Source organism: Antedon mediterranea, chromosome 7, assembly GCF_964355755.1.
Source record: "Antedon mediterranea chromosome 7, ecAntMedi1.1, whole genome shotgun sequence".
In the NCBI taxonomy this organism is placed as follows: domain Eukaryota; kingdom Metazoa; phylum Echinodermata; class Crinoidea; order Comatulida; family Antedonidae; genus Antedon; species Antedon mediterranea.
Window position 1 is genome coordinate 19,313,808 of NC_092676.1, and position 137,714 is coordinate 19,451,521.

The following is a 137,714-nucleotide window of genomic DNA, read 5'->3' on the forward strand; positions in this document are numbered from 1 at the left end:
CACAAATTAAACTTTTGCAAAGTTTCAGTTTAAAATCTTTTATGGTTTTCGATCTATGTTAAATACGCGAAATTCATAAAATCGCACGTAAGTCACGTTGCACAACTCTGACGTCATTAAAAAATAGGAGGTGCACAAGTTCACGTAAATGCCCACATGTTGTCAAAGGTATGAAATGTTATGTTTACACATTTTAGAGAAACGCTCTACACAAAAATAGCGAGAAAGAAAGAAGAATAATACAGAAACTAGACATGTAACTCGTCACTTTGACGAGTTAGTTATCCGCACGACAAACGCCACGTGCACGTCATACGTTAGAATATTGCACACAGAAAAAATTATGGCATTATGACCTGATCTGAAGAATACGATATGTTGTTAGTGCTGAATTCTGTCAATTTTATGTCATATAGTATATACATGCAAACAGTATAATCTGTATACATGTTACATACAGTGTAGAATAGGTGAAATTACGGGACCCGCCATTTATTCAAATTTGTAAAAACATGGCGACGGTATCAAGATGAAACACTAAGATAGCAATTTCGGAAGCAAATTATCTCAGCAACAACATATTAACGTGTAGAAGAAATTTGAATACGTTTAATATTGATGCGCGCTCTTTTAAATATAATGAACTATGATGCAAAAGATGAAAATACGACTTTTTTTATTTAACTGGCAATATGATGACGTCACAGCATCTGATTGGCAAAATGTTCACAGGATTTCATATCTACAATCCAAGAGCTTCCAGAAAATGTTTTAATCGTGATTATCACATTTTATTTTGACGAGCTATTACAGATTAAAATTTACTGTAAAGATGAAATTAATGACCCACGTAATTAAAATTTTTAGGCATGATGACGTCATAAAAATTAAAATATTTTTATCTCATGCGAAAGATAGTTGATTGACCTAGACAATATTAAAATCTCGGAGAAAAAGAAATACGTATAAGCGTGATGCGCTCCATTGAATGTGATGAGCAATAACGAAAGACAAAAAAATCCTATATTTTACATTCGTGTGGCCATATGATGACGTCACAACATCCGTGAGGTAAAAATTCTGCATGAATTCATATCTACAACATATCTGCTTACATATTAAGTTAAAAAAATTAGGGGTAATCGTTGATCTTGAGAAGCTATAAAACATTCAAAATAGGCATAATTTTGACAACATTTTGTAACTTTTTCAACTAAAACGCGCGCAAATGGGCTAAATCAACGTGTTCGTATGACGTAATTTTAATTTGAAATGATGTCAATCTTTTTGAAAATGACTAGGAAAGGCTGGAAAATCACAATTCAAGAGAAAAAAACATGATTTTCATGCTCTATGCGCACCGTGCGCGTAATATTTTTCGCGCGCGCGGTAATTTTGTACATGCTTAAAATGACATGAAACGCGTAGAAAGTTGATTAGAAATTATTTTTGCGCATTTTGAAATTTTAAATGCGCGTGCGCGCGTAACTTTGTGTAAAACACGCAATTTTTTTCAAACAGAAAGTTAGCGCATGATATAAATTAAACTTTCACAAAGTGTCAATTAAAAATCACTTTTAGTTTTTAATCTATGATCAATCATAAAAAATCATAAAATCGCGCGTAAGTCACGTTACGCAACTCTGACGTAATTCAAAAATAGGAGGTGCAGAACTTCACGTAAATGCCCACATGTTGTCAAAGTTATAAAATGTTATGTTTACACATTTTAGAGAAACGCTCTACACAAAAATAGCGAGAAAGAAAGAAGAATAATACAGAAAAAAATATTGATCCCATACAATAACAAGGAGTTATCCGCCAAGTGCGGATAACTAACTAGACATGTAACTCGTCACTTTGACGAGTTTGGTTATCCGCCGCGCAAGTGGTGCAACATTAACATTAAGAGGATAGGTTGAGGACAAAAGGAAGTGTTCACGTTGGCATTATGACCTGAACTGAAGAATATGATATGTTGTTATTGCTGAATTTTATTATTTAAATTCATATATAGTATACACAGTATAATCTGTATCCATATCACATACAGTGTAGAATAGGTGAAATTACGGAACCCGCTATTTATTGCAATTTTTAACATGTTGACGGTTTTAAAATGAAACGCAAAGGTAGCAATTCCGAAAAGAAATTATCTCAGCAACAACGTATTAGCGTGTAGAAGAAATTTGAAGACGTGAAATATTGATGCGCGCTCTTTTAAGTGTAATGAATTATGACGCAAAAGATGAAAATACGACCTTTTTTATTTAACTGGCCATATGATGACGTCACAACATCCGATTGGCAACATTTTACATAATTTCGTATCTACAATCCAATAGCTTCCAGAAAAAGTTTTAATCGTGATTATCACATTTTATTCTTACGAGCTATAACAGATTAAAATTTACAGTAAATATGAAATTAATGCCACACGTGATTTAAATTTTTAGGCATGATGACGTCAAAAAAATTAAAATATTTTTAACTCATGCGAAAGATAGTTGATTGACCTAGACAATATCAAAATTGGGGTGAAAATGGAAAACGGATAAGTGGAGATGCGCTCTATTCAATGTGATGAGCTATGACAAAAGATACAAAAATCCTAAATTTTATATTCGCGTGGCCATACGATGACGTCACAATGTTCGGTTAGCAATATTAATACCTGATCCGATATCTACAACTCATCTACTTCCAGAATATGTCATCCACAAAAAGTTGACCGTCTAGTTTAGAAATTACGACTGTTTAAAAAAAGGCATATTTTAAACAAATTTGTTAAGCTTTTCATAAAAAACGCGCGCAAATTGTCCAATTCGACGTGCTCGTATGACGTATCTTTAAAACGAAATTGTTTAAAATTTAGTAAAATTACTAGAAAAGGCTGGAAAAATATAAATCACGCGAAAAAAATATGTTTTCAATGCTACGTGCGCACCGCACACGTAAAAATGTGCGCACGCGTGGGAATTTTTGACATGCTTAAAACGACATGAAACGCGTAGAAAGTTGATTATAAATTAATTTTGCGCATTTTGAAATTTTTAATGCGCGTGCGCGCGTAACTTTGTGTAAAACACGCAATTTTTTTTCAACAGAAAGTTAGCGCATGATATAAATTAAACTTTTGCAAAGTTTCAAGTTGAAATGTTATTTGGTTGTCGAGCTATGTTAAATACGACAAAATCGTTAAATCGCGCGTACGTCACGTTGCGCAATTGTAAACATCATGAAAAGCTTCGCTGCACATCTTCATGTGCATGACAATATGTTGAAAAAGTTACAAAATGTTATGTTTGCAAGTTTTCGAGAAAAGCGTTCCACAAAAATCATACAGAAAGAAAGAAGAGAAACTAGACATGTAACTCGTCACTTTGACGAGTTTGGTTATCCGCCGCGCAAGTGGTGCAACATTAACATTAAGGGGATAGGTTGAGGACAAAAGGAAGTGTTCACGTTGGCATTATGACCTGAACTGAAGAATATGATATGTTGTTATTGGTTATCCGCAACGAAGTTGCAGGATAACCTCTTGTGATTGTACGAAATCATCATCATCTTTTTCTTAATCTTCTTTCTTTCTGTATGATTTTTGTGTAACGCTTTTCTCTAAAACTTGCAAACATAACATTTTGTTAACTATGTTAACATTTAGACATTTATGTAACGTCGTCAAGCGAAGCTTTTCATGATGTTTACAATCGCGCAACGTGACGTACGCGCGATTTAACGATTTTCTCGTATTTAACATATGTCGAAAACCAAATAACATTTTAAAGTGAAACTTTGCAAAAGTTTAATTTATATTATGCGCTAACTTTCTGTTGAAAAAAATTGCGTGTTTTACACAAAGTTACGCGCGCACGCGCATTTAAAATTTCAAAATGCGCAAAATTAATTTATAATCAACTTTCTACGCGTTTCATGTCGTTTTAAGCATGTCAAAAATTCCCACACGTGCGCACATTTTTACGTGTGCGGTGCGCACGTAGCATTGAAAACGTATTTTTTTCGCGTGATTTATGTTTTTCCAGCCTTTTCTAGTAATTTTACCAAATTTTAAACAATTTCGACTTAAAGATACGTCATACGAGCACGTCGAATTGGACAATTTGCGCGCGTTTTTTATGAAAAGGTTAAAAAATTCGTTTAAAAAATGCCTTTTTTTAAACAGTCGTAATTTCTAAACTAGACGGTCAACTTTTTGTGGATGGGATATTCTGGAAGTAGATGAGTTGTAGATATCGGATCAGGTATTAATATGGCTAACCGGACATTGTGACGTCATCGTATGGCCACGCGAATATAAAATTTAGGATTTTTGTATCTTTTGTCATAGCTCATCACATTGAATAGAGCGCATATCCACTTATCCGTTTTCAATTTTCACCCCGATTTTGACATTGTCTAGGTCAATCAACTATCTTTCGCATGAGTTAAAAATATTTTAATTTTTTTGACGTCATCATGCCTAAAAATTAAAATCACGTGTGGCAGTAATTTCATCTTTACAGTAAATTTTAATCTGTTATAGCTCGTAAGAATAAAATGTGATAATCACGATTAAAACTTTTTCTGGAAGCTATTGGATTGTAGATACGAAATTATGTAAAAATGTTGCCAATTGGATGTTGTGACGTCATCATATGGCCAGTTAAATGAAAAAGGTCGTATTTTCATCTTTTGCGTCATAATTCATTACATTTAAAAGAGCGCGCATCAATATTTCACGTATTCAAATTTCTTCTACACGCTAATACGTTGTTGCTGAGATAATTTCCTTTCGGAATTGCTACCTTCGCGTTTCATTTTAAAACCGTCAACATGTTAAAAATTGCAATAAATAGCGGGTCCCGTAATTTCACCTATTCTATGTATGTCACTGTATGTGATATGGATACAGATTATACTGTGTATACTATATATGAATATAAATAATAAAATTCAGCAATAACAACATATCATATTCTTCAGTTCAGGTCATAATGCCAACGTGAACACTTCCTTTTGTCTTCAACCTATCCCCTTAATGTTAATGTTGCACCATTTGCGCGGCGGATAACCAAACTCGTCAAAGTGACGAGTTACATGTCTAGTTCTTCTTTCTTTCTGTATGATTTTTGTGTAACGCTTTTCTCTAAAACTCGCAAACATAACATTTCGGTAACTATCTTAACATATTGACATTTACGTAACGTCGTCAAGCGAAGCTTTTCATGATGTTTGCAATTGCGCAACGTGACGTACGCGCGATTTAACGTTTTTCTCGTATTTAACATATGTTGAAAACCAAATAACATTTCAACTTGAAACTTCGCAAAAGTTTAATTTATATCATGCGCTAACTTTATGTTGAAAAAAAATTGCGTGTTTTACACAAAGTTACGCGCGCACGCGCATTTAAAATTTCAAAATGCGCAAAATTAATTTATAATCAACTTTCTACGCGTTTCTGGTCGTTTTAAGCATGTCAAAAATTCCCACGCGTGCGCACATTTTTACGTGTGCGGTACGCACGTAGCATTGAAAACGTATTTTTTTCGCGATTTATGTTTTTCCAGCCTTTTCTAGTAATTTTACCAAATTTTAAACAATTTCGACTTAAAGATACGTCATACGAGTACGTCGAATTGGACAATTTGTGCGCGTTTTTTATGAAAAGGTTAAAAAATTCGTTTAAAATATGCCTTTTTTTAAACAGTCGTAATTTCTAAACTAGACGGTCAATTTTTTGTGGATGACATATTCTGGAAGTAGATGAGTGGTAGATATCGGATCAGGTATTGATATGGCTAACCGGACATTGTGACGTCATCGTATGGCCACGCAAATATAAAATTTAGGATTTTTGTATCTTTCGTCATAGCTCATCACATTGAATAGAGCGCATCTCCACTTATTCGTTTTCCATTTTCACCCCGATTTTGATATTGTCTAGGTCAATCAACTATCTTTCGCATGAGTTAAAAATATTTTAATTTTTTTGACGTCATCATGCCTAAAAATTTAAATCACGTGTGGCATTAATTTCATCTTTACAGTAAATTTTAATCTGTTATAGCTCGTAAGAATAAAATGTGATAATCAAGATTAAAACTTTTTCTGGAAGCTATTGAATTTTAGATACGAAATTATGTAAAAATGTTGCCAATCGGATGTTGTGACGTCATCATATGGCCAGTTATATAAAAAAGGTCGTATTTTCATCTTTTGCGTCATAATTCATTACATTTAAACGAGCGCGCATCAATATTTCACGTATTCAAATTTCTTCTACATGCTAATACGTTGTTGCTGAGATAATTTCCTTTCGGAATTGCTAACTTCGCGTTTCATTTTAAAACCGTCAACACGTTAAAAATTGCAATAAATAGCGGGTCCCGTAATTTCACCTATTCTATGTATGTCACTGTATGTGATATGGATACAGATTATACTATGTATACTATATATGAATTTAAATAATAAAATTCAGCAACATATCATATTCTTCAGTTCAGGTCATAATGCCAACGTGAACACTTCCTTTTGTCCTCAACCTATCCCCTTAATGTTAATGTTGCACCACTTGCGCGGCGGATAACCAAACTCGTCAAAGTGACGAGTTACATGTCTAGTTGCTGAATTTTATTATTTAAATTCATATATAGTATACACAGTATAATCTGTATCCATATCACATACAGTGTAGAATAGGTGAAATTACGGGACCCGCTATTTATTGCAATTTTTAACATGTTGACGGTTTTAAAATGAAACGCGAAGGTAGCAATTCCGAAAGGAAATTATCTCAGCAACAACGTATTAGCGTGTAGAAAAAATTTGAATACGTGAAATATTGATGCGCGCTCTTTTAAATGTAATGAATTATGACGCAAAAGATGAAAATACGACCTTTTTTATATAACTGGCCATATGATGACGTCACAACATCCGATTGGCAACATTTTTACATAATTTCGTATCTACAATCCAATAGCTTCCAGAAAAAGTTTTAATCGTGATTATCACATTTTATTCTTATGAGCTATAACAGATTAAAATTTACTGTAAAGATGAAATTAATGCCACACGTGATTTAAATTTTTAGGCATGATGACGTCAAAAAAATTAAAATATTTTTAACTCCTGCGAAAGATACTTGATTGACCTAGACAATATCAAAATCGGGGTGAAAATGGAAAACGGATAAGTGGAGATGCGCTCTATTCAATGTGATGAGCTATGACGAAAGGTACAAAAATCCTAAATTTTATATTCGCGTGGCCATACGATGACGTCACAATGTCCGGTTAGCCATATTAATACCTGATCCGATATCTACAACTCATTTACTTCCAGAATATGCCATCCACAAAAAGTTGACCGTCTAGTTTAGAAATTACGACTGTTTAAAAAAAGGCATATTTTAAACAAATTTTTTAACCTTTTCATAAAAAACGCGCGCAAATTGTCCAATTCGACGTGCTCGTATGACGTATCTTTAAGTCGAAATTGTTTAAAATTTGGTAAAATTACTAGAAAAGGCTGGAAAAATATAAATCACGCGAAAAAAATACGTTTTCAATGCTACGTGCGCACCGCACCCTAAAAAATGTGCGCACGCGTGGGAATTTTTGACATGCTTAAAACGACATGAATCGCGTAGAAAGTTGATTATAAATTAATTTTGCGCATTTTGAAATTTTAAATGCGCGTGCGCGCGTAACTTTGTGTAAAACACGCAATTTTTTTTCAACAGAAAGTTAGCGCATGATATAAATTAAACTTTTGCAAAGTTTCAAGTTGAAATGTTATTTGGTTGTCGAGCTATGTTAAATACGACAAAATCGTTAAATCGCGCGTAAGTCACGTTGCGCAATTGTAAACATCATGAAAAGCTTCGTTGCACATCTTCATGTGCATGACGATATGTTGAGAAAGTTACAAAATGTTATGTTTGCAAGTTTTAGAGAAAAGCGATCCACAAAAATCATACAGAAAGAAAGAAGACAAACTAGACATGTAACTCGTCACTTTGACGAGTTAGTTATCCGCACGACAAACGCCACGTGCACGTCATACGTTAGAATATTGCACACAGAAAAAAATTATGGCATTATGACCTGATCTGAAGAATATGATATGTTGTTAGTGCTGAATTCTGTCAATTTTGTGTCATATAGTATATACATGCAAACAGTATAATCTGTATACATGTTACATACAGTGTAGAATAGGTGAAATTACGGGACCCGCCATTTATTCAAATTTGTAACATGGCGACGGTATCAAGATGAAACACTAAGATATAGCAATTTCGGAAGCAAATTATCTCAGCAACAACATATTAACGTGTAGAAGAAATTTGAATACGTTTAATATTGATGCGCGCTCTTTTAAATATAATGAACTATGATGCAAAAGATGAAAATACGACTTTTTTTATTTAACTTGCAATATGATGACGTCACAGCATCTGATTGGCAAAATGTTCACATGATTTAATATCTACAATCCAAGAGCTTCCAGAAAATGTTTTAATCATGATTATCACATTTTATTTTGACGGGCTATTACAGATTAAAATTTACTGTAAAGATGAAATTAATGACCCACGTAATTAAAATTTTTAGGCATAATGACGTCATAAAAATTAAAATATTTTTATCTCATGCGAAAGATAGTTGATTGACCTAGACAATATTAAAATCTCGGAGAAAAAGAAATACATATAAGCGTGATGCGCTCCATTGAATGTGATGAGCAATAACGAAAGACAAAAAAATCCTATATTTTACATTCGTGTGGCCATATGATGACGTCACAACATCCGTGAGGTAAAAATTCTGCATGAATTCATATCTACAACATATCTGCTTACATATTAAGTTAAAAAAATTAGGGGTAATCGTTGATCCTGAGAAGCTATAAAACATTCAAAATAGGCATAATTTTGACAACATTTTGTAACTTTTTCAACTAAAACGCGCGCAAATGGGCTAAATCAACGTGTTCGTATGACGTAATTTTAATTTGAAATGATGTCAATCTTTTTGAAAATGACTAGGAAAGGCTGGAAAATCACAATTCAAGAGAAAAAAACATGATTTTCATGCTCTATGCGCACCGTGCGCGTAATATTTTTCGCGCGCGCGGTAATTTTGTACATGCTTAAAATTACATGAAACGCGTAGAAAGTTGATTAGAAATTATTTTTGCGCATTTTGAAATTTTAAATGCGCGTGCGCGCGTAACTTTGTGTAAAACACGCAATTTTTTTCCAACAGAAAGTTAGCGCATGATATAAATTAAACTTTCACAAAGTGTCAATTAAAAATCACTTTTAGTTTTTAATCTATGATCAATCATAAAAAATCATAAAATCGCGCGTAAGTCACGTTGCGCAACTCTGACGTAATTCAAAAATAGGAGGTGCACAACTTCACGTAAATGCCCACAGGTTGTCAAAGTTATAAAATGTTATGTTTACACATTTTAGAGAAACGCTCTACACAAAAATAGCGAGAAAGAAAGAAGAATAATACAGAAAAAAATATTGATCCCATACAATAACAAGGAGTTATCCGCCAAGTGCGGATAACTAACTAGACATGTAACTCGTCACTTTGACGAGTTTGGTTATCCGCCGCGCAAGTGGTGCAACATTAACACTAGACATGTAACTCGTCACTTTGACGAGTTTGGTTATCCGCCGCGCAAGTGGTGCAACATTAACATTAAGGGGATAGGTTGAGGACAAAAGGAAGTGTTCACGTTGGCATTATGACCTGAACTGAAGAATATGATATGTTGTTATTGCTGAATTTTATTATTTAAATTCATATATAGTATACACAGTATAATCTGTATCCATATCACATACAGTGTAGAATAGGTGAAATTACGGGACCCGCTATTTATTGCAATTTTTAACATGTTGACGGTTTTAAAATGAAACGCGAAGGTAGCAATTCCGAAAGGAAATTATCTCAGCAACAACGTATTAGCGTGTAGGAGAAATTTGATTACGTGAAATATTGATGCGCGCTCTTTTAAATGTAATGAATTATGACGCAAAAGATGAAAATACGACCTTTTTTATTTAACTGGCCATATGATGACGTCACAACATCCGATTGGCAACATTTTTACATAATTTCGTATCTACAATCCAATAGCTTCCAGAAAAAGTTTTAATCGTGATTATCACATTTTATTTTTACGAGCTATAACAGATTAAAATTTACTGTAAAGATGAAATTGATGCCACACGTGATTTAAATTTTTAGGCATGATGACGTCAAAAAAATTAAAATATTTTTAACTCATGCGAAAGATAGTTGATTGACCTAGAAAATATCAAAATCGGGGTGAAAATGGAAAACGGATAAGTGGAGATGCGCTCTATTCAATGTGATGAGCTATGACGAAAGATACAAAAATCCTAAATTTTATATTCGCGTGGCCATACAATGACGTCACAATGTCCGGTTAGCCATATTAATACCTGATCCGATATCTACAACTCATCTACTTCTAGAATATGTCATCCACAAAAATTTGACCGTCTAGTTTAGAAATTACGACTGTTTAAAAAAAGGCATATTTTAAACGAATTTTTTAACCTTTTCATAAAAAACGCGCGCAAATTGTCCAATTCGACGTGCTCGTATGACGTATCTTTAAGTCGAAATTGTTTAAAATTTGGTAAAATTACTAGAAAAGGCTGGAAAAACATAAATCACGCGAAAAAAATACGTTTTCAATGCTACGTGCACACCGCACACGTAAAAATGTGCGCACGCGTGGGAATTTTTGACATGCTTAAAACGACATGAAACGCGTAGAAAGTTGATTAGAAATTAATTTTGCGCATTTTGAAATTTTAAATGCGCATGCGCGCGTAACTTTGTGTAAAACACGGAATTTTTTTTCAACAGAAAGTTAGCGCATGATATAAATTAAGCTTTTGCAAAGTTTCAAGTTGAAATGTTATTTGGTTGTCGAGCTATGTTAAATACGACAAAATCGTTAAATCGCGCGTAAGTCACGTTGCGCAATTGTAAACGTCATGAAAAGCTTCGCTTGACGACGTTACGTAAATGTCAATATGTTAAGATAGTTACCGAAATGTTATGTTTGCGAGTTTTAGAGAAAAGCGTTACACAAAAATCATACAGGTTGATTTCGTACAATCACAAGAGGTTATCCTGCAACTTCGTTGCGGATAACCAATTAAGGGGATAGGTTGAGGACAAAAGGAAGTGTTCACGTTGGCATTATGACCTGAACTGAAGAATATGATATGTTGTTATTGCTGAATTTTATTATTTAAATTATATATAGTATATACACAGTATAATCTGTATCCATATCACATACAGTGTAGAATAGGTGAAATTACGGGACCCGCTATTTATTGCAATTTTTAACATGTTGACGGTTTTAAAATGAAACGCGAAGGTAGCAATTCCGAAAGGAAATTATCTCAGCAACAACGTATTAGCGTGTAGAAGAAATTTGAATACGTGAAATATTGATGCGCGCTCTTTTAAATGTAATGAATTATGACGCAAAAGATGAAAATACGACCTTTTTTATTTAACTGGCCATATGATGACGTCACAACATCCGATGGGCAACATTTTTACATAATTTCGTATCTACAATCTAATAGCTTCCAGAAAAAGTTTTAATCGTGATTATCAAATTTTATTCTTACGAGCTATAACAGATTAAAATTTACTGTAAAGATGAAATTGATGCCACACGTGATTTAAATTTTTAGGCATGATGACGTCAAAAAAATTAAAATATTTTTAACTCATGCGAAAGATAGTTGATTGACCTAGACAATATCAAAATCGGGGTGAAAATAGAAAACGAATAAGTGGAGATGCGCTCTATTCAATGTGATGAGCTATGACGAAAGATACAAAAATCCTAAATTTTAAATTCGCGTGGCCATACAATGACGTCACAATGTCCGGTTAGCCATATTAATACCTGATCCGATACCTACAACTCATCTACTTCCAGAATATGTCATCCACAAAAAGTTGACCGTCTAGTTTAGAAATTACGACTGTTTAAAAAAAGGCATATTTTAAACGAATTTTTTAACCTTTTCATAAAAAACGCGCGCAAATTGTCCAATTCGACGTGCTCGTATGACGTATCTTTAAGTCGAAATTGTTTAAAATTTGGTAAAATTACTAGAAAAGGCTGGAAAAACATAAATCACGCAAAAAAAATACGTTTTCAATGCTACGTGCGCACCGCACACGTAAAAATGTGCGCACGCGTGGGAATTTTTGACATGCTTAAAACGACATGAAACGCATAGAAAGTTGATTATAAATTAATTTTGCGCATTTTGAAATTTTAAATGCGCGTGCGCGCGTAACTTTGTGTAAAACACGCAATTTTTTTTCAACAGAAAGTTAGCGCATGATATAAATTAAACTTTTGCAAAGTTTCACTTTAAAATGTTATTTGGTTTTCGACATATGTTAAATACGAGAAAATCGTTAAATCGCACGTACGTCACGTTGCGCAATTGTAAACATCATGAAAAGCTTCGCTTGATGACGTTACATAAATGTCAAAATGTTAACATAGTTAACAAAATGTTATGTTTGCAAGTTTTAGAGAAAAGCGTTACACAAAAATCATACAGAAAGAAAGAAGATTAAGAACTAGACATGTAACTCGTCACTTTGACGAGTTTGGTTATCCGCCGCGCAAGTGGTGCAACATTAACATTAAGGGGATAGGTTGAGGACAAAAGGAAGTGTTCACGTTGGCATTATGACCTGAACTGAAGAATATGATCTGTTGTTATTGCTGAATTTTATTATTTAAATTCATATATAGTATACACAGTATAATCTGTATCCATATCACATACAGTGTAGAATAGGTGAAATTACGGGACCCGCTATTTATTGCAATTTTTAACATGTTGATGGTTTTAAAATGAAACGCGAAGTTAGCAATTCCGAAAGCAAATTATCTCAGCAACAACGTATTAGCGTGTAGAAGAAATTTGAATACGTTAAATATTGATGCGCGCTCTTTTAAATGTAATGAATTATGACGAAAAAGATGAAAATACGACCATTTTTATTTAACTGGCCATATGATGACGTCACAACATCCGATTGGCAACATTTTTACATAATTTCATATCTACAATCCAATAGCTTCCAGAAAAAGTTTTAATCGTGATTATCACATTTTATTCTTACGAGCTATAACAGATTCAAATTTACTGTAAAGATGAAATTGATGCCACACGTGATTTAAATTTTTAGGCATGATGACGTCAAAAAAATTAAAATATTTTTAACTCATGCGAAAGATAGTTGATTGACCTAGACAATATCAAAATCGGGGTGAAAATGGAAAACGGATAAGTGGAGATGCGCTCTATTCAATGTGATGAGCTATGACGAAAGATACAAAAATACTAAATTTTATATTCGCGTGGCCATACGATGACGTCACAATGTCCGGTTAGCCATATTAATACCTGATCCGATATCTACAACTCATCTACTTCCAGAATATGTCATCCACAAAAATTTGACCGTCTAGTTTAGAAATTACGACTGTTTAAAAAAATGCATATTTTAAACGAATTTTTTAACCTTTTCATAAAAAACGCGCGCAAATTGTCCAATTCGACGTGCTCGTATGACGTATCTTTAAGTCGAAATTGTTTAAAATTTGGTAAAATTACTAGAAAAGGCTGGAAAAACATAAATCACGCGAAAAAAATACGTTTTCTATGCTACGTGCGCACCGCACACGTAGAAATGTGCGCACGCGTGGGAATTTTTGACATGCTTAAAACGACATGAAACGCGTAGAAAGTTGATTATAAATTAATTTTGCGCATTTTGAAATTTTAAATGTGCGTGCGCGCGTAACTTTGTGTAAAACACGCAATTTTTTTTCAACAGAAATTTAGCGCATGATATAAATTAAACTTTTGCAAAGTTTCACTTTAAAATGTTATTTGGTTTTCGACATATGTTAAATACGATAAAATCGTTAAATCGCGCGTACGTCACGTTGCGCAATTGTAAACATCATGAAAAGCTTCGCTTGACGACGTTACATAAATGTCAAAATGTTAACATAGTTAACAAAATGTTATGTTTGCGAGTTTTAGAGAAAAGCGTTACACAAAAATCATACAGAAAGAAAGAAGAAGAATAAAAAGTTGATGATGATGATGATGATTTCGTACAATCACAAGAGGTTATCCTGCAACTTCGTTGCGGATAACCAAAAATAAAAAGATGAGATGATGATTTCGTACAATCACAAGAGGTTATCCTGCAACTTCGTTGCGGATAACCAAAAATAAAAAGATGACTAGACATGTAACTCGTCACTTTGACGAGTTTGGTTATCCGCCGCGCAAGTGGTGCAACATTAACATTAAGGGGATAGGTTGAGGACAAAAGGAAGTGTTCACGTTGGCATTATGACCTGAACTGAAGAATATGATATGTTGTTATTGCTGAATTTTATTATTTAAATTCATATATAGTATACACAGTATAATCTGTATCCATATCACATACAGTGACATACAGTGTAGAATAGGTGAAATTACGGGACCCGCTATTTATTGCAATTTTTAACATGTTGACAGTTTTAAAATGAAACGCGAAGGTAGCAATTCCGAAAGGAAATTATCTCAGCAACAACGTATTAGCGTGTAGAAGAAATTTGAATACGTGAAATATTGATGCGCGCTCTTTTAAATGTAATGAATTATGACGCAAAAGATGAAAATACGACCTTTTTTATTTAACTGGCCATATGATGACGTCACAACATCCGATTGGCAAAATTTTTACATAATATCGTATCTACAATCCAATAGCTTCCAGAAAAAGTTTTAATCGTGATTATCACATTTTATTCTTACGAGCTATAACAGATTAAAATTTACTGTAAAGATGAAATTGATGCCACACGTGATTTAAATTTTTAGGCATGATGACGTCAAAAAAATTAAAATATTTTTAACTCATGCGAAAGATAGTTGATTGACCTAGACAATATCAAAATCGGGGTGAAAATGGAAAACGAATAAGTGGAGATGCGCTCTATTCAATGTGATGAGCTATGACGAAAGATACAAAAATCCTAAATTTTATATTCGCGTGGCCATACGATGACGTCACAATGTCCGGTTAGCCATATTAATACCTGATCCGATATCTACAACTCATCTACTTCCAGAATATGTCATCCACAAAAAGTTGACCGTCTAGTTTAGAAATTACGACTGTTTCAAAAAAGGCATATTTTAAACGAATTTCTTAACCTTTTCATAAAAAACGCGCGCAAATTGTCCAATTCGACGTGCTCGTATGACGTATCTTTAAGTCGAAATTGTTTAAAATTTGGTAAAATTACTAGAAAAGGCTGGAAAAACATAAATCACGCGAAAAAAATACGTTTACAATGCTACGTGCGCACCGCACACGTAAAAATGTGCGCACGCGTGGTAATTTTTTACATGCTTAAAACGAGATGAAACGCGTAGAAAGTTGATTATAAATTATTTTTGCGCATTTTGAAATTTTAAATGCGCGTGCGCGCGTAACTTTGTGTAAAACACGCAATTTTTTTTCAACAGAAATTTAGCGCATGATATAAATTAAACTTTTGCAAAGTTTCACTTTAAAATGTTATTTGGTTTTCGACATATGTTAAATACGAGAAAATCGTTAAATCGCGCGTACGTCACGTTGCGCAATTGTAAACATCATGAAAAGCTTCGCTTGACGACGTTACATAAATGTCAAAATGTTAACATAGTTAACAAAATGTTATGTTTGCAAGTTTTAGAGAAAAGCGTTACACAAAAATCATACAGAAAGAAAGAAGATTAAGAAAAAGACTAGACATGTAACTCGTCACTTTGACGAGTTTGGTTATCCGCCGCGCAAGTGGTGCAACATTAACATTAAGGGGATAGGTTGAGGACAAAAGGAAGTGTTCACGTTGGCATTATGACCTGAACTGAAGAATATGATATGTTGTTATTGCTGAATTTTATTATTTAAATTAATATATAGTATACACCGTATAATCTGTATCCATATCACATACAGTGACATACATAGAATAGGTGAAATTACGGGACCCGCTATTTATTGCAATTTTTAACATGTTGACGGTTTTAAAATGAAACGCGAAGGTAGCAATTCCGAAAGGAAATTATCTCAGCAACAACGTATTAGCGTGTAGAAGAAATTTGAATACGTGAAATATTGATGCGCGCTCGTTTAAATGTAATGAATTATGACGCAAAAGATGAAAATACGACCTTTTTTATTTAACTGGCCATATGATGACGTCACAACATCCGATTGGCAACATTTTTACATAATTTCGTATCTACAATCCAATAGCTTCCAGAAAAAGTTTTAATCGTGATTATCACATTTTATTCTTACGAGCTATAACAGATTAAAATTTACTGTAAAGATGAAATTGATGCCACACGTGATTTAAATTTTTAGGCATGATGACGTCAAAAAAATAAAAATATTTTTAACTCATGCGAAAGATAGTTGATTGACCTAGACAATATCAAAATCGGGGTGAAAATGGAAAACGAATAAGTGGAGATGCGCTCTATTCAATGTGATGAGCTATAACGAAAGATACAAAAATCATAAATTTTATATTCGCATGGCCATACGATGACGTCACAATGTCCGGTTAGCCATCTTAATACCTGATCCGATATCTACAACTCATCTACTTCCAGAATATGTCATCCACAAAAAGTTGACCGTCTAGTTTAGAAATTACGACTGTTTAAAAAAATGCATATTTTAAACGAATTTTTTAACCTTTTCATAAAAAACGCGCGCAAATTGTCCAATTCGACGTGCTCGTATGACGTATCTTTAAGTCGAAATTGTTAAAAATTTGGTAAAATTACTAGAAAAGGCTGGAAAAACATAAATCACGCAAAAAAAATACGTTTTCAATGCTACGTGCGCACCGCACACGTAAAAATGTGCGCACGCGTGGGAATTTTTGACATGCATAAAACGACATGCAACGCGTAGAAAGTTGATTATACATTAATTTTGCGCATTTTGAAATTTTAAATGCGCGTGCGCGCGTAACTTTGTGTAAAACACGCAATTTTTTTTCAACAGAAAGTTAGCGCATGATATAAATTAAACTTTTGCAAAGTTTCACTTTAAAATGTTGTTTGGTTTTCGACATATGTTAAATACGGGAAAATCGTTAAATCGCGCGTACGTCACGTTGCGCAATTGTAAACATCATGAAAAGCTTCGCTTGACGACGTTATATAAATGTCAAAATGTTAACATAGTTAACAAAATGTTATGTTTGCAAGTTTTAGAGAAAAGCGTTACACAAAAATCATACAGAAAGAAAGAAGATTAAGAAAAAGATGATGATGATGATTTCGTACAATCACAAGAGGTTATCCTGCAACTTCGTTGCGGATAACCAATGATGATGATGATGATGATTTCGTACAATCACAAGAGGTTATCCTGCAACTTCGTTGCGGATAACCAACTAGACATGTAACTCGTCACTTTGACGAGTTTGGTTATCCGCCGCGCAAGTGGTGCAACATTAACATTAAGGGGATAGGTTGAGGACAAAAGGAAGTGTTCACGTTGGCATTATGAACTGAACTGAAGAATATGATCTGTTGTTATTGCTGAATTTTATTATTTAAATTCATATATAGTATACACAGTATAATCTGTATCCATATCACATACAGTGTAGAATAGGTGAAATTACGGGACCCGCTATTTATTACAATTTTTAACATGTTGACGGTTTTAAAATGAAACGCGAAGTTAGCAATTCCGAAAGGAAATTATCTCAGCAACAACGTATTAGCGTGTAGAAGAAATTTGAATACCTGAAATATTGATGCGCGCTCTTTTAAATGTAATGAATTATGACGCAAAAGATGAAAATACGACCTTTTTTATTTAACTGGCCATATGATGACGTCACAACATCCGATTGGCAACATTTTTACATAATTTCGTATCTACAATCCAATAGCTTCCAGAAAAAGTTTTAATCGTGATTATCAAGTTTTATTCTTACGAGCTATAACAGATTAAAATTTACTGTAAAGATGAAATTGATGCCACACGTGATTAAAATTTTTAGGCATGATGACGTCAAAAAAATTAAAATATTTTTAACTCATGCGAAAGATACTTGATTGACCTAGACAAAATCAAAATCGGGGTGAAAATGGAAAACGGATAAGTGGAGATGCGCTCTATTCAATGTGATGAGCTATGACGAAAGATACAAAAATCCTGAATTTTATATTCACGTGGCCATACGATGACGTCACAATGTCTGGTTAGCCATATTAATACCTGATCCGATATCTACAACTCATCTACTTCCAGAATATGCCATCCACAAAAAGTTGACCGTCTAGTTTAGAAATTACGACTGTTTAAAAAAAGGCATATTTTAAACGAATTTTTTAACCTTTTCATAAAAAACGCGCGCAAATTGTCCAATTCGACGTGCTCGTATGACGTATCTTTAAGTCGAAATTGTTTAAAATTTGGTAAAATTACTAGAAAAGGCTGGAAAAATATAAATCACGTGAAAAAAGTACGTTTTCAATACTACGTGCGCACCGCACACGTAAAAATGTGCGCACGCGTGGGAATTTTTGACATGCTTAAAACGACATGAAACGCGTAGAAAGTTGATTATAAATTAATTTTGCGCATTTTGAAATTTTAAATGCGCGTGCGCGCGTAACTTTGTGTAAAACACGCAAAAAAAAAAACAGAAAGTTAGCGCATGATATAAATTAAACTTTTGCAAAGTTTCAAGTTGAAATGTTATTTGGTTGTCGAGCTATGTTAAATACGACAAAATCGTTAAATCGCGCCTAAGTCACGTTGCGCAATTGTAAACGTCATGAAAAGCTTCGCTTGACGACGTTACGTAAATGTCAATATGTTAAGATAGTTACCGAAATGTTATGTTTGCGAGTTTTAGAGAAAAGCGTTACACAAAAATCATACAGGTTGATTTCGTACAATCACAAGAGGTTATCCTGCAACTTCGTTGCGGATAACCAACTAGACATGTAACTCGTCACTTTGACGAGTTAGTTATCCGCACGACAAACGCCACGTGCACGTCATACGTTGGTATATGGCGCACAGAAAAAGATTATGGCATTATGACCTGAACTGAAGAATATGATATGTTGTTGGTGCTGAATTCTGTCAATTTTGTGTCATATAGTATATACATGCAAACAGTATAATCTGTATACATGTTACATACAGTGTAGAATAGGTGAAATTACGGGACCCGCCATTTATTCAAATTTGTAACATGGCGACGGTATCAAGATGAAACACTAAGATAGCAATTTCGGAAGCAAATTATCTCAGCAACAACATATTAACGTGTAGAAGAAATTTGAATACGTTTAATATTGATGCGCGCTCTTTTAAATATAATGAACTATGATGCAAAAGATGAAAATACGACTTTTTTTATTTAACTGGCAATATGATGACGTCACAGCATCTGATTGGCAAAATGTTCACATGATTTCATATCTAAAATCCAAGAGCTTCCAGAAAATGTTTTAATCGTGATTATCACATTTTATTCGTACGAGCTATTACAGATTAAAATTTACTGTAAAGATGAAATTAATGACCCACGTAATTAAAATTTTTAGGCATGATGACGTCATAAAAATTAAAATATTTTTATCTCATGCGAAAGAAAGTTGATTGACCTAGACAATATTAAAATCTCGGAGAAAAAGAAATACGTATAAGCGTGATGCGCTCCATTGAATGTGATGAGCAATAACGAAAGACAAAAAAATCCTATATTTTACATTCGTGTGGCCATATGATGACGTCACAACATCCGTGAGGTAAAAATTCTGCATGAATTCATATCTACAACATATCTGCTTACATATTAAGTTAAAAAAATTAGGGGTAATCGTTGATCCTGAGAAGCTATAAAACATTCAAAATAGGCATAATTTTGACAACATTTTGTAACTTTTTCAACTAAAACGCGCGCAAATGGGCTAAATCAACGTGTTCGTATGACGTAATTTTTATTTGAAATGATGTCAATCTTTTTGAAAATGACTAGGAAAGGCTGAAAAATCACAATTCAAGAGAAAAAAACATGATTTTCATGCTCTATGCGCACCGTGCGCGTAATATTTTTCGCGCGCGCGGTAATTTTGTACATGCTTAAAATGACATGAAACGCGTAGAAAGCTGATTAGAAATTATTTTTGCGCATTTTGAAATTTTAAATGCGCGTGCGCGCGTAACTTTGTGTAAAACACGCAATTTTTTTCAAACAGAAAGTTAGCGCATGATATAAATTAAACTTTCACAAAGTGTCAATTAAAAATCACTTTTAGTTTTTAATCTATGATCAATCATAAAAAATCATAAAATCGCGCGTAAGTCACGTTGCGCAACTCTGACGTAATAAAAGAATAGGAGGTGCACAACTTCACGTAAATGCCCACATGTTGTCAAAGTTATAAAATGTTATGTTTACACATTTTAGAGAAACGCTCTACACAAAAATAGCGAGAAAGAAAGAAGAATAATACAGAACTAGACATGTAACTCGTCACTTTGACGAGTTTGGTTATCCGCCGCGCAAGTGGTGCAACATTAACATTAAGGGGATAGGTTGAGGACAAAAGGAAGTGTTCACGTTGGCATTATGACCTGAACTGAAGAATATGATATGTTGTTATTGCTGAATTTTATTATTTAAATTCATATATAGTATACACAGTATAATCTGTATCCATATCACATACAGTGTAGAATAGGTGAAATTACGGGACCCGCTATTTATTGCAATTTTTTAACATGTTGACGGTTTTAAAATGAAACGCGAAGGTAGCAATTCCGAAAGGAAATTATCTCAGCAACAACGTATTAGCGTGTAGAAGAAATTTGAATACGTGAAATATTGATGCGCGCTCTTTTAAATGTAATGAATTATGACGCAAAAGATGAAAATACGACCTTTTTTATTTAACTGGTCATATGATGACGTCACAACATCCGATTGGCAACATTTTTACATAATTTCGTATCTACAATCCAATAGCTTCCAGAAAAAGTTTTAATCGTGATTATCACATTTTATTCTTACGAGCTATAACAGATTAAAATTTACTGTAAAGATGAAATTAATGCCACACGTGATTTAAATTTTTAGGCATGATGACGTCAAAAAAATTAAAATATTTTTAACTCATGCGAAAGACAGTTGATTGACCTAGACAATATCAAAATCAGGGTTAAAATGGAAAACGGATAAGTGGAGATGCGCTCTATTCCATGTGATGAGCTATGACGAAAGATACAAAAATCCTAAATTTTATGTTCGCGTGGCCATACGATGACGTCACAATATCCGGTTAGCCATATTAATATCTGATTCGATATCTAAAACTCATCTACTTCCAGAATATGTCATCCACAAAAATTTGACCGTCTAGTTTAGAAATTACGACTGTTTAAAAAAAGGCATATTTTAAACGAATTTTTTAACCTTTTCATAAAAAACGCGCGCAAATTGTCCAATTTGACGTGCTCGTATGATGTATCTTTAAGTCGAAATTGTTTAAAATTTGGTAAAATTACTAGAAAAGGCTGGAAAAACATAAATCACGCGAAAAAAATACGTTTTCAATGCTACGTGCGCACCGCACACGTAAAAATGTGCACACGCGTGGGAATTTTGTACATGCATAAAACGACATGAAACGCGTAGAAAGTTGATTAGAAATTAATTTTGCGCATTTTGAAATTTTAAATGCGCGTGCGCGCGTAACTTTGTGTAAAACACGCAATTTTTTTTCAACAGACAGTTAGCGCATGATATAAATTAAACTTTTGCAAAGTTTCATTTTAAAATGTTATTTGGTTTTCGACATATGTTAAATACGAGAAAATCGTTAAATCGCGCGTACGTCGCGTTGCGCAATTGTAAACATCATGAAAAGCTTCGCTTGACGACGTTACGTAAATGTCAAAATGTTAACATAGTTAACAAAATGTTATGTTTGCAAGTTTTAGAGAAAAGCGTTACACAAAAATCATACAGAAAGAAAGAAGATGACAAAAAAGATGATGATGATTTCGTACAATCACAAGAGGTTATCCTGCAACTTCGTTGCGGATAACCAACTAGACATGTAACTCGTCACTTTGACGAGTTTGGTTATCCGCCGCGCAAGTGGTGAAACATTAACATTAAGGGGATAGGTTGAGGACAAAAGGAAGTGTTCACGTTGGCATTATGACCTGAACTGAAGAATATGATATGTTGTTATTGCTGAATTTTATTATTTAAATCCATATAATTATAGTATACACAGTATAATCTGTATCCATATCACATACAGTGTAGAATAGGTGAAATTACGGGACCCGCTATTTATTGCAATTTTTAACATGTTGACGGTTTTAAAATGAAACGCGAAGGTAGTAATTCCGAAAGCAAATTATCTCAGCAACAACGTATTAACGTGTAGAAGAAATTTGAATACGTGAAATATTGATGCGCGCTCTTTTAAATGTAATGAATTATGACGCAAAAGATGAAAATACGACCTTTTTTATTTAACTGGCCATATGATGACGTCACAACATCCGATTGGCAACATTTTTACATAATTTCGTATCTACAATCCAGTAGCTTCCAGAAAAAGTTTTAATCGTGATTATCACATTTTATTCTTACGAGCTATAACAGATTAAAATTTACTGTAAAGATGAAATTACTGCCACACGTGATTTTAATTTTTAGGCATGATGACGTCAAAAAAATTAAAATATTTTTAACTCATGCGAAAGATAGTTGATTGACCTAGACAATGTCAAAATCGGGGTGAAAATGGAAAACGGATAAGTGGAGATGCGCTCTATTCAATGTGATGAGCTATGACGAAAGATACAAAAATCCTAAATTTTATATTCGAGTGGCCATACGATGACGTCAAAATGTCCGGTTAGCCGTATTAATACCTGATCCGATATCTACAACTCATCTACTTCCAGAATATCCCATCCACAAAAAGTTGACCTTCTAGTTTAGAAATTACGACTGTTTAAAAAAAGGCATATTTTAAACGAATTTTTTAACATTTTCATAAAAAACGCGCGCAAATTGTCCAATTCGACGTGCTCGTATGACGTATCTTTAAGTCGAAATTGTTTAAAATTTGGTAAAATTACTAGAAAAAGCTGGAAAAACATAAATCACGCGAAAAAAAATCGTTTTCCATGCTACGTGCGCACCGCACACGTAAAAATGTGCGCACGCGTGGGAATTTTTGACATGCTTAAAACGACATGAAACGCGTAGAAAGTTGATTATAAATTAATTTTGCGCATTTTGAAACTTTAAATGCGCGTGCGCGCGTAACTTTGTGTAAAACACGCAATTTTTTTTCAACAGAAAGTTAGCGCATGATATAAATTAAACTTTTGCAAAGTTTCACTTTAAAATGTTATTTGGTTTTCGACATATGTTAAATACGAGAAAATCGTTAAATCGCGCGTACGTCACGTTGCGCAATTGTAAACATCATGAAAAGCTTCGCTTGACGACGTTACATAAATGTCAAAATGTTAACATAGGTAACAAAATGTTATGTTTGCAAGTTTTAGAGAAAAGCGTTACACAAAAATCATACAGAAAGAAAGAAGAAAAACTAGACATGTAACTCGTCACTTTGACGAGTTTGGTTATCCGCCGCGCAAGTGGTGCAACATTAACATTAAGGGGATAGGTTGAGGACAAAAGGAAGTGTTCACGTTGGCATTATGACCTGAACTGAAGAATATGATATGTTGTTATTGCTGAATTTTATTATTTAAATTCATATATAGTATACACAGTATAATCTGTATCCATATCACATACAGTGTAGAATAGGTGAAATTACGGGACCCGCTATTTATTGCAATTTTTAACATGTTGACGGTTTTAAAATGAAACGCGAAGTTAGCAATTCCGAAAGGAAATTATCTCAGCAACAACGTATTAGCGTGTAGAAGAAATTTGAATACGTGAAATATTGATGCGCGCTCTTTTAAATGTAATGAATTATGACGCAAAAGATGAAAATACGACCTTTTTTATTTAACTGGCCATATGATGACGTCACAACATCCGATTGGCAAAATTTTTACATAATTTCGTATCTACAATCCAATAGCTTCCAGACAAAGTTTTAATTGTGATTATCACATTTTATTCTTACGAGCTATAACAGATTAAAATTTACTGTAAAGATGAAATTAATGCCACACGTGATTTAAATTTTTAGGCATGATGACGTCAAAAAAATTAAAATATTTTTAACTCATGCGAAAGATACTTGATTGACCTAGACAATATCAAAATCGGGGTGAAAATGGAAAACGAATAAGTGGAGATGCGCTCTATTCAATGTGATGAGCTATGACGAAAGATACAAAAATCCTAAATTTTATATTCACGTGGCCATACGATGACGTCACAATGTCCGGTTAGCCATATTAATACCTGATCCGATACCTACAACTCATCTACTTCCAGAATATGTCATCCACAAAAAGTTGACCGTCTAGTTTAGAAATTACAACTGTTTAAAAAAAGGCATATTTTAAACGAATTTTTTAACCTTTTCATAAAAAACGCGCGCAAATTGTCCAATTCGACGTGCTCGTATGACGTATCTTTAAGTCGAAATTGTTTAAAATTTGGTAAAATTACTAGAAAAGGCTGGAAAAACATAAATCACGCGAAAAAAATACGTTTTCAATGCTACGTGCGCACCGCACACGTAAAAATGTGCGCACGCGTGGGAATTTTTGACATGCTTAAAACGACATGAAACGCGTAGAAAGTTGATTATAAATTAATTTTGCGCATTTTGAAATTTTAAATGCGCGTGCGCGCGTAACTTTGTGTAAAACACGCAATTTTTTTCAACAGAAAGTTAGCGCATGATATAAATTAAACTTTTGCAAAGTTTCACTTTAAAATGTTATTTGGTTTTCGACATATGTTAAATACGAGAAAATCGTTAAATCGCGCGTACGTCACGTTGCGCAATTGTAAACATCATGAAAAGCTTCGCTTGACGACGTTACATAAATGTCAAAATGTTAACATAGTTAACAAAATGTTATGTTTGCAAGTTTTAGAGAAAAGCGTTACACAAAAATCATACAGAAAGAAAGAAGATTAAGAAAAAGATGTTGATGATTTCGTACAATCACAAGAGGTTATCCTGCAACTTCGTTGCGGATAACCAAAAAAATATTGATCCCATACAATAACAAGGAGTTATCCGCCAAGTGCGGATAACTAATAACTAGACATGTAACTCGTCACTTTGACGAGTTAGTTATCCGCACGACAAACGCCACGTGCACGTCATACGTTAGAATATTGCACACAGAAAAAATTATGGCATTATGACCTGATCTGAAGAATATGATATGTTGTTAGTGCTGAATTCTGTCAATTTTGTGTCATATAGTATATACATGCAAACAGTATAATCTGTATACATGTTACATACAGTGTAGAATAGGTGAAATTACGGGACCCGCCATTTATTCAAATTTGTAACATGGCGACGGTATCAAGATGAAACACTAAGATAGCAATTTCGGAAGCAAATTATCTCAGCAACAACATATTAACGTGTAGAAGAAATTTGAATACGTTTAATATTGATGCGCGCTCTTTTAAATATAATGAACTATGATGCAAAAGATGAAAATACGATTTTTTTTATTTAACTGGCAATATGATGACGTCACAGCATCTGATTGGCAAAATGTTCACATGATTTCATATCTACAATCCAAGAGCTTCCAGAAAATGTTTTAATCGTGATTATCACATTTTATTTTGACGGGCTATTACAGATTAAAATTTACTGTAAAGATGAAATTAATGACCCACGTAATTAAAATTTTTAGGCATGATGACGTCATAAAAATTAAAATATTTTTATCTCATGCGAAAGATAGTTGATTGACCTAGACAATATTAAAATATCGGAGAAAAAGAAATACGTATAAGCGTGATGCGCTCCATTGAATGTGATGAGCAATAACGAAAGACAAAAAAATCCTATATTTTACATTCGTGTGGCCATATGATGACGTCACAACATCCGTGAGGTAAAAATTCTGCATGAATTCATATCTACAACATATCTGCTTACATATTAGGTTAAAAAAATTAGGGATAATCGTTGATCCTGAGAAGCTAAAAAACATTCAAAATAGGCATAATTTTGACAACATTTTGTAACTTTTTCAACTAAAACGCGCGCAAATGGGCTAAATCAACGTGTTCGTATGACGTAATTTTAATTTGAAATGATGTCAATCTTTTTGAAAATGACTAAGAAAGGCTGGAAAATCACAATTCAAGAGAAAAAAACATGATTTTCATGCTCTATGCGCACCGTGCGCGTAATATTTTTCGCGCGCGCGGTAATTTTGTACATGCTTAAAAAGACTTGAAACGCGTAGAAAGTTGATTAGAAATTATTTTTGCGCATTTTGAAATTTTAAATGCGCGTGCGCGCGTAACTTTGTCTAAAACACGCAATTTTTTTCAAACAGAAAGTTAGCGCATGATATAAATTAAACTTTCACAAAGTGTCAATTAAAAATCACTTTTAGTTTTTAATCTATGATCAATCATAAAAAATCATAAAATCGCGCGTAAGTCACGTTGCGCAACTCTGACGTAATTCAAAAATAGGAGGTGCACAACTTCACGTAAATGCCCACATGTTGTCAAAGTTATAAAATGTTATGTTTACACATTTTAGAGAAACGCTCTACACAAAAATAGCGAGAAAGAAAGAAGAATAATACAGAAAAAAATATTGATCCCATACAATAACAAGGAGTTATCCGCCAAGTGCGGATAACTAAAAAGTTGATGTTGATGATGATTTCGTACAATCACAAGAGGTTATCCTGCAACTTCGTTGCGGATAACCAAAAAATATTGATCCCATACAATAACAAGGAGTTATCCGCCAAGTGCGGATAACTAACTAGATTTGAACTCGTCACTACGGACGAGTTAGGTTATCCGCAGAGCAAAAGCCACGTGCACGTCACACGTTAGAATATTGCGCGCAGAAAAACGATTATGCCATTGAAAAAAATGTTAGTGCGCCCTCTATTTTGTGTCGCCTCTAAGTATACGGTATAACACTATGTACTGAATACGTACTACATACAGTGCAGAATAGGTGAAAATAAGTGACCAAAGTTATTGACGCTTTTGAACATGATGACGTCATCACAATTTTAAAAATGGTGAATCGTGCGAAAGATAATTGATTGACCTAGACAAAATAAACAAATTGAGGGAAATGGAATACGGATAAGTGGAGATGCGCTCTATTAAATGTGACGAGCTATGACGAAAGAGACAAAAATCCTATATTTCATATTCGAGTGGCCAAACGATGACGTCACAATGTCCGGTTAGCCATATCGATGCATGATTCGATATCTACAACTCATTATCTTCCAGAATGTGTAATTTAAAAAAAGTTCTCCTCGTAGTTTACAATCTATGACAGTTTTAAAAAAGGCATAATTTTGACGAATTTTTGAACTTTTTCTTCAAAAACGCGCGCAAATTGTTAAATTCTACGTGCTCGTATGACGTGATTTTAAGTCAAAATTGATTGAAAATTGGTAAATTTACTAGAAAAGGCTGAAAAAACAAAAATCGAGCAAAAAAAAGATGTTTTTGCGCTACGTGCGCACGCGCGCGTAAAAAATATGCGCACGCATTGGAATTTTTGAAATGCTCAAAATGGCCTGAAACGCGTAGAAAGTTGATTAGAAATGGATTTTTCGCAATTTGAAATTTTAAACGCGCCTGCGCGTGTAACTTTATGTCAAACATGCCATTTTTAATCCATAGAAAGTTTGCCCTTGATATGACTTAAATGTTCACCAAGTGTCATTACAAAATGACTTTTGCTTTTTAGTCTATGTTAAATACGCGAAATTCATAAAATCGCGCGTAGCTGACGCTGCGCGACTCTAAAGTAAAAAAACGAGCTGTCCTGCACTTCTACACATAGAGGTAAATCTTCTGACAAAGTTATACGATGTAATGTTGATCAGAATTTGAGATACACGTGACACAAAATTTTGGGAAAGAAAGAAGAATAACATAGACTAGATTTGAACTCGTCACTACGGACGAGTTAGGTTATCCGCAGTGCAAAAGCCACGTGCACGTCATACGTTAGAATAGTGCGCGCAAAAAAATAAAACGATTATGGCATTGAAAAATGTTAGTGCGCTCTCTATGTTGCGTCGCGTCTAAGTATATACGGTATAACACTATATACTGTATACGTACTACATACAGTGCAGAATAGGTGAAAATAAGTGACCAAAGTTATTGACGCATTTGAACATGATGACGTCATCACAATTTTTAAAATGGTGGATCATGCGAAAGGTAATTGATTGATCTAGACAATATAAAAAAATTGAGTGAAATGGAATAAGGATAAGTAGAGATGCGCTCTATTAAATTGACGAGCTATGACGAAAGAGAAAAAAATCCTATATTTTATATTCGGGTGGCCATACGATGACGTCACAATGTCTGGTTAGCCATATCAATGCATGATTCGAGAAAAACAACTCATCTACTTCCAGAATCTTAAATTTTAAATATTTTCACCTCGGAGTTTAGAATCTATGACTGTTTTAAAAAAGGCATAATTTTGACGAATTTTTGAACTTTTTCTTCAAAAACGCGCGCAAATTGTTCAATTCTACGTGCTCGTATGACGTGATTTTAAGTCGAAATTGATTGAAAATTGCTAAATGTACTAGAAAAGGCTGAAAAAAACAAAAATCAAGCAAAAAAAAGATGTTTTTGCGCTACGTGCGCACGCGCGCGTAAAAAATATGCGCACGCGTGGGAATTTTTGAAATGCTCAAAATGACCTGAAACGCGTAGAAAGTTGATTAGAAATGAATTTTTCGCAATTTGAAATTTTAAACGCGCGTGCGCTCGTAACTTTATGTCAAACATGCCATTTTTAATCCATAGAAAGTTTGCCCTTGATATGACTTAAATGTTCACTAAGTGTCATTACAAAATGACTTTTGCTTTTTAGTCTATGTTAAATACGCGAAATTCATAAAATCGCGCGTAGCTTACGCTGCGCGACTCTAAAGTAAACTAGATTTGAACTCGTCACTACGGACGAGTTAGGTTATCCGCAGTGCAAAAGCCACGTGCACGTCATACGTTAGAATAGTGCGCGCAAAAAAATAAAACGATTATGGCATTCAAAAATGTTAGTGCGCTCTCTATGTTGCGTCGCGTCTAAGTATATACGGTATAACACTATATACTGTATACGTACTACATACAGTGCAGAATAGGTGAAAATAAGTGACCAAAGTTATTGACGCATTTGAACATGATGACGTCATCACAATTTTTAAAATGGTGGATCATGCGAAAGGTAATTGATTGATCTAGACAATATAAAAAAATTGAGTTAAATGGAATAAGGATAAGTAGAGATGCGCTCTATTAAATTGACGAGCTATGACGAAAGAGAAAAAAATCCTATATTTTATATTCGGGTGGCCATACGATGACGTCACAATGTCTGGTTAGCCATATCAATGCATGATTCGAGAAAAACAACTCATCTACTTCTAGAATCTGAAATTTTAAATATTTTCACCTCGGAGTTTAGAATCTATGACTTTTTAAAAAAAGGCATAATTTTCACAAATTTTTGAACTTTTTCATCAAAAACGCGCGCAAATTGTTCAATTCTACGTGCTCGTATGACGTGATTTTAAGTCGAAATTGATTGAAAATTGGTAAATGTACTAGAAAAGGCTGAAAAAACAAAAATCAAGCAAAAAAAAAGATGTTTTTGCGCTACGTGCGCACGCGCGCGTAAAAAATATGCGCACGCGTGGGAATTTTTGAAATGCTCAAAATGACCTGAAACGCGTAGAAAGTTGATTAGAAATGAATTTTTCGCAATTTAAAATTTTAAACGCGCGTGCGCGCGTAACTTTATGTCAAACATGCCATTTTTAATCCATAGAAAGTTTGCCCTTGATATGACTTAAATGTTCACCAAGTGTCATTACAAAATGACTTTTGCTTTTTAGTCTATGTTAAATACGCCAAATTCATAAAATCGCGCGTAGCTTACGCTGCGCGACTCTAAAGTAAAAAAACGAGCTGTCCTGCACTTCTACACATAGAGGTAAATCTTCTGACAAAGTTATACGATGTAATGTTGATCAGAATTTGAGATACACGTGACACAAAATTTTGGGAAAGAAAGAAGAATAACATAGAAAAAAAAAAAAAAAAAAAAGATCCTGACAATAACAAGAGGTTATCCGCCAAGAGCGGATAACCAAAAAACGAGCTGTCCTGCACTTCTACACATAGAGGTAAATCTTCTGACAAAGTTATACGATGTAATGTTGATCAGAATTTGAGATACACGTGACACAAAATTTTGGGAAAGAAAGAAGAATAACATAGAAAACTAGATTTGAACTCGTCACTACGGACGAGTTAGGTTATCCGCAGTGCAAAAGCCACGTGCACGTCATACGTTAGAATAGTGCGCGCAAAAAAATAAAACGATTATGGCATTGAAAAATGTTAGTGCGCTCTCTATGTTGCGTCGCGTCTAAGTATATACGGTATAACACTATATACTGTATACGTACTACATACAGTGCAGAATAGGTGAAAATAAGTGACCAAAGTTATTGACGCATTTGAACATGATGACGTCATCACAATTTTTAAAATGGTGGATCATGCGAAAGGTAATTGATTGATCTAGACAATATAAAAAAATTGAGTGAAATGGAATAAGGATAAGTAGAGATGCGCTCTATTAAATTAACGAGCTATGACGAAAGAGAAAAAAATCCTATATTTTATATTCGGGTGGCCATACGATGACGTCACAATGTCTGGTTAGCCATATCAATGCATGATTCGAGAAAATCAACTCATCTACTTCCAGAATCTGAAATTTTAAATATTTTCACCTCGGAGTTTAGAATCTATGACTTTTTAAAAAAAGGCATAATTTTCACAAATTTTTGAACTTTTTCATCAAAAACGCGCACAAATTGTTCAATTCTACGTGCTCGTATGACGTGATTTTAAGTCGAAATTGATTGAAAATTGGTAAATGTACTAGAAAAGGCTGAAAAAACAAAAATCAAGCAAAAAAAAGATGTTTTTGCGCTACGTGCGCACGCGCGCGTAAAAAATATGCGCACGCGTGGGAATTTCTGAAATGCTCAAAATGACCTGAAACGCGTAGAAAGTTGATTAGAAATGAATTTTTCGCAATTTGAAATTTTAAACGCGCGTGCGCGCGTAACTTTATGTCAAACATGCCATTTTTAATCCATAGAAAGTTTGCCCTTGATATGACTTAAATGTTCACCAAGTGTCATTACAAAATGACTTTTGCTTTTTAGTCTATGTTAAATACGCGAAATTCATAAAATCGCGCGTAGCTTACGCTGCGCGACTCTAAAGTAAAAAAACGAGCTGTCCTGCACTTCTACACATAGAGGTAAATCTTCTGACAAAGTTATACGATGTAATGTTGATCAGAATTTGAGATACACGTGACACAAAATTTTGGGAAAGAAAGAAGAATAACATAGACTAGATTTGAACTCGTCACTACGGACGAGTTAGGTTATCCGCAGCGCAAAAGCCACGTGCACGTCATACGTTAGAATAGTGCGCGCAAAAAAATAAAACGATTATGGCATTGAAAAATGTTAGTGCGCTCTCTATGTTGCGTCGCGTCTAAGTATATACGGTATAACACTATATACTGTATACGTACTACATACAGTGCAGAATAGGTGAAAATAAGAGACCAAAGTTATTGACGCATTTGAACATGATGACGTCATCACAATTTTTAAAATGGTGGATCATGCGAAAGGTAATTGATTGATCTAGACAATATAAAAAAATTGAGTGAAATGGAATAAGGATAAGTAGAGATGCGCTCTATTAAATTGACGAGCTATGACGAAAGAGAAAAAAATCCTATATTTTATATTCGGGTGGCCATACGATGACGTCACAATGTCTGGTTAGCCATATCAATGCATGATTCGAGAAAAACAACTCATCTACTTCCAGAATCTGAAATTTTAAATATTTTCACCTCGGAGTTTAGAATCTATGACTTTTTAAAAAAAGGCATAATTTTCACAAATTTTTGAACTTTTTCATCAAAAACGCGCGCAAATTGTTCAATTCTACGTGCTCGTATGACGTGATTTTAAGTCGAAATTGATTGAAAATTGGTAAATGTACTAGAAAAGGCTGAAAAAACAAAAATCAAGCAAAAAAAAGACGTTTTTGCACTACGTGCGCACGCGCGCGTAAAAAATATGCGCACGCCTTGGAATTTTTGAAATGCTCAAAATGACCTGAAACGCGTAGAAAGTTGATTAGAAATGAATTTTTCGCAATTTGAAATTTTAAACGCGCGTGCGCGCGTAACTTTATGTCAAACATGCCATTTTTAATCCATAGAAAGTTTGCCCTTGATATGACTTAAATGTTCACCAAGTGTCATTACAAAATGACTTTTGCTTTTTAGTCTATGTTAAATACGCGAAATTCATAAAATCGCGCGTAGCTTACGCTGCGCGACTCTAAAGTAAAAAAACGAGCTGTCCTGCACTTCTACACATAGAGGTTAATCTTCTGACAAAGTTATACGATGTAATGTTGATCAGAATTTGAGATACACGTGACACAAAATTTTGGGAAAGAAAGAAGAATAACATAGAAAAAAAAAAAAAAGATCCTGACAATAACAAGAGGTTATCCGCCAAGAGCGGATAACCAAAAAACTAGATTTGAACTCGTCACTACGGACGAGTTAGGTTATCCGCAGAGCAAAAGCCACGTGCACGTCACACGTTAGAATATTGCGCGCAGAAAAACATTATGCCATTGAAAAAATGTTAGTGCGCTCTCTATTTTACGTCACGTCTAAGTACGTATACACGGTATACACTATATATTGTATACGTACTACATACAGTCAAGAATATGTGAAAATAAGTGGCCCAAGTTATTGACGCTTTTGGACATGATGAAGTCATCACAATTTTAGAAACGGTATATCATGCGAAAGATAATTGATTGATCTAGACAATATAAAAAAATGGGGGGAAATGGAATTCGGATAAGTGGAGATGCGCTCTATTAAATGTGATGAGCTATGACGAAAGAGACAAAAATCCTATATTTTATATTTGGGTGGCCATACGATGACGTCACAATGACCGGTTAGCCATATCAATGAATGATTCGAGAAATACAACTCATCTACTTCCAGAATATGTAATTTGAAAAAAGTTCACAACGTAGTTTAGAATTTATGACTGTTTAAAAAAAGGTCTAATTTTGACGATTTTTTGAAGTTTTTCATCAAAAACACGCGCAAATTATCCAATTCTACGTGCTCGTGTGACGTGATTTTAAGTCGAAATTGATTGAAAATTTATAAATTTACTAGAAAAGGCTGAAAAAACAAAAATCAAGCAAAAAAAAGATGTTTTTGCGCTACGTGCGCACGCGCGAGTACAAAATTTGCGCACGCGTGGGAATTTTTGAAATGCTCAAAATGACATGAAACGCATAGAAAGTTGATTAGAAATTGATTTTTCGCATTTTGAAATTTTAAACGCGCGTGCGCGCGTAACTTTCTATGAAATATGCCATTTTTCATCCATAGAAAGTTTGCGCTTGATATGACTTAAATGTTCACCAAGTGTCATTCCAAAATGACTTTTGGTTTTTAGTCTATGTTAAATACGCGAAATTCATAAAATTGCGCGTAACTTACGCTGCGCGACTCTAAAGTAAAAAAACGAGCTGTCCTGCACTTCTACAGATAGAGGTAAATCTTCTGACAAAGTTATACGATGTAATGTTGATCAGAATTTGAGATACACGTGACACAAAATTCTGGGAAAGAAAGAAGAATAACATAGAAAAAAAAAAAAAAGATCCTGACAATAACAAGAGGTTATCCGCCAAGTGCGGATAACCAAAAAAAAAAAGATCCTGACAATAACAAGAGGTTATCCGCCAAGTGCGGATAACCAACTAGATTTGAACTCGTCACTACGGACGAGTTAGGTTATCCGCAGCCCAAAAGCCACGTGCACGTCATACGTTCGAATAGTGCGCGCAAAAAAATAAAACGATTATGGCATTGAAAAATGTTAGTGCGCTCTCTATGTTGCGTCGCGTCTAAGTATATACGGTATAACACTATATACTGTATACGTACTACATACAGTGCAGAATAGGTAAAAATAAGTGACCAAAGTTATTGACGCATTTGAACATGATGACGTTATCACAATTTTTAAAATGGTGGATCATGCGAAAGGTAATTGATTGATCTAGACAATATAAAAAAATTGAGTGAAATGGAATAAGGATAAGTAGAGATGCGCTCTATTAAATTGACGAGCTATGACGAAAGAGAAAAAAATCCTATATTTTATATTCGGGTGGCCATACGATGACGTCACAATGTCTGGTTAGCCATATCAATGCATGATTCGAGAAAAACAACTCATCTACTTCCAGAATCTGAAATTTTAAATATTTTCACCTCGGAGTTTAGAATCTATGACTTTTTAAAAAAAGGCATAATTTTCACAAATTTTTGAACTTTTTCATCAAAAACGCGCGCAAATTGTTCAATTCTACGTGCTCGTATGACGTGATTTTAAGTCGAAATTGATTGAAAATTGGTAAATTTACTAGAAAAGGCTGAAAAAACAAAAATCAAGCAAAAAAAAGATGTTTTTGCGCTACGTGCGCACGCGCGCGTAAAAAATATGCGCACGCGTGGGAATTTTTGAAATGCTCAAAATGACCTGAAACGCGTAAAAAGTTGATTAGAAATGGATTTTTCGCAATTTAAAATTTTAAACGCGCGTGCGCGCGTAACTTTATGTCAAACATGCCATTTTTAATCCATAGAAAGTTTGCCCTTGATATGACTTAAATGTTCACCAAGTGTCATTACAAAATGACTTTTGCTTTTTAGTGTATGTTAAATACGCGAAATTCATAAAATCGCGCGTAGCTTACGCTGCGCGACTCTAAAGTAAAAAAACGAGCTGTCCTGCACTTCTACAGATAGAGGTAAATCTTCTGACAAACTTATACGATGTAATGTTGATCAAAATTTGAGATACACGTGACACAAAATTTTGGGAAAGAAAGAAGAATAACATAGAAAAAAAAAAAAAAAAAACTAGATTTGAACTCGTCACTACGGACGAGTTAGGTTATCCGCAGCGCAAAAGCCACGTGCACGTCATACGTTAGAATAGTGCGCGCAAAAAAATAAAACGATTATGGCATTGAAAAATGTTAGTGCGCTCTCTATGTTGCGTCGCGTCTAAGTATATACGGTATAACACTATATACTGTATACGTACTACATACAGTGCAGAATAGGTGAAAATAAGTGACCAAAGTTATTGACGCATTTGAACATGATGACGTCATCACAATTTTTAAAATGGTGGATCATGCGAAAGGTAATTGATTGATCTAGACAATATAAAAAAATTGAGTGAAATGGAATAAGGATAAGTAGAGATGCGCTCTATTAAATTGACGAGCTATGACGAAAGAGAAAAAAATCCTATATTTTATATTCGGGTGGCCATACGATGACGTCACAATGTCTGGTTAGCCATATCAATGCATGATTCGAGAAAAACAACTCATCTACTTCCAGAATCTGAAATTTTAAATATTTTCACCTCGGAGTTTAGAATCTATGACTTTTTAAAAAAAGGCATAATTTTCAAAAATTTTTGAACTTTTTCATCAAAAACGCGCGCAAATTGTTCAATTCTACGTGCTCGTATGACGTGATTTTAAGTCGAAATTGATTGAAAATTGGTAAATGTACTAGAAAAGGCTGAAAAAACAAAAATCAAGCAAAAAAAAGACGTTTTTGCACTACGTGCGCACGCGCGCGTAAAAAATATGCGCACGCGTGGGAATTTTTGAAATGCTCAAAATGACCTGAAACGCGTAGAAAGTTGATTAGAAATGAATTTTTCGCAATTTGAAATTTTAAACGCGCGTGCGCGCGTAACTTTATGTCAAACATGCCATTTTTAATCCATAGAAAGTTTTCCCTTGATATGACTTAAATGTTCACCAAGTGTCATTACAAAATGACTTTTGCTTTTTAGTCTATGTTAAATACGCGAAATTCATAAAATCGCGCGTAGCTTACGCTGCGCGACTCTAAAGTAAAAAAACGAGCTGTCCTGCACTTCTACACATAGAGGTAAATCTTCTGACAAAGTTATACGATGTAATGTTGATCAGAATTTGAGATACACGTGACACAAAATTTTGGGAAAGAAAGAAGAATAACATAGAAAAACTAGATTTGAACTCGTCACTACGGACGAGTTAGGTTATCCGCAGCGCAAAGGCCACGTGCACGTCATACATTAAAATATTGCGCGCAGAAAAACCATTAAGTCATTGAAACAATTTCAGTGTGCTCTCTATTTTTCGTCACGTCTGAATATATACGGTATACGCTATATACTGTATACGTACTACATACAGTGCAGAATAGGTGAAAATAAGTGACCAAAGTTATTGACGCTTTTGGACATGATGACGTCATCACAATTTCTAAAATGGTTAATCATGCGAAAGATAATTGATTGACCTAGACAATATAAAGAAATGGAGGGCAATGGAATACGGATAACCGGAGATGCGCTCTATTAAATGTGATGAGCTATACGAAAGAGAAAAAAATCCTATATTCTATATTCGAGTAGCCATACGATGACGTCACAATGTCCTGTTAGCCATATTGATACATGATTCGATATCTACAACTCATCTACTACCAGAATATGTATTTACAAAAAAGTTCACCACGTAGTTTAGAATCTATGACTGTTTAAAAAAAGGCATAATTTTGACAAATTTTTAGACTTTTTCATCAAAATTGCGCGCAAATTGTTTAATTCTACGTGCTCGTATGACGAGATTTTAAGGCAAAATTGATTGAAAGTTGATAAATTTATTATAAAAGACAGAAAAAACAAAAATCAAGCAAAAAAAAGATGTTTTTGCGCTACGTGCGCACGTGCGCGTAAAAAAAGTGCGCAAGCGTGGGAATTTTTGAAATGCTCAAAATGACATGAAACGCGTAGAAAGTTGATTAGAAATTGATTTTTCGCACTTTGAAATTTTAAACGCGCGTGCGCGCGTAACTTTTTGCGCAACCTGCCATATTTAATCTACAGAAAGTTTGCGCTTTATATGACTTAAATTTTCACCAAGTTTTAATACAAAATGACTTTTGGTTTTTAATCTATGATCAATAATTGAAATTCATAAAATCACGCGTAACTTACGCTGCGCGACTCGAAATTTGAAAAAAAAAGTTTCTTGCACATCTACAGATATAGGGCAATCTTTTGACAAAGTTATACAATCTTCTGTTGGCTAGAATTAGAGATACGCTGCCCACAAAAAATGGGAGAGAAGTGTGGAAAGAAAGAAATAAATACTAGATTTGAACTCGTCACTACGGACGAGTTAGGTTATCCGCATCGCAAAACCCACGCGCATGACACCTAAGTTAGAATATTGCGCGCAGAAAAACGATTATGCCATTGAAAAAATGTTAGTGAGCCCTCTATTTTGTGTCGCATCTAAGTGTGTACGGTATACACTATATACTGTATACGTACTACATACAGTGCAGAATAGGTGAAAATAAGTGACCAAAGTTATTGACGCATTTGAACATGAAGACGTCATCACAACTTTAAAAATGGTGAATCATGCGAAAGATAATTGATTGATCTAGACAATATAAAAAAATTGAGTGAAATGGAATAAAGATAAGTAGAGATGCGCTCTATTAAATTGACGAGCTATGACGAAAGAGAAAAAAATCCTATATTTTATATTCGGGTGGCCATACGATGACGTCACAATGTCCGGTTAGCCATATCAATGCATGATTCGAGAAAAACAACTCATCTACTTCCAGAATATGTAATTTTAAAAAAGTTCACCACGTAGTTTAGAATTTATGACTGTTTAAAAAAAGGTCTAATTTTGACGATTTTTTGAAGTTTTTCATCAAAAACACGCGCAAATTATCCAATTCTACGTGCTCGTGTGACGTGATTTTAAGTCGAAATTGATTGAAAATTTATAAATTTACTAGAAAAGGCTGAAAAAACAAAAATCAAGCAAAAAAAAGATGTTTTTGCGCTACGTGCGCATGCGCGCGTAAAAAATTTGCGCACGCGTGGGAATTTTTGAAATGCTCAAAATGACATGAAACGCATAGAAAATTGATTAGAAATTGATTTTTCGCATTTTGAAATTTTAAACGCGCGTGCGCGCGTAACTTTTTGTGAAACATGCCATTTTTAATCCATAGAAAGTTTGCGCATGATATGACTTAAATTTTCACCAAGTTTCAATGCAAAATGATTCTTAGTTTTTATTCTATGATCAATCATTGAAATTTATAAAATCGCGCGTAACTTACGCTGCGCGACACGAAATTCAAAAAAAAAAGTTTCTTGCACATCTACAGCTACAGGGCAAACTTTTGACAAAGTTATACAATCATATGTTGGCCAGAATTAGAGATACGCTGCGAACAAAAAACGTGGAAAGAAAGAAGAAAATAGAAGAAAAAAGAGAAAAAAAAGATCGTGACAATAACAAGGGGTTATCCGCCAAGTGCGGATAACCAACTAGATTTGAACTCGTCACTACGGACGAGTTAGGTTATCCGCAGCGCAAAGGCCACGTGCACGTCATACGTTAAAATATTGCGCGCAGAAAAACGATTAAGTAATTGAAACAATTTCAGCGTGCTCTTTATTTTTCGTCACGTCTGAGTATATACGGTATACACTATATACTGTATACGTACTACATACAGTGCAGAATAGGTGAAAATAAGTGAACAAAGTTATTGACGCTTTTGAACATGATGACGTCATCACAATTTTTAAAATGGTGAATCGTGCGAAAGATAATTAATAGACCTAGACAACATAAAAAAAATGGGGAGAAATGGAATACATATAAGTGGAGATGCGCTATATTAAATGTGACGAGCTACGAGGAAAGAGACAAAAATCCTATATTTTATATTCGAATGGCCATACGATGACGTCACAATGTCTGGTTAGCCATATTGATGCATGATTTGATATCTGCAACTCATCTACTACCAGAATATGTAATTATAAAAAAGTTCACCACGTAGTTTAGAATTTATGACTGTTTAAAAAAAGGCATAATTTTGACTAATTTTTGAACTTTTTCATCAAAAATGCGCGTAAATTGTTTAATTATACGTGCTCGTATGACGTGATTTTGAGTCGAAATTGTTTGAAAGTCGGTAAATTTTCTAAAAAAGACAGGAAAAACAAAAATCAAGCAAAAAAATGATGTTTTTGCGCTACATGCGCACGTGCGCGTAAAAAAATTGCGCACGCGTGGGAATTTTCGAAATGCTCAAAATGACATGAAACGCGTAGAAAGTTGATTAGATATTGATTTTTCGCAATTTAAAATTTTAAACGCGCGTGCGCGCGTAACTTTTTGTGAAAAATGCCATTTTTAATCCATAGGAAGTTTGCGCATTATATGACTTAAATGTTCACCAAGTTTCAATACAAAACGACTTTTAGTTTTTATTCTATGATCAATCATTGAAATTCACAAAATCGCGCGTAACTTACGCTGCGCAACTCCAAAATCGTCCAAAAGCTTGGCTGCACATCTACAGCTATAGGTCAATCTTATGACAAAGTTATACAATCTTATGTTGGCCAGAATTAGAGATATGCGACCAACAAAATTCGTGGAAAGAAAGAAGAACATAGAAAAAAAAAAAAAAAAAAAAAAAAAAGATCCTGACAATAACAAGGGGTTATCCGCCAAGTGCGGATAACCAACTAGATTTGAACTCGTCACTACGGACGAGTTAGGTTATCCGCAGTGCAAAAGCCACGTGCACGTCATACGTTAGAATAGTGCGCGCAAAAAAATAAAACAATTATGGCATTGAAAAATGTTAGTGCGCTCTCTATGTTGCGTCGCGTCTAAGTATATACGGTATAACACTATATACTGTATACGTACTACATACAGTGCAGAATAGGTGAAAATAAGTGACCAAAGTTATTGACGCATTTGAACATGATGACGTCATCACAATTTTTAAAATGGTGGATCATGCGAAAGGTAATTGATTGATCTAGACAATATAAAAAAATTGAGTGAAATGGAATAAGGATAAGTAGAGATGCGCTCTATTAAATTGACGAGCTATGACGAAAGAGAAAAAAATCCTATATTTTATATTCGGGTGGCCATACGATGACGTCACAATGTCTGGTTAGCCATATCAATGCATGATTCGAGAAAAACAACTCATCTACTTCCAGAATCTGAAATTTTAAATATTTTCACCTCGGAGTTTAGAATCTATGACTTTTTAAAAAAAGGCATAATTTTCACAAATTTTTGAACTTTTTCATCAAAAACGCGCGCAAATTGTTCAATTCTACGTGCTCGTATGACGTGATTTAAAGTCGAAATTGATTGAAAATTGGTAAATGTACTAGAAAAGGCTGAAAAAACAAAAATCAAGCAAAAAAAAGATGTTTTTGCACTACGTGCGCACGCGCGCGTAAAAAATATGCGCACGCCTGGGAATTTTTGAAATGCTCAAAATGACCTGAAACGCGTAGAAAGTTGATTAGAAATGAATTTTTCGCAATTTGAAATTTTAAACATGCGTGCGCGCGTAACTTTATGTCAAACATGCCATTTTTAATCCATAGAAAGTTTGCCCTTGATATGACTTAAATGTTCACCAAGTGTCATTACAAAATGACTTTTGCTTTTTAGTCTATGTTAAATACGCGAAATTCATAAAATCGCGCGTAGCTTACGCTGCGCGACTCTAAAGTAAAAAAACGAGCTGTCCTGCACTTCTACACATAGAGGTAAATCTTCTGACAAAGTTATACGATGTAATGTTGATCAGAATTTGAGATACACGTGACACAAAATTTTGGGAAAGAAAGAAGAATAACATAGAAAAAAAAAAAAAAGATCCTGACAATAACAAGAGGTTATCCGCCAAGAGCGGATAACCAAAAAAAAAAAGATCCTGACAATAACAAGAGGTTATCCGCCAAGAGCGGATAACCAAAAAAAGATCCTGACAATAACAAGAGGTTATCCGCCAAGAGCGGATAACCAACTAGATTTGAACTCGTCACTACGGACGAGTTAGGTTATCCGCAGCGCAAAAGCCACGCGCATGAGTTAGAATATTGCGCGCAGAAAAACGATTATGCCATTGAAAAAAATGTTAGTGAGCCCTCTATTTTGTGTCACGTCTAAGTATATACGGTATACACTATAATTATATTGTATACGTACTACATACAGTGAAGAATATGTGAAAATATGTGGCCCAAGCTATTGACGCTTTTGGACATGATGAAGTCATCAACATTTTAAAAACGGTATATCATGCGAAAGATAATTGATTGGCATAGACAATATAAAAAAATGGAGGGAAATGGAATTTGGATAAGTGGAAATGCGCTCTATTAAATGTGATGAGCTATGACGAAAGAGACAAAAATCCTATATTTTATATTCGAGTGGCCATACGATGACGTCACTATGTCCTGTTAGCCATATCGATGCATGATTCGATATCTACAACTCATCAACTTCCAGAATGTGTAATTTAAAAGAAGTTCACCTCGTAGTTTACAATCTATGACTGTTTTAAAAAAGGCATAATTTTGACAGATTTTTCAACTTTTTCTTCAAAAACGCGCGCAAATTGTTCAATTCTACGTGCTCGTATGACGTGAATTTAAGTCGAAATTGATTGAAAATTGGTAAATTTACTAGAAAAGGCTGAAAAAACAAAAATCAAGCAAAAAAAACATGTTTTTGAGCTACGTGCGCACATGCGCGTAAAAAATATGCGCACGCGTGGGAATTTTTGAAATGCTCAAAATGACCTGAAACGCGTAGAAAGTTGATTAGAAATGGATTTTTCGCAATTTGAAATTTTAAACGCGCGTGCGCGCGTAACTTTATGTCAAACATGCCATTTTTAATCCATAGAAAGTTTGCCCTTGATATGACTTAAATGTTCACCAAGTGTCATTACAAAATGACTTTTGCTTTTTAGTCTATGTTAAATACGCGAAATTCATAAAATCGCGCGTAGCTTACGCTGCGCGACTCTAAAGAAAAAAAACGAGCTGTCCTGCACTTCTACAGATAGAGGTAAATCTTCTGACAAAGTTATACGATGTAATGTTGATCAGAATTTGAGATACACGTGACACAAAATTTTGGGAAAGAAAGAAGAATAACATAGAAAAAAAAAAAAAAAAAAAAGATCCTGACAATAACAAGAGGTTATCCGCCAAGTGCGGATAACCAACTAGATTTGAACTCGTCACTACGGACGAGTTAGGTTATCCGCAGCGCAAAAGCCACGTGCTAGTCATACGTTGGAATATTGCGCGCAGAAAAACGATTATGCCATTGAAAAAAATATTAGTGCGCCCTCTATTTTGCGTCACGTCTGAGTATATACGGTATACACTATATACTGTATACGTACTACATACAGTGCAGAATAGGTGAAAAGAAGTGACCAAAGTTATTGACGCTTTTGAACATGATGACGTCATAACAATTTTAAAAATGGTAAATCATGCGAAAGATAATTGATTGACCTAGACAAAATAAAAAAATTGAGGGAAATGGAATACGGATAAGTGGAGATGCGCTCTATTAAATGTGACGAGCTATGACGAAAGAGACAAAAATCCTATATTTCATATTCGAGTGGCCAAACGATGACGTCACAATGTCCGGTTAGCCATATCGATGCATGATTCGATATCTACAACTCATTATCTTCCAGAATGTGTAATTTAAAAAAAGTTCTCCTCGTAGTTTACAATCTATGACTGTTTTAAAAAAGGCATAATTTTGACGAATTTTTGAACTTTTTCTTAAAAAATGCGCGCAAATTGTTTAATTCTACGTGCTCGTATGACGTGATTTTAAGTCAAAATTGATTGAAAATTGGTAAATTTACTAGAAAAGGCTGAAAAAACAAAAATCAAGCAAAAAAAAGATGTTTTTGCGTTACGTGCGCACGCGCGCGTAAAAAAAATGCGCACGCGTGGGAATTTTTGAAATGCTCAAAATGACCTGAAACGCGTAGAAAGTTGATTAGAAATGGATTTTTCGCAATTTGAAATTTTAAACGCGCGTGCGCGCGTAACTTTATGTCAAACATGCAATTTTTAATCCATAGAAAGTTTGCCCTTGATATGACTTAAATGTTCACCAAGTGTCATTACAAAATGACTTTTGCTTTTTAGTATATGTTAAATACGCGAAATTCATAAAATCGCGCGTAGCTTACGCTGCGCGACTCTAAAGTAAAAAAACGAGCTGTCCTGCACTTCTACAGATAGAGGTAAATCTTCTGACAAAGTTATACGATGTAATGTTGATCAGAATTTGAGATACACGTGACACAAAATTTTGGGAAAGAAAGAAGAATAACATAGAAAAACTAGACTTGAACTCGTCACTACGGACGAGTTAGGTTATCCGCAGCGCAAAAGCCACGTGCACGTCGTACGTTAGAATATTGCGGGCAAAAAAACGATTATGGCATTGAAAAAATGTTAGTGCGCTCTCTATTTTGTGTCAAGTCAAAGTGTATACGGTATACACTATATACTGTATACGTACTACGTACAGTGCAGAATAGGTGAAAATAAGTGACCAAAGTTATTGACGCTTTTGGACATGATGACGTCATCAAAATTTTTAAAATGGTGAATCGTGCGAAAGATAATTGATTGACCTAGACAATATAAAGAAATGGAGGGCAATGGAATACGGATAAGTGGAGATGCGCTCTATTAAATGTGATGAGCTATACGAAAGAGAAAAAAATCCTATATTTTATATTCCAGTGGCCATACGATGACGTCACAATGTCCTGTTAGCCATATTGATACATGATTCGATATCTACAACTCATCTACTACCAGAATATGTAATAATAAAAAAGTTTACCACGTAGTTTAGAATCTATGACTGTTTAAAAAAAGGCATAATTTTGACAATTTTTTGGACTTTTTCATCAAAATTGCGCGCAAATTGTTTAATTCAACGTGCTCGTATGACGAGATTTTAAGGCAAAATTGATTGAAAATTGGTAAATTTATTATAAAAGACAGAAAAAACAAAAATCAAGCAAAAAAAAGATGTTTTTGCGCTACGTGCGCACGCGCGCGTAAGAAAATTGCGCACGCGTGGGAATTTTTGAAATGCTCAAAATGACATGAAACGCGTAGAAAGTTGATTAGATATTGATTTTTCGCATTTTGAAATTTTAAATACGCGTGCGCGCGTAAATTTTTATGAAACATGCCATTTTTAATCCATAGAAAGTTTGCGCATTATATGACTTAAATGTTCACCAAGTTTCAATACAAAACGACTTTTAGTTTTTATTCTATGATCAATCATTGAAATTCACAAAATCGCGCGTAACTTACGCTGCGCGACTCGAAATTTGAAAAAAAAAGTTTCTTGCACATCTACAGCTACAGGGCAATCTTTTGACAAAGTTATACAATCATATGTTGGCCAGAATTAGAGATACGCTGCGCACAAAAAATGGGGGAGAAGGGTGGAAGGAAACAAATAAATACTAGATTTGAACTCGTCACTACGGACGAGTTAGGTTATCCGCAGCGCAAAAGCCACGTGCACGTCGTACGTTAGAATATTGCGCGCAAAAAAACGATTATGGCATTGAAAAAATGTTAGTGCGCTCTCTATTTTGTGTCACGTCAAAGTGTATACGGTATACACTATACTGTATACGTACTACATACAGTGCAGAATAGGTGAAAATAAGTGACCAAAGTTATTGACGCTTTTGGACATGATGACGTCATCACAATTTCTAAAATGGTGAATCATGCGAAAGATAATTGATTGACCTAGACAATATAAAGAAATGGAGGGCAATGGAATACGGATAAGTGGAGATGCGCTCTATTAAATGTGATGAGCTATACGAAAGAGAAAAAAATCCTATATTTTATATTCTAGTGGCCATACGATGACGTCACAATGTCCTGTTCGCCATATTGATACATGATTCGATATCTACAACTCATCTACTACCAGAATATGTAATTATAAAAATGTTTACCACGTAGTTAAGAATCTATGACTGTTTAAAAAAAGGCATAATTTTGACAAATTTTTGGACTTTTTCATCAAAATTGCGCGCAAATTGTTTAATTCTACGTGCTCGTATGACGAGATTTTAATGCAAAATTGATTGAAAATTGGTAAATTTATTATAAAAGACAGAAAAAACAAAAATCAAGCAAAAAAAAGATGTTTTTGCGCTACGTGCGCACGCGCGCGTAAGAAAAGTGCGCACGCCTGGGAATTTTTGAAATGCTCAAAATGACATGAAACGCGTAGAAAATTGATTAGAAATTGATTTTTCGCATTTTGAAATTTTAAACGCGCGTGCGCGCGTAACTTTCTGTAGAACATGCCATTTTCTCTCCATAAAAAGTTAGCGCATGATATGACTTAAATTTTCACGAAGTTTCTATACAAAATGACATTTAGTTTTTATTCTATGATCAATCATTGAAATTCATAAAATCGCGCGTAACTTACGCTGCGCGATTCAAAATTTATAAAAAAAAGTTTCTTGCACATCTACATCTACAGGGCAATCTTTTGACAAAGTTATACAATCATATGTTGGACAGAATTAGAGATACGCTGCGAACAAAAAATGGGGGAGAAGGGTGTAAAGAAAGAAATAAATACTAGATTTGAACTCGTCACTACGGACGAGTTAGGTTATCCGCAGCGCAAAGGCCACGGGCACGTCATACGTTAGAATATTGCGCGCAGAAAAACCATTAAGTCATTGAAACAATTTCAGTGTGCTCTCTATTTTTCGTCACGTCTGAATATATACGGTATACGCTATATACTGTATACGTACTACATACAGTGCAGAATAGGTGAAAATAAGTGACCAAAGTTATTGACGCTTTTGGACATGATGACGTCATCACAATTTCTAAAATGGTTAATCATGCGAAAGATAATTGATTTACCTAGACAATATAAAGAAATGGAGGGCAATGGAATACGGATAACCGGAGATGCGCTCTATTAAATGTGATGAGCTATACGAAAGAGAAAAAAATCCTATATTTTATATTCGAGTAGCCATACGATGACGTCACAATGTCCTGTTAGCCATATTGATACATGATTCGATATCTACAACTCATCTACTACCAGAATATGTAATTACAAAAAAGTTCACCACGTAGTTTAGAATCTATGACTGTTTAAAAAAAAGCATAATTTTGACAAATTTTTAGACTTTTTCATCAAAATTGCGCGCAAATTGTTTAATTCTACGTGCTCGTATGACGAGATTTTAAGGCAAAATTGATTGAAAGTTGATAAATTTATTATAAAAGACAGAAAAAACAAAAATCAAGCAAAAAAAAGATGTTTTTGCGCTACGTGCGCACGTGCGCGTAAGAAAAGTGCGCAAGCGTGGGAATTTTTGAAATGCTCAAAATGACATGAAACGCGTAGAAAGTTGATTAGAAATTGATTTTTCGCATTTTGAAATTTTAAACGCGCGTGCGCGCGTAACTTTTTGCGAAACCTGCCATATTTAATCTACAGAAAGTTTGCGCTTTATATGACTTAAATTTTCACCAAGTTTCAATACAAAATGACTTTTGGTTTTTAATCTATGATCAATAATTGAAATTCATAAAATCGCGCGTAACTTACGCTGCGCGACTCGAAATTTGAAAAAAAAAGTTTCTTGCACATCTACAGATATAGTGCAATCTTTTGACAAAGTTATACAATCTTCTGTTGGCTAGAATTAGAGATACGCTGCCCACAAAAAATGGGAGAGAAGTGTGGAAAGAAAGAAATAAATACTAGATTTGAACTCGTCACTACGGACGAGTTAGGTTATCCGCAGAGCAAACGCCACGTGCACGTCATACGTTAGAGTATTGCGCAGAGAAAACCATTATGCCATTGAAAAAAATGTTAGTGAGCCCTCTATTTTGTGTCACGTCTAAGTATATACGGTATACGCTATACTGTATACGTACTACATACAGTTCAGAATAGGTGAAAATAAGTGACCAAAGTTATTGACGCTTTTGCAAATGATGACGTCATAACAATCTTAAAAATTGTTAACCATGCAAAAGATAATTGATTGACCTAGAAAATATAACAAAATGGGGGGAAATGGAATACGGATAAGTGGAGATGCGCTCTATTAAATGTGATGAGCTATGCGAAAGAGACAAAAATCCTATATTTTATATTCCAGTGGCCATACGATGACGTCACAATGTCCGGTTAGCCATATGGATGCATGATTTGATATCTACAACTCATCTACATTCAGAATATGTAATTTTAAAAAAGTTCACCACGTAGTTTAGAATCTATGACTGTTTAAAAAAAGGCATAATTTTGACAAATTTTTGAACTTTTTCATCAAAAATGCGCGTAAATTGTTTAATTCTACGTGCTCGTATGACGTGATTTTAAGTTGAAATTGTTTGAAAGTTGGTAAATTTACTAAAAAAGACAGGAAAAACAAAAATCAAGCAAAAAAATGATGTTTTTGCGCTACGTGCGCACGCGCGCGTAAAAAAATTGCGCACGCGTGGGAATTTTTCAAATGCTCAAAATGACATGAAACGCGTAGAAAGTTGATTAGAAATTGATTTTTCGCATTTTGAAATTTTAAACGCGCGTGCACGCGTAACTTTTTGTAAAACATGCCATTTTTAATCCATAGAAAGTTTGCGCTTGATATGACTTAAATTTTCACCAAGTTTCAATACAAAATGACTTTTGATTTTTAATCTATGATCAATCATTGAAATTCCTAAAATTGCGCGTAACTTACGCTGCGCGACTCTAAAGTTAAAAAACGAAACGTCCTGCACATCTACAGCTAGAGGTCAATCTTATGACAAAGTTACACAATCTTATATTGGCCAGAATTAGAGATACGCTGCGAACAAAATTCCGGGAAAGAAAGAAGAATAAGATAGAAAAAAAAAAAAAAGAAAAAAAAAGATCCTGACAATAACAAGGGGTTATCCGCCAAGTGCGGATAACCAACTAGATTTGAACTCGTCACTACGGACGAGTTAGGTTATCCGCATCGCAAAACCCATGCGCATGACACCTAAGTTAGAATATTGCGCGCAGAAAAACGATTATGCCATTGAAAAAATGTTAGTGAGCCCTCTATTTTGTGTCGCGTCTAAGTGTGTACGGTATACACTATATACTGTATACGTACTACATACAGTGCAGAATAGGTGAAAATAAGTGACCAAAGTTATTGACGCATTTGAACATGATGACGTCATCACAATTTTAAAAATGGTGAATCATGCGAAAGATAATTGATTGATCTAGACAATATAAAAAAATTGAGTGAAATGGAATACGGATAAGTGGAGATGCGCTCTATTAAATTTGACGAGCTATGACGAAAGAGAAAAAATCCTATATTTTATATTCGGGTGGCCATACGATGATGTCACAATGTCCGGTTAGCCATACCAATGCATGATTCGAGAAAAACAACTCATCTACTTCCAGAATATGTAATTTTAAAAAAGTTCACCACGTAGTTTAGAATTTATGACTGTTTAAAAAAAGGTCTAATTTTGACGATTTTTTGAAGTTTTTCATCAAAAACACGCGCAAATTATCCAATTCTACGTGCTCGTGTGACGTGATTTTAAGTCGAAATTGATTGAAAATTCCTAAATTTACTAGAAAAGGCTGAAAAAACAAAAATCAAATTTAAAAAAAGATGTTTTTGCGCTACGTGCGCATGCGCGCGTAAAAAAATTGCGCACGCGTGGGAATTTTTGAAATGCTCAAAATGACATGAAACGCATAGAAAGTTGATTAGAAATTGATTTTTCGCATTTTGAAATTTCAAACGCGCGTGCGCGCGTAACTTTTTGTGAAACATGCCATTTTTAATCCATAGAAAGTTTGCGCATGATCTCACTTAAATTTTCACAAAGTTTCAATACAAAACAACTTTTAGTTTTTATTCTATGATCAATCATTGAAATTCATGAAATCGCGCGTAACTTACGCTGCGCAACTCCAAAATCGTCCAAAAGCTTGGCTGCACATCTACAGCTATAGGTCAACCTTATGACAAAGTTATACAATCTTATGTTGGCCACAAGATAGAGATGTGCTGCGAACAAAATTCGGGGAAAGAAAGAAGAATAACATAGAAAAAAAAAAAAAAAAAAAAAAAAGATCCTGACAATAACAAGGGGTTATCCGCCAAGTGCGGATAACCAACTAGATTTGAACTCGTCACTACGGACGAGTTAGGTTATCCGCAGCGCAAAAGCCACGTGCACGTCATACGTTGGAATATTGCGCGCAGAAAAACGATTATGCCATTGAAAAAAATGTTAGTGCGCCCTCTATTTTGCGTCACGTCTGAGTATATACGGTATACACTATATACTGTATACGTACTACATACAGTGCAGAATAGGTGAAAAGAAGTGACCAAAGTTATTGACGCTTTTGAACATGATGACGTCATAACAATTTTAAAAATGGTAAATCATGCGAAAGATAATTGATTGACCTAGACAAAATAAAAAAATTGAGGGAAATGGAATACGGATAAGTGGAGATGCGCTCTATTAAATGTGACGAGCTATGACGAAAGAGAAAAAAATCCTATATTTTATATTCGGGTGGCCATACGATGACGTCACAATGTCTGGTTAGCCATATCAATGCATGATTCGAGAAAAACAACTCATCTATTTCCAGAATCTGAAATTTTAAATATTTTCACCTCGGAGTTTAGAATCTATGACTGTTTTAAAAAAGGCATAATTTTGACGAATTTTTGAACTTTTTCTTCAAAAACGCGCGCAAATTGTTCAATTCTACGTGCTCGTATGACGTGATTTTAAGTCGAAATTGATTGAAAATTGGTAAATGTACTAGAAAAGGCTGAAAAAACAAAAATCAAGCAAAAAAAAGATGTTTTTGCGCTACATGCGCACGCGCGCGTAAAAAATATGCGCACGCGTGGGAATTTTTGAAATGCTCAAAATGACCTGAAACGCGTAGAAAGTTGATTAGAAATGAATTTTTCGCAATTTGAAATTTTAAACGCGCGTGCGCGCGTAACTTTATGTCAAACATGCCATTTTTAATCCATAGAAAGTTTGCCCTTGATATGACTTAAATGTTCACCAAGTGTCATTACAAAATGACTTTTGCTTTTTAGTCTATGTTAAATACGCGAAATTCATAAAATCGCGCGTAGCTTACGCTGCGTTACTCTAAAGTAAAAAAACGAGCTGTCCTGCACTTCTACACATAGAGGTAAATCTTCTGACAAAGTTATACGATGTAATGTTGATCAGAATTTGAGATACACGTGACACAAAATTTTGGGAAAGAAAGAAGAATAACATAGAAAAAAAAAAAAAAAGATCCTGACAATAACAAGAGGTTATCCGCCAAGTGCGGATAACCAAAAAAAAAAAACTAGATTTGAACTCGTCACTACGGACGAGTTAGGTTATCCGCAGTGCAAAAGCCACGTGCACGTCATACGTTAGAATAGTGCGCGCAAAAAAATAAAACGATTATGGCATTGAAAAATGTTAGTGCGCTCTCTATATTGCGTCGCGTCTAAGTATATACGGTATAACACTATATACTGTATACGTACTACATACAGTGCAGAATAGGTGAAAATAAGTGACCAAAGTTATTGACGCATTTGAACATGATGACGTCATCACAATTTTTAAAATGGTGGATCATGCGAAAGGTAATTGATTGATCTAGACAATATAAAAAAATTGAGTGAAATGGAATAAGGATAAGTAGAGATGCGCTCTATTAAATTGACGAGCTATGACGAAAGAGAAAAAAATCCTATATTTTATATTCGGGTGGCCATACGATGACGTCACAATGTCTGGTTAGCCATATCAATGCATGATTCGAGAAAAACAACTCATCTACTTCCAGAATCTGAAATTTTAAATATTTTCACCTCGGAGTTTAGAATCTATGACTTTTTAAAAAAAGGCATAATTTTCACAAATTTTTGAACTTTTTCATCAAAAACGCGCGCAAATTGTTCAATTCTACGTGCTCGTATGACGTGATTTTAAGTCGAAATTGATTGAAAATTGGTAAATGTACTAGAAAAGGCTGAAAAAACAAAAATCAAGCAAAAAAAAGATGTTTTTGCGCTACGTGCGCACGCGCGCGTAAAAAATATGCGCACGCGTGGGAATTTTTGAAATGCTCAAAATGACCTGAAACGCGTAGAAAGTTGATTAGAAATGAATTTTTCGCAATTTGAAATTTTAAACGCGCGTGCGCGCGTAACTTTATGTCAAACATGCCATTTTTAATCCATAGAAAGTTTGCCCTTGATATGACTTAAATGTTCACCAAGTGTCATTACAAAATGACTTTTGCTTTTTAGTCTATGTTAAATACGCGAAATTCATAAAATCACGCGTAGCTTACGCTGCGCGACTCTAAAGTAAAAAAACGAGCTGTCCTGCACTTCTACACATAGAGGTAAATCTTCTGACAAAGTTATACGATGTAATGTTGATCAGAATTTGAGATACACGTGACACAAAATTTTGGGAAAGAAAGAAGAATAACATAGAAAAAAAAAAAAAAAAAAAAAAAGATCCTGACAATAACAAGAGGTTATCCGCCAAGAGCGGATAACCAAAAAAAAAAAAAAAAAAAAAAGATCCTGACAATAACAAGGGGTTATCCGCCAAGAGCGGATAACCAAAAAAAAAAAAAAAAAAAAAAAAAAAAAAAAAAGATCCTGACAATAACAAGGGGTTATCCGCCAAGTGCGGATAACCAAAAAAAAAAAGATCCTGACAATAACAAGAGGTTATCCGCCAAGTGCGGATAACCAATAAATTAACAAAACGAAAACATTAAAAGAATTAAAAGACCTCTACTAAATTGCACCAGCAATATGCATTGGTTTTCATATTTTAAACATAACTTTTAGGAAAGCCACACTTTCATGCATGCAGTCAATTAATCACGAATTAATTTTACCACATACACTTTAATTGTTTAGAATAGTATTATTACTATGGTGTCATAACTTTCACTTTACCCAACACCCAGCAGTTAGAGAAAATGAATATTTTGTTTAAATTATTAGAGAATATAAAACAATATTCTATGTGGTGCATAGTACTGATAATATTTATTACAAAAATAATTCACAAAAATAATTTTAAATATGTATTTTTACCCCTGTTTACCATTGTTTTTTAATAAAAAATGTTGACAAATCAACTCAGTCTTCTTAGTCCCTTATAAAGGAAAAAAACACTTAACAGCAGTTAAGGAGAAAATGAATATTTTGTTTTAATTACTACAGAATATAAAACAATATTTTATATGTTGCATAGTACAGATATATTTATTACAAAAATAAATCATAAAAATAATTTTATGAATATGTATTTTTAACTCTGATTAATCAAGTTTTTTTAAAAAAAATGTTGACAAATCAACTCAGTCTTCTTAGTCCCATATAAAGGCAACATTTACATTTAACAGAAGTTAAACAGAATGGATATTTTGTTTTAATTACTAGAGAATATAAAACAATATTTTATATATGTTGCATAGTACAGATATATTTATTACAAAAAAAAATCATAAAAATAATTTTATGTATATGTATTTTTAACTCTGATTAATCAAGTTTAAAAAAAAATGTTGAAAAATCAACTCAGTCTTCTTAGTCCCTTATAAAGGAAAAAAACACTTAACAGCAGTAAAAGAGAAAATGAATATTTTGTTTTAATTACTACAGAATATAAAACAATATTTTATATGTTGCATAGTACTGATATATTTATTACAAAAATAATTCATAAAAAATAATTTTAAATATGTATTTTTACCTCTGATTAACCCTGTTTTTTTAACAAAAATGTTGACAAATCAACTCAGTCTTCTTAGTCACATAAAGGCACCACAAACTTATTCATAAGGTTTGTAAACGAAAGTTTCAGTAAAGTTTACAAGTGCAAACTATATGTAATTGATTTGTGTGTACCCTCATTTTTAAACATATATTTTAGTCTACTCTGTAAGACTGTAGTATTTTATTACATTGAAACAGTCAATGAACTTACTGTGACCTCCATCCACTTATAAAATCCTTATACTTATGGTGTCTTTTTTATTAATTTTTTTTTTTACATTCATTTGAAGAGTGGAAAAATAAACGAAACAAAGAAAACATCTTTTACAATTCAACCTTAGGTGCAGACTTAATATAACTATCAATCATTGTAACATTTTTTATCCAGTTCTGGTATGCCAATTGTGCAACATTTTTCCCCGAAATGGCACCAATTTCCATTGCACTAGCAGCCCATTCTAACCCACTAGTGTAATACAGATTTTGACTAAGTTGGTAAGGAGGTAACTTATCATTTGTGGAATAATTAGGATAAGCAAGCCAATCAACAATTTTGACTTCGCTGACATTTAGAAACAATTCATTAATCTCCTCATCCGACAGAGGGCGTTCTGTGAATATCTTATAAACATATGGGATATCTTCCCTTACCCCAGTCTCGTAATCGACTGGAATTTTTAGCGCTAGGCCTCGTATGGGTATTTTACCATCAACTGTGGTCATGATTTCTTCTGGAAGATCGGGTAGAGTGGGTTTACCGAAGTATTTTGAATTTGGTGTTCCATGTACAAAATTAGCTACAGTTCTCTGATATTCACCTTTGAAATAATGAATTGGTGGTGAAATATTTTCAAAATCAATTTTAGACAACTTGTCTTGAAGAGGAGTTGCGACAACTACAATGTCAAAATCTTTGGAGGTCAACTTTCCGGTTTCTTCATCATTCCAATACAAAGTGTAAGAGTTATCCTCATTGCCTCTAACTTTCATTACTTTTCTTTTTATCAATGTGGCTTTTGAGACTTTGATAAGATTTTCACAAACTTGTTTGTTTCCATTAAACACACTCCAAAGACCTGGTTGAACACCGGCAAGTGAAATCAATCCTAGGAATAAAAAATGATAAGAAATTAAATTTTGTAATTTTGTTTCATCAAATAACTGAAATCAAATCAAGAATTTAAAAACGTAGTAGCTCTTATCTCTTGCAATACACAAATTAAAGTATAAAAAATAAATTGGTTTAAATGTTGTTAATTACATTAAAAATAAATTTAAGTCTTGTGTCTGTTAATTTAGGAGCCTAAGGTGGGGTTTGGGTTATAGTCAAGCTTGTGAATATATTTGCTAATAATAATATGGTATATTTTTTAGGGCAAGCACAGTTTATAATGAGCAAATTAATCTGAACACTATAGAGGGCAGCATACTCAAATTGTTCAATTTCAGAGTAAGTATACCATCACGCAGATGCAGTGTCTAAACCTCGGCATGATTATGGTATGTTATGTCATGGATGGGTAGATACTGACCTGCAAAAGCAGTCATATTGACCGATTGACCATAATTTTCTCTTGTTGCCACTGTGGCAAGCTCATCAATAAGCCGTTGTGATAAGCCAAAACCTTTTAATACATCCGCAAGAGGCATTTTTGTGTAATTCAGAAACACCTCATCCATAGCTGCAAGCAGTAACTCTGGTGTGCTAAAGGAGTAACCAATACTTTGTATGTCGTAGATACTGTCAAGTAAAATACAAACAATAAACAAATTAAGTATAAAATAATACTGTATGATATAATAATTCCACCTAATTTAGGCTAAATATGGACACATATTTAGTTGATTCCATTGGTTAATACAATCCAAGTATAATCCCACCCACTATAAATTTGTTTGCCAAATTTTGTACCCACACCCTCTTGAACTATAATTTTGGTCAAATATGATAATGATATTAATAATTTATTATTTTAATAAATATTTTGTTCTTTATATGAATGTTTTTTCCAACTGTTTTTTTTTTAACCACAATATGGTGGCGGTATTAGCTACTATTAGGCTATTTTCAGTATTTATATTTAGCCCAACAACACAACACCCCTGTGCTCCCCTCCCACACATGCCCCTCTCACACATGCCCCTCCCACACATGCCCCTCCCAACATCATAGATCCTCCTTTGGAAATGATGATGATACCTAGAAAAGCTGTCAATCATTTTATTGATTTCACTGTTTAAGTAAATGAAGTCTAGCTTATATCGCCACAGCAACTTCAGGATGTTCAATATCTCTGATGAACCCTCTTCATAGACAAACTCTTTGCCATTGTAAATACCCATCCTTAAATCAGGGGAGTCAGCCTTCTTTAAATCTATAGGAAAACATTGTATTACAATCCGATACATGCCATAAAATAATAAAAAAATATTTTTAGTAGTACCAGAGGATTAGTTCAATTAAATCTTTAAAACAAAATTGACTACTGTACATCCAAAAAAAAAAAAAAAAAAAGTAGATATTGACCATTTTTTCTACAGGTTTGAACATTTCCTTCTCTTTTTCACATGAAAATTAATTGTGCAATTGCTTAAATTTCCCAAAATGTTTTATTATATTAACAGATAGAAAGAAAAATGCAATACATAATATAATAAACAACTAGTTATCAAACATGATTTATGATCGACGGAACGAACTCTATCTCACCAAACTGATCCAGAAAATCATCCATATACACATTTTTCTCATGTAGAACTGAACCACCAGACTCATAAAATCTGTTCGCCAATTCCACAGTTGCCATTCGTCCACCAATTTCATTTGGTTCAAATAATGTAACAGAGACACCATCACCAAACACTTTTGGTAGGAAGTAACTGCAGGAGGTTCCACTAATACCACCACCAATGACAGCTAAAAAAAGTAAAAACAGAAAACAAAACTGTGGTTATTCGATGATGATCGGGACCACGGCGATACAGTAATTATTAAACTAGGCCTATCTATGCATGCACAGTAGCACTAGCAGTAGTAGACTCTAGAGAGGTCTACTAGGCATAGCTAGCTAAGTTAGTAGTAGTAGGCTACTACTACCGGTACCTACCTTGTCTTACTTTACCTAGAGATAGGCTTAGATAGATAGCTAGTTGAGTAATTCTTTCTGGTGATTGACTTACCAATAGCTACATTTTCACTGTCTTTATTGTCATCGAATAAAGCATATGCTGACCATGGTATTAGTAGAAAGCATACTATTAAACTAATTAACTGTGAATACAAATACATAACGAAATAGGATGACTACTATTAACTAAAATACTACTGTACTACGGAAGAGTCTTCCTACTACCACACTATCTTTGCCTAAACCAAACCAAAACATTAAAGCACTCCCTCTATCGTTAACCGGAAGACAAAAACATGTGGTTGTGTTGTTTGTTTGTGAGACGACGACGGAGACATCGTCTCAAGGAAGGAGGAAGGTACATCCACGGTAATTAAATTTAAAATTTAAATTCTAAATTTGGTTTATATATAACCATGCTGTAATTTGTTTGATCCACTCATTCATGGGGAGGCCTAGACTGAACCTGTTACTTTAGTACTGATTAATTAGCTAAAAAAGCCTAGGCTAGAAGGCCACTGGACTGCTACTGGTAGCGGGACGATTCGGCACACTTATATTTATCGGCTTTTTGATATGCATGTATAATATAAGCATAAAATAAGCTTTTTTCCCTAAACTTTATTTTCAGAGAGACTATGGGGTAGTACTACTGTAATAGGGATAAAGATGCAATAAAGCAAACATTTTGAAAACATTATCGAAAATGATCATTTTTTAGTCACTTTTTATCTGAGTTTTCTGTTGAGCACAAATTTACAATTCGAATACAAAAAGTACTCAACGAATCTTTACGTTGACAATGAAAGTTCCCAATCGAATACAACAATTCTTTGCTCAGTGCGCCTGCTGCATGCTGACATACTGCATTGCCCTCTGCCTGCAGTTGGTAGACTTTAAATTACATGCTTCTTATGTTGTGCACGATTTGAAATTTGTGCAAATTTAAAAGAGCACAAAATTTTTTTTTCAGTATTTGATCAAACCAAAGTCAGTTGTAAAAAGTAATTAAAGAAAGATTTACAAACGAGTTAGGCCTATGTTTGAGATATAATAGATGATTTATTGATGATATAAGTTCAGTGTACTTAAACTTGTTTTATTTTAAATTTTATTTTTTAAACAGCAAAATGTGGAGTAGTACATTAATAAGATTTGTTGCTAGAAACAGGATTGTGTGGTATTCTATGAGTGCTGGGATTTTCACAAGCCAGGTTAAAACAGAAACAAACATTCAAAAAGCTTCTACCAAATCTTATATATTACAGGTATATATAATAGTTTAATAAATTGCCTGATTCATTGGCAGTTACAGAGAAGGATACAGCATTGTGTACAGGGCCGTAGCCAGGATCTGTCAAGGGGAGGGGGTATGGGGTACGTATTTGGGTCACTGCAATATAACAATATGTACGCGCTTGTCTGGCGGTGTGAATCGTTCGTGGCCTAGCTGTAGTGAAAATTCACTATACATGCAATTCATTTGCAACACTTATACATTTACAGACACGTAACGCTCGATGTATGCTCATACAGGGAAGAAGAAGTTATTCACAAACGAAACAAATTTGTCAATTATTTATGAATAACCTTTTGTACTGTGGGGCACATATTTGGAGGATTTTCAAAGATAACGTGAGGGTATTTGGCTTGTCAGGGATGGAGGTTCGCAGTCTGTTAAGTGGGGTTCGCTGTAAAGTGGGGGTTTGCACATAAAAACCTCCCCTGGCTACGGTCCTGGTGTATAAAGGGGAAGGTGGGGGTGTATTTTTCTTTCTATTTCTATTTAAATATAAGAGGTTGCAGCGATGTAGCTACAAGTTTTCGCAAGAAAAGGGAACAATCTCTGTTCAAGCCACGTTGTTTGAGGTTGGGTGCGTGGGTTGCGTGCCTGATGTACTTGAATCATGGATATTTCAATCTGGTACAATACGTTCACTTCTGTTATAAGAGAACTCTAAAAGCCTGAATAGCTTCATATAAATGTTAATAACTATTTCTTCAGGATGTTTCTTCAGATTTGACCCATAGCCAGTTGATCAAGAATGCATCAAGTGCTGCAGTTGATTCAGCTTCAAGACTTCTGTCGCAGACAGCAATAGCAATCATTAACGTGTACAATAGTTATACAAAGGTAAACCCACAATTAAACAGATTCATGGAAACTTCCCAATTCACAAAGCGGATCTAAAGCTCTGTCTACACTATCAAACTTTATGGTACAAAAATATGTGATGTGCCCATATATGGACATGATGATGTCATATCACTACATATTTGGGAATATCACTACCATATTGGGCACATTACACTTTTTTTTGTCAAACTAGTTTAATAGTGTGGACGAAACTTAAGGGAGGACACAACTTGAAAAAGGAATTGTTACCAAATGTGCTGTATACATTGTTTATTGTTAAAGGGTATAACATATTGCCCATTACAAAATATAAACCCTGGCAACAGCATTGAAAATAATCCAACTCACCCCTTGTCAATGGCAAAGCATGATGACTTTTTTTTAATGTTATAATAAGATAAGAAGTCTAAATAAGTTTATTTTGACCAAAAAAAAGTATGATATGTGCCAAAATATGACAGTGATATACCCAAATATGGTAGTGGTATGACATCATCATGTCCATATACATATATGTGGGCACATCACATTCTTTTGTACTGCACCGCTGATGAAAAATGAGGTTGGTTAATGCTGTTGCCAAGACGACCCACACTTTACAACAAATAATAGAAATTTTAAATAAGCTACCCTTTAAATAATTTTCTCTTTTTATGAAGTCAGTTGAAGATCTCATAGAGTTATTCAAGCTTCATACGCAGTGCCTTGGAGATGAAGCTGCACAGGATGATGTATGGCAGATGATAATCCAGCAAAGAGTGGAACTAGATGACCAGAAGGCTGCCATAAAGGAACTTGATGACCTTCTTAATACTGCCAGGAAAGTGTTAGAGAACGCTTCTGAGGCTGCATATATATCAGGTAACATTTATTTTCAGGATTTTTATATCAAAGATTCTCTCCAGGTGGAATGCCATCCTGAGATGAGTAGTAGTAATTAGTACAGTCTTGTTTATTTTTAATTAATTTATATGTAACTATGTTACTTTCTATGGACCAGAAATTCAGAAATAAAAGATTGATTGATTGTATATCATATTCTTCTAGATGCCTATATTTTTCGTTTAATAGTGTTCTCTATAGTTTGATGTGCTTCAATTATAACTGTGTTTTAAATTTGTATAGCACCCTCTCTTGTTTGGCTATACTTTCATAAATGTACACCATATTTCAATTTTCTGAGCCATTGTGTGTAATATGTGAGATATTATAATATATGTTGCAATATTGCTTCATATCAAGTGATAGAACATTATGTTGTTATGAACATTATTATTTTGTTATGTTATTACTAGGCACTTTGTTGATTATAAATATCATAACCGTGTGTGCTGTAGTGTTATGTACCGTATCCTGAAATTTTACTTATTTGACCTCCTTTCACAATTAGCAAGTACAGGTATCTTTTTAATTAATTTAATTACCATATTTATTATTTCTTTGTTACCTGGTTACTAAATCTGTACTAGTTGTATTTGAAGTGTGAACAATTAAATAAAAGAAAACAAATTTGGTAAAGTGTGAAGTAACATTAAATTATCTTTTTTTTTGTTGAAGGATGCGAATATTCTGCTGTAACTGCAAATGAGAAACTACATACTACCAATGTTTTAGTTGAAAATGCACAAATGGCGTCACAGAAAATGGATGTTCAACTGGCACAGGCCCAAAAGGAAGATATTACGGAGGTCATGAACTCTGAAGATTCTAATTTAGAATCAGATCAAGAAAGTTGATGACAGTTGATTGTTACATACACTAACAAACTTTATGTGACACAAAAAAGTGATGTGTTCATATATGGACATGATGATGTTACATCACTACCATATCTGGACATATCACTATGATATTTGGACATAACACTACCATATTTGGACATATCACTACCATATTTGGTCACATCGCACTTTTTTTGTCAAACTAGTTTGATAGTGTAAACAAAGCTTTACAAATACAGATTACATTGAGAAAACTATTGTCAATACCCATTTGTAGTTGGGACACCCTATTAAGGAGACACTATGTGTGAAACGAATGAAGGGCAATATATGTTTTAACACTACCAGTCAACCCCTGTTTAGAGACGGCTCTATTCACAGATACACCTTTTAAAGGGACACTCCATTAAGGGTATGCTTTCATGTGAAACGAATGAAGGGCAATAATGTTCTAACACACAGACAACCCCTATTTAGAGACACCCCTATACAGAGGTACACCTTTTAAAGGGACACCCATTAAGGGTATGCTTTCATGTGAAACGAATGAAGGGCAATAATGTTCTAACACACAGACAACCCCTATTTAGAGACACCCCTATACAGAGGTACACCTTTTAAAGGGACACCCATTAAGGGTATGCTTTCATGTGAAACGAATGAAGGGCAATAATGTTCTAACACACAGACAACCCCTATTTAGAGACACCCCTATTTAGAGACACCCCTATACAGAGGTACACCTTTTTAAAGGGACACCCATTAAGGGTATGCTTTCATGTGAAACGAATTAAGAGCAATATATGTTCTAACACACAGACAACCCCTATTAAGGGATACTCCTTTTAAAGGAACGGGTATGCTTTCATGTAAATATAATATGTTTAACACTACAGTCAATTCAGGGATACACCTATTAAGGGGACACTTTGTTGAGTTCTGAAAGTGTGCCCTTAATAGAGGTTCTAATGTTAATCTATGCTTACACCACAGGTCATGCATATTAAGAAAGCATAGTACCCTCTAAAGATTCTGCTTTAACATGTTATTTAACATTGTCAGTATTATATGGATTAAAGTCCAATTTACACAGACGACGAGTGGTAACGTTAAGCGGAAAGCCGTGTAGGTTTTCCCTAGAATCTGTATCAACCTTGAGCAAAAACCACCCGTCCGCTCCATATTTTGTGTAAATGTTCATAAGAAATAGATTCTATATTGTTATTACTGTTACCGTCTGTGTAAATTGGCCTTTAGGATCTAGATCACATGCCTACCAGCTCTTATTGATGCAGTCTGACCTACAAGATTATACAGAAATGCAGGGATCAATTTCGATGAAATTTAAATTTTTAAAAGGCATTGAAATACGTAAAAACAAGTTACAAAAGCATGTATTTCAGTTTTACTTACTGCCATAAAAATGAAACAATACACAATATATGAACTACTTTATTATATTAAAAAAATCAATAAAACAACGTACGTGAAATAATATGTTAGTGCTCGATCGATGAGCCTAGTTTAAATATAACAATAATACGAATAATATGGTTACTTCATAATATTTAATAGCTACAAAGTGTCCATATGAACTTAGTATAATTTTGTCATTCATTGCAGTTCTCTTGCTGGGTGCGACCATAATATATTTTGTGATTAGTGATAAAAACACAAGTAACCAAATATTGTTTATTTTCTATTTTTGTACATTTAAATTTAAAGGCACAGAGAAATTCTAAACTAAACAGTGGTGTATACATGCTGCAAGCGACTATAATGTATTATGTGATTAATGATGAAACATATAAGTAACTAAGAACTTCTTGTTTATTTCTATTTTATACATTTAAATGTATAGAGAAACCATGGAGGTATACCTCCATGGAGAAACTAACCTGCCAGGTGGTATACTTGTTAATAAATTTTGCAAATGTATAAATAATGTAATACAGTATATATTAAAAGAAGTTACGCATCCTAACCCATAGATTAAATGTTGTCTTTTTTTTAATTCAAATATACCACTATAAGTTAAAAAATTACCCTGCAAACAATGTCAATCACAATGTACAGTCATTTAAATAATGGTGTTTTGTCTGCTGCTTGCAATCATACATTCAATAACCATATATTTATTTATATATATATAAATCCAAAGGCAAATTACTGAAAAAAATGACAATGCTGTGGGTATCAGTGGCTGGATCTCAATGGAGATACAAAAAAAAAGCGAAAAGCTAAATCAAAACGATAAATAAACAGCCAGAAAAGTTAGCAGAGCTTTCGGGCAACACTAGCCCTTCATCAGTGCAAGTGAGTGAATTTTGATAAAGTCATATATATATATATGACACCATAAAATAACAATATGACTCAAATTTAGATAATGAAAAGGTATATGAAGCATGCAGATAAACAACTATGACTGTACAGGCCTTAGTAGCTGCAGGGAAGAGTGTAATTTCATTGTAGTGTCACACAAACGTTTGAGTCGGCCAAATACAATGTGTGAATTCATCAACGGCGCAGATCCGTTTAATACTAGTGATAGGCCTAATTATTACTTAATACTCAATTACTAATTATTAACACATAGCTAAGCATGTTCAGGCCAAAGGTGAAAGTATAATGAAATCATTACAAATGAAAGCACTCTCAAACATATTTAACAAACATTTAATTTAGAACGAAATAAGAACAAAAATATAATGTAATATAGTCCAGACCCGGTTATTAATAATAATTTTCAATGTTTTTTCCTATTTGTTTCTCTAACTGTAGGCCTAATAGGGCCCTATTGAATTTGAAAATAAGCTGGTAGTGGATCGTCATGAGTGTTTCGTATTTGTAAAACACACATTCATTTTTTTTTATTAGTAGGCCTATTATAGCCATCTGGATACAACCGTACAATCAATCATTAGAAACAAATTGTTAGGCCTAAATAAGCAATATATGCAAAACAGAGCTACATTTTAAGACTAAAATCAGCAGGAAATAATTTAATGTTAGGCCTGAAATTTAAATGTTTTTATATATTGTTTAAACCTCAGCTCTGGAGCCCCGGTGTAAATTCCAACATTTTGATTTATATCTACTGCAAGGAAATAGAGTTTACTGGTTGTGATCATGTGACATTTGCATAAATTATGAAGTTATTATTTCCTCGTTCAGGTTTTGTTTTAAAACTATGTTAAACTCTTTAATAAGATTGCTAATTGCTATAATATTAGAAAATAAAACACTAGGCCCTATTGCCGTTTGCCATGTTTTAGGCCTCTTTGCCTTTTTGTGTTTTAGACCGACAGACCTTCTTGTTTGGTAAGTAGGCCACACTAACCTGTTTTCACACTAGGCTATTTTTGTTCGCACAAATCAAAGAGTTGACTAATGCGCATGCGTTTTCATATTTTCATCTAATTATATGACGATGAAAATTACACAACCAATCAGAACTCAGAAATTTGCTCAATTGTTCGTATATAGTGCAAACAGGCTTTACCAGGGACTATTTTGACGTAAGTAGGTCTACTTATACAGGTATGTTCGGTTCAATTGAAATCGGTTGAAATTACCAGAATCTATTTTTATAATAGAAGTATTAATAATTTCATTATAAATATTAATCGTGGACAGAGTTTGCAATTTTATACTCATCATTAGGCTAAGTGTCTCTTAAATGCGGTCAACATCCTTTCAGTGGTGCCTCTTGAGCCTTGGTAGTGGTGCCGCGTTGCTCTAATTTCTTCCTGCCATTTTTTATTTTGATTGATGTCCACACGATACGAATAATATATGTAGTTTAATTATGAATTTTATAATATACGGGTTACAATGTTGATATTTCGTTCATTTTCATGTTCAACTGATAATTCTTGTTTATGGGCCTATTTTATACATAATTTTCCATTTGTTTGGTCTTCCAATATTGTTCACATGATAACAAGCTGAGTGGTTCGATGTAAGCATACTAGGGTGAACGCTTTATACAACAGCACAACCTGCTAAAGAATCCTCTGTCAGGCTCAGGAGGAGCTTGTGGTTCCGTACCCTGCAAGCAATAAGAAAAGAGTATGAACATTAGTTAGTAAACCTAAATAACTGTACTCCATATACAAAGAAAATTTAGATTTGATACAATCAGTTTGTTATTTTAAAGTTGTTCAGGTTTCATAAGGTGTGGCATACCGAATTTATGGGTTTCCCTTGATGCGTATTTTTTTATCTAATATTATTTACGGAATTTACCCAAACAAATATGATACAGCAGTTCACACAAATCCCAGAAAAACATGATTAAACAATAACTAAAATAACAGCCCATTACGAATAGTAAATACCAGATAATTACATTACATAACATTGTCATTTATAGCGCCTTTACAACGATCAAAGCGCTTTCTAGTGAAGATATATAGGCCTAGGAGAAAAGGTGTGTGTCGTGTTTAAAAGTTCGATGAGTTGCATTTGTTTTAGTGACGTTATTCCACATAGTCGGGCCAAGCTTTGAAAATTTTTAACTTTTTAACTTTTATACAATCAGAATGTTCAGATAGCAATTGTATTTTTAAAACACTTTTAAAATAAATAAAACGATCGGTGAACATTAAGGGAAAAACATCGCGTTCAGATTTAGACCAGTACGACCAGAGAAGAGTGAAATTAAGTTAATTTCAATCTTAATTGAAAATATAAATAGAATTTTACTTTTGATAGTTACACCGATTAATGATGTCACGATAATTTTTTCCCATAAAAATTATCATAATATTTAAGTTATCGAACTTATTCAATCATGATATCTGCATAGACTCAAAACACTATTGACGTACGTAAATGACGTCGCATAGTTACCGTACAACATGAATGTAAATACTAAGTTTTTTATACTTGATGAATGGTATAAAAATATGAAAGCTTATTTATTATAACATCTCTTAAAACTCGATTACATCAAGCAAACTTCCTAATATATTGCATTGTTTTTTTAAATATATGTATTTAGGCCTACTTCGACGAATTTAATTTAGCTTTATAGAAGATAAAATTCGAGTACTGTATTAGGTACATAAGCCTATACTCTTTCAAAAAATGTATCTTTTATATTTACTGAGAAAGTAAGATAAAAGCCTATAATGTGAATTTTGGGCCGTATAGAACCAAAGCTACCGAATCTTCACTTTAATTTTTAAGTTTTTATAGGCCTTTTATTAATATGTGGTTAATGATACCAACCAATCCAGTGACTAAGCGGTACATTTTTGATTCAGGCAGAGTGGAACAGGCCTATAGAAATTATGAAATTTTGATTTATGTTATATACACTAAACCTCCTAGTGGTAACCTTTGCAATGTATGCACAGGTCTACACTTACAATGAGGCCTTGTTTAACATTTGAAACATGGTTTTTAAAATTAGTAAAGGCATCCGCATTTTCAACCATATTTTGTAACTCGACCTGATATATATTTTAAGTACACTGAGAATCGGGTATAGCTTATGGCATGCTTGTGCACTCAACAGTCAAAATTATTTCTTTATACTAATTTAAATATTATTATGATTGTATTACACTGAATGTATCTATTTTTATTGTCATCGTTTTTGTTTTATTATTATTATTTTTATTATTATTTTTATATTATTTTAAGTAGTAAATTTTATTAGTTTATATGTATGTGTATTGTTTCTGTGGTCTTTCTCGAGACAACTTGATTTCTTCTAGAGAAGACCCCAAATGATGGCTTATTACCATGTGTTCATTTAAATAATGTACACACCTATGTTAAACTGTACAATAATATGCCATTATTGAATAAACAAATGTTTTTTGAACTTGAACTTTACAAGTTTATTAAATGTGGGTCTACTTGAAAGACTGAACCATTGTCTACTCAATTAAATTAAAGATATTTGTCACAGATTATTACTTGTTTGAAACGGTTCTATTCACTTGGCTGCTACCTAATTAAGTACACAGGACGAGAAACATGCAAATGCAGTACAGTAAAAAAGGATCAAGAGTGTAATTTCACTCTTTCATTCTTTTACTTTACAGAACAATGTTTCGGTTTCATTAGCCAATAAGTCAGTAAAAGTTTCTATTCTGGTTTTTTAAAACTAAAATACCAAAAGAAAGCTACAACATCCTTTAAACATCGTTGGTTGACGAAGGTCTAACTGAATATTGTTCATCTAATCATAATTCATCCAATTCATATTCCGTGGCATAATATTTCAGGTTCATTATAATATCCAATAAGTCAGTAATAAGATTCTGTTTCTGTTTCTTTTACTGACATATAATAACACAATTTCTTTAAAAATCTTTGTTTTGACGAAGGTAACTAAACTGAATATTTTTAATCTGATCATAATTACCGTGGCATAACCTTTGTATCATAGGCCTATTCACAATATGTTTCGGGTATTCACTATAGTCAATCAGTACAGTAATAAGTTTCTGTTTCTGTTTCATTTATTAATACCAAAATCACAGGCTGAATTAAATTACAATGTATGCTGCAACACAATTTCTTATATTTGATTGATTTTTTGTATTTTCAATCTTTCGACAATCAGAAACAAAAAAGTTAAACGGGGCTGGCTGTCGAGGTAAAGCAAACGTTTAAAAAAACTGTCATCAAAAGATGTGCTTAACCAAATCTACGTCAACAATACAGATCAACAAACAAAATTCAAAACAAAACATAAAACCAAAAAATACTGTGCTAAAATTACATTGGAGAAAGATTATAAAATATTAGATGCTTATATTATAGAAAAAGGATTATTGTACATTAGAGATTGATTTATAAAAATATAATCGTTGGACTAACAACTATAGGCTTATATTTCACGTGTTTTCTCGGTTTATACTGGTTCCAATTTAAAAGTAAAATGACATCAGTTCTAATCCAATTAGATTCCCCCTTTTGTATCCCGAGCGTGATATAAGGATTACTGCCGATGTTATTAATTTAGATTTTGAAAATTCATTTTGATATTATTTTCAAAAAAAATGCATAAACCAAATTGAACGTAGACCTATAATTTCGGTTGAAACTCGGCGCAATCAAATATGTTCAGTGCATGTCTACTATCGCAACAATTCTGACACTGAATGGGCCTACACAATTTTGAGAGATTTGCAATTCGCAAATATTTCACTGCTCACATCATCTCAGACGATAGATAGATAGATGAGTACCAGTAGTTGAGTTGTCGAGTTGCGCAAATGCCAACTTTATGTCTGCTGGTGATGCTTCAACCGAAGTTGTTCAGAGGAGCATGCCTCACATACCAACCTCTCAAGTTAGATTAGTATCTAAATGATGTTAGATACGTAAAAGGAAATAAACTAACGTCCATGTATGCTCGTTAATATGACGATTGACTAGGATACGTAGTGAGCAATGTGGCGCTAGGTCGATTAGTAATGAATAATGATTTTGAGGAATGAATTATCATGAATGAACGTAAGAATGGGAAGGGTGGAGGGTGGAGGTGTAAGTGAGTGAGTGAAATCAATGACAGGATGATAAAGGAATGAAAGAATAGGCGACCAGATGAATAAATGTATACTGTAATGAATGAACGAATGTACGAATGAGAAGTGGGGTAGTGAGTTAGTGAAATCATGGAGGTATACCGTATAATATACCTCCATGGTGAAATGAATTAAAGGATGATAGCAGAATGAAAGAATAGGCGACAAATGAATGTACTAATGAATAAACGAATGTACAAATGAATTTTAGATTAAACGACTAAATGTAAAAATCAATGAACGAATATCACTTACAGAATTAATCTAATAACTGTAGACTTACGATAAAATGTATACACGTGTTAAATGAACAGAGGTGATATAACACGCTTTTATGAGAAGAAACAAAATCGAATTTAATGCAATAACAGAATGAAAACTAAGTAGATCTGGTAAACTAATCATATTATATGGAAACTGCGACAGAGATAATAATGTTTTATTAATCCATAAATCATTATGAATATACATATGTTAATTAGGTGGATAGTAGAGTGTTTAAAAGTGATGACAATGCGTGGTGCTATTATTGGGAATACTGTATCCCATGGGCCATTTGCCGGATTTTTAATTGCACTTAAGATAAAAGAGGTAAAATAATGCCTTGCATACCGCTTCGTACCCCCGTCGAGTTATATTATTGTATTCCTATTGTAGACCTAATATTATTTCTCAAGAATATTATATAGAGTACTGATAAAGCGATGCATTTAAAACGTTTTCAATGAAGTCAGTACATAATGGTACATATCTACGGAAGCCCGTTCGGACCACTAGTCAGCTCTTAAAATAATTATAACTAGTGGCCCGGAACGGGCTTCTGTACATAACTTTCTACCACTGCTATGCTATGAACTGAGCATCATATTCTATTTCAAACTCTGTCTACACTATCAAACTATTTTGACAAAAAAAGTGTGCTGTGCCCAATTATGGTAGCAACATGCTTAAATATGGTATTGATGACATCATGTCCATATATATATATATATATATATTTAGTCACCGTGTAATGTATGAACATGTACTGTATTATAAAAAGACACAAATTATAGTCATACAATGGATTGCTGTTACTGTTGATTGAATTACAACAAAAAGGTAACGTGTGTTTGTTGTAGGCTTGACAAAGGAGACAAAATAATCTATAACTATTTCATAACGTATTTAGTGACCTAGAAATTGATATAAAACGACTTGAGTATTTCGTCATTATGTGTTTTTCTCAAAGATATGTAATCATTACAAAAAAATAGAATTTCTTTCTTTCATAGCATACGGTATGTATGTCTATAATATTATTGAAATTAGGCGTTAAATTGTTTTGATATTGAAGAAAGTCAGACTTGTAATTGAGGCGTAATTATGTACGATAAATACTATCCTTGGTCAAAATATTACTATTAAACCTGGTCTAGAATTAATATACATGTGACATCCAGTAGGCCTTACAGGCCTAAGTAATCTATAACTCATAGGCTCAAGTGTGTGATACTTGATATAAATTATTAATAGAAAAATAACGGTAACGATAACCATGATTTTTATTCAAGAGCATCAATCGACGTTTACGTTATATTCCCCCAAACACATTTATTTTAGTTTTAAGTTTGTATTTGTATTGAATAGGCAAAAAGCAGGACGGTCCATACAAACTAGTGACCACTGATTTCTTTACCAAGTACAAATAAAACAGGTTCAATAAAAACGTATTCATCGCTTTATTATTCAACACATTAACAGCTATTAAACGAATTATAAATAATCCACAGACAGATTAGAAATTGTTATTGTGACTATATATCTCTCATATCTATTCCATTAATATGCGCCTGTTTTGCTTGTTGTTTCATAGGCCATGTCAGAATTGTATACTGTGCCTAACTATATTTCGTGCGGTAATTTCTAATAATAGTCTAACGCGTACGTGCCTCAAATTAAATTCATTAAATTACTAGTCCTATACGAATAAGATCTTCCCCAAATATAACATATCCAACATATGCCTACTTACCTCCACCGATGATGGGCCCGTCCTATCTGGATTCTGTGGCATTTTGTTTAAAGGACAGTGAACAAAAACTATACGAACAACTGTTACAACTAACTAACCGAACGTGATATATAGTTCCAATTATTTCAGTGCCTGATGATACACCAACGAATATTCTATAGATGCCAGTATAGGCCTACTCAACATGAATATACACGGGTGTGTTCACACACGTCACACACATTGGCTCTTTGCGCAATGCACCATACACCAAACTGGTTTTTAACACGGATGTGTGTCCACACACTGAACTTTCATGACACAGTCGAATAATTTTCTTTTCACGAAGTTAATAATACTATATGAATGGACTTTGATAATAGAGATCAACCGACAAGGTTATTGTGACAATGTAAATAATACCCCTCTGATCTTGAGTGGTGAATATATGAAAATACTACAGTATCTCCAAGTACACACACGAGCGGAACGAAAAGCGGCAGCAACAACTACGACCAGAGCGGAAACAGCTCACCAAATGTTTAAACATTAAGATCTATTAAGTCTTAGTAAAAAGTGTAATGTGAAACATACTCTAAAATATTTATGTGCACTTATTGCACTTAAGACATGAGCATATGTATTTCTATATATGTGTTGGGGTTAGGGTGTCCCCCAATAGGAGTTTCTCATGGAAAGGTAGGGTTCTACTGCATATTTTTGTATGTGGTTAAAAATAAGGAAATTATTATAAACTAGCCTTTCCCAAGTTCTTTGAACAATAAATTAACACTCCTCAAAACCCATGGCATTGTTTACTGCCATTGGGATCAATAGTACTAGCTACAGGGCTCTTGACAATTCTACAACAAATACTCCACAAAATATCGAAACATGAACTGAAACAGAAAGAAATATATTTGAAAAGAAACATTCAGATTTGCAGATACCCAGTATAATAGGAAACAATTGCTAAAAATGCACTATTGGCACGCCATACCTTCGTAACGCGGAAGTGCCTTGTCAACAAACGAGCGAAGTTCAAAAACAATATTTTGCAAATATTCCTTTTACATCATTATAATTGTATAAAAATGATAAGAAATTCAAAATTTATGTTTGAGAAAATAGAGTTTTGTATGGTACCACGTGTCTACCACCTTTTCGGCTCTGAATCAGCATATTTCCGATGTAATTCTTGGCTTTTGCCTAGGCCCTTGTCTAGTCATTGTCCGTTTGTTGTTGGCTCCCGCGAATTATCGGTTTGCTCCACTGCATTTAAACATTTGAGGTAGGTAGGCATCGGCTTAGACTTTGTGTTTGTTTATTATGATATTTTAAGAGTATACGCTTAATTATCTTTAACTTATCTAGGATACCTTCGACGCAAAGAGAATCCTGTAATAATTTCTCAACGTCTACACATAAACCAAGTAAATATTTCAATGAAAACAAATTCAAAGAAGAATTTAAAGAGGCTACTGGTTACCTGAGGGAAGGCGAGTGTCGGAATGAAATACAAGATGCTGTTGTACATTTAGATCAAGTAAGGCATGTAATATTATTTTGACTTTTTTGAGTGTGTCATTATGATAAATCCTATCCTATAAAATAATTCCAACTTTTTGTACTGTGTTCTGGGGCAGATTGCTATAAATAAGCAGTCTATATAACTTAAACGGTCTTAGCGCTTAGCCGGCTATATTTTGAGCAAGTAGCAAGTAGTCTTTATTATTGCTCTACCACGGTCTAACATGTAAGTGGTCTTTAAAATTAAAGGCTAATCGAAGGAGTCTTAAAACAGTCTTAAACTTCTCTTTTTGAATTGAGCAAGCATGACAAAGTTTACCTTATTTTGTGTTCTACACGTAAAGTACGTGACGCCCTAAATTTGGTACTGTACGTAGTCTTAGTTAAGACTGTTTTATAGCAATACACCCCTGCTCTGTCCATACATGGATTAAAGAATAGAAGGATATGCATCGACGGTGACATCAAACGATTTTACAACGCGCTTGCCTATACTAAAGCACTGCTGCCAATCAAACAAACACGCTCATTGAACTCTGTGTCTCTAACCGCGGCCCTCTGTAAAACGCTGCGAATCAACTGTTACATTTTTTGAGACCAAAACGTAACCATGTAGAAATCGTATGCGCAGTCTGAATGTTCTATTGACATGTCTGCGTCGATGATTAATTGACAACAAAAATATATTGCTGAATAATTCTGTTTTAGTTTCATCACAATCGGACTACGAAAAGTTCACTTTCTTACGACTGGTAATTTTAAGTAGTTGGTAATATTAATAAAATATGCAATTTTTATATTTGAATTATCATTATTTGCCTGCCATCTTCTGTCATTAAAAATTGCGTTAATCTATAGAATATTAAAATATGCATTTGACCATGTATGTTGTTAGCGTGGCCGGTGTTCACCCATACAACAATCGTGTTTTTAATATATGGCTAAGCAGTGGTTTCTTCATAAATCTTCTTAATTACCGATGTGATTATATTTAAATTGTAGTGCCTGGTGATTGGCTAGTGGTTATGTCATCCACATCACATCCAATCACCGGGTCTAATTGAATGAAAACAGAAAAGCATTTTTTTCATTTATTCTCAGAATTACAAAGAAAGTTAACCAATGAATTAACAAAATCGTGCCAATGACATTGGGTTTATAGTGAGTTGAATCATGCTGATTGATTGAAATATATATTTATACTGGGTAACCTCTTCAGTCAAAGACTGGTCTCCTAGAGGGCCCAGTTGGTGATCCGTGGCTGTGATGTACTAATACACCGGGGTAACCCCCTACTCGTCTCGAAAGATGTACTAGGTTCTTTAAAGTGCACACGAGCTAGATGTGTACACTGGACCTACAGTTTATAGTCCTTATCCGAGAAGACTCGTTCTACCACCAGAACCATGGAGTGAGTGAGCCTCGAACCCCTGCCGATGTTATGGCTACGTAATTACGGTTCCACTATCTTAACCGCTCGGCCACTCACTCACTCATGCTGATTGATAAAAATGCAGTCAGTTTTCTGTGTAGTAGTGTGTTTAATTGCATGTTCAGTAAATAAATCATCACTTCTTAAATGTATCTTTCAGATGATTGATTACAACGTGTTTGGAGGTAAAATGAATCGTGCAATGATAGTTTTAAGTTCCTTCAATCTACTAGCATCACCAGATCAATTGACAGACAAAAACCAACAGAAAGCTGTTTTATTAGGCTGGTGTGTTGAGTTGGTAAGGAGTATAATGTTTGATGTTTTAAGTAATAGTAATAATTATATCACACTTTTGCACAGTAATATAATGTGTTTAGAGATATTATAAGATATATTATTTCACCTGGCATTGTTTACTATGAAAATCTGATGCCTAAGTATTTCTTAAATAGCGCCCTCAGTTTGTAAAGTACCAAACAAAATTATAGCACCCTCTACTGTTTGGCTATGCTTTCATAAAGTCTCCTGATTTGTTTAAAGGTTAGACATCTGACCACATTTATTTCCTACCCCTATTTGTAAATGCCATTTTAACCTTTTTATTTATCAATTTCTTATATGTTTAGTTACAAGCATGTTTTCTTGTTGCCGATGACATCATGGACCAGTCAACTATGAGGAGAGGGAAACCATGCTGGTATAAAATTGTAATTTTATGCTTAATTTTGTATTAATGTAGTGTATATAATTTTCAACGTAATGTACATAAAACACTAGTTTCAACTTTTCAGTTTTCATCTTATAATAGCAAACCAACAGTTAAAGCCACTAGACCTATGTTTTTCGACTACATTTGTTGTAAAAATAATATATGGACCATATAATAGATAGATCATTTTTTGGTCTTTAAATGGTTAAAAATGTGAAAAATAAGTTGATGTTAATAATTTAAACGGCCCACCATAAATACCGGAATGCATAGCGGATTGTGATGTGATGCACCCACTTTAATCGATTGTGAAAGGGTAAACAAATTATAGAAGCATAACTTTTCAGCGAAAAATTGTATTAACAGATTCTGTAGGAAAACTAAGCCAGAAAATTACCTATATATATATGCATATGAAATTATATATATATATATATATATATGCATGATTTGTACAAAATGTCAAAACATTTTTAAAACTATTTTACAGAATGGTGTTGGACTCTCTGGATTTAATGACGCATTCCTGCTGTATTCAAGTATACACTCCATTTTAAGAAGTAATTTTAAAGATGATCCATGCTACATTTATTTGGTAGAACTATTTGAAAAGGTATGTTGAAGAACACATCCCAAAGTCCCTGCGTTTTGTTTTAATATGTCTTAGCTGTAGTTTTGTCATGCATCTTCCTGTTATTGGAGATTTTGTAAATAGATTATAGTACCTGGGACTGGCCGGTAAAATGTTGTACATCATGATCAGTCCCAGTGTCGTGCTCTTTTGAAATTAGGTGCGGAAAATAGACAATTTTAAAGGCACATTCACAGCCAAGAAGTCTTCAGAATAATAATCTTTTTGTGTGTAGTTTAATTCATTAAACATGTTGTTTAATTTCTTTCTTTTTTTTGTGTTTAAATAGGTGCTACAACAGACTACGATTGGTCAGTCGCTTGACCTTCTAACCTCACCGATTGGCAATACTGACCTGACTAGGTTTACCGAAGAAAGGTGAGGCAATGAGAAATTTGAGTAAAAGGTCATAGGCTATAGATAATTAGATACAGAAGAGAATTCAGAAGAAGGGTTGTTGTCTTGAGTTCAGAATTGTGTAAAGGGTTGGAGCAGAATGTACAACTGCAAAACAAAACTTCTAAATTTCAATTATATGTATTTTCAATATTATGTAACTCAGTCCTACCCAATTTCCAGAAATATGTGTTGGAAATTATACATTTACTGATAGCATAGAATTCAATATGTATAAAGAAAGTTTTTACAATATAGTTACAGCGCCCTCTATTTGCTGTAACAACCTTCTGAACTAAAATGTAACATATCAATACAAAAGAAATTAATAAACAACATGTGGATGCTTGCATCAATCGATAAATAAACAATCTACTCCTTTGACTTATACTGTACTTCATATTATGCTTCACTCTGAGCTTAGCACCAGGATGGCTCATGAAAAAGAATCTGTACTGTAGTATATGCATTACAATTTGAGTCATCTATTTATAATGTTAGTTCTTCCAGAAGTTCTACAATTTCTTTCTGGCTGTTTTATTGTTTTTATTTAGCTTTTTGCTTCTATTATTTTTAGCTCTATTGAGATCCAGTCACTGATATTCACAGCATTTGCCTTTGGATTTATATAAAGATATATATAATATAAAATTCCTTCACTTGCACTGGGCTAGTGTTTTCTGGCGGTTTTACCTTATCGTTTTTTATTTTGTATCTCCATTGAGATCCAGCCACTGATACCCACAGCATTGTCATTTTTTCAGTAATTTGCCTTTGGATTTATAATATAAAATGTCAACATTTTTATTATTTTTGTTTATGTTAAATCTAGATATGATGCCATTGTAAAGTGGAAAACAGGTTTCTACTCATTCTATATGCCAGTGGCACTTGCATTATATCTTGTAAGTACACTTTATTAAAAACTTCCGTTTGCCATCTGAGGTAGATTTTAGGAAGTGGCTAAATGTATAACGAAAAATTTGGTATAAATACATTGGTTTATTAGGTTGGGATCTGTGATGAACCAACACACAACCAAGCCAAAGAAATTCTTTTGAAGATGGGCCACTTTTTTCAAGTTCAGGTAAAGAACAAATTAAATTATTTATTATATATTTACCCATGTAGACTTCCATATACTCCCATTCAGGCTGTCTACACAGAATTCCATACTCCCATTCAGATTGTCCTCATAGACTCTCATTCAGACTGTATACATAGACTTCCACATGCACGCATTCAGACTGTCTAAATATACTTCCATATACACTCATTCAGACACTCTACATAGCCATTTCCGTATATCTATTTAGACTGTCTACATATACTTCCATATACACCCATTCAGACTGTCTACATAGACTTCCATATACACCCATTCAGACTGTCTACATATACTTCCATATACATGCATTCAGACTGCCTACATAGACTTCCATATACACGCATTCAGACTGCCTATATAGATTTCCATATACACACATTCAGACTGTCTACATAGACTTCCATATACACGCATTCAGAATGTCTAAATAGATTTCCATATAATCTAATTCAGACTGCCAATATAGACTTCAATATACCATAGAGATATTATAGTTCACTATAATATCTCTATGCATATACACACATTCAAACTGTCTACATAGACTTCCATATCCACCCATTCAGACTGTCTACATATACTTCTATATACAGTACACGCATTCAGACTGTCTACATATACTTCTATATCCACCCATTCAGACTGTCTACATAGACTTCCATATCCACCCATTCAGACTGTCTACATATACTTCTATATCCACCCATTCAGACTGTCTACATAGACTTCCATATCCACCCATTCAGACTGTCTACATAGACTTCCATATCCACCCATTCAGCCTGTCTACATAGACATTTCAATATACCTATTTAGACGGTCTACATAGACTTCCATATACTCCCATTCAGACTGTCTACATAGACTTCCATATACATCCATTCAGACTGTCTACATAGACTTCCATATCCCCCCATTCAGACTGTCTACATAGACTTCTATATACACCCATTCAGATTTTCTACATAGACTTCCATATACACCCATTCAGACTGCCTATATAGATTTCCATATCCACCCATTCAGACTGTCTACATCGACTTCCATATACTCCCATTCAGACTGCCTATATAGATTTCCATATCCACCCATTCAGACTGTCTACATCGACTTCCATATACACCCATTCAGACTGCCTATATAGATTTCCATATCCACCCATTCAGACTGTCTACATCGACTTCCATATCCACCCATTCAGACTGCCTATGTAGACTTCCATACACCCATTCAAACTGCCTACGTCAACTTCTATATCCACCCATTCAGCCTGTCTACATAGACTTCCATATACACCCATTCAGACTGCCTATGTAGACTTCCATACACCCATTCAAACTGCCTACGTCAACTTCTATATCCACCCATTCAGCCTGTCTACATAGACTTCCATATACACCCATTCAGACTGCCTATGTAGACTTCCATACACCCATTCAAACTGCCTACGTCAACTTCCATATCCACCCATTCAGACTGTCTACATAGACTTCCATATACACCCATTCAGACTGCCTATGTAGACTTCCATACACCCATTCAAACTGCCTACGTCAACTTCTATATCCACCCATTCAGACTGTCTACATAGACTTCCATATACACCCATTCAGACTGCCTATGTAGACTTCCATACACCCATTCAAACTGCCTACGTCAACTTCTATATCCACCCATTCAGCCTGTCTACATAGACATTTCCATATACCTATTTAGACTGTCTACATAGACTTCCATATACTCCCATTCAGACTGCCTATGTAGACTTCCATACACCCATTCAAACTGCCTACGTCAACTTCCATATCCACCCATTCAGACTGTCTACATAGACTTCCATATACACCCATTCAGACTGCCTACATAGACTTCCATATCCACCCATTCAGACTGTCTACATAGACTTCCATATACACCCATTCAGACTGCCTATGTAGACTTCCATACACCCATTCAAACTGCCTACGTCAACTTCTATATCCACCCATTCAGACTGTCTACATAGACTTCCATATCCACCCATTCAGACTGTCTACATAGACTTCCATATCCACCCATTCAGACTGTCTACATAGACTTCCATATACACCCATTCAGACTGCCTATGTAGACTTCCATACACCCATTCAAACTGCCTACGTCAACTTCCATATCCACCCATTCAGACTGTCTACATAGACTTCCATATCCACCCATTCAGACTGTCTACATAGACTTCCATATCCACCCATTCAGACTGTCTACATAGACTTCCATATACACCCATTCAGACTGCCTATGTAGACTTCCATACACCCATTCAAACTGCCTACGTCAACTTCTATATCCACCCATTCAGACTGTCTACATAGACTTCCATATACACCCATTCAGCCTGTCTACATAGACTTCCATACACCCATTCAAACTGCCTACGTCAACTTCTATATCCACCCATTCAGCCTGTCTACATAGACATTTCCATATACCTATTTAGACTGTCTACATAGACTTCCATATACTCCCATTCAGACTGCCTATGTAGACATCCATACACCCATTCAAACTGCCTACGTCAACTTCTATATCCACCCATTCAGCCTGTCTACATAGACATTTCCATATACCTATTTAGACTGTCTACATAGACTTCCATATACTCCCATTCAGACTGTCTACATAGACTTCCATACACCCATTCAAACTGCCTACGTCAACTTCTATATCCACCCATTCAGCCTGTCTACATAGACATTTCCATATACCTATTTAGACTGTCTACATAGACTTCCATATACATCCATTCAGACTGTCTACATAAACTATATACACCTATTCAGACTGTCTACATTAGACTTCTATATACTGTACACCTATTTAGACTGTCTACATAGACTTCCATATACACGCATTCAGACTGTCTACATAGACTTCCATATACTCCCATTCAGACTGTCTACATAGACATCCATACACCCATTCAAACTGCCTACGTCAACTTCTATATCCACCTATTCAGCCTGTCTACATAGACATTTCCATATACCTATTTAGACTGTCTACATAGACTTCCATATACATCCACTCAGACTGTCTACATCGACTTCCATATACTCCCATTCAGACTGCCTATGTAGACATCCATACACCCATTCAAACTGCCTACGTCAACTTCTATATCCACCTATTCAGCCTGTCTACATAGACATTTCCATATACCTATTTAGACTGTCTACATAGACTTCCATATACATCCACTCAGACTGTCTACATAAACTATATACTGTACACCTATTCAGACTGCCTACATAGACTTCTATATACTGTACACCTATTTAGACTGTCTACACAGACTTCCATATACACGCATTCAGACTGCCTACATACTGTAGACTTCCATATACACTCATTCAGACACTCTACATAGACATTTCCATATATATCTTCTATATAGACTGTCTACATAGACTTCCATATACACTCATTCAGACACTCTACATAGACATTTCCGTATATATCTTCTATATAGACTGTCTACATAGACTTCCATATATACCCATTCAGACTGCCTACATAGACTTCCATATACAGTACACGCATTCAGACTGTCTATAGACTTCCATATACACACATTCAGAATGTCTATATAGACTTCCATATACACCCATTCAGAATGTCTAAATAGACTTGCATACACCCATTCAAGGCCTCTGCTAAATTTTGAAACACTGTGTAGTAATATTGAAATGTAGGTAAAGCAATTTGTATTTAGTATAAACACTTTCTATATCACTAGCTACTTTCACTTAAAACAGATAAACAATCTGCAACAGCCAGACCTTGAAATGATTTTTGTAAAGTGCATTTGGGAATGTCTTCATCATTTGTTTGTAAATTGACAGATTAAGTTTCATAATATTAAAAAAGTGGAAGCATTTAGTAATCAACAATGTACTTAAAGTTGTGTTTCTGGAAAATATAAAAAAACGATGAAAATTATCTTTCACTAGTACAAATTAAAAGCAAAGTACACTTAACTATGATTTTAGATCTGTGTCAAACCATTAACAATCTGACTATGTAATGCTCTGCATAGGAGTAGTGCATTACAAAAAGTATTTTAAAACAATTATCGTCATTCCAGATGTTGGGTTTGCCATTATTACTCCTAAAGTTTTCTAGAACAAAGGTTACCAACTACAGTAATTTATATGCAGGGCTTAGTAACAAGTAGAAGAGAGGTCTAAAGTGTTTTTTCTTTTAAACCCCAATCGCTGTTTTTGGTAAAACTTTCAGAATAACACCAGTTTGTTTTATAAAAAAAGTGCAGTGAAAAAAGCTTAAATATATATTGTCCCCCAAAATATATAATATAATCAAACTTTGAATTAATAGGCCATTTTGTAGTTTGAATAAAGTTATTTACTTTCACTACAAAAATGATGATTTTGCTTATAATAAGACAAAGTAATAGTTACATTTAATCAGAAACCCATTCACTTCCAGAAACGATAGGCTTCTCATTCTCATTAACTACTTTTTTCTTAAAATTCCGTTTTTATTAATCCATTTAAAAGTGAATAACTATTATGTGACGTTAAAATTGCCTATTCAACAAAAAATTGTTTGCAAAATTATTTTTTCAGGAGGATAATATTTCTTATCAAATCTCTGGAAAACTAATTATACTACTTTAACTGAGCCGGAGAGTTCATTGTGGACAGCATAGCCCAGTGACCTTTACCGGGAGTCACTGGAACACAAAACGCCAACTCGTCTTTCTAGTTTTACCGTTTAGTTCAGAAATTAAAGTGCAAATAGTAATACTTTAAAATGTACCATAGTCTTATTTTTATTCTAGCATGTTTGGGACTATGGTAGATAATAAAATCATTAATAAATGTAAATCAGTTATTATTATATTTTGTTGAGACATTTTTGATTATGTGACATAAATTGTATGAACTTTCGACTTTCTAGGTCTTTTGGACATTTGGGTTTATGTTTTGTTTTTAAGGTATATGCATTAAATAAAAGAGAAATTCATAAATCTCAAATTTCTGACACCAACTGTGGCCTCAAAGGTGGTGTGCCTTGGGGGTGGTATAAACGTTCTATAGTGGGGTTAAAGTTTCATCCAAAAAGAATGGATGACACACATGTAGTGTCAGTTTTTGACAGTTAATTACAAAAATGATTGATACAGGTGATATACTAGCAAAAGGGTAGAAAGGTGTTAAGAAATGTGTTTATACTTCTGTAGTGTTATTAGCAGCAGTAATGTAACTTAACCCATTCAAAGATGTAGGTAGGGAAGTGTTGGGGGTGGGTGTCAAACGTTATAGTGGGGGTGGGTTTCAAAAGTGGTGGTTTTTTTATTGTTGTTTTGTACTAAGTTTTGTATAAATGTCATCAAGACAGTATAATCATTATTTTGCAACAGAAAAGAAAAGTATTAAGTTTAAAAAATAATATTTGAAATAACAATTTTGACTTAAATTGTTTTTAATTGTTTTGATAGGACGACTATCTAGACTGTTATGGTGAGCCAGAAACAATTGGTAAAGTAGGAACAGATATAGAAGAAAACAAGTGCAGTTGGCTCATAGTGCAGGCTTTGAAATTGGCCAATGAGGATCAAAGAAAAGCCTTACAGGTATTTGATTCATTTAAGTTAATTATGAATAGGAGGTAAAAGTATTACCTATATATGTCAAGGAAAAGTATTAACAAAAGCACTCGAGATGTGTAAGCCACAAATGAGGAGGGTTTTGGCATCACGTCCCCCAAACACAACCCCTCGCTCTTCCTCCTCCTCAAAAGGCATTTGAAAGGTTTTCATCCATCTGGATTCATTGCATTGCACAGAAAGGGCCTTGTCTTTTGAGATGTGGGAGTTCGAACACACATCTAACAAATAAAATGCCCCTGAGGTGTTCCATTTTTCAACACATTCTATACAAATAATTTGTTGAAACATTTCCAAAAGAAAAGGAGGATATCAACTAAATGTGTGTTGAAAAGCAGTATATTTGAGAGTGCTTTCTTCCTATCCCATGATACACCATGGATAAAAATTAGATGGTGCAAATTAACATTTTATATTTTTTAAATGTTAGTATGTCATACGCATTCAACAGCGAGTAATTACCAATAACCAATTACAGGATGGGTAAACTATTTTATAATTGATCGTGCTTATAGACTAAGTCTCATTTTGAGGCTGTGGAGTTGAAAGAATCGTGAGTTACAACCCTGGCACTAGGTCAGAATTGAACCCTGAACCTTGGAAATGGAAGGCAGGCATGCTAACCACCAAACTACAGCTCTGCTATTAACATCTTTTAATTAAGGTCGGAGTATAAAAACGTGCCGAATGAACCATTTATAGTGGACATTTTCTTTTTCAGACCAACTATGGGTTGGATGATCCTAAAAAGGTTGCCATCGTTAAAACTATTTATCATGAATTACAACTTGAATCCATTTATAAGAAATTTGAGCTAGAAAGTTATGAGGACATTCAGCGTGAAATAGATAATATGAAAAGTGATCTACCAAAACAGCTGTTTCTCGAATATGCTACAAGAATCTTTCAGCGAGAAAAATAATTTGTTTTTCAGTGTGAAACATAATAATTGAAAGACTTTGCATGTCAATCACTCTGTAAGTTCTGTTTTACACTGATGATTGTAAAGTGTAAAAACAAGAGATACAGGTCTTCCATCAATTACAGTACCATCCATAATTACCTGTATCGAATGAAGGTACAGCCAGGTCTTTCTGTATGGTGTATTTTCAAACCCGTATCCAGGAAATTCCTAGAATTCGAATGAACTCAATTTTTCAAAATAGAGGTTAGCAGCTGAATGACCCTAGATCTTGATCAATGCTACGTTAAGCTCAGTCTACACTATCAAACTTTATGTGACATGTGATGTGCCCATAGGAACATGATGATGTCACATCACTACCATATTTAAGCATATGACTACCATATTTGAGCACATCGCACTTTTTTTCGTCAAACTAATTAGATAGTGTAGACAAAGCTAACTTAGAAGGAAAATTTCATCTTCTAAGCCTAAAACAATTTAAATACATCATGATTGGTCGATCGTTCAATTCCATTCCATAATGCTTGTATGCGCTCGTACTTATCGCATTTTGGGGGAAAGGATAACGATAAATCGAAAAAAGTGTCCATAACCAAGGTAGGCCTACAATTGAATTATTCTGTTCAATCTACGAGTATACACATCAATCCAATCATAGGCCTATTATTTTGTGTCTAACTGCCAACAACGAATTGAAGAGCACGTTTTTAATCATGTCATTTTAACTTAGGCTTATTTAGCTTAAGTTTTCAAACATTATTTTTATATTTCTATATTGCCCCTTCCATGGAACAACAAGGTGTTATACAGTTTACTATAAACATACACTAATTGGCTTTAATATATGTTTTATATTGCCCCTTCCATTGAACAACAAGGTGTTATACCATGGAGTAAAGAATAACTCCATGGTTATACACTTTACTATAAACATACACGAATTGGCATATATCCATCTGGCGCGCAGTGTTACAGATGTTGTAAAGCGATTAATTCTGTCAATTAATAAGTGAAAGGAATTTGTTTTTATAATTACATTTAACTGTTACTCAGATTTTGCAAAACAAACATGACATGTTGTTACCTAACAAACATCTGCAAGCCATATTTATGTTATGTATGTATAAATAGCCCGAGGAATTTAATTCCGTAGATTTACGATTTCACATTTTAAATATTGGATGATGTTCAACGCTTTATTTTCTTCAATATAAGCAACAAGTTTATTATATGGTAATCGTTCCATCACGTAGGGTGTTAAAGACTATTTAATTGAACGGCTTTTGGCCTTAATGCAAGTCTCCTTGGTCCTCTATATTCTTTGCTTTGTAAGTGGTATACATGTGTAGACCAAAAATTCCCCTGGCTCAGTTTGATCGACTTTGACATTCTTTTTACCGTGTATATATCATTTCCTTTTAAGTATAATCAAATTTAAGTTTTCTCTTTTCGCCGTTTTAAATTTATAAAAGTATTGCGTCTGGAATTCTTGCTAAAGATAGACGTATCAATATTATATGATATATGCATTATACATATTGTAATTAAAAAATAAACAGTGCTAAATTTGTATTTGGTTGTTTTAAGTTATTTCTAAAATAAAGTTATAACATTAATCTGTTTGCCATATATAGGCTTTCTAAATATAACTAGAAAAGCCTTCTGACCGTATAAATATCTTTTTCTCAAGCTATCATATTCGTTTTCAACACCCATTTAAACTTAAAAATACTCATTACACAAGTTTCCATTGTGATAGAAATTAATGAATGAATTACTGTTAGGAGAGTTGTATTGAGTTTTATCGTGTACTTTGGCCTAAAGCTCTGTCTACACTATCAAACTTTATGTGACAAAAAAATGTGGACATGTCATATCATTACCATATTTGAGAATACCATAACCATATTTGAGAATACCATTACCATATTTGAGCACATCACACTTTTTTGTCAAACTAGTTTAATAGTGTAGCAAGTTGTAATTTACACCCGAATTTAGTCATAATTAATAAGCAAAACATTCGGCAATTTCCCCCACGGGATGGTACATCATATCACTAATGAGACCAATCGTGATTTTAATTTTTTTGTCGTGTAACGTGAATCCAAGGCGTTGTCGTTACAGGGTCAAAAGTGGGTCAGTGGTATCTGGTCATTTGTAAAACCAGTGCCGTGCCGGTGTCGAACTTGATTGGAATGTAACTGGTTGTTTTAAGCCGCCATGTCTGAACATTTTTGACAAGATTTCTCCACCGGTTTTACCAGGGAGGGGAAAAATATATTAATTTTCTCTCTGTTTTACTTGTTTGTTATGCACTTAGGCCTACTGTATTATTGTACCCGCGATGTATTAAAGATGTATTGTCCCCCTGAAAAAAATAATTCTTTAAAAAAAATTTGTTGAATATTCCATTTTAATGTAACTTTGTAACACTTTGACCAACTTTTGGATCGAAAATAAATGTATTTACCTGAAAAATTTTAAGCAAAAATGGTCAAATTGGCTGTTTATTATTGTCATTTATTTTGTCATTTTATAAGTAAAAACATTATTTTTTTCGTTTTTTTTCTATGGAAGTGATTAACTTTATTAAAACTACAAAATAACATATTCAAAGTATGATTTAATTAATCTTCATTTTTCATGTTTTGGGAGACAATACATCTTTAAACTCATTTAGGCCTAAACATTTTCAAAAAACCTCTTTCATGTTTACAATGCTGAATTGCACCTATTTTGTGTTATAAAGTATAACAGTATACACTGTTATATACATGTATATGTTACTGTATAAACATATAAAATAGAAGAAATAACGAGACTCATCTTGTATTCCAATTAAAATATAGCTGGCCATTTTTTTCAAAGAACATATATTTTTTTTCTTATACACACAATAAACTTTACCATAAACAAATTAACAAAATGTTATTATCTTAACTTTTATTATTTCATAAACATAAATATACATCGGTTATAAAAATGTGTAACTCTACAACCTGATATTTTAGAATCACTCGTATAAAATAGTTTGCTAGGCTATATGCAAGGACATTATTATTCGGGTCGTTAGCAGGAGATTTATTGGAAGATGCACCGTAGCTTTGTAACTACCTATAGTTAAAGCAATATATTATACAATGCCACTACCAAATAAAACTATTTATAAACAATTGTAAATTTGATATCCTCCTGAGCTTTTAAAATTTGTCAATGCCAATAAATTAGGTAACAAGGAATTTAGCTACGGAAACCCCAGAATATATAGATAGCCTAGATGTTTAAACCATTGCAATCAACTACAGGATGCTGAGCTCCGGAGATCAAAGGGGTTATCTGTGGATTCGACACGATCAGTTCAACGCCCCTTTAAAGGATATAAGAATGTACTGTTATACGGTATATTTGTCGCATCCATACATACGATCAAAGGACTGTTACAAGTTCCTATCTTGGCAAGGCGAGCTCAGTGTCTTGTTAGATTGCCTAAATATATGCCCTAATAGTTTTATTTTGATAAGTTTAACAACGTAATGTTTACCTAGAAAAATTGCAATAAATTGAACCTGTCTTTTGGCCAATACTGTTAGCAAAATTGCGCTTACATTCTAATGCGTTTGAACTATTATATATAATGATACAAAATCTAATAAATACTTTTATTTAACCTATATTATTTACATAAATAAAATTATACACATGTTGAATTTTATCTTCTGTTGAAAGAAAGTAACTTTTGTTTTTTGTATTCTTCTAAAAAGAACACCTTCTAAAAAACACTAGGAGCATATCATTAACTTATTCCAATTTAAAGAAAAACTCAAAAAGAGTTTGTTTTCAACGAAAACTTCGTTACTTTATTTTTTACTATGTATTTTTTTTTTCGTATTTTAATAAATAAAATAAAGTAAATTTAATTATCAAAACAAAAGATTCGTGTTTACGGACTATCTTATAATGCTTAATTACTTGAGACGCAACGCAATGACGTAACGTTGCGACGAAAGTGATTAGACCAATAACAAACGATGGATTTATTCTAACTGTCGCTTGTCATTGGTCAACTCTTGATTGCAACGCGTCTACATTTTTTTGCGTTGGGAACCAAGCTTTATATCGACGATTATTGTTTACTACGTAATGTGGTAAAATTAGGGAAGAGTGAAATAATTCTTCTCTCGTAAAACAACCAAACATTTTCAACATTTTGATTGATGACGTAATCATTTTTTTTTGTAATGATAGCGGTTGCACAGATGTAAACGTCATCACAATCGTATACCCGCTTTCCTCTCCCATTTGTCTCCTAACCGCAATTTACTGCGAATATTCCATATCTCGTGTTTTAATAAATTGGAAGTCCAGACAGCTAATAACAACCTGGAGTGAAGAAAATTGAAAATAATGTTTTCAATCAATTGATTTTAAAATAAATATTTAGATACAAGATAATCAACACTTTACTTTTTTTTACTTTTTACTAAACATTAAAAAAACGAAAACTCCATTCTCTTCACAAGACACTCAACTACCTGTATATTTCAAAGTAAAATATAATGCAAACATTTCGATTTTTGTTAATTTCATTTTCCATCATCTAACTACAGTAGCAAAACACCTTCATGGCCCAACATAGTGACCTATTAATAGGAGTGTATACCCTAAGCTTATTTCCCACTAGGCGAATTTGTTCGCGCGAATCGAAAGCGTCTGCTCGTACACGTCACATGCGCATAGAGGCATTTGGAAGATGGAAACGTGACATGAATTCGCATGCGTATAAGCTGGAGCTTTCAATTCGTACGAGAAATCGCCTAGTGGAAATTAGGCTTTAATAATGGTTGGTTGTAGTGTTAAAACATAATGCCCCACGTTTCGTTTCACAAAAAAGTGTCCCTTTAAAAATGTGTCCCTTTAAAAAGAGTGTCCCTTTAAAAAGAGTGTCCCTTTAAAAAGAGTGTCCCCTAAATTGGGGGTGTTCCAAAGGAGGGCTTTACTGTAGCGGTACTTACCATACTAGTTCCTACATTTTCCTCTTGGCGTTAAACCAAACGTGTATGGAATTTGATTACCCTTTCGAGATGTACACGTTAGTCCCCTTTTACAAGCTCCAAGTACGCCGTATGGACCCATGCAAGACTGGCCAACCATCTAGAGTTTAAACAAAAGTAAAGTAATTAAATCAAATCAGTTACTCATCCTCTTATAATCGGTTGTCACCAAATTAACCTCTCCTGACCAAGTCGCTGACTATAGTAGCTACGTTAACTATTATACACTTTAACCTGTTTGGGTAGCAAGTCACAATTGCAGTTGCTGCGTTAACTATACACTTTAACCTGTTTGGGTAACCAAGTCACAATTGCAGTTTCTGCGTTAACTATACACTTTAACCTATTTGGGTAACCAAGTCACAATTGCAGTTGCTGCAGTAATTAGGCCTATACACTTTAACCTTTTTGGGTAACCAAGTCACAATTGCAGTTGCTGCGTTAACTATATACACTTTAACCTGTTTGGGTAACCAAGTCACAATTGCAGTTGCTGCAGTAACTATACACTTTAACCTGTTTGGGTAACCAAGTCACAATTGCAGTTGCTGCAGTAACTATACACTTTAACCTTTTTTAGGAACCAAGTAAAAATTGCAATTGCTGCAGTAACTATACACTTTTACCTTTAGGTACCGTAAGTCAAAATTACAGTTGCAGTTGCTGCAGTAACTACATTTTTTTTTACTTGTTAACCTGTTTATGTAATTATTTAACAATCATTTATATTTGGTTAACCTCATAAACTTCTACAAATAAGTTGGACATGATCCATAAAGCTAAAATATTACATAATTCTTGAGTACATGTAAATAATTATGATAATGATTTTTGGAAAATGTCGAACACCTCGGTTATAATATTATTAATAACATCATCTTGTTATATTTTGTATTGGTGGATGTACCGTAAGCTACATTTTCCTAGTTTGTAATGTTTTTGTTTTTTTGTTAAAAAAAATTCTATTACCTTTGGACAAACATCACAGCATCCGCACATATCTGATATCCTTTGTGCTCCGCCAGGACATCTCTTTGGAGTACGAAGACTACAGTATTGTGTCAACATTGAACGTCTATATGCTTTGCATCGACACCGATTAGCACTTACACTGTAAACAAACAAAAATGTTTGTAAATAAAATAATTTCATGATTTGAAACAAATAGTTTGCTATGTACTGACGGCACAAACGTGGCGTGCTGTGTACGGCTCTTGTATGCGTGCGTCAACTTTTTGAATCTGATTTTGTGCGCATTCGTCAATTAAGATGGGGTTTCATTGGTCAAATCGCTTGGGTTGGTCTTACGTCCTTGCGTTGCGTCCTCGTGGGAACCAAGCTTTATGTATTTCTTTATTGTCGCTGGTGATATGGACAAAGCTGACGAGTGGTCAGACGTTTGCAAGCGCTTGTCTGTTTTTTAAACATTTTGTGGTTGAATCTGATTATTATTTCATTTTACCTATATTGAGCCTCTCAGAGACAGATAGTTTTTTTTTCATTCCTTAAGAAGGTTATGTGCAGCCATGGAGAAAAATATAACTTATTTCTTCATGATGCAACTGATATTTTCAGATGTTTTATGAAGTAAATGTTAATCGGTCATCCAACTTTTATCACGATAATAATACGAAGCAGCGGGGTCGCAGTGGCTTGTATTTATAAACCACGGAAGGCTAGAGGCGACGCAAAAAACGTTTACAAAAGCATTATAAACGGCGTCTTAGCATCAACATCAAACGTGGCCAAATCGACATTAGTGTTTATCTACCCGGAAATACTGTTTATGTTAGCATAGCAAATTTCCATTAATTGACGGAACGCGAATTGAATTTGTAAACTTCACTGTTTTCTGCCCTGAGGCGATCTCGTGTTTGAACAGTGGGTGTATATGAACACCATCCTATTAAATATTTTTGCGGTTGAAAAATATGAATATCATATTTGTATTCCCATAGGTTTTCATTTTATAGTTGCATAGTAATATGTTTACAATTCATAATGTCAATGTTGTCGAATTAATAAAGCGGTCACAATAAATAAAAAATGAATAAGAAACAGATTGAAAACAGTAAAAGTATAGTTCAATATCTACGTAATGTTAGATAGCATTAGCACATTGATGGAAATGGATGGAGATGATTGTTATTTATCGCACTGGACTTAATGTGGTCAAGCAGTATTCGTAATTCTTCATCTTGGCACAGTTTTTATTAAATAAAGATTATTTAAATACGATAAATGTATTATTGTGACCTTTGGCCTTAATGGGTTATATAAATTTTGACTACTATACTAGTAATCAAATTTAATAAATAAATTAATTAATAATAATAAAACATGAAACGCATTTCATAAAATGTTATTGTATGGGAACTGTTTATGTGTGTACGGTATCTTCCTAATTCTTTAAACATAGCGTTTAATTTGATTTAGTAAACTGATGTATTTTACTATTGTAAATTCCGACCAAAAAGAAAGTATTTATAACATTATCATATAATTATTATGATAGTTTAACATTCCTTTAGTAAGATACAACTCAGACGGATAAAAAATGATCTCTTTACTACCATATCGTATATGATAAAACTCTAAATAAGCACGCTCTAAATCCATTAAAGAAAAATTAAATCTAAATTGACATAAGTGGAACATGCGATCCACAACAATATTCATGTACGTGATTTGACAAATAAATCTTAATTATAGAGAAAACCGAGAGCTGTTTTAGGTGGTATTTTCGCAAAAAAAATAAAAATATAGGCCTATATAATATATAAGGCCTATATAGAGAAACAAAATAGGCCTATAATTATTTGTTGTATTTAGAATTGGTAAATAACGTAGTTTATTTATTGTTAATAGGTCTTTGCAAAGTTTCAATGCATAATGAAATTAGGACAAACAGATTTTATCGAAAGTTCCGCTAATCTATAAATAGGCCTACAATATTTGATTTATTTAGTTTTTTAAAACATTACAAAAAACGTACAAAATTATACAAACAATTAAACAACTTGCCAAGGATTCTCCAAGCGCACTTTATTCTTTATAACGGCCACAGACCTTATAATAATACATTTGAATTTATTGAATTATATTTTGCAACTAAGCAGACAATGATTCTTTATATGCAGCATCACCCCCAAAACACATAATTCTTACCCGGCTTCCCGGAAGAATCATCACAACATTAGACACTTTCCCACAGTGCAAAACTACTCTGCCGTTAATGATATAATTGGGCGCAATCAAGACAGCTAAATGTCTATCGAAGAAAACACTGGCGTTCTATTAACTGTGATCTTGCTTTTGTGATACGATTTTAAGTAAGAGATTGGCATCATGCCATTTCACATAAGCATCTTTTATGAACAACATAGCATGGTATACACATCTTGCTGTATCGCGTTTCTTGATATAACGGTCACAGACCTTATACTTAAGTATCCCTACTGGGTGATATTATCTTTCTTTTAAATGTAGGCTAATTTTAGCTTTCTTATCCCCAGAAATTTACCACCCGAATGAACTTACCGATTTCTGTAGCCCTAAGGTATGCATTTGTTGCCGATTTTTCTTTAAAAGCTTTTTTTTAGTTTCTGTGTTTATTCGTTGTTAAATCCGTTGGCATTTTTATTCACCAGTGGTCGTCGTATTCACCAATCGCGCACTTTAGTGAAATCTCCCTTAAATACAAAGTATTTCACTTAAGTCAATAAATTAAGTTGTTTTCCTTGTTGTTGTCAGTTGTATTCACTTAGATAAGATAATTGTAAAGATAGACCTATGGTTCTTTAGTAAGTCTGAACAAGGGTGAATTGACGTTTGTAGAGTTTCCTAATACATTGTAGTCATTTCAAGGATGCTTAAGTTTGAATGGTAAACACGTCTCCTCATTACAAATTCAACAATTTTATATATGTATTTCAATGCCTATTTGTGATTGATTTTGCATACAAATTTTATAGTTACCAAATTCTATCGGAAAATGGTACTCGTCTAAATGTTTGCAATCGCAAAATTCGCAATTGGGAGATGTACCCCAAGTTACTGTATTTTTTATATAGGATTTTGTACATAAATAGAAATAAACTCGTCTATTGACATAGTTAACAATAATAATAAAAAAATAAAAATAAATAAATAAATAATAATAATACGAATTTGTAATGCGCCAATTCCAGCAGTAAGTGAGAGAGCTCAATTTGAAGAAAAAGATGAGTTTTCAAGGCAGATTTAAAGGCGATAGTAGAAGAACATGATTTAATATAGAGGTGGGTAGGTCATTCCATAAGCGAGAGGCAGCAGAAACTGATTTCTTTACATAATACGATGTCATGATTTCCAAACGTGAGAGGGAAATATATTGATGCAATGTCACTGATAAGCAGGAAAAACAGTAATGTTCACATACAACCTTCGTGCTCTATGCAAAGATGAGAAATACGTGAGGTTATGACATGTTCTGTAGATAAAAATGTCATTTGAGACATAAAATGAAGTTGTAGGGGCAGGTGTACATGGTGAAAACAAGGGATTAAATTCTCATTACCATAGTTATGTCAGGTTTACCTCCGGAGGTAAATGTTGTTTTGAATTGTAGAAATATAATTTTTTGATACCGGTTAAGATAATAGGCAGGGGAAATCCGTAAGGATATTTTGAATAAATATTAATCTGAAAGCAAAATCAAAATCGCATGTTTTATAAAAACGAATAGTTGGGAATGTTATTCAACGTAATTGAAATTACAGAACATAGGCCTAATGGATTTTTTTTTGTGCTGATAAAAGATTTTAAAGGAAGTGAGTTGTCCTTTTTGCATGTAGGTATTCCTAGTATAGTATTCATTCATATATTCTAGTTTAGCATAGAGGACAAAATGGTCATTAAAAAGTTTCATTTAGGCTGTCAAATGGGGAGCACACATTTAGCGATATTCTATGGGCCCTCCTCCAATCTAACTCCAAACTTCATCTACTTACTTTCCTTCGTTATATCTTCTTTCCTAGACTTTCCCCTGTCTGTCGTTTTTATGTGTTTTTTATGTTAGTCCACCAGTCGGACGAGTTCAGTATTATACGTATAAAAACGCCATATATGCCAAAATATTTATATTTTTACTAATTTCGGTCTAGGATCTAGACTACCCCTTCTTCTGTTAATCACTTAAATGACAACTTGACCGAGAACCATATTTTAAAAACGTATTAGGGATGTACATGATTTCAGAACAATCGTGAGATTTACAATATCGCAGCGCGCGCTCGCAATACAGCCGTCGCCGCCGTAAATTGATGTGACGTCACAAGTGCATAGCAAAATCTACCTAATGAGTTTTCACTGTTGTTAACATACAAGAGATAGGTACTTCGTCACGTCACGTCACTTCAAGTTGTCCTTTAATATAGGCCTACTTTACTTTAAAAACTACTGTCTGAGTAGTAATGTTTTCATGGTAACATTCCTTGTTAATTATTGTGTGGAAAGGTATCTTTAATTGGGTTTTGTTTGTAAGGTCATGCCTAATTGTAGTTAATAAAATCAAAATGTTAAAGAAATTCAATTTATAGTGACTTGTAGTATTTTGATGAGGTCGTATAATGTAAAAACATGTTTAATTTAAAAAGATATTGAACTAATTAAACACATTTTTGTGATTTTATTCGTAAATGCGATTATGTAATTATGTTTAAATGAAAACGAATTCCCATAAGAAGACTTTGCATAAACTTACAAAATAGATTACACAGTTTTGTATACTCTATGACAGACAAATCGTCAATTACCGTCTGATAAATTAACAATTGATGCTATGCCAGAAGTCAGACTTTAGTATTAAGAACAGACGTTTTCAAAATGTTTAACCCGTGAACATGTAGCAAAGCTCAGCAAGAAACGTTACGTCTGGCGTCAGTCCAGATCTGCCTGTCAACCGCCTGCAAAGCGGGGAATTCCTCCACCTTTTATACTAACATAATATGTTACTAAAATCATATCTTGGTAAATGGTAAAATATATTATACTTTACCATTTACCAAGTTATGATTTTAGTGTAAAACGGTACCCAGTGTTATTATTAGGCCTAAGCTAGGTTACGCCCAGAAAGATGCATATCTGGTTAAATTTCATCCTAACTAGGCATATGCCTTAATGACATAACTCAAAAGAACACCACATTCTAAAACCGTCGTTCGAAGAACAGACGTCTATCATGATATCTTAGAGTTCGTATTGCAGAATTTGTTTCGCAAGTTGGAAAGAATGCACTCAAAAGCAAACATAAATGAGGACCAACTGACTATTTGACTTACTAAACGATGTAAGTGCATGCCCTACGTAGTAATGACTGTACTACTACTATAACTTCAATACCGTCACGTTTTCGGTTGTTTCTAGGCCTAAACTTTTTTTTTAAAGAATAAGATAACACTTACCATGCAAGACAAGCAGATAACATCACAACAAGTACCAAATATTTGGTCATCTTTATAATATATCCCTAATTAAAATATTAAACAGGCAACGTCCTTGATGCTGACTATCCGAAATAACTACCAGATAACTCATGTACTTGATTTCACACCCCTGTGCTATTAGTATTAATATTATAAGGCCTCCAAGTTATGCTGTTCTCTTATTGGTCTAAACTCACAGCATGTGTCGTGAGTCAGATGGATTTTAACCAATCACAAAACTCGCAGACAGATACCTATGTTATTCTATTAAGAAGTTTCTAGATGATTCATCGGCTATTATTATTCTGAGTTCAAATAAACTATTCTAAATTATTCTTCGATATATTACGCAACTTAACTATTGAATTTTACACAAATTAATATTTGTTAAGAATTGTGTTTGTTCGTTACTTAAACTTGCCCCAAGTCTGTAGTTATTGTCTGTTGATTAATTTATAATTGTGCTTTTTATTTCTACGATGTCTTGTATAATGTTTATGTTCGCAGATGTTTTAAAACTTTCATTTGTTAGGAAATAAGAACAGTTTCCGAAGTCATGAATGAAATAGTAGCCTATTGTGTACGATTGTGTTGCTACACATTATAGTGTATTAGCCTATATTACGTATTTATTATAAATATATTTTGAACAAATGTAGCGAAAGACAAAAAAGAAGAAAAAAGGATAGTGTATTGTTAATGATGGAGGCACGTTATATCATATTCCGATCCCATGTTGGCTTAGTTTTTCAACCATACTTAAATTTGAATCCCAACTAACATTATTTAATTATATTGTTTTGTTGAAAGTATTAATTTAAATAAGGTTTAAACTTAATAATAATTGGAGATTATTAGATATTTAGAAGCAATAACAGCGTGACAATATAGAACATATGTTTTCCAAATGTTCGTTCATATGGTATCAACATTGACTTGCTTTCAACTAGTGACCCATCCAAGTACTGATAAAAAAAGTTCTGTCTCTTTTCGCCTATTGTCTCTGCTCAGCCATACTGATTCAGTTATCTATTCTGGGTTTTGTGTTTTTGTAAAATTAGCAAAATAGTAAAAGATAATAGATAACTGTATCATTGTAATACTATGACGTAATTGTACTATATACCAATCAGGCCCTTATATCGATAATACACTTGTGGAAAAGCCAGTCTAGTGATCTGGAGGTCGTGGGTTCGAGTCCCACCACCCGAGAAATATTCTCAATTGTACTTAGTATAAAGTACAATTACAATTTCTTCGTAGTAGTTATTTACCAGTTATCCTTTATTATCATTGACCCCTATTTAGACTTACTACCATTTCCTGGGTACCCGCAAAATAATACTGACGACACAGTTCCATTTCTTGTTTTCTTTAGAAAACTGTTATTACACTAAAGTGGAATCAATAAATTCGAATAATAATTCACAACGTGATATTTTTTATGAAACAAACTGTTCAAAGATAATGTTCAATTATGTTTGTTTTAGGAAATTATAAGTACACTTACGGAAGGAATTTACCTAAATTGGATTTAAAAATTACCCGTGCGATTTTTTTAAAGAAATAAATGGTTTAGAGTTTCGATATAGCTTACAATTTTTTGTTTGTTTTAGGAAATATAATTACGTCACTTACGGAAGATATGATATTATATAAATACTTAGATCAAGATCATGAGAATACCCATGTGATATTTTTGGAGAAATCTTTCGATATAGGTTTCAAGTTTGTGTTTGTTTTAGAGAATCATGGAAGTGATATCCATGACACAATTATAGACTTAAAACAATGCAATGTAGGCCTATGTGACATTCTGTTATCTAGAAAATAAGTGAATTGACAAATGACAACCGACGGTTGGAATGATCCATCTCTTATGATTGGTCAAACTTTTTGCGTTGCGTCCTATAGTGGGAAGCAAACATTAGGCCCTACTATACTTCAAGATTTTGGGAAATCCAACTACAACGACCTGGCCAACATTGCGCAGATAGAATGAATTGAGAATGTCATAAGCTTTAGATATACTATGAAGATGAAGTAAATGTTGTTATTTACAATGTTTACCTTTCGTATTTCTCTGATCTGTGTGAACTACTAATCTTATTTAGCTTCAGCTGTAAATATTTTAAATCAACCGCATACCTAATGACGATGAGTGGTATTTAAAGTGTAAACTGTACAATCGAGTGTGTAGACTATTTCCCTGGATGTGTGTGTCTGTACATAAGGCCAAACAAATATATATTTGTTAAGCATCACCTCCCTCCACTGATTTTAGAGCCGCCTCTGTTTTTTTTCTTAAAATAACGAAAAAAACTTCGAAAAATCACGATAAAATCGTAATAATTGATTATCACAGGAATAATAATAATAATTTATTTGTGAAAAAGAAAATAAATGCGACTGTAGACAAATCTATCGACTACAATCTACACATTTATAAAATAAAAGGTTCAATCAGGTGCATTTATGCAAATTAGTTGCAGGTGCTAACTATCCATTCATTGATCTGTTGAAATGAGATCAGAAGACAGGCAACCTGAAGCTAGAAGGACCAGTTTACATGGTGTATAGTAAGTTATGTATGGTAAGTTACCGCAATTTAGACAGTAGTTCAGTAAGTCACCTTTTTAAAATCTCGTTATCGATGTAGGTTGCTTACCTCACTTACTGCTGACGGATCGTGTATCGTGAAAATCTTGGTATACTGGATCTATTTACGAAGTACCATAGGAATATTTGGTAATACAACATCACATGTGTTTCACATGTATCTAGTAGTAAACTAACCCTTGGTACAGGCACCACATGTGATATAAATGAGATACTGTATTACAAAATATTCCTATGATACTTCGGAAATAGATAGTATGTGGAGATACAGAACTGGGAGAGGACTAGCAATCGGGTGAAAATGATTGACTAAACAATGACTTTTATCCGTATCGGTGGTTATGGCGTAAAATATAGAATTTTTCAGAAGTAAGGTTAACTAGATTTAATTCGTCACTATGACGAATTATAGGTTATATGCATTGATTTAAATAAAGATAATTGATTTTTAAAAGATATATTGATTGATTGATTTTCTCAGAATCTTTAATTATTTATAATATATGATAGGACCTTGCTAACGCGAACACCATAGCCGGTATCACAATCCGATCAAAGATCCCTCTGCGTATAATGTCATAAACCGCATTTGTTGTTACATAATAATAAAAACATAAAGTAACTTCTTATCTAGATTTCATTATAAATCATGTGTATAATCTATACACTAAGAAATAAATTTGAACAATACGGATAATAAAAAAAAAATCTTATTTCGTTTCCCAAGGTGAGACTCGAACTCGGTACCTTGAATGCCATTGACACGAGCACAGACCATCGAGCCATACACAACTGACTAAAAGTTGGAGAAAAATTCCTCCGTGTATTTACTATGCAGTAACCACTTTGGTGCAGATAGATTATTACATACCGCAATGAATTATAATGTTTTACTATGATGACATCTTTAAAAATTTAAAAAAAATGATGCACTGTCAAACTATATACTTTTAACTTTAATATATGAAGGAAGAAAGTTAACGTTAAGTTTGTTATTTTGGCCTAAGAAAATGTTATAATTTGTTTGATTGTCGAAATTAATTTTGTTAAATTTAATATGCCATTAATGATGACTTAATCAACTTTTGTTCTTCTAATTTCATAATAAATCATACATATGATACATACACTTCAAGAAAATTAAATAAAAAATAGGTGTTCCCGAGCATTCTAACGATATATATTAATTTTAAAATTTAGCATATTTTCACCATTTTGTTAACTTACACGTGCGTAGCCCGTTACTTTTGACGTGCTCGTATAACGCTGTTTCGCGTTGAAAAGTGAATAAAATATGATGATATTATTAAAGAAAGGTTATACAACAGTAATCGGACACAAACAGTGCGCATTAACGTTTGACGCGCCGTGCGCGTGCAAAAATCTGCGCACTCATGGCAATTTTTTAAACGCTTAAAATTGCCTGAAACGTACTCTAATTTCATCGAAAATAAATTCTGACAATTTTCAACATTTTAAGCGCGCGTACGCATGCGTTATATGCGCTACGCACGTAATTCTATTGCCATATGATGAAATATGACCTGAAATTTATGAGTACCAAATTTTGTTTAAAAGTGATTCATGTTTGTGAAGATATGATTACAAACGTGATTTCGTTAAATCGCGCGTAGACCACGTAATTTTTGATTGCGCATCGTGAAAACATAACCACATCGATTCCTGGCCATAAGGAATATACTCTGAAAAATTGACTTAGATAGATGAAACTGATGCCAAGATAATTCACGGACAAATAGTGCTAAGGAAAGAATAAATAAATAAATAAATAAATAAATAAATAAATAAATAAATAAAGATTTTGACAGAATCAAGAGGTTATATGCATATCATGCATATAACCTAATAAATCTCTCGGGACCCTAGACTTATACAGAATACATACTTATTTCAATAGGTTATTTAATTTTAAATACACGAAACGTATTTATAAAATATTTCAGTATTAACAATCTTAAAAAAGTAAGTAGAAAGTAGAAATTACCGTAAATAAAGAACTTACCTGTAAATAACTGCAAGCAAAAGAAAAAACGTTATAATCGTTCTGTTGTTCATTCTGATAAACTTTATTGATTAAAGATCGTTTAGAAAAAAACAGCCTTGTGCTTTCTTCTGACCAGCGAAGATGGTATTATAAACTCTAACGATGATCTGCTATTTATATAGTCACCCATTCTTGATATCGGGTAAATCCGGTTGCCTATATTAGGAATGGGAAATACCTGTTTCATCTTTCAATTTGTGGTATAATATTTCTCCGGAAACAATCAGTTTCGTAATATGGAGGGGTGACGCTTTTTTGTTGTTGATAAAATGAAATCCCGAGCGTGGGATGGTGATGATGAGGGCGTTGCCCTCTCGTTTTCCACGAAATAAACGCGTTCACATGTGCCCTCGTGTCGTTCACTTGTTGATTAAAAGGTGTTATCTCTATATCCTGTCTACTCTACAACATTATAGGGTTATAGGGAACTATTACACAAGTAAAATGTTTACCTTATAAAAAAGATTGGTATTACTGTAACACTCTGACCATCAGGTCAACAACCCTTTTTCACTATTTCTCCCTACTCCATCTATTAACATTCCTAGTGGTTTCTTCCTATCCCTAGGTACTCTTTGTTCACTCTCCTATAACCCACATCCTTAATAAATTACTGTTTCCTCATCATCATGGAATGTTCCCTTTACTAAATAGTCCCCTCCCAGTACATGCATATTAATTAGGACCGTTCCTTAAATATGAATGTATACTGGTAAGAGGAGAGAAGGAAAAGAGCTTGGTAGAATAAAACCTTTATAATAGAGAGAAGAGAAGGAAAAGAGCTTGGTAGAATAAAACCTTTATAATAGAGAGAAGAGAAGGAAAAGAGCTTGGTAGAATAAAACATTTATAATAAAGAGAAGGAAAAGAGCTTGGTAGAATAAAACATTTATAATAGAGAGAAGAAAAGGTATGTAATATAGCCAGAACAGACTGTATTACATTGCATATTTAAATAAAACTGTATCTGACCATAAACCATATTTGCTGTTGGTACATTTTGTGACTGTGTGAAATCCTGCCGCTAAGACTATATGGTATAGTAACGGATACACTAAAATTACACCGTTACAACTGGTTCCCACACCAATTTGGACCCACAGAAGCCAATAAAACAAAAAGAAAAAAGAAGAAAAAAAAAACTAGAAGATAAAACATGGATCAGATTTGGAATTTGTGGAGCAGCAGATGCTGATGGATGAATGAACACAGACAAAGAAGAGCAAAAGAAGAAGAAAAGAAGATTATTGGATGAAACAATTGCAGGACCAACCCCAGAAATAGAAAACGGAAGACAGAAGAAAAAAACACCGAGGCAAAGAGACGAAGAACGAAGACCGAAAAGAAGATGATTTTTTACTATTGATCATTAACTGTTTTTGCGACCTTTTGTTTAACTTTCTTTTCTTTTATAAACATTTTGTTTGTGGATGGCTTGGCTGATTTATTTTTAAACATTATTTTGGATAGCCCATAGTATATTCAACTTGATTTGAACACTATTAATGAAGTGGTAAGTGATCCATCATTTCTAGTTCTTTTCTATAACCTCCTCTTTCTTCGGGTGATATAATATAGGTATAGATATAATAATATTGTAACATGTTTTTACGTTCGGGAAATACGGCTGTTAATACCCCAATTTCCACACACTAGCCCTTTCTTTCTAGTCCATGGACGAAATGTCCGCTTACCCCAACATATCCCCTCAGTTGGTGAAACCCCTATAGCTCATCACTCGCAGTCGGTATATGTTGACGATCTCGCTAAGCGAATACAAGATGCACACCAAATGGCCCTAGACAATACTTTACGACAAAAGGAAAGGCAGAAATCTACATATGATTTAGCCGCACGTTTTACCCCTTACAATGTTGGCGACAAAGTTTGGCTAGATGACCCAGCAAATTCTAGAAAGAAGTTAACACCGAATTGGATTGGACCCTACCTCATAACTAAAGTAGATAAGGGAGGCAGAACGTATCTACTCCAAAATTCCAACACCCTTAAACCCCTATCCCGACGCATACATCACGACAGACTGAAACCCTTTGTCGAACAATCCGTCAGAACAAGGTATGGCCGAAAAATTAACCCTCCTGCTAGATATGACATTTAACTCAACATGATCGACTTGTCATTCTGTTGTTTTTAAAGTTTTTACTTTAATTTGCAATTTCCTTAATAGGCTTAAGATTTAAGTTTGTGAAAAAGTTTGTTTTCAAATATTTTTTTTCGTTAAATGGATTTTTTTTTTTTAAATCTCATTGTAAATATCATAATATAGTACATTTAGTTGTTTAGATTGTATAACCTTGTTTACCAGATTTACTCACTGCCGAGAACAGAGTAAATGTGAGAGGTTTACTTGTTCAATGCCGATCATTAATTCTATTCTTTTTTTTATTTACTCCGACTACTGTATGTGTTAGGCAATCACTTTTTCTTGAGTTTAATATTATTTTGTCTTTTACTTTGTGATTTATGTTATGGTGTCTTGATTAGATTATACACTTCATTGTGTTCTGATCATCATGCCGACTATTGGCACTCGATTAAGTTCCATTTAGTGTCGTTCCTGAACATGATATATATTTATCTAGGGATTAAATGACCTGCGACCAGGCAAATTCGAATAGCCACATCGATAGTCAAAATTTGTCATTGTTCTTGTCACGTTAGATTTATTATCCATAGAACTGTTTATTCCGACATTAGATCGTACCTGATCTTAACTTTCGCGATTATGGGTTTTAAACAACCGGCGACGAATGGAAATAAACGTTTTGGATTTTATTAATTACATGTATGTTTTGTTCTATATTTGGTAATTTTTTCCTCTTGTTAAAATTTGTTTGCTTAATTATTACATTGTGTACTAACTCCGCCGTAATTGCCGACAACGTTATACAAATATTTGAAAACATGTTACGATTGTATACTATATCACCATTCTTTTTACTCTCCTTCACTTGTGTTTTTCAATCTATACTTTCTATTCTCAATGATGGTTCACTTTTGCATAAACTTATTTTAATTAATTGCATGTTTTAAAACTTATAATATTTTATATTTTGTTATATTCCGTATACTTACGTAATATAATTTTCATTACTTGTTTATTTTTAATTACTAGTAGCAGTAGTAATGTATTATCATCATTATATTTTGATTTTGGAATGATAGTTCATTCCCTTTACTTGATATTACTTGATTTTGTTTTTTAATTTAATTAGCATACAGTTTTAATTTCAGCATTTACTTAATTACTTAATTTCTTTTATATTACAATTATCTTTTATTTTAAATATACGAAGTGGGACACTTCTTTGGTAGAGAGGGAATAATGTAACACTCTGACCATCAGGTCAACAACCCTTTTTCACTATTTCTCCCTACTCCATCTATTAACATTCCTAGTGGTTTCTTCCTATCCCTAGGTACTCTTTGTTCACTCTCCTATAACCCACATCCTTAATAAATTACTGTTTCCTCATCATCATGGAATGTTCCCTTTACTAAATAGTCCCCTCCCAGTACATGCATATTAATTAGGACCGTTCCTTAAATATGAATGTATACTGGTAAGAGGAGAGAAGGAAAAGAGCTTGGTAGAATAAAACCTTTATAATAGAGAGAAGAGAAGGAAAAGAGCTTGGTAGAATAAAACCTTTATAATAGAGAGAAGAGAAGGAAAAGAGCTTGGTAGAATAAAACATTTATAATAAAGAGAAGGAAAAGAGCTTGGTAGAATAAAACATTTATAATAGAGAGAAGAAAAGGTATGTAATATAGCCAGAACAGACTGTATTACATTGCATATTTAAATAAAACTGTATCTGACCATAAACCATATTTGCTGTTGGTACATTTTGTGACTGTGTGAAATCCTGCCGCTAAGACTATATGGTATAGTAACGGATACACTAAAATTACACCGTTACATTACTACTCTTTCAATGAAAATTGTTACGTACTTTTTTTCTACTATTATATAGGTATATTATTATAGGCCTATGTTTTATTTAGGTCTACTCCTATAGAGTTATATAGTATTTTGGCGGTTTAAAATCTGACCTATTACACATATTAATACATATATCCCAACCAATCAAATAATTTGGCCTTACAGGAATTCCGTACAGATACTGTGACGTGTAAACCTCTACTATTTCCATTTTATCTCTTCTTTGAATGTAATATAACGTTTTGTCGGTTTCTAAATAAAGTGATTTTGTTTGAACTGAACTGACTTCAGAATAGTATCCGGTATAGGTGAAAGCGTCTTTAACGCGTCGTCGTGCTGTACCGTAACCATTCTGTACTGTGGTTGGACGACGCACTAATACTCTTAAAGCTCAATTAGGTGGAAAATTATACGTCATCAGGCTCCATTATCCACTTAACTCCGATGACGCCCGACGACAACATTACCTTGGATTTGGGGTGAACGTCGCACGCCCTCCGGAACATTCCTTCGATGTGGCTCATTGAGACATGGCCTTGGCGAGCTGACACAAACCCTGGTAGTGACCGTTACTGTGGTTAATGAAGAAACTGTCTAATTAGTTGCTGATGTTTATTTAATATTCATAACTTTCCTTTTCGACTTGATAAATCCTCCTTAAATCCCATCTGAATGGTTTTCCCAACACCGTGTTTTTCTCAACACCGTGTATTTCCCCACACCGTGTATTTCCCCAAACCGTGTATTTCCCCAAACCGTGTATTTCCCCACACCGTGTTTTTTCCCAACACCGTGTTTTTCTCAACACCGTGTATTTCCCCACACCGTGTATTTCCCCACACCGTGTTTTTTCCCACGCCGTGTTTTTTCCCCACGCCGTGTTTTTTCCCCACGCCGTGTTTTTCCCTCACGCCGTGTTTTTCTCCACGTCGTGTTTTTTCCCACGCCGTGTTTTTCCCCACGCCGTGTTTTTTTCCACGCCGTGTTTTTCCCCACGCCGTGTTTTTCCCCACACCGTGTTTTTAGTGGGCTTGACTTGGCTGCTCTCCGTTTGTTTCTGTCGATTCTCTCTTCTTTCCATACAATCGTTTTCTTTTCTGGTTCAACATCCAGGTTAGGCTTTACTTACTTAATTTTATACGGTACGCATTTATGCTATAAACAATTTTGCCCTTTAGCATTATAAACAGTTATATAGTGTTTACAGTGTCTATTGAGTGGGAAGTAGGTGTATGCTAGGCTGTGTGATGAAGATATAACCCAGTCAACTTTCGTATTATCGAAGACAAATTGTGAACAAATAGAATTTTGATTTTTAAAACCACTACAAGTTTGGCATTACCCCTTTCACGTCACTTAGCGAAACTTACACACGCCATAATCATCTCATGAATTATTCATGATTTCTGCCTTAACTTGATAGGGGAAAAGATGATGCACACAGCTGGTGTATGTAAACTTCGGCGTTTTGCTAGAAGGGTATTCATAAGTAAGCGTTTCAGTTTGTTCATTAATGAACCACTTACAAACACATTTACGCGCACGTATTGTTTTGCTTGGATGAATTCATTTATTTATACACTAGGAATATTTTATAGATGTTGAGCTCGTGAGTCTTGAATGAAGTGTTACTGACGAAATGCCACGTTAAAAAGTTATCATTACTAGAGGGCGCAGTTTTATGATATTGCCTAATGTTGATCACTTTCACGCAATTCAATGCAGTTGCAATGAGCAAATGCCAAATTCACAAATGTCAAATTCACAAATGTTGCTTTATTGTAACGTTTATCTTGTTGAATTGATTTTCTCCATGCCTAGTAAACCAAGTAAACCAACTGTATTCTTTAGCTTCAAACTAGTTTAGCAAAATGTGTGATGTGCCCAAATATGGTAGTGATATGCCCAAATTTGGTAGTAATATGACGTCATCGTGTCCATTATGGGCACATCATATTTTGTCACATACAGTTTGATAGTGTAGGCCTAGACAGAGCTTAAAATACAGGTTATTTCTTTCATACGAACTGGTAGGTTATAGGCTAAGTTAAAGGCCTAAATGTTATAACAAACATTACTACAGTTGTAAATACATGTTTTCCATTCATTTTAAGCTAACAATATCATCAACATACTCAGACGTTAAACGTGCATCCGAGTGATGTATGTATAGTTATATAATGATGATAAAGACATTTGTATTTTGAAGCATAACGTTAAAATTGCTATCAATCTCTCATCATAGTCATTATGTCAGCAAGCGTAAAAATAACAGGTTGCCGTTGAGTTAAGTGTACTAGACATCATTGTTAGAACATAGTATGCTAAAGCTATGTCTACACTATCAAACTAGTTTGAAAAAACAATTGTGATGTGCCTAAATATAGTAGTGATATAATAGAGAGAGGCAAACGTTAGTAAAGTACAAGCAATACGGCGATTCGAACCTCGATCTCACGATCAGCAGTCGAACGTCCAACACACTACACCACACGCCCTTAATATGACGTCATCATGCCCAAATATGCGCACATCACATTTTATAGTGTAGACAGAACTTCTTGAATTTCACTTGATATTTTATACTACAGAACATAATTTTTTTTTATTTTAAAAAGTTATAACGTACCCTAATTTAATTTTAGTAGGTAGTCATTTACCATTGCTTTTTTATTTTTGTTTAGCTTTTAGAATTAAAATATAAACTATATATAAATTTGTTTTTGATAGTAAAAATCTAGTTTTCAAGTATATTAATACATTATAATGCGAAACCTCTTCGTAGATGGAACTAACTTTTTATTCACAAGTTATCTAAATCGCGTTATACAAATGTTTTGACAATAATTTAACCTTAACAAAAATTACTCAATGTAAAGTTATTGGTATTTAAAAGCCTAGTTATTTCTAGAACATTTAAAGGTATCCATTATGTCAATCTACATATATGGTCCAATTATCTTTAGTCCAGATCATTTATATTTCGAAGATTTTATTCAACACCTTTTTCCTGACTTCATGTTTGAAATGTATGCACTATGAGTGATCGGTAAACGAGTTTTGGTCATCCATACCAGCATTTGTTATTTATCTTTTATGGACTTGAAAAGGTAGAATAAATTGATACTAATATGTGAATAGTGTACTGCAGGATTAGGTATATTACATGTAGTCAATAACATAAAATAAATCTCCACGATTAATGATTTGAGAGGTTTGCATGATCACTGAGCATAATCAGTAAATCTATTGATTTTTAATCGATATAGATCTTGTTTTTATTTTCTGTTGATGGCATCCTGATAAAGGTTCGTTCTCATTGACCGAGCCCGGATTCCGGTCATTTCAGAGCGTAGCTACATACAGCCTGGAGCTTTTCTAAGGCCCAAGGTAACAAAGCATATTCCAGAGGCTGAATGTGAAGAAGACGGAGAGAAACGGAGAGATATTATTTTCCAATTGAATTAAAAAGAACATTTATTTCTTAGTGTAATATAAATATGAACGAATGCAACTTTTGTAACATTTTACTTTCATTTAGGCAATATAAGGAAATTCCAATACTACTCCCTAAATGTCTGGTAAAGCATGACATGCTGATAGTACATGTCATGTCACTTACATTTAGATGCAGCAGTAGTATATGAAGCTGTAACATTTAAAAAGTTTCATTGAGTTTATATCACTGATTATCAGTGAACCGAAGCATGATATTTTAATGTGTTATATACATTAACAATTCTTAGTAGAGGTTACAGAAAAGTCATCATTTAATGTTTTATTTTTACCGGGTAACTAACCTCATTTAGATCATTCAGGAGGTAACATTAAGAATATAGGCCAATTCAACGTATCAAACCCCTCACCCCGCTCCCCACCCCCTCTATCCTGTCGTCATAATTATTACGGTAGTTAGTTTACAACATGGTTTGTTGAATTTGCTTTACATGCAGTGCTTTCTTTTGATTTCTTTCGTGAATACGGTATGTCAGTGGATGACATTTCCATGGCTGACATCTATTAGGTTTACATGATGACCCATGACCTGCACATTATAGGAAAGGTTTTGTGTGGTGAATAATACTTGTAATGAAATAATTAAAGAAATTAAGAGAAACGAAATACTTGATAGTATACAGAGGTCGACAGAGATTTTCCCAAAAACATGAAAAAATAATAATAAAATCAGATTTTGATTAGACCATTTTGTACCGGAAGTTTTAATAAAGTTAATCACTTCCTCGGGAAAAAGAAAATAAAGTTTTCAATTACAAAAAGACCAAACAAACTGTTAAATTCAACCAAAAACTTATTTTCTGGCAAACAATTTGACTATTTTTTTGCTTTGAATTACAGTTTGTTCAGGTAAATAAATGTTTTCACTTGGTCAAAGTGAATAACTATTAGAACAATTTGAAACAATGTTTTCACAGGGACAATATCTTTAAAATGTTGGCCCATATTGAAGGTTTTGAAAAGCTTTTGTGACGTCACCAGTATATCGAGAATCAATAGCCATGATCTTTGTTTATTCAGGATAACTTTATTATTGTAAAAATGTTCGTGCATACAATTTAAGAACTTGGCTTGGTTTAAATTTTTCCAAGTAACAAAATGATGTAACAAAATGATGTGAATATTATCTGTTTCTGTCTTCAATGTTTTTAGAATAACATGAACTCATCCAAATGTAATAAACATTATTTCAATCAAATATGTCTCTTTAGTCTACCGCCTCACATTTCAGTGGATATTTATTACACCGTAGACGGTAACATTCAAAACTAACATATGTCTATTTATTTTACTGTTTCAGTAAAACTGTCGTCACTCTTACTTTAAAAGAATATTGATGAATCGATCGAATCTATTTCTCTTTAATCTTAAATCTTTTGAAACCAAAATAGATCGCCAAGTAATGTTTAAGTATTGCAAGATACGCATTAAAATCGACTAAAAGTGCGTTAAAGACTTTTATGTAGCTAGTAATACTTAGATTGGCACAATTGTACTGTCGTTAATCCGATGTTTTAAATGTCTTGGGAATTGTGAGTGGTATATAAAATAGCGGTTGTCGTTGAACCGAGCACTTACTTCACTTTCACCATACTTCTTCACAACTTTGAAGTAGTCGACCAAAACGTGGAAGATGAAAGTAGTATTGGCTCTTGTAGTTGTGTCCATAGCAATCTCATGGTAAGCGTTTCTTATTGTATTTCCATTATATTGTTTATTACTGTTATATAACATTAGACTCATTTATTAGTTTCAAGCAATGTTAGACCTATTTAAATTTGTTTAGGCGCATTGTAATTAATGGAGGCATTTAAAACGAACGCTATCTTGTCAACTTTAAAATCTTACGTTTACCAACAATGATATAGTATAGTACCGTATAGGCCTAAACTAAATGCAGTGATCTCTTTGAGGGTTTAGAGGCTCCGTTTGCGTTTTTCAGAAATATTCTTTGGTGATTCATTATTTAGGTTAAATTTATAACATCCAAATAAAAATATTAATAATAAATAATATAAGTTGATATTGTCACTGTAGTTAGTTCGGATTATTAACTTTTTTCCCATTTTTTTTAATAGGCCATTTTAATGTCACATAATAGTCGGATCGGAAAAAACATTATTTAAACTGTAATTTAAAGCAAATTGGCTGCCAGCCAATGCGTGTTTGGTTAAATTTAACCGGTTATTTGTCATTTTATAAGTGATATAAGTGAAAACATTGTTTTTCGGGAATTTTATCTACAGACAAAAACTTTAACTATGTTAAAACTACAAAATGACCTACTTAAAGTTTTTCATGTTTTAGGAGGACAGTATAATTATTTTATCAATAATATAATTATATACATATACACGTTTTCTCGGTTTTTGTTTTTAACCTCTGTTTCGATAGGCAGAAATTATTGCCAATAAATAATTATGTCATTACTGCATACCAGCTTACTAAATATTTAGTATACTTTCTGATATAGGCCCAAGATTAATTTTTTTTTAAATTAATTCATTACTGCATACAAGATTGATTTTACTTTGAGATAAGATTAATTTAATTATTCTGTCCGCTTTGTAGCATCGATGCATTGAGTTGCAGATGCGACGATGACTGGCAATGCAGAAAATCAATCTGGGACAGCCATTGCAAACCTGGCGCCCATTTTGTATCCGGAATGTGCGGATGTGAACTAACTTGCTCAAAGGTAATAATGTTTGTTACTCTTTTGTTAATTGTAAGATGTTGTCTTCATGTAGCTTAGACGATTGGTCTGTGCGTGCCTCCTCATTATTTTAAAATTCAATTCTGGATGGTTGGATGCCCTGTATTGTAATAAAAATAACATTTATCATAGCCTTCATTGAAACTATTACCAATGTATTCGGTGGAATCTTATAAAAAAAAGAGAAACATATATTCGGGATAACAAAATTATCAGTAAACTTTTAATAACGAATTGTCCGTGACACAGAGGACTGATACATATAATTTTACCATACACTTTCTCTCCTTTCGTATCATTGACAAACAATTGCTTTGAACCCGATAAGTCTCTCTTCTTACATGTTACGCATCATGGGTTCGACTAGGTACTTGAACCATTGTAAATGTTCTCATTAGCACATTTAGAAGGTAATTAACATTACTGTAATGTTGCCAAAAAGTTACGGGATCAATGATTTGACACAATTAGGCCTAACCCAAATGCTTGATCTACGCTCGTTTGCCTAATATTTGTTCAAATAAACTCATCATTAGGTTAATGGAACGAGCTAAAAGGCATTATAAAAATAATTAAACAACATTCCATTGTATACTTATTTACATGATTATGCTGACAGTCCTTTTCTGGATCAACAGTTTTGAGGTGACTATCCAGATCTCTAGATTTCGTCATTTTGAATTCCGGCAATAAACATCATTATTACCGAACACTTTTTTGTCGTCTGATTGTGTAAACCAATCAAATGTCACCAGGCTGTTGTTTTCACATATCATTTAACATGATCACTATTAAAATACTTAAAAAATGACTTCTTGAAATGACATCCTGAAAGTTGGTAAACTGTTGATGAATTAAGACAATCTTCTACTGTACTGCCCATCAACAAAATGTTTTGTTTTAATTGTCTTCTATGACTTGCTGGTGTTGATCATTTTGTTTAGGTAGATTATCATAAGCAAATTAACTCTAAATGAGGTTACGGTACATCATGTTTGTCCATAAGTACATTTACTATAATACACGTAATATTTAGAATATTTTCGTGCTTATTCGCCTTTAAAGTAAACCTCGTTACTGACAACATGGAAAGTCAGGAAATCGAGATACCAAAACAATTTAACTATAAAATCTACTTATATCACAAAATGTACACGACCTTAACTTTGTATTATTATTTACTAAAGTATTGTATAATGTTTTTTTATGCTATTGACATTTTCTAGAATTTATTAAAATGATTGGTCTTGAAATTTTCTTTCTTTTAGATCGAGGGTGAACAGTGTGGAGGATTATGGGACATTAATGGTAAATGCTCAGTTGGTTTGGAATGTGTGAACGAACCTCAACCCGAGACTCCAGAAAACATTTTCTTTATGGATGCTGGGGTTTGTCGAAGAATAGGTAATGTTACTTATGATGTTTATTAGCCTATTATTATTTTATTCTTTATACCATGATTGTATTGCGCAGTCGCTTTAACTAAGCAGTACCAAAATTACTCCGCTGTACAATGATAGCATCCGCAACAGCGTCAACAATTTCAAAAAGTGTGTGTGAAATACGCAGGTGAGGCGACATCTTGCTAGCAAAACCATCTTTGGATTGAATTAATTTCGATTTTTTTTTTTACTTTTCAAAATAGAAGACTTGAGTACAAACACACAAGGTATTAAAATAGTATTATTTTTTTTCCAAAATATTTTGTTCGGTATGCGCTTAAATAAATGGCAAAATTACTAATTTCGATAATATTTATGATAAAGATGACATAATTATGAATGTTTGAAAAAAATAATGTTACACCAATCTTACTTTTTTCGTTTCTTTCTTTTTATTCTCTTTTCTTTCTTTCCTTTTCTGTTCCTTCTGTAACTTTTGATTTCACTTTTCATCAGTTCGTTACGTCTTTATATTATTTGTTTTATTTTTGTACTTTTCTTTAATTTTTTTCTTTTTCCCTTCTATTATCTTGACTAATCTACTCTATTATACACTTTAAATTCTTTATTTTTTTTTCTTTTTTAACTTCTATTATCTTTACTATAATTTACTCTATTGCCTATTGCCCACTGCACAACGTTTTTTCAACTTCTTTTTGTCTTTTCTATTTTTGTTTTCATTTTTCCTTTCTTCTTTCTTTTCCTTTCTTCTTTCTTTTCCTTTTTCTACTCTATTGTCCATTGTCTTTTGTTCCTTAATCTTACTGTTCTTTTTCCCCTTTGCATATCTACTTTTTTGAAACGTTATTATTTCTCTTAACATTAGAAAAATTTGATTTAATTTATTTCTTGAGTATTGGTGTTTTAGGTATTTTGTTATTATATTAATTAATGTATATTATCTTACTAATACGATGGAAACGCTATTGATTCGATTGAAATGAAATCACAAATACTCAATTTGAGTGGAGAAAAATTAAGCATTTTGTGTATGCCTTTGGGTTCACACTTATTTTAAAAAAAAATATCGTTGATAATCAGTCGATAGCATTTTCATTTACTTATACTTATGTATCCTATTGTTTATAATTTATATATATTATTTTGTTCTGCATTATCTTAATAATCCACTAACACAATCATTAGTTTATTGGGGTTAATACTACAATATATATATAATTATATATCAGTGAAGAATTGAGGTAATCTTTTTTACTCCGATATTGTTTATTATGTATACACCTTTCCAGTTATAAGCTATAAAGAAGAATTCAATTACATTTTGGTTGCCTTCAACTTTTTAAAAACTTTTTTTGTTGTGTATAGTAGCATCAGATTTAATATGTACGATGTATATTTTTGTCTCCTGAATGATAGATATAAATTTGTTTCCTTCAATTTTTAGCGATTTTTTAAAATTAATGTGTTTTTTAAATTTGTATTTGACATTGTCATTAAATTTTTAAACACATAAACTTTGTTTGGGCTTTTTTTTTTATTATGATTATATTTACGCCAATTTTAGAAAAATTCTAATACATTAATTAATTTCCTGAACTTTGGCCATTTAAGAATTTACAAATTTATTTATTTTCTTCTAATAATATAAATCTACGCTTCATGTTATTCAGTTCATTTTTTAAACATCCATCGTTTTTGGTTATACTTTTTAGTTCGTTTATGACATTTATCAATTGCTGTTACAACATGTACTATTTAAATTACAAAGAGTTTTACTTAGATATGTATTGTCCCTTCGACTAATCCCAAAAAATTAAAAAATAAAAGATTTCGAAAAAAGATGGGTCATTTTGAAGTATCATAATAGTTATTAACTATCACCAAAAATTTGTCGAAAAAAAAATCATTTAACTAAAATACAGACGTTTTTTTGTTTAAAAAATAACTTTGACTTCTAGTCAAAGTTTTCCATCAAAACATATCCCATAATGAAATGCGCTTGTTTCGCTACTCTGTATGCATATTTCATAAAACTTCCTTGCGATCTGTGTGAAAATACCTTTTCAACTGTGACGAGTTGTAAATAATTCTAATTAGCATATGCATAATGCGTACTCGTGGTTTGAAATCTTTGTTTACTTTCGCTCGCGACGATTTTCCAGACGAAATGTTATCAAACTAATTTACCTGTTATTTAAGTAAACTTGTTGTTTTTGGCTCGAATTTTCGACTTTAAGTGAATAACTTTAATATTACTTTGATATGGCCAATTTAAATTTAGAGTATTTTGACCTTTATTTTTTTGTGTTTCAAGGGACAATACATCTTTAAATATTGCTTAGATACATAATCATGTAAATACATCAAACTTACTTTGAATGAATGTTTAAACTGTAATGTTATTTTTTCTTTATGCAAACAGCGGTAGCTTCATAAACAAGACAAACGATTATATGAAATGCATATGCAAAAAAATCTTCAAGTCTGGGAAGAAGTAACAATGAAACGACCAAGCAACTTAACTCAATCTCCGGCCTTACACCAAAAGGACGGAATTAAATCAACTTCAAGGCGGCAACCTTCTAATATTTATTATTATATATTCTATTTAATCTTATTTGAATTACACTGTGCATACTAAACGGGAGTGAGGCGCTTGGTGGACGGTTGCGCTCCATAGTAAAAGCTGAAATGTGTAGCAGTAAAGAAAAAAGAAAAAAAAGGAGGAAAAATTGAGGAAAAAAGTGGAGTCAGTTAGTTTCTTTGAAATAAACAAAGATGATAGGAAAAGATAACTCGATTTGTTATCGGGTCGAATTAATGATAATAAATATGAATAATATTTACTTATCTGATGTAAAAATTAATTTAAATATTATATATGTATGTAAGTAAGCTTAATCGTTATAGTTTATTATATGTTTAAGAAGAAAACAAGTTACATGTCTGTCTGTGTATATTGATTGTTGTAAATATAGTTTGTAATGGAGAATTGGCGGCACCATTAAATATTAGATGTTTACGTATATAATTGATTTAAATATAAATCTGAATAAAGAGAATAGATGTGTCTATTATTAAAGTTCATTGTTGCATTCAACGTTTGCTGTATTTTGTCACTCAATGTCTTTCATAAACATTGTTTCGTTCATATGCACATTTTAAAGAATGTAAATCTGAAAAATACTAGTAGGCATAGTAAAACAAATAGAAGTTGACCGTTATCATGAATCGAAACAAGAGAGTAGAGTAGTGTGAGATATAATGCAATTTGGTGAAATTGACTTCCGAGAAACAATTAAACATGTATTAGCAATATGTAGGCCCATCTCAAGTTGGAAAAGTATGATGCGGTAGGTAGGCCTACTATGAAGGCGTAGGCCTACTTGCCTCCTCTATTACGGATCTGAGTTTAAGTTTTTAACAGTACACAATCCTTTCATACCCGGCTACGTGTAGGACCTTGTTAGCATGTGCATCCCAATATTTCCAGTACATATATACATATATATTGATGTGAAAGGGATAAAATAGAATTACAAATTACAATTGTTCTTCTGGCTACGTGTGTTTGATTCTTCCAATTACATCTTTCCGACGAAGGAGTGTGGTATGATGATGGCACCCCAATTCTTCGCATTTTACTTTAATCATTTCAAACTTAAAATGCATGTTCCATCTGCTTTTAAGGCGACGGATATCCTCTTTAAATTCTTGCAGAACCTTTCTAGTAGTTTGAACTAATAATATTACTTAATCTATAACCGGTAAAGCATTACCTTATAAAATAACTGAAGTAAAGGACAAGCTTAAAATGTAAGTGATGATGTAATGATTATTATTACCATCAACTTGTCATAATTTGTTGTAATCATCGTATTTACTTAATAACAAGTTATTCCCTTTTTTACAGTACAAAATGTTCAAAAAGATATCTTTGTATAAATAAATATTTTATAAGTACATATTACTTTAATTTTAAAACCGCTTTTATGTTTAGAACAAAATTAAGAGCAGCAATATTTGAATAAAGGGAGAAGGAAGAAGTATTCGCGTATAAGGCTACCGATAGCCTTGCTCTGACCATGGAGTAAATTCTAAAAAGATGTAAAATTACTGTTTATACTTCGACTAAAAATATCTACAATTAATATGCTTAATGTAACTTTAAAATTGCTTCGATAAACGAAAAATGTGTGAAAAAGAAACGAAGCATTATATATGACTGTCACCAAAAATGTCGTTAGAAGTCTGTTTATTAGTCACAGTCAACTGCCATTATATAAACCTTGTTCCAAAAACATCTATATAATGATCGATTCTAGATCCATACTTATCATTACTGATACGAATTCCCTTGCATAGGCAAAGTATACGCATTAGTATATGTGACCTTTATGTTATATAATTACAGTCATTAGCTTTAGTAACGATTTTTTAAATCTTTTCGAAATCGTGGTTAGTATCTGGCTGTTGTTCAAAATTGTTCATCTGAATTTATGCATTGGATTCCTTATTTTTTATAATTTGTCATTGGATATATAAAAGAAATTACTCTATAACTTATGCGGATCATTACATCCACCTTTACTGTATGTTGAAAAGGTTATAGTATGCGAGTCGATGGACTTGTCCATAAAGTTTAGTTCCCACCAGGAGTCGATGCAACGCGCGCAAGCACGTAAGCGCAACGAAACCGAATTGGCCAATGACAAGCGACAATTTGGATAATCCATCTCTTGATTGGCCAAGTCACTTACTGTGACTTGTGTTGCGTCTTAGTGGTGTTGTGTCTTAGTTTTTCCCGGAAAGAGTGAACCCTGGCATTCCTTTTATTTATATTTTTGTCTTAAACTCAAGTGTACATATGAAACGCCAGGTGTCCCAAAATATTTATATTTTTACCAATATTGAGCACGAAAATCCATCTAGAAAATAGTGAAGTATTCTTGATATACTGTATAGTTAAACCCCTATTAAGGAGACACCATTGGGACACAACCAATTGTCCTCTTGGGTAGTATTTACACTAATCGCTTTTGGAATAGGTTACAAGTGTTCTAAACTTATATTGAAATGTGCAATATTGTGTTAAAATATACTGTATTTTTATAAAACCCAATAAAAAATATCAACATTGGTTCTAGCCATAAACTTTATTTTACTTCTAAAATAAATAGCACTTACGTAATACTAAATTTACGATTTCTGCTTAGTTAAATCAGCACACAGAGTACGAAAATAACTTTTTAAAATTGTACACTAAGCATTTGTTCGTTTAGTTTGTGCAACATACATGCGGTAATAGATTTAATTACACAGGTATTAAAAAGTTTATAAAATAATACTATATTATCTTTACTTTGGATTATGTCTATACTATAAGACTGGTTATTTTGTCCATGCATGATCATTTTTAATGATACTCTGGAGTCAGTATATACACTGTATACAGTATTGTAGAAACAAAACAGTAATAAAATAGGTAGTCTAAAACTAACATTTGGTTTCTACTAGGATGTAATGCAAATAATTTGACCAATCCCAAATGATGAGGTCTCTTATGCTTTCCATGGTCTAATTACCCAATTACATCCATGCTACTACGTCTGTAGAAAAGTCCAAAATGTTTTTTTGTTTTAATTATTATTCGATATTGCATAGCAAAGGTCATTGAGATGGCAAGCACAAAACAAATGATGTGACTTCCTTATTTGGAAAAGGTGTAGCATAATTCTCTGACAGTACATTATAATGTATGCACATAGACAATAATACGGTAGTCAATGACTATGTTTCAACCCACCAAGCAGATTAAAAGCCATTTAAGACATGTGTATTCGCAAAGACTGTCATTTCAATCATCGTCAACATTCTATTGACTATATTTCAATCCGCCATGCAGAATAAAAGCCATTAGGGCACAAAGATCTTTAGAACTGTACATTATAGTATATGTATGAATCCATAACAATACTTGTTGCAGTGCGAGTGACAGTATGTTCATTTGAGCACATACAAAATCTATCAAATTCTTCAATACGCATTGTTTCATATAGGTGCTACGTCTTCTGTGCTGGCCTCTGGTGCGTTCCAATGATCGGGCACTATCAATTTGATGTGCAGAGAGCAAATATCACAAGGAACAATAACATCATTTTTAATGTCCAATTCCTGTAGTATGTAACTTCCACCACATCGGCAAGGATAGTATGCTACATCTGAAAAGAAAATATTAACCCTTAAATAATACCACTGATTTGACATTTCATGATCATGTTTTGTCACATCACATGCTAACATAATCACTTATACTAGTATAGAGGGCTCACTCTATAATGACACGCTATCACACAATAAACTTAGCTATATCATCATGTCAATAGCACATAGAGAAGGCTGAATTGTAATTTTTGTACAAAAATGATTTTAAAAATATTAAACAGGCAAATTAAACAGATGAATACAAAAACAAAACAAAGTGAGAAAGAGAAAACGCTGTACAATACAATCAAAATATCATCAGATATGGGATAGGGCTATATTTTAAAAGTTTGTTATTGCATTCAACTTCAACATAGTTTGCTGTATTTTGTCAATCAATGTCTTTCATAAACACGCGGTTCCAATTAGCACTTACGCAATACTAAATTTACGATTTCTGCTTATGTACATAAACACACAGTGTACGCCAACAATAGATCCATAGCAAAGCTATACTAATTACTTAAAACAGGGAGTAGTTATTCAAATAACTGCTTAAAACATACCATCATCAAAGTCCATATCTTCAACTTCTACTTCTTCATTTACTGCTACTGATTGCTGCACATGTCTTTCTATACAGAAATAGATAATAATTGTTAATACATACTTACTAATGGTAAATTTACTATCCTATCATTTGCTTCAATCGCAGTTGAGAACATACTATGAGGTAATCTTTGACCCTTGATCTTTGACACACTTAATTTTAACTGCTTGTGAAACAAACCATTCTTGAGATATGGTAATTATTGTATTTTTTACAGCATTTACCAGGCCACAGAAAAGTGGTATATAATTGTAGTGTTAGTTAGAGCTGAGGACAGCTAGATATTACAGGTTGTAAGTACATAAGTGTACCATTAGATTCAGCATCATACTGTCTTCTTGTATCATCATCCCCTAAAATCTTCCATGCTGCTTCCAGTTTTAGGTATTCATTTAAGGCAGCTTCTCTTTCACTCTCTTCAACTTTGTCCGGATAGCACTAGAAAACAAAGATTTCATAATATTTTAATGTACACATCACAGAAATTTACTACATACACATAACCTATGTCACCACTTGTATTATTATAATTATTGGTAATAGCTTTGAATTAACCATCATCAAAATTATCATGCCTGACTGACCTTGCAAGAGGCCTACACGTTTTGTACTTAAGACTAGCTAGGCTAGCTAGCTAGGGCCAATTCTACTTTATTTTATTATTACTTCCTACTAGCTAGGCATCGGCCTACTAACTATCTACAACATTTACTCCTGCATTTTTTTAAAGTAATAAGTAATGATTCAGTCCGACATTTGGTCTATAAAATTATAATTATTCTAGGCAAAAACATGTTTTGTAGGCCATATTCAGTTAGGCCTACAACTCTTGTTTCGGGGATTTTCACGGGGAAATATCCACTTTCGACGTGATGACACGCTAACAAATAGCCTACTAACTAGGCCTAGCTAGAGGCTAGTAGTAGGCTAGGGAGTCTTGGGAAGCTCAATTGTTTATTATGAATATTAGCTCTTTCTAATTTAAATATAATGCAAATTGTACCTTTAGCAATGCCTTTCGGTAAGATTTTTTCAATTCTTCTTTAGACGCAGAAACATCACTGCCAATTATTTTATACAAATCAGCATGACTTTCTACTGCATCAGCCATCACAGCTACTCCATCCACCAAAAAACAACAACAATAGGTTTTGTTTTGTATAAAAATAGCGCCACCAACAACAAAATACTTTGCAAAATGTTTATGACGATTTTATTCATCTACATTATTTTAATTTATTTACAATATATTTTTCATTGATTACCAAAGTAAGCAAGCTTAAAAATCCTTTTTCTTAAAATGCAATACACAAGTAAGTAAGGTTGTCATAATACACAAGCAAGGATCAAGTATTTGTAAGTGACTATCTGTATATTATAGTAATGGATAATAAATTTTATAGAAAATGGAGATGTTTAAAACAATAGCAAAGCAACTTTTATTAACCAAACTTACATGGGGAAATAAATAAAGAAACAGACATGAGGAGTTTACATTTAATTTGAGATTGATTGGGTAAATCATACAATACACCGTGCAATGTCCTGATGTACAGTCTATTGTCTGCTACCGGCAGCAGGCACCACGTGTGAGCGTTGATGTGTTGACAAACTCGAACAAACTTGAAAAGGGTAGGCAAAATGCATGTTGTTTTTCATAGGCCTATTCAGAATTGTTGATATTATCATCAATCTCACATCCAAACTCACTTGCAGCTGAAAAGAATGATTTAAGTACACAATCTTCTCTTGACGTGTTTTCTAATTTCTTCAATTCATTTATAATTTTCTCGATTTCAATAGCAGCTTCGCCAAGATTATTCTCATGCATATCAATTGCTGTTTTGACGATTGTGTACACGTCAAGCCCAATTGCCATCACACCAACTGCTATTCCAGCTGCTCTGAATGCTGTAATACCGATAGTCTTAACTGCTGCTCCGCCGATGTCATCTAATAGATGTAAAGTCTTTTTTCCCACTAAAAAAAGTTCAAGATTATAGGTGTTAGGTATTAATAATAATAGTTTATCACATAGCACATAAGCAGTACAGATTCTAAATGCGCTGTACATGAATTGAAGTAAAACATAAAATAGAAAAATTGCTTTTTATTTGATTGTAGAGTTATATTTAATAATAACTAGTTCTCAAATGGTGTTCTGGAGTGTATGTGTTTCGGACAACCCTTCATCGTCCCCTATCTCTATCGAACATTACCTAAACAAGGCTGCCAATATTTCAGTCTACAGTAATATCATTTTTTTAAATTATTTTTTATTATAACCAGGCAAAAGCATTACATTTCTATTAAATTGTAGACATTTTAAGACACCTTTACAATTTTTAAATTTTAGAGGGTGAAAAATCTAGATATTTTTATTTATGATTCTTTTTGGAGAATTCTAAACATTAATATTAATCTTATATGATGCTCATCTTGGAAAACTGTTTTGGTTGTGCATGCATGCATTTCATTTATCATTATTCATTATATTGTCTGCCTGGCAGCGCATTTTTTCAATGCATAAGAATAAAAGCCGTGTTCCGCAGGCAAAAATTAACCGATAATTACCGAAAGAGTAAAAACAGGGTTTAACCGATTCCACTCGGAGAAAATTAGCCGATAATAATAATCTCATTAAAATCTGATGATACTTATCGGATAAATGCGGTAATGTTTAATTGTTTACCTAATAAGACAAATTGTTGTGTTGTAAGTGGCCACTGTGTTGTTCGGTAATAACTGATCATGCGCAAGTTATTTTTTTAAATTAACAGATAACCCTTAGGCCTACATTTTTTTTGGGCTGTCGAAACGCGGCCATACCTGTTATTGCCGAGGATTGCAGTATGCCAGTGATGACCGAGCCGGTATTAGTCACTATCTTCATAACAGGAACAGACTTTCCACATATAACTTGAATAACTAGAAGGATAGATGTAAACATTAATGCCTACCATTCACATGGTAAGAAATCTTCAATAAACACGATTTCAACAAACTCAAAATACAACAAAATAAGCCTACAGTGTAGTCACTAGCAAACGTTTGTTCGGCAAACTCCAAATTTTATTTGGAGAAGATTGGGCCTACTGGGGGGCCTGTGTAGACAGCCTCCAGTAACCTTCTTTAAACAAAAATGTGATAGAGTAACCAAGCTTTACGAAATAAACAAAAAGCATATAAAATTACCTTTACATACACCTTTAACTAATCCAATGACTATCATTGTTTTTCTTGCGATACCTGTTTTAAAAAAAAGATCAAACACTAAAAGCACACTATTACATAGTACAAGTGATGTATCTGTCAATTATAAATTGATTTCTTCTATTATGAAGTAAATCCTAATTCAATAATTATCATTCCTTCCTTTAGCTTTCGCAGTAAATTGCAATCGTAAAATAATAATTAGGCCTAACTTCAATAAATTCATAAAAAAGCTTCAATAAATAATTGGTATCAAGTTGATAATAAATTCCTTTATGGTATTTACTTACGTATAGCAACTTGTATTGCGTTTTTGACTTTGTTAAACACGACCACAATTTTATCAAATTTCTGTGCAGTTTTCATATGGGCTTTAATAGCGTCGTGGTATTTCTTTTGAAGTGTTTCCAAGTTTTCGAATATGTTGCCATCCTGTATCAGTTCATTAGCTGTTTGAGCTGATTTGCTTTGTAATATTTCATCTGCAATTGAGGCACCACCAGCCACAACTCCGCCTGTAGCTCCGACAGCCATTCCGCCTATAACAGCAACTGCAATAGGTGTAGCAAATCCAGCGGTGAGGAAGCTTAGTCCAATTGCACCTATACTCACAACTGTTCCAACTATCGACACTGACGCACCGGTTAGCTTAGCAATTCCAGACCGTTTTTTACGAGTTTTTATCTGTTCAACAACTGTCTTTAGATCTTGTATTAATATTGTTCGACTTTTGTCCCATTTAATAACTTCATCTTCAAATTCCCTTTTAGCATCCTGCATTTTGCTGAAAGACTCTACGGTTTCTATCGCATGAGATTCTGTTTCTTCTTTACAGTTATACTCATCACTGAACAAGGTGTTTGCAATCACTGGTATGGCAGGAATGGCAGTCTTGATGCCTTCAAAGATCATTCTACAAAATAAAATGTTGGCACTATAAAAGTTTATTAATATTCAAACGACAAATAGGCTCAGCAATATGTTGTGAGGAGTATGATTTACCCTTCCGAAATTATTCCTTCCTTGCAAAAGATGGTAATATATAAATAAATAAATAAATGGTAACTGCACATAAGCTAATTATCTTTTAAATGGGCTGATAAAACAAGCAATGATGATAATCTAGCATTTGTGCCTTTAAAGATGTATTGTCGCTCAAAAACATGAAGAATGAAGGTTAATTAAATCAGATTTTAAATAGGCGGGTTGTTTTGTAGTTTTAATAAAGTTAATCACTTCAGTAGAAAACAAGGCCAACAGCCACTAAGTCGCGTGCTACAATGCATAGTGATACCGGACCGACAGACAGACCGACCGACCGACAGACAGACCGACAGACAGACAGACCGACCGACCGACATAGTGAACTATACTGACCGAAATTACTAAACATGTTTAAAAATGTTGAAATGTTTAAAAACATTTATATTTTTTTAATTTACACGTGCGTAGCCTGTCACTTTTGACGTGCTCGTATAACGTGATTTCGAGTTGAAAAGTAAGTCAAGAAAACAGAAATCGGGCAAAAAGAGTGCGCAATAACATTTAACGTGTAGTGCGCGCGCAAAAATATGCGCACTCATGGCAATTTTGTAAACGCTTAAAATTGCCTGAAACGTACTCTTATTTAATTTCATCGAAAATAAATTTTGAAAATTTTAAGCGCGCGTACGCATGCGTTACATGCGCTACGCACGTAATTGTATTGCCATATGATGATTTATGCCCTGAAATTTATGAGTACCAAATTTTATTTAATTGTGATTCATGGTTGTGAAGATATGATTACAAACGTGATTTCGTTAAATCGTGCGTAGACCGCGTAATTTTTTATTGCGCACCGTGAAAACATAACCACATTGATTCCTGGCCATAAGGAATATACTGTGAAAAATTGACCTAGCTAGATTAAACTGATATCAAGATAAGGTCAGAAAGCGATAAAACGCATAGTGATACCGGACCGACAGACCGACAGACAGACCGACAGACCGACCGACCGACATAGTGAACTATAGAGTCGCTTCCACGCGACTAAAAACTGGAAAAAAAATGTTCTCACTTTGTTGAATTTAACCCAAAAAATCATTGGATGACAGCCAATTTGACTAGTTTTTGCTTTACATTAGATTTTCTTTTTAGATCCAATTTTTGGTCAACTATTATGTGGGATTAAAATGGCATAATTATTTTTTCAGGGGGACAATATATCTTTGCTGGTTATGGGTATAGTGTATGAAAAATGTGTTAATTATTATAACGGTTTATCTAGTACTACCTGTACCAAGAAAAACTTTCAGATTATCTTTTGTTTGTTTTAAATGTGAACATATGTTTATGTGTACATATAATATTATCCCATTTATTTATTTTGCAATTGCGAAATATACTAATTTACAAACAGAAGCAACAAAGTGATGGCGTTTTTGTGGACTTTGTGACTTTCTGTACTCTAAGCTGTGTACATATACAGTAGAACTCCTATTGGGACCCAAGGTTCCCGTTGAATAGTGTTCTACAGGAACGTAATTAAAATAATCCACAAATTCGTTTTAATATCTAGATATTTTCTATAAAACTTACGTCCATTCAGAAGGACCTTTTGCTTGTTCGTTGTATACTTTTACTGCAAGATTACCTCCACATGTTGCAATGAGAGGACTGTCGGTTTCCTCTTCATTACTATGATGCTTAATTGATGATTTGATAATAGATGCCGTTTCTGTTGTTACTTTAATCACTAAATCGAGTTCAGCTAAACCCACCATTGTATTAAACTTTCGAAAGATGTTTTAACGTAGTTTATCCACGGACTTAATTTATAGGTCCATTGTTTATCTATCTATCAAATATCCAACCAATCAGTAGTCACATAATAAAATTGGTACAGGACACTGTAGCTATTTGTTATGTTGGGTGATAAAAGTATTGAATTTGTAAATAAAGAGTCTGTACTATGTTTGACTGGTCCAATCATTTACTGATAACCCGGTTCAATAATATTAGGAACAATAATGTTTGGCCTATAAACCATAGGCCTACCATTTTTAATACCTATCAATCCAAAGGCAAATTACTGAAAAAAAGTGCTGTGTGCATCAGTGACTGAATGTAAACAAATCAAAAATGCAAATAGATAAAAAGTAAAACAGCCAGATAAAAGTGCTTTTAAAAATATGTTTAATATATATATATACTAATATAACAATGATTGGCCATCCGTTACCCGTTACTATACTTATCAACTTCCAAACGATATACTAAACTCTGTCTACACTATCAAACTTTATGTGACAAAAAATTGTAGTGTACATATGGACAAGATGACGTCATATCACTACCATGTTTGGGCACATAACACTTTTTTTGTCAAACTAGTTTGATATAATAGTAGAAAAAGCTTATAATGTAGTTTATTCCAATCCACATGTGAACTAATAAATAACTATATTATTTTATTAATAGAAACACAATATGTCAAATCAACCATCTTTCAAACGTTGGTAATAACCTTTTATCAAAATTAATAATTCCAATACTAAAATGAAATATCTATGTCAGATGCTTGATCACCAATCTCTAAAGCTCTGTCTACACTATCAACCTAGGTTGACAAAAAAGTGTGATGTACCCAAATATGGTAGTGATTATATATGACATCATCATGTCCATATATGGGCACATCACATTTTTTTGTCACATAAATTTTGAGTAGACAGAGATTAAGCTAAAACATAACGCCATCACCGATCAAACACTATAGCATTCCACCATTATATCGGTAAAATTCATGTACTATAATCTTCACAAACAAATAATATAATAAGCCTAAAATGTATAAATTCAACACTTACAATTTATGTTTTTATTAATAATCCATTATTATAGATTAGGAGATTTAAACATAAACTATGCAAGAAACCTTAAAATCTAACCTAGCTGCTTATATTTCAGCAACATTTATAATTAACTAAATTTTATTCAACGTAGGCCTACCCCAGAAACATAAGCCAGTTATTTGTAATAAGTAATGTATTTACATCAACTATCTCCGTTACCGTCATCCTCAAACTCACAATCATAAAATGGAATCTAATTGAATATATTTCTAATCATAGTAATACCCGATCTTTATATATGAAATTACAACATCTACTAGCAACATAGAACTTGCAAGTTATGGTCATGATAAGGATGGAGTATAAAAAGAATCAGAAAGATACTACGGTACGTCTACAATATGTACAACAGTCATTAAATCTAATATTAATAAACCGGCCGTTTAGAAAACAAAATGAAACCGATGAAAACAAATAGAATGAGCAAATAATTTCTTCATTCCGTAATACGAGGCAGTTGAACTTTCTTAACGATCACTGGGTTTATCTTATTCGATACGCCTTTTGTTATCTCATATCGGTGCGAAATGAAAATTGTAATTAATGAAAATTGGTTAATGATACTCCTACTGTCAAGTAATAATATGTATTTGTAGGCTTATCTCAATCGCCAATGTAAACAGTGATTTTAAGATGCCAGGGTGCCGCTTAAATATACCTTGTTGTTAAATATTGTACCAGTTTCTATTTGACTTGGATGTTTTAACATTGTTTGAAGTATAATAGATTTTTATTTCTGAGTGAACTATAAATATGCCACTGTGAACCATTACGCCTAGTTTTAGTAAAAGCAGCATTCATTTGTTCATAAAATATAATAATTATCATTGAGGAAAGATAATGCTTAGGGTAAAAGACAATCTGCGACCTAGAATCCCAGAGAATGTTGACTATTTTAGCTAAATACTGTAGGCCTACTTGTTAATTCTCCTGTTCGTCAATCTCACATTTCTTTGCAATAGAACATACTGATTGAAGCATTACATCCTCTGCCGTAATTTTTTCCAGTTCTTTCATAAAACGTTCGATTTCAGCAGCAGCCTGATCAAGATTGCCTTCATGCATACAAATTGCTGTATTAACAATTGTGTATATATCAAACCCAATGGACAACACTCCAACCGCCATCCCAGCTGCTTTTAATGCTGTCATACCGCACGTCTTAACGGCTGCTTCGGCAACGCCATCGATTACCCGTAAAGTCGTCTTTCCAGCTAATAAAAAAAAGACGTGTTAGATAGTAAATTTTTTTCATGGTACGTAACTTGAAAAAAACACAAACTTTTTTTCTTCCCGATGTGTTATATGGTTATAGCAGTTATTCATGACATTAACGTTACGGCATAAATTAAGACGATATGTTATACATATATATGTTATAGTGAGATTTCTTATGATTTTAACACGTTGGGGGAAAATAATGATAACCAGGGTGTGTTAATATGACTTAAACTTGCACAAATGTCACTCATTTAGTTCTGAAACATAGTAGGCCTATCGGTTAAGGTTGTAGCTATATGCGGTTGTTTTTTACCAGACTCATTTGATTGGTAACGTGGCATGTTTTTGTTATGTTTACAGTTCACAGAAAATGTTTGCACCCGTCGTGGGTCTGTTTCTGCTGCATAGCACCGAATAAACCGATTATTTAAAAAAAACTAACCGGGTATTTTGCGCTGCCATTTAAGCGGTTACCACAACAGTTTCTGCTCATAAGTTAATTTATTCAAACCGTTTTAACCGGTTAATTTTATGCAGCAGAAACAGGACCCGTGATACAGCATTCACACGTATTTAAAGTACTGTATCCAAACAGGCTAGATTGAGAAAATATTGTTGAAGCGAAATTCCTAGAATCCAAATTAAACTGAAGGTTACTGAATCAGTCAAACATAAGGATGGAAATAATTCATTCAAAAATAGCAGGATAATTATGTACAATTTAGTGTCGTCTGAATGGTTGGTATTTATTTCACTTGAACAATTCTCAAGCGATTCAAATCCTTTCATTTCTTTACAATTGTTTATCTTTTGTTAAAATGAAATACTACTTACACCCCTGCGGCAAACAATCACAACAACAATTGGAATATAATAATAATAATAATAAACAGTATTTATATAGCGCCTAATGGATCACTGACCCCTCTAGGTGCTTTACATAGGACCTTAACTAATGGTAATAAACTATCCCCCGCCGGACACCATTCCGGTATTTATTAGTCGAGGTTTCGGGGATGGAGACAATCAATAATGTGGAAAAAAAATGTAACTAAGCTTAACTATGCTTAACTAAGGTAAAACTATCCATCAGTTTCAATTTAATGCAACATGCATTCAATTATTAAACTCCATTATTTTGAGTTTTCATTCCCAACAATAGAGAGATATAATGGCCATTTCGCATTGAGAGCAACCAATAATATGCCTATACAAGGGTATGCATTTTCTTTACCGGCTATTGTCGAAGACTCCAGTAGGCCTATTCCAGTGATGTACAATCCACTACGTGTCACTATCTTGAGAACAGTAACTTTCTTTCCATCAACGTCGGTTACATCTTATATTAAATTAAAAATATAAAGATATTTTAGTGCATTGATTACGTCAGAGTACAGGTTGCGTGAAGTAAAGCATTCATTACTATTGTAACCATAGAGGAAAAATGTTATACAACGTTTTAGCAGTTAACGAATGGGAAAATTACCTTTAAGTAGGCCTACTTGTTCAACTATTCCAATGATTTTATTAAGTGTGTCTCCGATTCCTGTATGGATTTTTGTTAAATAAGATAAAATGTAGTAATTAGTTAATTAATCATTGAAAACATGTGTTTTTGTTAACAAAATATGCCTATTATTAACCGATAGGAATTAATGGTTTCTCTAAAAACCGATAAACACTGCCTACTACCAAGAAATTCAGTCTTGTTTACTGCTAAATTTGTTGGTAAGCAATTATTTGTAATGTAGAGATAAGATAGTAAAGATAGTCTCCTTATTCAGTATGTTTGTTTTATTGGACATTAATATACTTTTCAAAAGAGCAATTCAAATTTGTATTTTAAATATGGTGCAGTATCTAAATAAACCTCTATATATAAATTATATTAATATTATATTTACTTACTTATAGCAACTCTGTATGCGTCTTTAATTTTTTCAAAAACGACCATGAATTTATCAAATTTCTGTGTACTTTCCATGTGACCTTTAAAACCATCCTGGTATCTCATTTGTTCGGTATTTAGTTCTTTGAATATTGTATCATTCTTTATCATCAGTTCATTGGCTGTTTTAACTGATTTGCCTTTTAATATTTCATCTGTAATTGAGGCACCTCCAGCCACGATTCCACCAGTAGTTGCAACAGCAACACCAGCTACAGTGGCAACTGCTATAGGTGTACAAAGTCCAGCAGTCACGAAGCTTAACCCAATTGCGCCTATACTCACAGTTGTGCCAACAATTGAGGTTGCAACTCCAGTTAGCTTGGCAATGCCAGTCCGCTTTTTGCGAGTTTTCATCTCTTCAACAACTGTCTGCAGTAATTCTATCAATCTCTTTCGACCTTCGTCCCATTTAGTAAAGGCATCTTCAAATTCAAGTTTGTCGTCATTAATTCCTTGAAAAGTCTCCAGAGTCACAATCGCATGGCATTCGGTTTCTTCTTGGCTTTGATTTTTACCATTAAACAAAGTGTTTGCAATCACTGGTATGGCAGGAATGATAGTTTTGATGCCTAAAAACCCCATTCTGCAAAACAAAATAATACTAACGTAAAGAAAAGGATTTCGATTTTGAAGGAGTGGCACTGGCTGTCAGATTCGTCATCTGAGTTGCCTGTGGTGTGTTAATTGTTTTAGTAATATTTCTATTTAACTTTCAAATTTTATTATTCAAAAAATTATTTTTGTCTATGAAACTTACTTCCAGTAAGACGAACCCTGTTCGACGTTTTCCTTGTACAATTTCACTACAAGATTGACTCCATTTTCTACGACGCTAAAGTTTTTTACATCTTCTGCATCACCATGTTCTTTAATTAAATCTTTAATAACAAGTAATGTTTTTTCAGTAACTTTGATTATTAAATCACCAAGAGGCAATACATCACCAACAGAAGCCATTGTAAGAGTGTGAAAGAAACGTTTATAAAATAAACTATAATACGCCTCATGTGCATTGAAGGGTTTATAACAACAATCATGTACCTGGGGATTTGTAAATGTTCAACCAATCAGAATACAGTTGTAGTCAATATAGTCATGAATGGTCCATAGAATTAGATTCACCAAAGTAGTCCGGTCCCTAAGGGGAAATGATGTTACCATAGTGGATACAAGTGTGCCCTTTGGCATGTTGATAGAACATGATATGGAGATACCAAAACAAAGTTACTGTAAATCTGATTTGACCTCTGTGACCACTGACCTCAATTTTTATATTTCTATCTTAAACAGCAATATCTCAGCAATGGGTTTGACAATTGAAATGATATTGATGTCAAATAGATCAGAGGGTACATATTTATATTCGCTCTAATAGAACTTTTTTTTTAAAAACGACCCGAAATGTAATTTCTGAATGTTTTGACCTTTGACCTCAGCTTATTTTATCTCAATAACTACTGGTCAAAATTTCTTGAAATTTGTTTCAATTTGTTAAAAGCATACATATTTATATATACTCTAATTAAACATGTTCTTCCAAATTCACAGGAAATATCATTTACTGACCTTTGACCTTTACTGTTTGAATATGTCTGTATCTCTGTAACCAAATGTCATAAAAAGTTCAGTTTGGTATCAAATTGTTCAGAATGTAAACATCTAATAGAAGATGTTATCATATTTTTACTGAAAATGCCAGTTATTGCAGTTTGAGGTATGACCAGGATATACTGTTAAGCGTGCGTGTGTCATACTTATATACCCAAAATATAGATTTAATAGACCAGAACTTCACTCAATATCCTAGTTAGTTTACCTTTTACAATTTTCTTTAAACTTAAATTTTCATTTAATTTCAATATATAATTCCATCGCATGGTAGGCCTACACCGTAAGAGCAACACTCAATATCAACATAAAATTAGATAAACTTAAAGTTGATTAACATCAAGATCTTAAAGAAAGAAAAGAAGAATTAACCAATGCGTTTTGATACTCATAAAACATATGACCTAATTACCAATTCATTGCTTGAAGTATGCTGAAAAAATGAAATGTTGAAAACAGTGAGAAAAAAGCGAAGAAAAAGTGAAAAATAAAAACATATGCTTAAAATATTAGAAATCTGAAAAGGATCAAAGACAAATTAATTACAAAGCTGATTTCTTTCCAAGAACATACTGTAGTGGAATATAAAAGGAAAACGAACCAGTGAGCAGTCAAAAATATTACCATCTATTCTTGTAGAGAAAGTGAAAGAGGCTCTAAGGCAAATGCAAGAAAACAAAGCTCCAACACTGATGATGAACATGAGGCAATGACACATCCAGCTCATAACAATATACAACAAAATATTAGAAACCAGAATAAATGTAGAGAAGCAATGATCCACAAAATCATGACAAAACTGACATCAACCATTACCGACCAAATGAAAATTATCACATGTACAAAATATTAGAGGGAATTATTATACCTCAACAAAATAATATGGATTACGATCGCTCAAAGAGAAGTTAAGGAAAATTATTAAGACAAGGAGACACTTAAGATCTTCACTGCATTGGAAGAGGTGTTTTATTAATCTAAAAAATAGAGTAAATATCACTTATAAACATTTAACCAAAACCACATTGACTTCCTGCCTATGTTTTGCTTTAAATTACAGTTTTTTTAGGTATGCACTATATCATTTTTTTTTTCGATCCAATTTTTGGTGAAAGTGAATAACTATTATGTGACATCAAAATTGCATATTCAACAAAAATATTTGTAAAAATTACTTTGTCAGGGGGACAATAATTATATATATAATTAATAATAATAATTAATAATTATAGCATGTGATATTATTAGCAAATATTTAAAATGTAGTTTTGAAACTTTCCCATTACAAACAATTGCCATAATTCTTTACATTACAATACACCCATCCTCTGGGACTTATTTTCAAATGTAGCTTAAAACAGTACAATTCTGGTGGCCATTTTGATGTGTATAGATGCATGCAGTACAGTAGCAATGGAAAAGCAAGAGAGGGGGAGGTGGTTGTGGTGGATGGAGAGACACATTTTTGTTACATGTTTGTCTACACTATCAAACTAGTTTAACAAAAAAGGTTTGATGTCCCCAAATATGGTAGTGATGATGTCCTCGTGTCCATATATGGGCACATCACATTTTTTGTCACATAAAGTTTGATAGTGTAGACAGAGTTTAACATTTGTGTAGCAAACATGTAAAACAAGGCCAACAGCCATTAAGTCGCGTGCTACAATGCATAGTGATACCGGACCGACAGACAGACCGACAGACCGACATACAGACCGACAGACCGACAGACAGACAGACCGACCGACCGACATAGTGAACTATACTGACCGAAATTACTGAACATGTTTAAAAATGTTGAAATGTTTAAAAACATTTATATTTTTTTAATTTACACGTGCGTAGCCTGTCACTTTCGACGTGCTCGTATAACGTAATTTCGAGTTGAAAAGTAAGTCAAGAAAACAGAAATCGGGCAAAAAGAGTGCGCAATAACATTTAACGCGCAGTGCGCGCGCAAAAATATGCGCACTCATGGCAATTTTGTAAACGCTTAAAATTGCCTGAAATGTACTCTTTTGAAAATTTTAAGCGCGCGTACGCATGCGTTACATGCGCTACGCACGTAATTGTATTGCCATATGATGATTTATGCCCTGAAATTTATGAGTACCAAATTTTATTTAATTGTGATTCATGGTTGTGAAGATATGATTACAAACGTGATTTCGTTAAATCGTGCGTAGACCGCGTAATTTTTTATTGCGCACCGTGAAAACATAACCACATTGATTCCTGGCCATAAGGAATATACTGTGAAAAATTGACCTAGCTAGATTAAACTGATATCAAGATAAGGTCAGAAAGCGATAAAACGCATAGTGATACCGGACCGACAGACAGACAGACAGACCGACAGACAGACAGACCGACAGACAGACCAACAGACAGACAGACAGACCGACCGACCGACCGACCGACCGACATAGTGAACTATAGAGTCGCTTCCACGCGACTAAAAATATGCGTCTCTCCATCCACCCCAACCACCTCCCCTCTCTCGCTCTCTTTTTATAGATTATTACCGGTAGTTGCTAAATATATGCAAAACGATGGGTCATAGCTCAAATTGACATTTCCAATTGAATTCTGACAAAATATTTTGTTACAGCAAATATAAATGTGTATATTCTGAACAATTTGACACCAAACTGAACTTTTTAGGAAAAATAGTTACCGAGATATCGACATATTCAAACATTAGAGGTCAAGGGTCAAAAAAGCTTAATTTATGGTAATTTTTTGAAAAAAGTTTGCATTAGACTAAATATTAGATTTATTTTCTTAACATTTTGAGCCCATTCTCAAATCTTTGAGATTGCGCGTTATTGAGATATTAGGCGATCAAGGTCAAAGGTCAAACTGAAAAATAAAGCCTTTGCGGCCATTTTTTTACAATTTTTTTCATTGTAGCGAATATAAATATGTATCTTCCAAGCATTTTGACAACAAAATTAATGTAATATGTCCATGCGTTGTCAAGATATGGCGATTTTTAGTTATATAATAGAAAAATATAAAAATTTAGGTCAAAGGTCACAGAGGTCAAATCAGATTTTCAGTAACTTTGTTTTGGCATCTCCACACTATACTCTACCAAACTGCTATATTGAATAATTTGTATCCAGTCTGGTAATATCCCACCCCGTTTTCTCCTTAGGGACTGGACTTTTAAGTGGGTGAATGAGTAGTGAGATTTTCACAGAGTGTATAACATATGATATCGCTTATTTGGGACTCAGGACTAAAATATTTACTCTACAACAATATAGGAAAACCAAAAGTGGCCATGTATAAATTTGAATAAGCCGCAATTATCTACGACGAATGAAATAGGCCTACTACTAGACATATTCACTTTGTAACCGACGGGATATTTCACTGTATAATAATATATAGAGATTCTATGTTCAATAGAACATAATTCCAAGTCATATGAATTGTGTGACCTTTTACCGCTTATGCTTTAAACACTCCTTGAATTATACTATTGATCAAGAGTTTCAGCTCGGATCGGATAAATGTTGAAATCTTACCTTGACTTTTGACATCGCATGACCTTGGTTGGCGTCCTCCTTCAAGCCCTCATACTCACCCTATCCTAGGATTTGTTTCCCCAATTCAACTTAATCGGAGCAATTTGAAAATGTCACTTTGACCTTGACATTGCATGACCTTGACGACCTAAATAGGTTTTTTCTTATACCGAGCTGCACCCACCCACCAAGTTTGAAGACCCTGCCGCCTCTAGTCTCAGAATAAGGTCAATTTTTAGTCTACAGCTCACTATGTCGGTCGGTCGGTTGGTTGGTTGGTCGGTCGGTTGGTCGATGAATGGAACATCCCAATCTCTCAGTCTGCCAGAGTTTGGTTTAACACAAGTAGGTCAATTTATGAGCCCTTGGTTTAACACATGCGGTAGGTAAATATATGGGCCCTTTGAGAATAAACTTGCAACTTACTGTGAATTTTCGTCCTGTTAGATGTAATATAAAAATATATACAAATAAACTTTATTACTGACATTGTGGATAGGCTACAGTTAGATATATAAACACATTATTATATATACAAATAAACTTTATACTGACAGTTCCTTCTCAACGTTTGTATTAATTAATAATTACCAATAATATAAACGTCGAAGTGGTGTATCGTTTATAGGCCTATAAAACATGAACAAAATATTTCGTTACTGAGTGGATAAAGAATATATTTAAAAATTGTTCCTCTTTGTACCTATCCGCTTTCCCATCCCTCAACCCTAATGTTACATACAAAACACAAATTGGGTCTCTTTAAATGAGTCCAAATCAAAATTTTGGACTAATTTTGTGATAAGTTTCTCCTTCGGAAGTAATTCCCAGGGTGCTAATTTTAGTTGACTACATAAATCATCGTGTCTATTTATTCGTTTCTGTAAACGAAAATGTATTATAGTCCTGCGGTACGTACATTTGAAATCGCCAGTTTTTGTTACGCTGAAATTACTGTATATTCGAGAACCATCTGTGGGCATGACCTAGATGGTACGCGAGCGAAGCGAGCGTACCATCTAGTTTATACAATTTATTGTACCACAGCACATTTCACTAACTGCCATAATCTACAATTTACCAAGCATTTTGATACAATTTTATCACTTTTTTATATTAATTTTTTTATATTTTTTGCTTATCTAGGAGGTAAACGCCTCCCTCGAATAAACTCCTCCCTCAAATAAACATCATGAACAATAAATACGGTAATCTAAAATTGAAACTGTGTGCGTCCTATACAACACTATACATACATAACATTTAGTAGCAAAATGTGGTTATCTGTTATCTTATTATTCGATCCTAAAAATCTTCAGTGGAGAAAGACTTCTGCCCCTAATTACTCAAGACACTAGACCAGATGATTTGCGTTAAATTTGCCTCAACCATGTGAGTGTATGGCCAGTAGTTAGCAATGACAAAGTGTGTGTTTATTAAATTAGGAGAACTACCATGAACAGTTTGGAACCACAAGCCGGTTAAAAAAAGAAAATCACAAAGTAAGTTACTTCTAGCATTCTGAAAAGAACTGTTGAGCTTGACGTTTCTATCAATTTTTCAGTCTTTCTCAGGAGTCAACAATATTTTATAGCATTATTATAAGTAAAATGAAACTATTTAAAGCATCAGTATTCGCTGTAAAAAAGATTTTGAAATTATAATATTTTTTCGAAGCAATATTAATATTTACAGGAATTCAATTCAATTCAATTCAAAATTTAATTTCACCACAAAAGAAAAAATTATATAGATAAATAAGTATTAACATGAAACTTTTAGTGAAATTGGTACCCACTGTAAGCTTTTAGCGTGGGAACCTATAATTATATCAATACATAATATAATAGGATAAGCATAATTAAAACATAATAAGTAAGTCTATATAAAATCTCTTATACAACACAAAATAAAACTATAATTAAACAATGAATGATGAATTTTGGGATAAAAGGTATACTGAATGTCAATCTTATATATATATTATCTTATATTATATAATATCGTCTTAACTCTGTGATATACAGATATTATATATATATTTAGATAGATTTAGAACACAATATCAAAATATTTTCTATAATCTTTTAACCACAGACTGTGTAATATCACTTAAATATCCATTGATAGATAAATAGATAGATAGATAGATATAACTGTTATCATATTGTTTGAAAGAGAAAAAATGTATATCAATCTGTAAATTAATAAGTTACCGTACCGTAGTGATGATCTCATTATTGTCCAATGCTTGTTCTGCTAGCGATTTTTTTTTCCGTACGAGAGTTCCTCCATCGGTTCGTTTCGGACTCAATCGACTCTTCGGTAAGCCACCGATGCTCACTGATGCGTGACAGCAACCACAAGACAAAACGTGAGCAGTACAGCTTTTTTTTTCACGAGTGACAGATTTATACATACTGTACATACTACTAGAGGCTAATACTATACTCACTGTAAATATAATAATAAATATTAATAGTAGTACTGAACGTCATTGTAATAATAATAATAGGCCTAGAATTTTAATAATATAATACTGTATAGGCAGCCACAAACCAATGTATGTACCATCAGATTCACAAACCGATGGAGGAACTCTCGTACGGAAAAAAAAATCGCGTTCTGCTAACGTTTTGGCCTTTCAACTGGTGTCAGTTTTTGCAGATGAAACGTTTGAGAATCCATCCATTTTTATAGTGATGGTTTAACCTTAGAATAAGTTCCAATACCTAAAATATTTTTTTCTGTAATTGGTCAACAGAAGCATGATGAAAAAAAAAAATGAATGACATTAGTGATTCCCTCCTTAATCACTAATTTAGATTCATTGCTATCTGTGAAACATGGATCAAGCGAAGCATGTTAATAGTTTAAATATACCTGGCTACCAATTTATTCACAAAGATAGGAATGATAAAAGAGGAGGAATAGGTCTTTATATTTCCAACCCCCATTTAATTTAACGTGCGTCATGACCTATCTCAAAACATACTCAAATATTGAATCATTATTTATTTAAATTCAAACAAATAATAATAAAAATATAATTTGTGGAATAATTTATCGTCCTACAACTCAATGCTGTACATTATTTAATGATCAGTTTTCTCTTGTCTTACAAACAATTATTAATCTTATCTTAGATCTTACCTTATAGGTGACATGAATATTTACTTACTACACTACTCTGTGACCATGATACTCGGATACATAGATAATTTACTCTTAAACTTTTTTTACCCACTTATTACCAAATTTAACGGAATCAATGTACCGCATGCTTCACTTGAATAAATCCCCCCCCCCAAAATTTTTTTTTTAAAGATTTCGAAAAAAAGTGGGTAATTTTGAAGTATCATAATAGTTAACTTTCACCAAAAATTAGTCACAAAAAATCATTTAACTGAAATAAAGACTTTTTTTGTTCAAAAATTAAGTTTTCGATCTAAACATAATGCAACGCGCTTCTTGTTTGGCTACTCTGTATGCATAATCATAAAACTTTCTCGCGATGTGTGAAAACACATTCTCAACCGTGACGAGTTGTTTTTGGCTAGAATTTTCGACTGAAAGTGAATAATTTAATATTACTTTGATATGGCCAATTTAAATTTAGAATATTTTGACCTTCATTTTCTCCCAAATTTATGTTTAAACTAAATTTCTTCCAACAATTCTAAACTGTTATGCAAACAATGAGGACACAATGTCCAGTCACTAAATAAAGTGTATTGTTGAGCAGACAGATATAAGCATCATCACAAAGTTGAAAATTAAAACCCTATAACTGGTAAAGGTTAAAACATTGAAGGATAGACAAACGTTGTTAGATAAACCAAACCAAGTTAAATGTAACACCATTAGGCTATTCATTCAAAAGTTTAAAAATATAGAGTATATAGGTGACTTAACTACAGCATACACTTTATTATGTTATATGGTATAACTAAACATTCATGTAACTGACTCGATGAGATGAGAATAGTCTACGACATTTACACATAGGCCTACTATTATTTATTATCTATTGCAGTATTAACAATCTAAATATTAAATATTTTTGACCTTTATACGAAACACACTGCTATATTTATGTATCAATATAAACATAATCTATTACCTGAATCATTTAATAACTTATTTAGTACATCTGCCTCATTCCATAATTACTCAACTAGAAACAGGTCAAACTACTGTCCACAACTAAAACGCACCAAAGTCGGACAGCAATGTATTTCCTACCAAGGAACACATATTTGGAACAATTTAACAGACTATATAAAACAATCCCCCACTTTAAGTTTGTTTAAACAGAGATTAAAGCAATATTATAACAATAGAAATATTTAAGTTAAGTAAATCACATTATGTTATTTTGGTTTGTTCTTTTTGTTTGTACTAATTGTTTGATCTTTTTGTTAGGGTTACATGCTTAAAGCACTTGTGCTTATTTTGTATCCCATTCCATTATCTTATTATTTGTATTGTATTTGTATATGTTTTTATTTTGATTATGGAATAAAAATGTCGATGAATTGATTGAATTGAAAATATTTCATAGAAAAAACAAATAGGACAAGAAATTCATGCAACATCTAAACGTTAAGTGAATCGCCAATTTGCTAAATTTTAACTGTGTTTTACACATGATTCGTTAACTTTTTAAACCCGCAGTTGTTTTATTATATTCCTTAATGTTATCTGCGTTTTTTATATGAATTCAAAGTTTAACAAACGCCAACTTTCAATCCCGGTTTTTTTTATGTGGATGGACGTGTGTGTGTGTGTTTTTTTATAATATAAGGCCACTGAATTCTTAATTAAGTGCTATATTTAATCAATTCAGAAATGATAGCCTTATCGGAAGTACTAAATTTTAAAGACCTCTTTCTCGCCACTATCAACGATTGTATCCCTAAAGTCAAAAGTAAAAAAGAAACAGGCCAGCTTGGATAACTCAAGAAATGGTTACCATGGCTCGTAAAAAGAAACGAATGCTAAAAGAGGCTCATCGTCATCCTCATAACCCAAATAAGATGGACAAATATAGAAAGTTTAGTAATAAATTAAGAAACCTAACAAAAAAAGCTCATTTACAATATTAGGAAATTAAGTGTCGCCTGTGTAAATGGTGACTCCAAACGTTTTTTTAGTTATGTTAAGACAAGGCGTAAGACTGGACAAGTCAAAAACTTTGTTTTTAATGGTATACCCTTGGTTTCCGATATCGATGCGGTAAATGAATTTTCCACATTCTTTGCGTCAAACTTTAA

General features: G+C 33.4%; 9 protein-coding genes and 1 long non-coding RNA gene across 14 annotated transcripts; 3 read left to right on the forward strand and 7 right to left on the reverse strand.

The window, feature by feature from the left end:
• Nucleotides 1–52,772: 52,772 nt before the first annotated feature.
• Nucleotides 52,773–56,796, reverse strand: LOC140054307 (prenylcysteine oxidase 1-like). Its single transcript, XM_072099243.1, has 5 exons — nucleotides 56,633–56,796; nucleotides 56,163–56,369; nucleotides 55,653–55,827; nucleotides 54,985–55,193; nucleotides 52,773–54,558 (listed from the first exon to the last, which is right to left on the reverse strand). Exons 1-5 carry the CDS (start codon nucleotides 56,739–56,741, stop codon nucleotides 53,777–53,779), a joined length of 1,482 nt encoding a protein of 493 aa, XP_071955344.1. The 5' UTR covers nucleotides 56,742–56,796; the 3' UTR covers nucleotides 52,773–53,776.
• A 114-nt stretch (nucleotides 56,797–56,910) lies between these two features.
• LOC140054224 (diablo IAP-binding mitochondrial protein-like) lies at nucleotides 56,911–60,991 on the forward strand. Its single transcript, XM_072099141.1, has 5 exons — nucleotides 56,911–56,949; nucleotides 57,707–57,848; nucleotides 58,586–58,714; nucleotides 59,377–59,578; nucleotides 60,275–60,991. Exons 2-5 carry the CDS (start codon nucleotides 57,711–57,713, stop codon nucleotides 60,451–60,453), a joined length of 648 nt encoding a protein of 215 aa, XP_071955242.1. The 5' UTR covers nucleotides 56,911–56,949; nucleotides 57,707–57,710; the 3' UTR covers nucleotides 60,454–60,991.
• A 2,110-nt stretch (nucleotides 60,992–63,101) lies between these two features.
• LOC140054225 (uncharacterized) lies at nucleotides 63,102–70,600 on the reverse strand. Its single transcript, XR_011846493.1, has 2 exons — nucleotides 70,006–70,600; nucleotides 63,102–64,492 (listed from the first exon to the last, which is right to left on the reverse strand). It is a non-coding gene; the product is annotated as an uncharacterized lncRNA (long non-coding RNA).
• Nucleotides 70,601–70,970: 370 nt separating this feature from the next.
• LOC140054184 (farnesyl pyrophosphate synthase-like) lies at nucleotides 70,971–83,935 on the forward strand. Of its 2 annotated transcripts, XM_072099077.1 has the most exons (10): nucleotides 70,971–71,275; nucleotides 71,359–71,530; nucleotides 73,107–73,247; nucleotides 73,576–73,656; nucleotides 74,149–74,271; nucleotides 74,579–74,667; nucleotides 75,518–75,590; nucleotides 75,695–75,772; nucleotides 81,294–81,428; nucleotides 82,183–83,935. In XM_072099077.1, exons 1-10 carry the CDS (start codon nucleotides 71,079–71,081, stop codon nucleotides 82,381–82,383), a joined length of 1,290 nt encoding a protein of 429 aa, XP_071955178.1. In that variant the 5' UTR covers nucleotides 70,971–71,078; the 3' UTR covers nucleotides 82,384–83,935. The 2 variants fall into 2 exon arrangements, with proteins under 2 accessions (XP_071955178.1, XP_071955179.1); XM_072099078.1 differs by lacking the exon at nucleotides 75,695–75,772.
• Nucleotides 83,936–85,284: 1,349 nt separating this feature from the next.
• LOC140054250 (venom protein 302-like) lies at nucleotides 85,285–98,658 on the reverse strand. Of its 2 annotated transcripts, none has more exons than XM_072099167.1 (4): nucleotides 98,550–98,658; nucleotides 88,413–88,554; nucleotides 87,405–87,543; nucleotides 85,285–86,772 (listed from the first exon to the last, which is right to left on the reverse strand). In XM_072099167.1, the coding sequence occupies exons 1-3, from the start codon at nucleotides 98,600–98,602 to the stop codon at nucleotides 87,409–87,411; spliced, it is 330 nt and encodes a 109-aa protein (XP_071955268.1). In that variant the 5' UTR covers nucleotides 98,603–98,658; the 3' UTR covers nucleotides 85,285–86,772; nucleotides 87,405–87,408. The 2 variants fall into 2 exon arrangements, with proteins under 2 accessions (XP_071955268.1, XP_071955269.1); XM_072099168.1 differs by lacking the exon at nucleotides 98,550–98,658 and adding an exon at nucleotides 93,887–94,041 and having other exon boundaries at nucleotides 85,286–86,772.
• Nucleotides 98,659–107,613: 8,955 nt separating this feature from the next.
• Nucleotides 107,614–113,293, forward strand: LOC140055198 (venom protein 302-like). Of its 3 annotated transcripts, none has more exons than XM_072100451.1 (5): nucleotides 107,614–107,754; nucleotides 108,646–108,772; nucleotides 110,059–110,194; nucleotides 110,436–110,459; nucleotides 112,616–113,293. In XM_072100451.1, exons 1-5 carry the CDS (start codon nucleotides 107,708–107,710, stop codon nucleotides 112,627–112,629), a joined length of 348 nt encoding a protein of 115 aa, XP_071956552.1. In that variant the 5' UTR covers nucleotides 107,614–107,707; the 3' UTR covers nucleotides 112,630–113,293. The 3 variants fall into 3 exon arrangements, with proteins under 3 accessions (XP_071956552.1, XP_071956553.1, XP_071956554.1); XM_072100452.1 differs by having other exon boundaries at nucleotides 110,439–110,459; XM_072100453.1 differs by lacking the exon at nucleotides 110,436–110,459.
• A 2,045-nt stretch (nucleotides 113,294–115,338) lies between these two features.
• Nucleotides 115,339–118,131, reverse strand: LOC140054636 (dnaJ homolog subfamily C member 24-like). The gene is made up of 4 exons (XM_072099704.1): nucleotides 118,011–118,131; nucleotides 117,319–117,445; nucleotides 116,964–117,032; nucleotides 115,339–116,414 (listed from the first exon to the last, which is right to left on the reverse strand). Exons 1-4 carry the CDS (start codon nucleotides 118,116–118,118, stop codon nucleotides 116,245–116,247), a joined length of 474 nt encoding a protein of 157 aa, XP_071955805.1. The 5' UTR covers nucleotides 118,119–118,131; the 3' UTR covers nucleotides 115,339–116,244.
• Nucleotides 118,132–118,670: 539 nt separating this feature from the next.
• LOC140055471 (uncharacterized) lies at nucleotides 118,671–121,277 on the reverse strand. Its single transcript, XM_072100811.1, has 4 exons — nucleotides 120,511–121,277; nucleotides 120,203–120,256; nucleotides 119,837–119,935; nucleotides 118,671–118,987 (listed from the first exon to the last, which is right to left on the reverse strand). Exons 1-4 carry the CDS (start codon nucleotides 121,130–121,132, stop codon nucleotides 118,671–118,673), a joined length of 1,092 nt encoding a protein of 363 aa, XP_071956912.1. The 5' UTR covers nucleotides 121,133–121,277.
• A 2,067-nt stretch (nucleotides 121,278–123,344) lies between these two features.
• Nucleotides 123,345–127,385, reverse strand: LOC140054916 (uncharacterized). Its single transcript, XM_072100039.1, has 4 exons — nucleotides 127,249–127,385; nucleotides 126,827–126,886; nucleotides 126,575–126,679; nucleotides 123,345–125,333 (listed from the first exon to the last, which is right to left on the reverse strand). Exons 1-4 carry the CDS (start codon nucleotides 127,352–127,354, stop codon nucleotides 125,041–125,043), a joined length of 564 nt encoding a protein of 187 aa, XP_071956140.1. The 5' UTR covers nucleotides 127,355–127,385; the 3' UTR covers nucleotides 123,345–125,040.
• Nucleotides 127,366–128,287, reverse strand: LOC140055472 (uncharacterized). The gene is made up of 3 exons (XM_072100812.1): nucleotides 128,049–128,287; nucleotides 127,421–127,874; nucleotides 127,366–127,371 (listed from the first exon to the last, which is right to left on the reverse strand). The coding sequence occupies exons 1-3, from the start codon at nucleotides 128,246–128,248 to the stop codon at nucleotides 127,366–127,368; spliced, it is 660 nt and encodes a 219-aa protein (XP_071956913.1). The 5' UTR covers nucleotides 128,249–128,287.
• Between the last annotated feature and the right edge of the window lie 9,427 nt (nucleotides 128,288–137,714).

Coding starts and splice junctions, on each gene's coding strand:
- LOC140054224 (XM_072099141.1), top strand. CDS start 57,711: ATGTGGAGTAGTACATTAATAAGATTTGTTGCTAGAAACAGGATTGTG. Junction 57,849..58,585: donor CCAAATCTTATATATTACAG/GTATATATAATA, acceptor CTATTTCTTCAG/GATGTTTCTTCAGATTTGAC. Junction 59,579..60,274: donor TGAGGCTGCATATATATCAG/GTAACATTTATT, acceptor TTTTTGTTGAAG/GATGCGAATATTCTGCTGTA.
- LOC140054307 (XM_072099243.1), bottom strand. CDS start 56,741: ATGTATTTGTATTCACAGTTAATTAGTTTAATAGTATGCTTTCTACTA. Junction 55,828..56,162: donor TGATTTTCTGGATCAGTTTG/GTGAGATAGAGT, acceptor GTTTTCCTATAG/ATTTAAAGAAGGCTGACTCC. Junction 54,559..54,984: donor CAATATGACTGCTTTTGCAG/GTCAGTATCTAC, acceptor TTTTATTCCTAG/GATTGATTTCACTTGCCGGT.
- LOC140055198 (XM_072100451.1), top strand. CDS start 107,708: ATGAAAGTAGTATTGGCTCTTGTAGTTGTGTCCATAGCAATCTCATG. Junction 107,755..108,645: donor GTGTCCATAGCAATCTCATG/GTAAGCGTTTCT, acceptor TCCGCTTTGTAG/CATCGATGCATTGAGTTGCA. Junction 108,773..110,058: donor GTGAACTAACTTGCTCAAAG/GTAATAATGTTT, acceptor TCTTTCTTTTAG/ATCGAGGGTGAACAGTGTGG.
- LOC140055472 (XM_072100812.1), bottom strand. CDS start 128,248: ATGGCTTCTGTTGGTGATGTATTGCCTCTTGGTGATTTAATAATCAAA. Junction 127,875..128,048: donor CAGGGTTCGTCTTACTGGAA/GTAAGTTTCATA, acceptor TTTGTTTTGCAG/AATGGGGTTTTTAGGCATCA.
- LOC140054916 (XM_072100039.1), bottom strand. CDS start 127,354: ATGAGATACCAGGATGGTTTTAAAGGTCACATGGAAAGTACACAGAAA. Junction 126,680..126,826: donor ACAAGTAGGCCTACTTAAAG/GTAATTTTCCCA, acceptor ATTTAATATAAG/ATGTAACCGACGTTGATGGA. Junction 125,334..126,574: donor GGAGTCTTCGACAATAGCCG/GTAAAGAAAATG, acceptor TTTTTTTATTAG/CTGGAAAGACGACTTTACGG.
- LOC140054184 (XM_072099077.1), top strand. CDS start 71,079: ATGATAAGAAATTCAAAATTTATGTTTGAGAAAATAGAGTTTTGTATG. Junction 73,248..73,575: donor TAGGCTGGTGTGTTGAGTTG/GTAAGGAGTATA, acceptor TTATATGTTTAG/TTACAAGCATGTTTTCTTGT. Junction 75,591..75,694: donor TGGCACTTGCATTATATCTT/GTAAGTACACTT, acceptor TTGGTTTATTAG/GTTGGGATCTGTGATGAACC.
- LOC140054250 (XM_072099167.1), bottom strand. CDS start 98,602: ATGAACAACAGAACGATTATAACGTTTTTTCTTTTGCTTGCAGTTATT. Junction 88,555..98,549: donor TTGCTTGCAGTTATTTACAG/GTAAGTTCTTTA, acceptor GTTTGTTTACAG/TGTAAGTGCTAATCGGTGTC. Junction 87,544..88,412: donor GCTGTGATGTTTGTCCAAAG/GTAATAGAATTT, acceptor TTTAAACTCTAG/ATGGTTGGCCAGTCTTGCAT.
- LOC140054636 (XM_072099704.1), bottom strand. CDS start 118,118: ATGGCTGATGCAGTAGAAAGTCATGCTGATTTGTATAAAATAATTGGC. Junction 117,033..117,318: donor GTATGATGCTGAATCTAATG/GTACACTTATGT, acceptor ATTTCTGTATAG/AAAGACATGTGCAGCAATCA. Junction 116,415..116,963: donor AGATATGGACTTTGATGATG/GTATGTTTTAAG, acceptor TTTTCTTTTCAG/ATGTAGCATACTATCCTTGC.
- LOC140055471 (XM_072100811.1), bottom strand. CDS start 121,132: ATGATCTTTGAAGGCATCAAGACTGCCATTCCTGCCATACCAGTGATT. Junction 120,257..120,510: donor CGCAATACAAGTTGCTATAC/GTAAGTAAATAC, acceptor TTTTTAAAACAG/GTATCGCAAGAAAAACAATG. Junction 118,988..119,836: donor GCAATCCTCGGCAATAACAG/GTATGGCCGCGT, acceptor AACTTTTTTTAG/TGGGAAAAAAGACTTTACAT.